The following is a 144,179-nucleotide window of genomic DNA, read 5'->3' as shown; positions in this document are numbered from 1 at the left end:
TGAGTATCTGAAACCGCGTGGGACAGAGAGAGGGTTTGCTAAATCGTGCTTTCTGGAAATTGGTTTTGCAGAATGTCAGTAGTAGTAATGGGGGGGGGAAGGGTTTCAGGATTTGGGACGTTTTGGGTCAAACCAAACAGAGCAGGGTGGGGGTGGTGGGGGTGGCGGTGGTGGTTTCTTGGAGGCTTCTGGGAGCTGTTAAAATGTGAACGTGTGTTGCGAAGCTCCGAGGAAAGCGTTAATGCCGCTAACACCCCCACCCCGCCCCACCCTGGCTCTGTGGCGGCTGCTCTGACCTGAGCTGCCACGTCTGTCACCTGCACCGCCGCGGTGGCCTCCCTGGCCCGGGCGTGCTGCGGCCTTTTCCCTGCAGGCTCTGCTCCAGCCCGGGTGACGCCGTCCCGCCGCAGGGGTGGTGAGCCGGCGCTTCTGTTCAAAACCCTCCAGGAGCTTCTCGGGCCACTTGGAGATGGAGCCACACCCCTTGCTTGGCCTGACACACCTGCAGCCCCTCTCTCCCCTTTCCTCTCGCTGCTCCTCAAACTCCCAGGCCAGCTCTTCCGCCGAGCCCTTGGCCGTGCCTGGTCCCTCGACCCGAACGCTGATGCTCACCCTCACCTGCGTCAGGGTGCCCCCAAGACCTCCTTGTGCCAATCTCCACATGCTCTACCTCTCGCCAGGCTTCGTTTTTCTCCATGACGCTTACTTCTACTTCGTACGTCTCTCTCCACTAGCACGTGAGCCCCCCCAGAGCCAGGTCTTTGTCCTGTGCACGGTTGTATCTGCAGCACCTGCCGGTGCACACATTAGGGACTCAATAAATATGTATATTCGAATCTACGCCACAGATTCTTTCACAAGGCTAGCGTTCTGTCCCTACTTTTCCCAGAAGTCAGGAAAATCTTCCTTCTGGCCCCGCCATGACAATGCTTGTGTGGCCTTGGGTAAGTCACTTGGCCTGCCCGTAAAGTTGGAGAGTTGGGCTCCATCAGGAGCCACAAGCCGTCCTCAGGGGCCAGAGAGGAACGACCCCGGGGGGAGTGGGCAGGGCGCAAGGCGAGAGGGAGTGGAGGGGCCTGGGCTAAACCGGAGAGTCCATGTGAGCACCCGAGAATATTTAAAATGGCTAGAGTGTGGTCTGCAAGAAATGCTCCTTCAGGCCCCAGGTCAGCAATGCAAGGCTGGGTGGTGTCTAAAGCCCACTTTACATAAAGCGTCTCATACTCATACCCGAAGAAACCTGTTTTCATCAAGACATTATTTGGTTGTTTGGGGTATAATGTATTATAGGGTCCTTCAAGGATCCCCAAAATAGCTGAAGAAACAGGGACAGGGACACTTGCAGGGACCTCAGCCAAAGGGTCCTGTGGCCCTCCAGCCTAGTGACCTGCCACCAGTGAGAAGAGCTGCCCTGCAGGTGCTGGCTTCTTCTCTGTCCCTCTGCTCTGGGCTCAGTCTCTAAGTCACACTTAACAAATTCCAAAGGGAGGAGTCTTTGGGTCTGCCCTGACTGAGCAGCAACGGCCAAGAAAGACCCTGTCGTGTGGCGCATGATGTGAGCTCACTTCCTTATTGGACAGTGGACGGCGTGAGCAACAGAACTTCCCGGTACAGGATCAAAATGGAAAGTACCAACTTTCCCGATCACGTTTTCTTCCCAACATTGCAGATATTTCCAGCCACCTGATGGCACCCTCATGCTGTGGTTGCCGCCTCTCCCACCTCCTAGTTCAGGGTGGGGGGAGATCTGTCCCAGGGTTCCCTTGGGAGCTTTGCGGCAGGCGGCCGCGCCCTGATCTGCCCCGCCCTCGTCTGCCGGGCGGGAACAGCGCCTGGCAGGAACAGCGCCTGGCAGGTGAGCCTGTGGGTATGGCGTCCTCCTGTGACCGGCAGTTTTGCCTCCTTGTCACTCATTCTCAGCACACGGGAGATGTCATGGAACTTTACGAGCGCTAAATCAGTTTTATTGGCCGTATGATTTGATTGATCTTGTTAGACCTGACAAGAAATCAATTGGAAAAAAAATATATGTACCTTTCCCGGAATGTGCTCTCCTCCTTAAGGTAGAAGAACGACCTAACGAGCACAGAGGAAGATCCAAGAAGCAGCCTGGGTAAAATCTCGCCGAGCCCATGCCCCTGGGAAAAGGCTGCTTTCTGACCCTCAAAAGCCAGAAGGAAATGAGGAGGGAGACAGACGAGAGGGACCCCCATAAATTCAGGGATGTCACCTACAGAGGACCCTCAGAGCTTCAGGAAAGACAAGCTGCCGTGTGCCCAGATGTTCTCCAGAACTCTGGGCATCTCCCCCCCAGCGTTGCTCCCACGGACACTGTAGAGACAGTGGCAAAGCCGTGGAGGTCACCAGAGAAGCATCATTAACAGAGACTCAAGAGGACCCGGGGCCGTGGCGATGTCAGTGTCCACTGGCTGCCGGGTGTAAGAAAAAGAGGAAGGTGGTCTTGGCCCCATGTCATCCCGGCTCTGCCATTCTCTGCCTGGGTCACCTGGAGCCAGTAACTTTCCTTCTCTGGCCCTCCGTGTGCTCACCTGCAAAATGGGCACAGTGCGGCCGACTGCACAGGCAGCCGTGGAGAACGGCGCGAGACTGCGCGCAGGCCCAGCCCACCCGTCCTGCCTCCGCGCAGCGCCGGCTGCAAAGGCAGGCCCGGTGCCGGCTCAACAGAGAGGCAGAGTGACCCAGCGGCAGGAACCGGGCTATGGAACCCGCTAGACCAAGGATCTACTGCTGATTCTGACAGTTAGCTGTGACTCCTTAGCCACACTGTTTAACCTCTGTTTCGCTGTTCATGAAGTGACCTGCATCAGAGTCGCCTGCATCGCTTGTTGAAAGCACAGTCTCCAACGCAGGTCCCCTCTGCACACCTCGCTTCTAACTGACGGAGCCTGGGGTCGAGCCCAGCGCCCGGCCGGGGTCTGTTTCCCAGCCGCCCTGCGGGGCGCCACGTCCGTCACGGCTGCCGCTGCGGCGAACCGCGCCCACCGCCTCTGTCCTGAGGCCCCGGTGACGCCCCGTGGACACTGTTCTCTCCCCTGGGCTGCGAATCAGGAGGGCTCGGTCCTCCGCGTGGGAGTGGGACCATGGCCAAGTCCCACCCTCTTGAGAGCTCAGTTCCATCACCGGCACGATGAGGAGGCCCTTCCAGCTCCGCCGTCTCTGGGTTCTGCAACGCCTGGCTCGGGTCCGGCGGTCTGTGTAGACCTGCAGCCTGGAGCAAGTCCACCTGCTGTCCACACACCCCAACTCTCACGCACACACACACACGCACACACACACGCACACACCAGTGCACACGCTGGCACACACTCTACCACCACCGCCGCCCCACACGCGCTAACCCCACACGCACTAACCCCACACGCCGCTCTGGGAGGTAAGGGGTAGCCCAGGGAGACCTGAGGGCAGGAGGACTGCAAAGGAGCAGTCCGCGGGAAGCACGTGGAAAGGCAGTTTCCTACCCTCCACTCCCCACACAAAACAGCGTCTGGAGGTTAGAGAAAGGGCATAAGAGAGCCTGAATTTACAAACAAAATGCGCAATAACCTGCTCACCTGCTCACCTGCTCACCTGCTCCCCTGCTGCGGCGGCCTCCTGCCCTGGGGCCCCGCGGCCAGCCGGGGAGCCACCTGGGGCTGCAGGTGGGCAGCCGGCTCCGGGCGCCCGATGCATGCTCCAGGACACGCATCTGTGGGGAACTGTGCTCCGCTCATGCCAGGCCACCGTTGCCGACCAGCTTATCAACCGGGGGCCACCTCCCCTCGCCACCACCAGCCCCTGCCCAGGAGCCGGCCAGGCAGGACCCACCTGCCTCTTCCGGGCAACCCCAGCTAGGCTGGACGTGGTGCACGGCCGATCCCATTTTCAGTCGGGGTGCTCCGTCACTGGGGAACTTGTCACCAGGTGACAGTGCATGTCAGTCGAAGGGTGGTCCCTGACTTAGCACATCCGTGCTCTGGATCTAAATCAGCTGCCGTGTGTCTGGTGAGGCGGCGGTGTCAGACTCGGGGGTACCCTGTCTGGTCCGGCGGGGGGTGGAGGGGTGTGTTTGAGTCGGGCTGACGCACCTGCCGCAGCAGGTGATCTGTGTCTACCCCCGGCCAGCGATCACGCTTTGACGCGTATCGAACCCCTGGTAGCCGTGCGTCTGCCTCCCCGTGTTATGTGTGCACACAGCCGTCAATATATATTCCACGCTCACCGTGTCCCTTTAAGGCGCCGTAGAGCCCGGACTCTCCCCGAAGTTCGGGCCTGAATGGCACCTCATCAAACGCCACTGCACAAGGATCGGCAGGAATAAGCCAACCAGAAAAATCCTTTATTGATGAAGGTCGAACGGGGAAATATCAAGTCCACTTATCACCTCTCACAGGGGACGGGGACAATGACACCTCTATTGGCAAGCTCTGCGCGCCGGGCGCTCTCCGTCTGGCCAGGGAAGCGGGGCGGACACTCGGCCTCACGCGAATCACGGGTGGCGCAGCCCCGGCCAGACCTGCCGGCCCAGCACTTTCCGGGCTCTGTGTCAGGTGGCTGGGACGCTTTCATTCCTTAAGTGGCTTCTTTTCATCCGTCAGTCAGTCTGACATTCCCGTCCCTCCCGGAAGCCCGTGGCCGCTGACAGCGCCGACCCTCACCAGTCCCGAGTGCCGCGGCCCACGCCGGTGGAGGGCAGGGTAGGGGGAAGGGGACGGAGACACGGACCCCACGACGGGGGCCGGGAGCAACCAGGACACCCTGAAAGAGTCGTCACAAAGTTGCAAGCAGCCGTTGGCGGAGGCCACCCTGGCAAACCCTGCACCTTGAGCAGCAGGTCCCTCCTGGGGGGTCTGGGTGGCACCATCTCCACACACCCCCTTGAAAAAGACACAGAATACGGGCGCTCCCACCGGCTCCAGTGAGGCCCTTGCCAGTTTCCCAACAACGCCCGCTTGCTTTGACCTTGGCCGTTCGTGCAGAGAAGCCGTGGGCGCGCTCCTGGCGGGAAGGGTGCAGGTCGAGGCCAAATGAACTAGCAAAGCCAGGAAGGTAGGCGTCCCACACCCCGATACCCCGTTTCTGTGCGTTCCCTGTCGCCCAGCACTCGCCCCTGGTCCCGTGCGCCCCTGGGCCTGCCTGTCGCCAAAGAAAGACGTAGGCGCGAGCACCCAGGAGCAACGGAGGAAGGGCCTCTGCGGGGAGGGCATCCTTGCACGCAGACGGGGGGACTCTGGGGCCCGGTTGGGGGGCTGGCCACGCAGTCTGGTCGCCTGAGCCTTCATCTTTCCTGGGAGTTCTGGAATTTCGATCTTGCGAGGTTGTCGGCTACCTGGGTGGAAACACGCTGCTGCTCCCGCAACGCTGTGACGCAGGAAGAGACCAGAAAGCCCTGGCTCCCTTTCCGTCGGGCGGGGCTGCCTCGCCAGGGGCGCTGGCGACGGGCCTGTGATCCTTTGTCGGGGCGCCCCGTGCGCCACAGGGCGTCTGGCCTCCCTGGCCTCCACCCGCCAGATGCCAGCAGCACAAACCTCCCCAGATGGGCGCGAATGTCCCCCGAGGGGCAAAACTGTCCCTGGCTGAGACCATTGCCTTACACTCATTGTTCCCTGATAGAACAGAACTAAAAACTGATGGAAAGTGAAAATGATAATTACGGGAAATGCGAATAGCATAAAAGTAATCGATCTAGACGTCCAGGTTCACGCTCGAAGAGCCTCATTCAAATCCTCCAAGAACGCCGCGAGGTGCAGACACCCCGTGCAGCCCGGCACGGGCCCCTCCCCCCCGCAGCATCTCCTTGGACAGATGGAACTTTCCCGTCTCCACTTCCTCAAAAATATACTTTTTAAAAACGATATCACACAGAAGTGGAAACCTAAAAAAAAAAATAAATAAATAAATAAAATAAAAAATAAAAACGATAAGAAGAAAAAAAGGAGGAGAAAGAGGAAAAGGAAACAGAGAAATATCAAGTTCACTTATGTTTCCCCGAAAATAAGACAGGGTGTTATATTCAATTTTTTCCCCAAGAAGACACCCTAGGGCTTGTGTTTCAGGGGCTGTGTTATTTTCCCCTCAAAGCCTCAGCTCGCAGCCCGCACAGGACGGCCGGGACCTGACAGGGGAGCCGGCCTTGTTGGTGGGGCTGCCCGCACCTTTCCAGTCACCTCTGGGACAGTAGCTATCACGATGGGGCAGGTGAGAAGGGCTGCTCGTCTTCTTTCCGCTCTGCGACGGAATGCACGGGTTGTGCGTGGCCACGCCCGTCACCGGGGCTTATTTTCGGGGTGGGGCTTCTATTGCGCACATGCTTAGAAATCCTGCTGGGGCTTATTTTATGGGCGAGTCTTATTTTTGGGGAAACACAGTATTACAATCATTTCAAAGATTTCAAAGGCATTTCAAAGGCAAAAGTGTTTTTTCTTTTTAATAACTCATAAATCTCATCCCATTATTACAGGTATTTTCATTTTTATATATTTCTGTCCAGCTTGGGCCCAACCACATGTATATTTTTACGTAACTATAAATCAACTGCAAGCAGTTTGGTAGCCTGATTTTTTTTCCCACTTGTAAGCATTTTCCCATGATGCTGTGTAATTTTTAGGATAACAATTTATAATAGTTGAGCAATGGAAATCACTTAGGCTAAGCTGGGTTTTGCTGTGATGACAATAAATTCTGGACTGTGACAATGACATCCACTTTGTTCTCACTCACAGCCCACCATGCGTCTGGGGGACCGTCCAGGCTGCGTCCCCATGTCAGGGCTCCCCAGGCAAACTGAGGGTCTCACAGCCCCCCCCCCCAGTGTGACTTGGGGTCTCGGCAGCACGGAGGGGAACATGAAGGACCCTACACGGTTCACCTGCTCCCTGGGTAACCCACGCCGCTTCTGCTCCCAGCCCGTAGGCCAGAATTCATCACCGGCATGGGACTGGACAACAGTCTTCGGTGTCCAGGAAGGGACAGTGGACTGAAGGTGCCATGACCCCCAACAGTGTCTGCCATACTTTGTCTTTGCCATGAATGACTGTGTTCTTGATGCTGCCCTTTGTTTTCAAAACCCAGACTTTTATGAACCAGACTCCCCGCCACTGCAGGGAACTCTCAAGTTACTTGGTTCATTAATCTCACACGTGGTTGATCCTCACGGCCCCAAGCGTGAGCCTGAAGGTATGGGCGGGGGCGGGGGAGAGCCTAGAACGTGGCACTTTTGAAGGGCTCAGAAGTTTCCGCTAACCGGCCAGGCTGGGGACTGAGACGTGCCAACCATGCCACCTGCAGGCGGGAGAACCAGGGACACAGGTGGTATCACGCGGCTGAGTGCACGGGTCTGAGAACCGGGGGCTGCCGGCCTAAGCCTCAGAGTCCAAAGTCTGGAGAGCCTGGAGTCCTGCCGTCTGAGGCCGGGAGGAGACAGATGCCCCACTCCACACGAGAGGGCGCGTTCGCCCTTCCTCTCCCTCTTTGTCCTACCCGCCCCCCTGCCCCAGGGATTGCACGGTGCCCGCCCAAGTGAGTGAGGGCAGATCTTCCTCACTGGGCGCACTGATTCGAATGCTGATCTCCTCTGCAAACAGACTCCCAGGCACGCCCAGAAGGAATGCCTCACCAGCCGTCTGGGCACCCTCTAGCCCAGTCCAGTCAACACCTCAAACTAACTGCCGCAGTCACAATGTAGTATATTTTTATATATTTCTATCCAGCTTGGGCCCAAGCACATGTATATTTTTACATAACTATAAATCAACTGCAAGCAGGTTGGAGAGGAGAGAACCCTTCGCAGGTTGACTCCAGCTCTGAAAGCTTCGGAGAGTGTGGAGTGAAAGCTCCCGGGATCACGTACACCTGAGGTTTTGAAGCCATCCAAGTTCAGATCTCGGTGGGAATTTTACACGAAATGACCGTGATATTTTACTTAGGCAACAGAAAATTTTAGTATTTAAAAGGAAACTTGTGCTCCAAATGAATAGTGAATAGGACCTATCTCCTCCCCACCCCCCCGTTGTTGTAGTTTAGGGGAGAAAAGGGTTTTGGACCGAGAAGGAGGCAGGAACTGCAGCCCCAAGGTCCCCACCTCTCCTCGCAGAAGGTCCTCCTCCTCCTGTGGTCCCCAGGCTGCCACTGGATCTGCCTGCACTACGCAGTGGCCCTGGCTTCTTCCTTCCTGCCAGGATGCTTGCCTGAGAAGCAGTCAGAAATTCTTCTTCAAAAACCTCTGGTGCCAAGGAACAGGTTTGATGTTTGCCATGAGGTTTGATGCGCTAAAGAGCTATGAGCAGGGAGAAAAGGTAGAGAGACCAGGCAGGCTTTGAGCCCGCGAGGACAAGGTTGTTGCACGAAGACCTGTCCCCATCTTGTTCTGTCGGCTTCGGATTTGAGCTTCCAAAAGTTGCAGCACCATCTCCTTTTCCAGCAATGCTGCCTTGAGGGTGTCATCATGACATCACGATGATGTCATGATGATGTCATGATGGCCCTTCTCTGTTTCCATTCCTCCTTCCTCCCTCTGCACCTATTCCCTCCATCCACCACCAATCAACACCCGCATTTTCCCCCTGGCCACGTGTGTCTTTCCAGCAAGCCCTACAGACCTAGAAGCCTAAAGGAAGCTGCACGCACGTTTCTTTATCTCTTCCCTTTTATAGGGACATCTCAAACTAAAAGTTATTGGGCACTTACACTGAGCCAGGCACTGTTCAACCTGTATACTCATCGGCCTCTCACGCTGACCCCGGGAAGTAGATAGCATTGTCACCTCCAGTTTGCAGGTGATGACAGTGGGGCACAGAGGAGGTGAATAACTGGCCAGAGATCCCCTGAGCGGTGAGAAACGGAGCTGGGAAGTGACCCCCCGTCTCCCTCCAGCACTCCAGCCCAGCCTACGGGTTATATCGCTATCGTCATCTAACATCCACTGCTACATGTACTTGTTGAAAGTATCACACTGATGGGTGGTGGAAGAATACAGAGGGACGCGTCCACCCACACCCACCAGCCGTTACCTTCCGCAGGGATTCCGTGCTGATCCACGTGTACTTCTGGGAAACGCGCACCTGCGTCAGTCGGACAGCAGGAAGTGCCAGGGTGCTGCTGGGTCCCACAGCCAACCTGCCGGCCGGAGCCGGCCAGGGGTTTCGGTGACCTGGGATTCCTTGTTCCAGCTGCAGTGCAGGCAGCGTGGCCTGTCAGGACGGCCCTGTGCTCGTGACCCAGCGCTCGCCACTGTGCTGCACAGAAGTGAAAGTGGCACTCGGGCTGCTTTGCGAGCCACCCACCATGCTGCTGTCACAATGCCAGCCCCACGAGGGCAGGGATGCCATGCCGCTGGCAGGCAGGCTGGCTCACTGCCCCAACGGTGTCCCACCGTGACCAGGGGACCGACAGTGCGGAAGAAAGGCAGGGGTGCCGCACAGCGCAGAGGCTGGGCCGTGGCCTGGGGGGGACAGCCAGCCTGGGAGGGCGTGAGCGGGAGGACCTGGGGGGCCAAGCTCGCCTGCACCAGGGTCCTCAACACGTTCTGTGACATCTATAATGGTAGCCACAACTATGTTTTCAGAACACCCTGATTCAGATGCGGCCTCCTCGAATACACCAGCTCCTGGGCCAGGCCCCAGCGGCGGCCAGCTCAGGTCTAGGAGCTGCAAGGCCAGCGCTGGCCACACGGAGCAAGGCCCGGGGGCTTTGGTGAGGCCGAAGTTCAGGGAAATCCACTCTCTCTCTCCGCCACGTCCCCCACCCCACCCCACCCCGTCCGTCAAATCCCCAAACCCCATCCTTCCACCCCTCCACCACGAATCCATCTCCCACCCACAAATTCTCCAGGGCCCATCCCACCCCCCAGAGTGGGCAACGGTTCTCAAGGGGCCCACGCCCCACCCCCAGCAGGGGCACCCAGGCTTTGTCCCCGCCTGCTCTGGCCCCCGGCTCACTTGAGCTGCACAGCCTCCCCCTCCCGACCAGCCCTCAGAGGGCCCTGACATCGCCCGGCTGCCCGGAGCCTCACGTGCTGCCCGGGCCAGATGCACAGCGCAATGACCGCCAACCTGTCACCTCGCTTTCAGGCCCAACAGGACAGAGGGTCCCCTTGACCCCTGTCCCTCCCACCCCACCACGTATCTGCCCCGCTCTCTGCTCCTCCCAAGTGTAGAAGTGAATGGAGTGAGGGAGACCCAAGGAATAAAAGCAGAAGAGCGGGGAGAGGAAAGGACAGCACAATGGCTCGGTGGGCAGAGCCCGCTCTGAGCCTCGGCCGGGAGATGCTACACACGGAACAGCGGGGCAACCGAGTCAGCGCAGCCAGACGTGATCACCATCTCCAATCTTATTCCCGCCACAGACTACTTCCTGGCGAGAGGGAAGGAGCTGGCAGACGAGCATCTTTGGACTAGCAAGTGTTAGTTCTTAGACTCCCTTCAGAGAGCTCCCGAGGAAAACTCTAGAAGCATATCACCCTACCAGGGAGCTCCGAAGTTCACTGCTTTGGGAGCCGGCCGAGCAGACTCACGGTCTGGTCAGAAACCCACATGATACGAGCTTCTCGGACGCTGCCGGGAGCCCCCCGTCCCCCGGGGCAGCGGCACGATGGAGTGACAGCCGGTGAACGGGCGGGTTTGGTTCCCGCGTGAGGACGGGCTGCTCCGGGTGCGCCACGGCGCGCCCTCACGGACCCACCTCCAGACAAACCGTCCTGAGAACAGCTCGGAACCAAAACGCCATCTGCGGCGCGAAACTAGGAAGTTTAGACAGGTAATTTAATGTTCGAAGACAGCACTGCCAGACGCTTTCCAGACTGCAAAAGGAAAATTTCCAAACATATTCCTAAAGCCACACATGGTCTCCTTCCCTCTCTCCCCGGAGTCCGTCGCCCACGGGAGCAGCCGGCCAGGCAGGTGCCACGCGTCCCCACAGGACCCCTGCCGGAGCACCCCTGTCGGCACGCAGGCAACACGTGTGGCTGAACTTCATCTAGCGCGCTGGGACTGCAAAGGTTAGATGCAGTGTGCATCTGGCCACCAGGAAGGAAGCTAGTAACTCCAAGCTTGACTGAGACCCAGGGGCACCTAGAGCTCTATTAGTAATGAAGAACTTGGAGCCGCCAGGCACAGGACTTCCAGCTCCTCGGAGCAACGAGGGCCAGGGAAGGGATGTGGAGACACCCTCTGGAGGTGACAACACCGCGGTGCACAGGTGGCCGTGGATAGATGGACCAGACCCACACGGCACACCCTGCTCCGTCCCTCCATGACACTGAGCTGCTCGTATGAGTGATCCTCACGCACTCCCGTGGTCTCGGGAAGTGCGTTGTCACCTGTTACAAGTTACGTGGATATAGGCATAGACAGAAACACAGACACAGGCATAGATACGGATATACAGACATAGACAGAGAGACATAGACATAAATGCAGGCACACACACACGCTCGCACACACACACAATGAAAGGGGAAAGGACGTCAGCCCTTGCCACTTGTCACAGGTTGAATCATGCCCCCCCAAATTCACATGTTGAAGCCCTGACCCCCAATGTCTCAGAATGTGGCCTTCTTTGGAGATGGGGTCTTCACAGAGGCAGTCAGTTAAAATGAGGTCAGCAGGATGGGCCCTGTCCAGTATGACTGGTGACCTCATAGGAGGGAATTGTGGACACGGACGCGCACACAGGGAGAACACCTCGTGGGGATGATGACGGCATCCGCAAACCAAGCAGGGGGGCCTCAGAGGCAAGAAACCCTGCAGATGCCTCGGTCTTGGACTTCTAGAACTTGAGACAACACGCTTCTGTGGTTTAAGCCACCTGGTGTACAGCGCTTTGTCATGGCAGCCACAGGACGCAAAAACAATGGCATATATTATAATAGGTTCTTGATAAACACCTGAAGAATAGATAAGGCATGCAATGGTCGCTACTTGGAAAAACTCTCAAAAGGGACTGAAGTCCCTGTGCTTGTGTGTCATCTTCTCTCTGCCTCCAGGAGCAAGCGGGACTGACAGAGCTGACGGCAGCCCCTGCGCCAGGCCCGCCGGAAATGCTGGGCGCTTTCCTGGGGGACACGCCCCACACTGCGCAAAGGGAAATTGTGCAGCATCTGCACGTCTCCCTCATATTTCCCGCCTCGGGTAGGAAACCCTGCTTGCTTGTTCTTTCTGGTATGTACAGATTAGAGAGAAAGGAAAGCGATAATTGGATTTCTCCAAGGTGAACAGTTTCTTCCCTGAGAAAAGCAGTAAGTTAGGGACCAATGCACCCTCTGTATTCTGAAAAAGGCAAAAGGAGCCGTCACTGGTTTTTACCTCAAATCTATGATTGTTCAAATCTCAACAGAGATGGAGAGACACACTTGACAGAGCATAAGGACATTCCGAACAGGTTCGCCAGCTTCTGTACCTTGGTCTCGTAAAATGTCTTTCCTGTTGTGATTAAAAGACATGAAAGTCTGGTCTGTCCAGAGAGCACACGCAGCCCCCGCCATGGTGCGGCTACCCCTGACGACTCCAGAGACCGTGCCCTGATGTAGGGACTGACATATATTTTCCTAGTTTAAGAATTAAAGTTAGTGAGTAATGTACGTGTTCTGCCCAGAGCGTTTGAAAGTAATGTGTTCCGGACAGGCTCCCTGTGATAAACAAATCTGTTGCCTAGAGGCATAACAAAGGACCTGAGCTGCAAGTAAGCAAGCTGAGCTGCCCCACCCCATGGCAATGGGGGTCTGGAGGCCACACGATAAACACATTGTTCCTGTGATTGCTGCCTACATCCCATAAGATGGCCGGTTAGTCAATGACGGGTTAGACCCCACAAGGGAGGGGCGACCTAAGCCAGGCACAGCTGCCGGGGTTTAGCCGAAGATCTTAGGGGATCACCCTAAGAAAAGCTGGAGATGAGAAATGCCCCCTGTGGCTCGCCTTGCCCATCCTTGCTAATCTCAGTCCGTGATCTATGCATAGCACCTAGAGCAACCACCTAGAAACCTTGAGCCAGGGGATATCTGCTTCCCCCAGGCTATGTATTCCAGAATTTATGGCCATTGCTGAAATGCCTGGGTGGTTATGTACAAGGAACTAACTTTAATTTTTTAGAGTATAAAAATAAAACAGACCCAGTGTATTATTACTCAAGTCAACCGTCTGTATGTGTGTCCCCGTTTTTCTTTGTGTTCTGAGTTCTGTGTTCATCCTCCGTCCTGTAAACGGGCCATGATACCAGGAAGCCTGATAGAGCTCAGGGAGGGAAAGCCCCTGCAGAGGAGATGGGATCAAGGCATATCTTAAAGGCCCAGCCAGAAGTGTTTCAACAGGCAGAGAGGAGAAACCAAGGCTTCCGGCCATCAGCAGAGACCTCGTCTCCCCTCTCCCAGCTCGGGGACTGCACTACCCACACAGTCTTTCTCAGGTAAAACGATGCTCACCTTCCCTTGCTGCTTAACGTCCCCCACTGGCTACAGGGCAGCCCTGCCACTCCTGAGCAGCACCGAGGCTGCTGACAACCTGTCCCCAGAGCCCATGTCCTGCTTCTCTCTCTGCCCTTCCCCCACCACCCTCCTGCTGCAGCCACAGCGCTCAGCTCCCCGTCTCTGCCTCTGCACGAAAGGCCGTCTGGGGAATTCCTACCTCCCCAGAAGTCCTTAAAGCTTCCGGGTCACCACGACCCCCGACTAGAGCCTTCAGTGTCCCTGGAAGGTCCTCTCAGTTCCCCTGTGCTGCAGGTGCCACACCTCTGGGCTCTCAGTGATGCTGCTGTCACGTGGCTGCACGTCTGCCTCCCATGTCAGGAAGGGTCCAGGGAGCTGGCCCTGAAGTGGACGTGAGCTTGCAGGGGGTGGACCGGGGGCCGCTCTGAGGATCTGCAGGCACGTGTGGAAGGGAGGGAGAAGTTGAGCCGTGAGGCAGTGTGAATGCGGCCCACCCTGGGGGCTGGGCGTGCCAGGCAGGCACAGCCCCCTAGAATTTTCCCCAAGTTCAGACAAGAAGGTGATGACCTCGTTACCCCTTCTCCCCACATTTCAATTAGACATTGAATAGCGGTCAGGGGGCATCCAGGAGGTGGGTGTGGCCCGGGGAGGCTGTCCGCAGCCCAGGCGAGGGGACAGGCAGAGGCAGCTGAGAGCTGTCCGCTATAGGGGACAACACATTTTTGTTGTCTTGAATTAAATATCCAACAACCAAGGGATTTCTTCTTCCCGCATCATCTTCAGGAAGACAGAACTCTCCTCTGCTATCTCGGGGGATACCCTGCGACCAACAGATCAGCCCCCCGGGCCTGGAATCTCCAAGTGTGGAGCTAAAAAAGAAACAGCAGGATCCACCCGCTCGCTGCCTGTGGCGGTGGAATCGCTGGTGAGGAGGAACGCGCAGATCCCCCCACGTCCCCAAGGACAGGACTGCGAAGCCCAGAGCGGGGAGTCAGGAGGCACTGCACGTGTCTCAAAAGGCCACAGCTCTGTGCGTAAGATGTGCCTGGGGCGTAGAAGTCAAAAGAACGTATCCCACCAAATTTTCTGGTGTTTAAAGCCAGACTGATGCAGATGATGTGCTGTTTTGAAAAGAACTTCAGTGAAATGTACTGGTCGATTTTAGACTCCTATGGAGGTGCCTGCTGCCTACAGAGGGCAAAGGCACTGACCTGAGGTCGCAAAGCTCCCAGTCGCCTTCGGGACGGAGCGAGCCGGGTCTGTGGCGGCGCTGGCCTGGGGACAGCCGCCTGGAGGAGGACGGCATTATCCGAGAGTGCCGGTTGCTCCCTCGGCGATGCTCTGTCCCTGGCATGCTGGGTCTCTGACCTGTGGCACCACTGGGGACACAGCGAGTGAAACAGAGTCACCTGCAAAGCACTTGCAGCCTGGAGGGCCCTGTCCCTTTACACCTCCAGCAGGTAAGGACTGCGGGGAGACGTGGGAATCAGAACACAAAACACCCTTTATTTTTCTCACCCACTGGCATGTTTTAACTAACCCCTGCATTCCATATTTATTTATTGAGCCCCTTTGGTCTGTGACATTTCACCCTGCATGTGAGGCAGTGTGGCAGCATGGAGCGTGGCCTCCTCACAGGAGCCAGCCTACGTCCCCCCACATCCTGCTCAGCCCCTCCCGTGCTGTGCGACTGTGGGCCGATCGCTTAACCCCTCTGGGCTTCGGCGTCCTCATGTGTAGCACGGGAAGGGCACGCCCCAGCTCGCTGGCTTGTCGTGAGGATTGAGTGGATTCATGTGTGCACGCCGTCAGCGCTGTATGAACGTTCCCTGCGACTATTGCTGCTATCGTTACCGAAATTTACAAAATAAAGCACAAGACCACTGCCACCCTCGGGGCACTGAACGTGGCGTGGGGAGTCCCGCGACCAGCACACGGGAAGGTAAATGAGGATTGGGTAACAGGTGCACGGGGCGGTGCCTGGTGAGGCGGCACGATCAGCGTCCCGTGTTCGGGAGGTGGCGTAGGATCTGGGCAGAGGAGGGAGGGAGCGAGGGGCTCAGGAAGCTGAGACCACGGGCAACGGCCCGGGCGGCAGTGGCGCGTGCGAGCAAATTGAGGAAAGGGGGCATGCTCTTGGGTCGGTGCTGTAGGTGCAAAACACCCACAGGAAAGTTCCAACCCACAACCAAAAAGTCCCTGACGTGTGAGGCGCGATGCACCCAAGGCCACACTGTCCGCTCTGCCCCTTTCCAGGGACCCAGCTTGTTTCCAGGCCCCTCAGCCCTCTCTGCGGTGCCCGGTGTCCCCGCTCCTGTCTCCCCACAGTCACCAGCCACTGTCCACAAGGCCCGGCGCATCCCAGGAGCATGGGATGGACGCAGCCCCGGCACGTGCCACGTGCCCCTTGACGCCGTGGGAGCAGGCGGCAGTGAGGACGGGCTGGGGACCCGGCCAGCCGTGCCCCGTCGGCTGCAGAGGCCGCCACCTTGCCTTTCCGGCACGTTCTCTGAGACATCTCAAAGGTGACTCCTCGGGTTCAGAGCGACAGCACGCCAATTCCCCAGCGCCCAGAGACGCTGGTTCGCACGCGCCTGCTGGTCCGCACGCGCTCCAGGCCCACCGAGACCCCCACAGCCGCCCTTGGCAATACGCTGTTCTCGCACGCGCTTCATTACTTCCCAACGGTCGGGATTTACTTGCTTCGTTTTTCTTGTGAAGAAACATTAAAAAAATTAATCTCCGATCTTGGGTTGCTGTTAATTTAAAGGCTCCTCCTCATTTATTAATGGCATCGTTTGTGATTTCAATCATACTCGCAACCACCGCGCGGACGCACATGCACACGCCACACGGGTTTCAAAGGCTGTCCTTTGCTCCCTCTCTTTCCGGTTAAAAACTCGATTCTTGGCCGGGCGCGGTGGCTCACGCCTGTAATCCTAGCACTGTGGGAGGCCGAGGTGGGCGGATTGCTCAAGGTCAGGAGTTTGAAACCAGCCTGAGCAAGAGTGAGACCCCGTCTCTACTATAAGTAGAAAGAAATTAATTGGCCAACTAATATATATAGAAAAAATTAGCTGGGCATGGTGGCGCATGCCTGTAGTCCCAGCTACTCAGGAGGCTGAGGCAGGAGGATCGCTTGAGCCCAGGAGTTTGAGGTTGCTGTGAGCTAGGCTGACGCCACGGCACTCACTCTAGCCTGGGCATCAAAGCGAGACTCTGTCTCAAAAAAAAAAACAAAAAAAAAAAACCTCAATTCTTTCGTCCACCCAGTGATCACCGTCACTACAATATCTACCTGACTTTTGGAGGTCACTTTGTGAACTGTAGCATTAAAAACTGGCGGGTGGGCAGGTCCTCTTTTGCCAAGAGCTCCAGGCTGCTCCGGTATCAAGTTCCCAGGTGGCTGCACGATCCCTGCCCCAGGGGAGCACCATCCTCACCTCCTTCCCGTCTCCCAGTTCATCACACGCAGTAAATGACAGCGAGGTCCTGGGAAACCGGTGGGCCCCCGCCCCTGCCTGGCCAGCGTCCCGGCCCTGCCCTCCGTGAGCCCCCAGGGAGGGTGTCGGGAGAAACGCTCGGCCTGATCTTTCTGCTGCTCTGTGTCATCCGTCCGGACACCCCCCCCCCACTGCTAAATGCGGCACTTCAGCATCAGAAGCCCAAAAATATGTGCAGAAAAATTAATTAGATGGTACTCAATATGAGCACATCGATTTGTTTTATTAGCCAACATCCACAACGAATATCCCCTAGAATTAGGATGGCAAACAGGTTTCCTCTCAAGTGCTGACTCCAAAAAATCACGGTCGCTGCCTCTTCCAGATGATTCTGAAGCTGCATCTGGGCTCAGAAGGAAAGAGCGTGGGCAGCAGCAGCCGGATGCGCCCTGGGCCTGAGACGGAGGGTTGGGGTTCAGCCAGCACCTCAGTCGGGTTCCTCAGGGAAACAGAGTCAATAGGAAAGAGAGATGGAGGACAGACGGATGGATGGATGGATGGATGGATGGATGGATGGATGGATGGATGGATGGATGAGAGAGATGATGGGAAGATATAGGTAGAGGATGGATGGATGGATATAGAAAAATAGATAAAGGCTGGATAGGTGGGTGATAGAGATGGAGAGAGAGAGATTTTAAGGAATTGGCTCACGGCGTGGTGGGGGCTGGCAGTCCTGAGACTCGTAGGACTGGCCGGCAGTCAGGAAGCTCAGCGAAGGGCTGATATTGCAATCGTGAGTCTGAAATCTGCAGGGCAGCCCAGCAGGCTGGAAGCCCAGGCTGGACTTCTTTGTCCACTATTGAGGCAGGATTCCTTCTTCCCTAGGAACCCCCAGATTTAGTTCATGATGCCTTCAGCAGATTGAGTGAGGTCCACCCACATAATGGGGGTGACCCCCTTAAAGTTGACCGAGTGTAAATGTTAATCACGTCTTCAAAACACCTTCGAGGTAACATCCAGACTGACATTTCTCCAAATGGGTGGGCGAGCTAGCCTGGCCAGGAGGACACCTAAAATCAATCACCACGAGCACCACGAACTTTCCTCCCGTTTTAGAAGCGCCGCCTCACCTAGTCTGCCGGACCGTCGTGTAGCCCTCAAACAACGTTGATGACACTCGTGCAGCCGGTCCTTGATGCTACCTCGTAACAGAATATGGAACCAATAAATCTGACGCTTGATCTGAGAGTTTAAAAGCCTTGAGGAATTTCTTCACTCAATCATAAATTTCCTTGAGAGACTAAGTGAGCACCTGGTGTTTTCCCCTCCTTCCTAGGAGGGCTTTTAAAGTAAAAAACTTCCTCCCCAGCAACGGAGAAAGGGGAAGTGGGAGAGAAATCTGAAGAAAAAAGTGGAAGTCAATATCCAATAGGCATTAATGGTTTAATATGCCGAAATAAATTGATTTTCCATTAAAAGCCAAAGGCAGCAGTTATACTAAATATACCTCCTCTTGCTTACGGCCTACGTACGGGATAATGTATAGATGCAGTAAGAGTTAATTGGTTTTGCTGGGACTGCACAGAAGAAAAAAAATCACAGAATCCAATTGCTACCGCTAATTAGAATTTCTGAGAGCAGCACTGCAAAAACCGATTACCCACTGCCTCAGTCGTTTTCTAATCTTCTTGATCAGATTTATGCACCAGCCTCTCCAGCTAGTCCCCTAATACCCCCTTCCGCCAGGTCAGTACGACTGGTTGACTCCGCAGACAGCTGTGGATTTTCGGCCCCGGGCACGAGTCGGAGCGAGTGAGTGAGCCGCGTCTCGCTCAGCCCCCTCCGACCTGGAGAACTTGCCTAAGCCTCGGACTTTCCCGCCACCAGAGACCACGTGGCCTCACAGCCCGCAGTCTGGGCCCCCATCTATGGCATCATTCGGCATGCACATGTCACATTATTTAGCATGTCACGACAGACGTCCCGTCCCTGCATCAGAACTGCACGTTTCTGTTGGTAGCGGCCCTGTCTTATATCTGATTATTTCGGTCAACAAGTGAAATTCTAAAAATCATCATAACAAGAGTGATTTTGCAGACAGCTGACAAAGCACTTTTACATGTATTATTATCTGATTGTCTCAACATCCCCATAAGGGAAGTAAGAGATTTCTCATTTTATCAACGGGGAAACTGAGGGTCCAGCATCTGGTGACACAAACACTTGACCTTCAGCCCTAACCTTCGGGATCCAAACGCTGCACTCCTCCACGTGCTGCAGGGAGCACTCGGATCCCCGCCAAGCTCTGCGTGTGCGCGCGCGCGCGTGTGTGTGTGTGTGTGTTGGGGGGGATGGGGGGGCGTAGCCTCAAACCTCCAAGCCGCAGCTTCTAGTACACTTTGTAGAATCAGAAGTCACTAGACGTTGGCCACAAGGTGCCCTGGCATCCTCAGACTCTCCTTTCTCCACCTTTCCAAGGCACCTTATGTCCCTGTGCCCCACCCTGCCCTCCTTACCCTTCCAGGGAAGGGGCGTGTGTCATTTGTCACTTCACCACTTCAGTAAGCTCACTGCCTCAACTAGACATTCACATTCTACGTGAAAATCCAGTCACTCGCGAGTAAGTACTAACCATTTGAGGCGGTGTCAGTTGGCGGGCAAGGGACCGTGGCTCGCTCTCCCTGCTGCTCTGGCTGGCCCGGCGTGTCTCGGGCTTTGATAAGCAGACAGATCACCTGGAAGTTGTCAGAGTGGGGTCTTGGACTCAGTAGGACCAGGGCCCTGAGACTCCTCATTTCTAGCAAGTTCTCAGCACACTCTGAGCAGCGAGGATCCGGCGTCTACAGACAGCCATGTTGAGGGTCAACGCCTTCACTCTGGGCTTCATAGCCAAGAGCTTTGGGAAAACTTAGGTCTCTTTATTTCTTTTCCACCCCATCTTTCGGGATTCCTATGCCTCTGGAACCAGCAGAACAGTTGAAAGACCAAGCGCGTGCAGAGATGAGGTTAAGCCGCTTAGACGCCAGCACAACACGGACGCGGGTCAGCCAGAACAGGTGCCATCCCTAAGCCACTGGCACCGACGGTGGGGGACGGCTTGACGCCAGCCTTGGCTCGGGTCTGTGCTGCGGCGGGTTGAATTGCGTCCTTGAAAAAGGTTATGTTGAAGTCCTAAGCCCTGGCGCCTGAGAGTGTGACCTTATTTGGAAATAAGGTCTCCGCAGATGTAATTAAGATCCAAATGAAGATGAAGTCATACTGGAGTAGGGTGGGCCCCTAACCCAATGTGACCGGTGTCCTTAGGAGAGGAGAAGAAACGCAGAGGGAAGACAGGCCTGTGACCACGGAGGCAGATAAGGAGTGATGCACCTGCCACCAAGGAACCCACCAAGGAACTGCCAACAGTAACAGCAATTGTTGTGTGCCAAATAAGTTAATGCGTATACAAGTGCACGTAAATTACATAGCATGGTGTCTGACATAAAATACATGCAATTAAAAAGAAGCATTTGCCGTGATTTTCAGAGTTAGTTCTGGGCCCAAACCGCCTGCATCCAGTGCCTTGGGAAGCCCGGTTACAGGTGTCAGGAGAGCTACCTGATAAAGGGTAAGAGCGACGCGTTTTACACCCTAACGGGAAACACAGGTTTAATACATAGGAAACAAAACAGTAAAAGAAAAATGCCAGAAACTAGGGTAAAACTACTAACAGAATTTAGGAAAAGGACAAAGAGGGAAGACACGTTCAGAGCAAACTTGGCAGTGGACTGGGACTCGCGTTGGATCTGGGTGGGTGGGTGGGGGACGGTAAGTGGCAGCCCAGCCCCGGGCCAGCCAGCAAGGCCACCGTGGCAGAGGCTGGGGGTTCCCAGGTCCTTCCCCTCCTCCCAGCACACCCACACACACCCGCCCCACTCCTACCGTTTCAATTACGTGGGGTAGATGACGACAGCCTCTTGACTTTGCAAACACATCGCTGAGGTTGCTAATGTGAATGAGAAGAGAGTCAAAATAAATAAATTCTTTTATTTGCATACAAAAACCATACTCCTACATCAGCCCAATAAATATGTGGAGAGGGAAAAATTAAGCCTCTACACCCAGTATTTTTAACCAACCTCTTCCACCCTTGTACAAAACTTGTTTGTAGATAATTAGATTCATGAAGTGGGAATATTTTCTTACTTACTCGGCAGGAATCATTACTCACCCTGAAGGAGAGGTTACAGAACTACTATAACAGGAGCAATTTAAATTATTTCTTTTTGGGTTTTCATGGCCTAAGTCCTTGGATACATCTTGTATTTCAATCCAATAGTAAAATTGAGCTTCTGTCTTCAGTTGACCTGAATAGCTTCAGCTCCTGATTCTTAGTCACTGGATAACATTTTGATTTCTAAAATTATTAAAGAATTTGATACTATAAAGAATACAATTTAACTAAATTTGGAACTAGAATTTATATCTCCACTTATCTCCTGACAAAGGAGACAGGTGGGCCCGGCTATTTTCTTCCTACACAATCTTTTTTCTTTTCATTTTAGTTCCTTTGTCTCTTTACACATTATTCTGACTATCCTTGGGTTCAGCCTCTTTTGTGCATGTGCCTCTTCCTGGGAGGAACCCAATTTGTTTTTAACTGCTTTAAAGACATTGTTCAAGTCTTTAACATGAGCACAGGAAATAAAGTAGCATATTTAGAATCGGAATAGTGACAAAGGAAGGTGGAAAGAGCTCTGGTCAGAGGCAGCCTAAAGTGAACTGGGCATTTCAGTTGCCTTCTCCAAGAGGCAGCAGCAAGGGCAACCTACCAAGAGGACAGCCATCGACCCAAGAGGACAGCCATCGACCCAAGAGGACAGCCATCGACCCAAGAGGACAGCCAGCTACCCAAGAGGACAGCCATCTACCCAAGAGGACAGCCATCTACCCAAGAGGACAGCCATCGACCCAAGTGGTCACCATATAACTAAGAGGACAGTCATCTACCCAAGAGGACAGCCATCGACCCAAGTGGTCACCATATAACTAAGAGGACAGTCATCTACCCAAGAGGACAGCCATCGACCCAAGAGGACAGCCATCGACCCAAGAGGACAGCCATCTACCCAAGTGGTCACCATATAACTAAGAGGGCAGCCATCTACCCAAGTGGTCACCATATAACCAAGAGGACAGCCATCTACCCAAGTGGTCACCATATAACTAAGAGGACAGTCATCTACCCAAGAGGGTATAGCCATCTACCCAAGAGGACAGCCATCTACCCAAGAGGACAGCCATCGACCCAAGAGGATATAGCCATCTACCCAAGGGGTTGTGGTCACCATATAACTGAGAGGGCAGTCATCTACCCAAGAGGGCAGCCATCTACCCAAGAGGACAGCCATCTACCCAAGTGGTTGTGGTCACCATATAACTAAGAGGACAGTCATCTACCCAAGAGGGTATAGCCATCTACCCAAGTGGTTGTGGTCACCATATAACTGAGAGGGCAGTCATCTACCCAAGAGGACAGCCATCTACCCAAGAGGGCAGCCATCTACCCAAGAGGACAGCCATTGACCCAAGAGGATATAGCCATCTACCCAAGGGGTTGTGGTCACCATATAACTGAGAGGGCAGTCATCTACCCAAGAGGACAGCCATCGACCCAAGTGGTCACCATATAACTAAGAGGACAGTCATCTACCCAAGAGGACAGCCATCTACCCAAGAGGGCAGCCATCTACCCAAGAGGACAGCCATCTACCCAAGTGGTTGTGGTCACCATATAACTAAGAGGACAGTCATCTACCCAAGAGGGCAGCCATCTACCCAAGAGGACAGCCATCTACCCAAGTGGTTGTGGTCACCATATAACTAAGAGGACAGTCATCTACCCAAGAGAACAGTCATCTACCCAAGAGGACAGCCATCGACCCAAGAGGATATAGCCATCTACCCAAGGGGTTGTGGTCACCATATAACTGAGAGGGCAGCCATCTACCCAAGAGGGCACCATATCCTCAAGAGGACACCATCTATCCAAGAAGAGCCCATACACCCAGGAGGGGAGGTGGAGGAAGCATCTTCCTGACACATTCATAACCTCAGTCTGATAGTAAAGCATCAGCTCCAGACCACAACCCAAAACTCTTAACAAACAAAACAGTAAAAGATAGATAGAATTATAGATTGATAGAATTATAATGAGATTGAAAATTTTATCCACCAGAATTGCAGTGCATGTTCACGCAGAAGAGAAAAACTGTTTGGGCGTGAGATGGCACTTCCCAGGGGCTGTGTGCTGCACAGCTGCACTGTCTGCAGTGGAGATGGTGGGGTGTGTGGAAGTTGCTGAATATGGCACGCTCGACTCCCAGCCCAAGCACATCCCTGTGGTTCCTGTACCAAGTCCCACTTCCGAGATGGCTTTGCAGCTAGCACTCCACGTGTGACCAGGGTCCACCAGGCAGAAGTCAGCAGTGGGAGGTAGGAGCCCCACAAGGGGAAATAAGAGCTCCTGGCAGGCACAGGTGGAGGCCTGGAGCTCTTCTCAGGCAGCTATGGAAGGACTTTTCCTGTCCCAGCTCTGGGAGCAGGAGGAGGGGAGCACCCATGGGGGTGAGGCGGTGGTTCTGAATTTCAGCTGGACATTTCTCTTGGCCATTTTGCTCCTTGGTAGGTGGCATATATGCAATATGTCTGGCCCTCCCAGGTGTTCTACAGTTCCCTAACACTTTTCTTCCTTAAAAACTAACTTGGATTCAGTAGTCTGTAACTAAAACCCTGATACAATGGGACACTGAAATATTTATGATGGTATATTTTGTATGCAAACCCCTGCTCGTTCAGGAATTCTACACTAAATCTCTGTATTCAACCCTTCTGGAGTCAGATTTTATTTAAATCTAAAAGATCAAGGACAGAAACAAGCCTCAACGCAGGTATTTCTTAAAATCCCCTTTCACTCTAACTCTGTTGAAATAACTTCTTGTGCCTTCAATGGATTCTATCTGTAGGTAAGATAGAATATATCTCAAATGGAAAATGAAAAGTAATAAATTCTGTAGGACAACCTCAATCTTTGCCGCAGCACTGACAAGACTCTAACTTATTAATAGAAGAATCTTTGGAGAGAATAATAGAACCTATAAAAGTAAAAAGTAGACAAATGTTGTTTGAATTTATCAATAGTTCATAAAAAATTCTTTGCCCGAGTTCAGGCTGATGCGGCTGCAGCTGCCACCCAGCTGGGGAGGGACAGGGAGCCCAAGCTCTGCCACACACACCTGCACACGCCTACAGCAATTCCCGCTGTTCTGCCGCAGGCTGCCGTGAGCTCGCGACTCAGCCAGGTCACACTCCCCACGGTGTCTTGCCTGGGCTGCTCACCTAAGAGGGACCCCCCCTTCTGGTTGCAGACCCACAGCCAGTGCCATTCTGAGAGTTTAACACTGTGCTGTGCCCCGCCGTCAGGCCAAGTTCAAAGTGACATGGCTGCAGTTGCCACCTGGCCAGGGAGGAACGAGGAGACCAAGCTCTCCCAAGCACATTCAGGACGATACCGACCGCCCTGCTGTGGACAGCTGTGGGACAAGGAAGAGCCCGCCCAGTCCACTGCAGCTACCAGCAACACCACACAGACTGCCTGGTCCCACTGGGTGGCTCCCCTACCCCTACTGCCACCTCCCACATCACACCAGCTGCTCAGGGGCCTGAGGACCTGCCCATACACGTGGCCCACCGCTCCCACTACTAACTTCTGAGCAAGCCAGCTGGAGGCCCAAGAACTGGCCCCCCAGGCCACACTAATGACACTGCCATTGCAAGCTGCTCTGGGGCCAAAAGCTGGCACACTCAGCCCACTGCTCCCCCCACTGGGGCCCAAAGACTAGCTTGGCTGGTGTTCAAGCCCCCAGCAAAACTTCACCATACCCTCAACTAGTAACTATTCCCTAAACCACCGCAGAAATTGCAGATACCACTGACCCTGTGTGCTGCCCAAGATATCATACATACAAAGATCACACTGCTGCAGGCACCCACGTGTCCTACTCAACCAACAGCATATATACAACCCACGACATACATACATCCTCAGGAAAACATTTTCCCCTATAAAGCAATGTCAAAAAATTGGGAAAAGTGCAGGTATCAACAGAAATACACAGGAAACATAAAAAAGTAAGGAAATATGACATCACCAAAAGACCACAACAATAATAGTCTAGCAACAGAATCCAATCAAAAAGAATTTCTTGAAATGGCAGATAAAGAATTCAAAATACTGATTTTAAAGAAGCTCAATGAGATGCAAGAGAGATTTGAAAACCAATACAAAGAAATCAGAAAATCAATTCAAGATATGAATAAAAATTTACCAAGGAGATAGATAGCTTAAAAAAAAAACAAACAAAAAAACAAACATATGCTGGAAGTGAAAAATTCATTGAAGAAAATACAAAATACATTTGAAATCTTCAATAATAGACTAGACCAAGAGGAAGAAAGAGCCTCAGAACTTCCTGAAAAAAGGTCTTTTGAAATAATCCAATCAGACAAAATAAGGAAAAAAGAATAAAAAAGAATGAACAAAGCCTTCAAGATGGCTGGGCCTACAAAAAGCAAGCAAACCTATGAATTATTAGTATTCCCAAGAGGGAAGAGAGATCAAAAGTTTATAAAACCTATTTAAGGAAATAATCTATTAAAACTTCCCAAGTCTAGCAAAAGAGTTAGACAACCAATTACAGGAGGCCCAGCAATCCCCAGGCAAATACATTGCAAAAAGGACTTCAGCATGACACATTATAATCAAAATGTCTAAAGGCAAAATGAAAGAAAGAATTTTTAAATTAGCAAAATAAAAACATCTAATCGCCTATAGAGAAAACCCCATCGGACTAACAGCAGACTTCTCAGCAGAAACCTTACAGGCTAGAAGAGACTGGGATGGCATTTTCAAAGGGCAAAAAGAAAAAAACTGCCAGCCAAGAATTTTATAACCTGCCAGAATAAGCTTCATAAATGAGGGAGAAATAAAATCTTTCCTAGACAATAAAAAGCTGAAAAAATAAATCACTGCTAGACTGGCCCTACAGGAAATGCATAAAGTGGTCTTAAATAGGAAAAGAAAAGGTTAATACTCACTATCACAAAAACACATGAAAATATGAAACTTATAGATCTTATAAAACAATCACACAAAGGAAGAAGAGAAAGGAATCAAATGGCAATAAGACAGAATTTCATCAAACCACAAAGACAAAAAAAAGAAAGAATGTATAAAACACCTAAAAAACAATTAACAATATAACAGGAACAAAGCCTCAAATATCAATATTAACCTTGAATATACATGAATTAAATGCTTCACTTAAAAAATATAGATTGGCAGAATGGATTTAAAAAAAAAAACATGAACCAACTACGTGTGCTTACAAGGAAACTCGCCTTACCTATAAAGACACACGATGAAAATAAAAGGGTGGAAAAATATATTCCACACAAACAAAAACCAAAACTGAGCAGGAGTAGCTATACTTAATATCAGATAAAACAGACTTTAAGGGCCAGGTGCAGTGGCTCATACCAGTAAACTTAGCATTTTGGGAAGCTGAGGTAGACGGATTGCTTGAGGCCAGGAGTTCAAGACTAGCCTGAGTAAGAGCAAGACCCCACCTCTACAAAAAAAAGAAAAGAAAAGAAAAATTAGTCGGGCATAGTGGCTTACACTTGTAGTCCCAACTACTCAGGAGGCTGAGGCAGGAGGATCGCTTGAGCCCAGGAGTTTAAGGATGCAGTGAGCTCTGATGATGTCACTGCACTCTAGCCTGGGCAACAGAACAAGACCCTGTCTTAAAAAAAAAAAAAGGTCTTTATATAATAATAAAGAGATCGATTCAGCAAGAGGATATAATGATCCTAAGGATATTATGCATCCAACATTGACCCAACCAGATTCATAAAACAAATATTACTAGACCTAAAGAAAGAGACAGAGACAAACACCCCACTCACAGCACTAGACATGTTCTTGAGACAGAAAATCAACAAAGAAACATTGGATTTGAACTGGAGTTTAGACCAAATGGATTTAACAGACATTTACAGAACATTCTAGCCAACAACTACAGAATATACATTCTTTTCATCAGCACATGAAATAGTCTCCAAGATAGACCACAAATCTTAACAATTTCTTAAAAATTGAAATTATATCAAATATCTTCTAAGACCACAAAGAAATAAAGCTAGAAATCAATGAAAAAAGGAATTTCAGAAACTATACAAATACATGGAAATTAAACAACATGCTTCTGAATGATCACTGGGTCAACAAAGAAATTAACATAGAAATTATAAAATTTTTTGAAATGAATGAAAATGAAAACACAACATATTAAAACCTGGGGGATACAGAAAAAGCAGTGCTGAAAGGGAAGTTTATAGCATTAAATGCCTACATCAGTCTGGGTGTGATGGCTCAGGCCTGTAATCAATCTTAGCATTCTGGGAGGCCAAGGAGGGCAGATGGTTTGTGCTCAGGAGTTGGTGACCAGCCTGAGCAAGAGCAAGATCCCATCTCTACTAAAAGTAGAAAGAAATTAGCTGGACAACTATAATTAATATATATATATATATATATATATATATATATATATATATATATATACATATACACAATTAGCCAGGCATGGTGGCGCATGCCTGTAGTCCCAGCTACTCGGGAGCCTGAGGCAGGAGGATTGCTTGAGCCCAGGAGTTTGAGGTTGCTGTGAGCTAGGCTGACACCACGGCACTCGAGCCCGGGCAAAAGAGTGAGACTCTGTCTCAAAAAAAAGAGAGAGAAATGCCCACATCAAAAAACTAGGAAGATCATAAATTAACAAACTAACATCACACCTCAAGAACAAACCAAAGCCAAAGTCCGCAGAAGAAAAGAAACAACAAAGATCAGATTAGAACTAAATGAAATAAAGACCAAAAAAAAAAAAAAAAAGAAGGATCAATGAAGCAAAAAGGTAGTTCTTCAAAAAGATCAACAAAATTGACAAACCACTAGCTAGACTAACCAAGAAGAGAGAAAAACCAAATACACTAAGTCAGATATAAAGAAAGAAACATTACAACTGATGCCACAGGAATGCAAACGATCACCAGAGACTATTATAAACAACTATATGTTCAACTAGAAAACCTAGAGGAAATGGGTAAATTCTAAGAAACATGCAACCTCTCAATATGGAACCTGGAAGAAACAGAACTCCTGAACAGACCAATAACAAGTAGTGTGATTGAGTCAGTAATAAAAAATCTCCAAACAAATAAAAACACAGGGCCAGATGGATTCACTGCTGAATTCCATCAAACAGACAAAGAAGAACTAACTCCAATTCTCTTGAAACTGTTCTGAAATATAAGGAGGAGGAAATGCTCCCTAACTCACTCTGTGAGACCAGTATTACCCTGATACCAAAGCCAGACAAGGACATAACAACAAAGAAAACCATAGACCAATATCCCTGATGGACATACACACCAAAATCCTCAACAAAATACTAGCAACAGCCCTTCAGAAAAGATAAGACTCCATGATCAAGTGGGTTTTACACCACGGATGCAAGGATGGTTCAACCCCTGCAAATCAGTATATGTGATACATCACATAAACAGAATGAAGGACAAAAACCACATGACCATCTCAAGAGATGCATAAAAAGCACTCAGTAAAACTCGGCATCGCTTCAATGATAAAAACTCTCAACAAACTAGGCATGGAAAGAAAAATAATAAAGGCCATATATTAGAAACCCACAGCCAGCATTATGCTTGATGGGGAAAAGCTGAAAGCATTCTCCCTAAGAACCAGAACAAGACAAGGATGCCTACTCTCACCACTCTTATTCAATATAGTATTGGAAGTCCTCGCCAGAGCAATCAGGCAAGAGGAAAAAAAAAAAAAAAGGCATCCAAGGAAAAGAGGAAGTCAAATTATCTCTGCTCACTGGTGATATGATCTTATATCTAGAAAACCCTAAAGACTCCACCAAAACACTCTAAAATTTGATACATGTATTCGGTAAAGTTTCAGGATACAATGTGCAGAAATCAGGAGTGTTTCTGTACACCAATAACAATCTAGCTGAGAGTCAAATCAAGACGGTAATCCCATTTACAATAGCTATAAAAGTAAAATTCCTAACAATACGTTAACCAAGAAGGTGAAAGACCTTTACAAGGAAAACTATAAAACGCTGATGAAAGAAATTGTAGATGACATGAACAAATGGAGAAACATCCCAGGACTCCGAGGACCCTCTCACCAGGGAAGGAGCAGGTGGCCATCCACACACAAGCCTGAGGGGTACAGCACCCCCAAGCAGCCCCTTGGGGGCAGGGGCCAGAGTGCGCTTGCCCAAAGCGGGAGGGTCCCGACACAAGACACCTGAGCAGAGCCCCGTGTGAACCTGTGCCCGTCCCTGCTCAAGAGCAGCCGCACGCTAACCTGGAGAAACCAGGGTGGCGGCTGGAAGGCAAGGCCGGGATGAAGGGTCTGGACAGACACTGCTGTCCTTGGGGACCTGAGACATGACCACCGCGAGTCACAGAAGGGTGGCAGGGCCTGGCCTTCCCCAGGACGGGGAAGGCACGGGCTTCCTCCCTCTGGCCCAAGAGACTCCCGGAGTCACTCTCCTTTGCTCGGGCTTCTGCTTCATAAAAGAGCTTTCCATCAATTTCTTCCTCCACCCAACGCTCACCAAGCACTTCCACACCGGGCTTTGCCCTGAAGCCGTCCTCTACTAGGACTGATAGAAAAACGGGGGTCCCCAAGACCCCCACTCTGACACCAGCTACAAGTTCAGGGGTCTCCAAGACCACGCTTGGGTTTGATCATTTGCTAGGACTCAGGGAACTCACTAAAAGCTGCTGACCTCGCAGTTACAGTTTACTAATTGAAGGATGCTGATTAGAGTGGCCGGGGGAAGGGCCACGTGGGCAGCGGAGTCTCCCACGGCGTTAATACCTCACGACACGGACACAGGACAATACACACGGAGTACTACCCGCCAGGGACGCTGACCCATCCTGCTTGTCCAGAGTCTGCACTGGGCCCGGTGTGACTGGCCGCCTTCCATCCCCGGCCCTGGGCGGTCAAGTGTAAATTCCATTGTTAGCATGGACTCTCTGGGGGCCCAGGTAACAAAGACACTCGGATTAGACAGGCATTCCAGGCGCCTGGATCACCTCCCAGGAGCCAAGAGCAAAGGACAGACCGCTCTTTAGAGAAGTCAAACAAATGAGCATGACGCAACGTGCTGACCGCTCTGCCAGGGGAGAGTGCAAGAGAACTCCTGGCCCCTGACCTTGGGCACCCCGAGCCGCGCACAGGAGAAGCAACAGGCCGTCCCAGGCAGCCCCGCCACGCTCTAACCCATTACTCGAGTGCAAAAGTTTAATGCAGCCACTTAAAACATTAAAACGTGTTTTTCAGCACATAATTGTTTCTGTTCTCCTCTGCTTTACAGGAAGACTCATGAATCAATCAATACCACGGCCCAGACTGCCTGTGCTTATTTATCTGAAAGCCCTTTGTCTCCCTGCCGGCCCCTCGGAGTGGAACACGGCACTTTGAGTGCTAGGTGTTGTAAAGACAGGGTCTGAGGGGTTTTACAGCAAAGTCGTCTCCCTCTGGGAGGCTCCCCCTGGGCAGGAGGCTCCCTGCCGGGGTGAGAGCTCTGGGCGGGCAGCACCACGTGGGGTGTCTTCCTTTCGGATGCTGCTCTGCATCCCGGACGGCAGCAGCACTTTGGACAATATTTTGTTCCTGGGACACTCTGGCTTAGGTGACCCCAGCCAGGGCCAGCTTCACGGTGTCCAAGCTGTGCCATCACACAGGACTCTACACTCACGCCGAACAACCTGTTCTGATGTCTTCACATTCTAAGTAATTTTCTAACAAAGGGCCCCGAGTTTTGTCATTTTGCACGCGGCCTGCAGATTAAGTGCCCGCCCGCCACCAGTCAATGCAGAGTGGCTGAGAGGCCTTGGCACAGGGTGCACGGCACCGAGCGAGTGGAGGGGACGTTCGTGACGTTCGCCCTGCCTCGAGGGACTCGCGTGGGGACAGAGGCAGAAGAGTCGTCGCAGCACGCCCGCCTCCCGAAAAGGAACCCTTGCTTGCGCTCCGCCGGCCGGGCCTGCCCAGGCCTGGGGACAGCGGCCACCCCCCGGCCAGCCCGCGCCAGCACAGCGTCAGTGAACCGCCTCTGCCTGCGCTCGGTGGGTTGGTTTTCCCTTATTTCCACACAACAAAGCTTCATCTCCTCTACTACAAATTATTTTCCCTAAAGCTAAAAGGAAACTTAATTTTTGGTCTTCCTCTGCGTTCCCCGGCGAGGTGAGCTGGCCCGGGCGGCACCCGGACCCGGGGTCGCAAGAGTCGAGCGACCTGGGACAGGCCGAGACTGAACGTATTCAATAGACGCTTTCTGTCCAAACCACAAACGTGGCGCCCGAGAAAACTGCTAGAATGAACGGGAGTTATTTCCTCGTTTGGAACATTCCCTCGGCACACAACTCCAGACGCGAAAACAAAGAAAACAGGGTTCTCACTGGAGAAGGGGTGGGCCAGGACAGCACGGCGCTCCTTGTGTTTACTGTACACGGGAAAGGAGTTCGTTTCCCTAAGAAACAGAACTCTGACGTCGCGGTGGCCACCACAGCCACGCTTGTCAGCTCCCGCAGTTAACACCGTGAAATCACCAGGGTAACTCCTCTCCCTTCGGGGCGTTTTGTTTATATTTGAAATAGAATCTCAATACGTGGAAATTATATCCTTTCTTCAAAACAGCCTGCCTAAATGCGGTCTGAAGAAAGTAATAGACCGAATTTTCCCATTATCTTAGATGATGAGTATGACCGTAAAAAAGACATGAAAAATAACAAAGAGAAATGCCAAACAGTCCATTTTGCTAATTATAATCTTTCTGCAAAACACCAAAATACCCTCTTGCAACTTTAATTTTCCTTAATTATTTATCACCAACGACCATCAAAAGCACCATTATCATTTCTCTTCAGTTCATAGTAAAATAAAAGTAATATTTCTAAGTAAAAAAAAAAAAAAAAAATCATTGTTTAGAAACCACAACTTCTCCCTCACTTCACACAGTCTACCGAGAGCAAGAACGCAGAATTCCCTCCACAGACAACCTCATCTGGGGGCAGCTCTTCAAGGGGGATCCCAGGAAGCCGGTTCTCCATCTCTGATACCTGGTTTGGGGCGCAGGGCGTGCACGTGCGCCCCAGGGGCTGAGCGTCAGCACAGGCCGTGCGCCACGCTACCAAGGCTGCCCGCTAAAGAGACAACGCGCCCAGCATATGAAAGCTCTCACGGCCCTGAGGCTGCTAGCCCAGAGTTCCCCAAACATTTGGCCTTGGAACTCGTTTTCACGTCTCTGCCAGGCTCAGGAGCAATCGCTCAGTATGAAGCCACAGTTGGCTTTGGTATTCTCCTCCACGGGGATCACTGGACTGACTCCTGTGTCATCCGGTGAACTTGACTCTGTCCTGTGGACAGACTGGAGTTCTCATCACATCAGTCCTTCCTCACTGAATGTCACTGATGACCTCCCTGATACGTGGCCTGGGCAGGACTGGGGAATGGGTCTGTACCTCTGTCATCCCCACAATCCATCTCTAATATTAGGGAATGGACACCATGCCCACTTCCTGATCCATTTAAACTGCCCACGAGCATCACCTGGAGGTAGGGACCCAACAGGTGTAATTCCAGTATTCGTAGCCCAAGGCTTCCCAGAGCAATCTGCCATGATGGTGGAGTTGAAATTAAATATATATAATCCAGCCCGGCCACGGTGGCTCAGGCCTATAATCCTAGCACTCTGGGAGGCCGAGGCTGGAGGTATTACTTGAGGTCAGGAGTTTGAGACCAGCCAGAGCAAGAACAAAACCCCGTTCTCTACTAAAAATAGAAAAATTAGTGGGGCATGGTGGCGTGCACCTGCCATCCCAGCTACTTGGGAGGCTAAGGCAGAAGGATCACTTGAATCCAGGAGTTTGAGGTTGCTGTGAGCTAGACTGACACCACGGCACTCTAGGCCAGGTGACAGAACAAGACTCAGTCTCAAAAATTAAACAAATAAATAATATAATATATATGTGTATATATATATATATATATATATATATATATATATATACTCAAGAATGTATATCCCTTCATAAGAATATATCAACCCTTTCATTTTTAAGAGAAGAAGGAAGCCTGAAAAATTGTCCTGGGCGTGGTTACTGAGCCCCATCAACATAATTTTTATTGTTATTCCACTTCCATGTGAGATTAAGCACCTACTTTACTGTGTCACGAAAATAACTTCTCAGAGCACTGGCACAATAAACTTAGTACACACATCATTATGAGTCGGTTAATGATTAGCACTAAATTACAGAGGACACCCCCCCAGATACGACGCTGTTCGTAAAGTCACAGCACGACGGCTGTCAGCCCTTCAAAAGTTACCCGACCGTAAATCAACCCGGACATGAACCGCACATTACCAGGAAGTTTATAATACTATTAATCTTTGCCATTAGGGGACATTTAAGTTATGTAGAGTATGGCAATAACATTCTTAAACTCCAATTCAGAGAGCTGTAATTATATCGTGCAATAATGTTTTGATTACCTATAAAGTTTAATTTATCACGGACATAAGACCTAATGAATAAATACGTTAAAACATGCTAATTCAGCTCAAGAAAATGATTGCATAATCAGAAATGCAAGTTCGGAATACCATCCTAATTAAGATAAAAGATGTCAGTGAGAAATATCGATTCATCATTTGCACCTTTATAGCTCACAAACTGACTTCTCTAGCTAGCTTATTTCTAATTATTTCCATGCCTAGCTCCTTCTCTACATTGTGCTGTATCATAAATTCTTCTTTAATAGTGCTCAAATACCACTGATCCTGGACAAATCCCCATAGCTTTTCCCTGCAAAAGAAATAAAGCACAATGCAAAACAAAAACCACAACCGACCACTTCTAAATTTTGAAGAGAAATTATTAGTATTCAATTTTAAAACTAAAAACTAGTCGCATTCACCAGCCGTATGTTTTATTAAACTAAAATTCAAAAAGTCCATCCCCTTCCTTCAGCTAAAGGTATCTGGCTGTGCTGCCTTCAGAGTCCCGTCTCACACCCGCACTACCATTCCCCACGGTTTTACAGTGAGAGGATTTCTCCAGCGCCGCCCTGGCTGCGTCTGCCGAGCCGTCTGACCCGGCACGGGTTCGGGTCGTTGTTCTAATTTCTAGCGCTGCGGTTAGAAAGAGCCCAGGTGCGGCCTGGCGCCCAGGTCTGCCCCGTGCCTCTGAAAAGCTCCCTCTCGGGGTCAAAACTTCTAGGCATGTCTGCTTTTGATGTAGCACAAACCTGGGCACCCACTCTTCTGTTTAAAATCTTTTTATATGTCTAAGCACTTTATTCTGAGGGTAAAGACCAAAATTCCTACTCCTGCCCTTTTCAGACGACCTCACCTCCTCACCCCGCAAACCCCACGCCTCCTTCTGCTCCAGGCAGAGCTGTCAGTGACTCACTTGGCATTGCTGACATCCGGCTGGTTTTGACCACAGAAACAACCATTTTGACCTTGTCCACTTCCCTGGACCGCTTCCCCGGACCCTCGTGGCTGCGGTTCCCGAGGGCCCCGGCCGCCGTCCCAGGCCACCCACCTGCGCACTCACAGCCCCAGGCGGGGCCTGCTGCAGGCCGCATCGCACCCCGCCCTCACGACCCCCGTGGCCCTTCAGAGTGTGATCACACGGCGTGAGTGTGATCCGTGCCTGCCTCTTCCGCCTGGATGGGCACTTAGTAAGATGCCAGCCAGAACCGAGCATCCAAAAAGACAAAACTTGAGGCAAGAAGGCCCACCGCCCACGATGGGAAGGCCCCGGCTGTGCCGCAGGTGCGGTCCCGCGTGCTGGCCCGCAGGGCCCTCCTGCCAGCTTTGGCAGCCGTCCACACATCTCATCTCTCCACCAAACTCGCTCTCCGAGTTGCTCAGTAGCCGGGGGTCCTGTGGCCATGAACTCCAGCGGGGGAAGGAAAGCACACAGACGAGACGGAAACAACCTGACATCAACATGCACCAAGGACAAGCCAGGAGCGATGCCCGAGTCTGAACTCGGGGCTCCAGATGGCCTGCTCTCCACCCCACACCGCGGGACACAAACATGACACAAAGCACCCTTCACCAAAAACCCTTTATCAGATGGCCACTGTCACCCGTCACAAAAGAGAAGCAAAAGAAAGACTGCTCAAGGCCAAAGTCCCTCTGACCCCTAAATATTAGAAATACAGCCAAGGACATATCACTTAAATTTTACTTAATGTCGTAAACTGTTAGGTTTATAATTATTAGTTTTTTGATAATTTAAAGCTATATTACTCTCTTGTCAATTAAAAGTTTTTGAAATTATTCATAGCAATACACTATTCACTTAACAACTATGTACTCATATGATTATACACCCGTGTGGTTACGCACACAGAAATAACCCACAGCACCCCAAACAAAACACACAAAAATAACACCTGAGAATAAACAGCTGCTTACTTTTAAGGAACAATACAGGGTAAAAAGAACTAATATTTTAAAACTAAGAAAACCTTTCATAATGATAACCAAGATCAAGCTATAGTTACTTTCCCTCTTTTTAAAAAGATTTCCATCCGAGCCAGTGAAATTGATGTAATTGCCAATTAGAGCCCCACACAATTATTTTGCCAATCAATTTATATTTCTATCTAATAACCCTGACAGTTACTTTTAGAAAGAAACATTATGAAATATTCTTCAATTAAGTAAAGAATTATTTAACAGATAAATATTCTTAATGGGACTCTCTTGTGGTTTTAAAAAAGCTGTGCACTTGATTAACCTCACAGGCTTGTTTGGCACAATCGTAATTTTTACAAATGAGATAGAAGGGACGGATCATAAAGAAGGAATTAATCACAAACGATCCGTACCTTCAGTCACACAAGAGCTCATTATTCATATTAGTAAAGTTGCAGAATGAACTGTGACTACCACAAAATGCACTTCTGTCTTCCAGATCTCTGCGGGGGAGTCCCTCCCGGTGGCCTTTCTTGCGGACCACGCTGCAGACGGAAGCCAGGGCGCGCAAGACGGGGCCGGCACACAGGTTTGATCGCATGCGCTTCCGGTACACGAAACACCTACTTAACTCCAAACCTCAGAGTCAGATTCTATGATGCCACCAAAACTCTTAAGGAAAAGATAATTAACATCGCAGATACTCACCATCCAGCTTTTACCTAGAGTCAGATCTACACAGGTACTGCTTCTCAGCACTAGCGCACAGGCAGCCTAGAAAAACCTTCCTTTTCAATAGGAATTTAGCTCAGTTAAGTATGTGCTGGGCACCTACCATGTGCCAGGCATTGTGAAGGTCCCGGGGGGCCAAAGATAAGCAACATATGGTCCCGTGTTCCAGGACGTCAGCCCAGTGAGGGACGATGCACAGGCTGACCCCCTCCCACGGAAGGGACGCTGGAGACAGGAGTGAACACCCCAGGCAGGTGGGGGCGGTCCAGGAAAAGGGGACACCTCTGGGGGGCGCTCACTTCAGGACGCACCACCATGTTGTCACCTAAACCACACGTCTATGGAACAGGCGTGACCCAAACGAAGACATCCTCACGAGCCTATCAAAGGACGACTCACAGCCTGGAGCGGAGTGGGGAGACCGGCTGCTGCTCTGGCGGCTCACTTTTTATCAAACGGACTGCAAATGATTCGGTTCTGTCAGCTGTAGTGATAAGAAAAGGCCCGGTGATGTTCACACTCCACAACTATACACCAGAATCTTTTTTTTAACACGTTCTTACTGAAATTCCTAAAGGCAATACAGTTCATGAATCTAGAAGTCCCTTTTCCTCCACTGAAACTATTTTTTAACACAATTTTGATGAGTAGGGGTCTTCAGACACAATAACCACTTTGTTACAGAATAATAATGGATGAAATGTATTGAACACTGATTGGGGCTAATTATGATTCTAAGTGCTAAGATTAACAAACTGCCTTTTATTTGCCTTGTAACATAGGATAAAGTCAATGCACATGACAAAACATGTATTATATCAGCAAAGAATTATGAACAAAAATGAAAATAATTCTTCACCTAAACATCCTACATCAGTAGCTTCCTCAAATACATTATATAACAAGTGATTTGGATTAGAGGGGGAATTGTTACCAGCTCCCCATGCCATTTCCAAACTCTTCCTATTTCCTATTTTATGAAATCATTCTCCTTTTAGTTTAATACCATGGTAGGCATAAAACAATAATGATCAAAAAAGAAATTCTACAGATTTGTGTCATTGGGTTTTACCATCCACTTTCCCACTTGGCTGCTACTGTCTAACTGCTCCGGGAACTGTTACAAAGCACACTCCAAAGCACGCTCCGGGAGCACTCTGTTTCCTAGCTGTGTGGTTGGCATGTCAGTGAACTTCTTCCAGCCATAGCTTTCTGTCTGGAAAATGGCAATAGTAACACCAATTCCATATGGTTGAGATTAAGTGAGGATGTGCAGAGTCAGCTCTCAGCCACGTTCCCTGCCCAGAGTCACTGCTCACCTTGTCACTATTTCCCAGGTGGGCAGGACTCTGGCAAAGGGCCAAGTTCTGCTCTCATCTCCAAGCCCCCACACTCACCTGGATGATGCCAGCAACCAATGGACAACCGATCCAATGCTTTTCTCTCAAAATTCACTAAATTCTTCAATTTCCAATGAATTCAATCTCTACATAATGACCACTTCCATGTCCCTGTTATTACTGAGAAATGTTCCACCTCTGAAATCTTAAAAACCAGTATTCTTTATGACCACAACCTCCTAACCCTGATGTTCAGGGCACCCAGTCCTCAGAATCCTCCATTCTTCCCAATCTCTCATTTCCTTTTACTCCCCATCCTACCAGGACTCCGTAGTGCATAACGTTAACAACAGAGAACCCCCTATCTACACCTGCCTGCACATCGGCACCTGTCCCCAGGACACCTGCCTGGCAAACCCCAACTCTAAGGCCAACTCTCAGCCTTCTTCCCTCCTCTGTCTGGACTACATGGAAACCCAGTTGGAGAGAGTCTCCCCACAGCCTGCACTTGCTCCACTGTGATACCTAGTGCTCGCTGGGTCTCTCCTTCCTCCCCCTGTACTCTAGCTAGTGAGTGTCATCCCTCATCTCAGCCGCCCTGACGGGGTCATTTTCTACCCCTCCCATCTCAGTGCTTCCATCACTCTCCTGTTTTGCTCCTCCACCCTCAGCTTACATAGAAACAAACTCGCAAGCCTTGCGTTCTTTAATCCAGTCTTGGCTACAAAATTAATAAAACCAGAAGCTACAGCTCTCAGGAGCAGCTGACGAATATCCCCGTTTGAAGAAATGGGCGTCTATTCCCACAGGAACATCGTAAAGAGCAACGAACTCTGCGGTAGCCATCGGACCTTACTAGAAAGACAATGGTGGTTGATAGTCACATACCGGATTTGTAAAAAGTCATTCACATAATATTCTTATCATCATGGAGTTCATGTCTAAATCTGTCGAATAGGGCAAAGCAACTTCCTGCACTATTATTAAAAGGTTTGTTTTAATAATTCTAAAGACTGTTGGCTTATTTTAGAATATGTTTGTTTAAAGAGCATTATTTGTTCAAATTTTTTATGTAAAAGTATTCATTTGGCGTTGTAATTTTGTCATAGAAGGTTAATTTTACCCATCAATTCTAGCAATACTTGACTCACTACTATATTATGATCTATAGCTAATTATTCAACCTGAACAAAAGGTACCCATAGATTTTCTTAAAACTATCGACGTAACTCTAAGAATTTTTCTTCCCCATGAAGTAACCAATGCACATTGCAGAATCACAGTTCATTTCTATATGATATTAATATCTGGCAGGCTTATTGTATAAAAAAAATTATAACTCAAATCTGTTAACAGATAAGACCATCACAGTTCTCACATAGATAAGGAAGCATAGGGTAAGACATCATTTGCTTAAGGAACAACCAGAATTCATACTCAGATCTGAGTCCAAAGCCCTTCTTTATGGTCATTACGGTTTCAGACCCAGCTACAGACTGGCATCACCTAAGGAGTTTAAAAGCAAAACCTAAAGATGGATGCCTTCCCGACTCCTGCCCTAGTCCTGTATCCTGATTCACTGGATCTAGGGTGGGTCTCAGTCAGGGCTGAGAACCTCAGCGCTACATCAGTTACGTTCTAATAGATCATTCTGCCCTATCGATCTATGTTTACAACAAAATGCTCTCCCACGATCCTTCAAGTTGACAAACATAAATACAATCTCAAAGATTATCTTGTCCCACACAAAGAAAAACGGCATCTTTAGGTGTCACGTGGTCTAAGAACAGGTTTTATTAGCGCTAGCTTGGCTGGTGTTGGTGCCAGTAGTAGCGTCTAGGAGTGGTATCATCCAGGAGTTTGGTGAAAGTGCAAGAGAGCACCCGCCAATGCACAAACGCAGAGCAGGCAACAGAGGAAAGCATCCACTGTGAGAAACGCACACTCTGAGCCAGGTAAGGCCAAGGGCCCAGGAGGGAGGGCACGACTGAGACGGGTAAGACTGGGCGAAGTACCAGGCAGGCACCATAGTCCCCGAACAGCACGGGACTAGAATGAAATGGTGTTAGAAGAAAGCCCCGTTCAGGATGCATGGGTGCGACTGAAGGCAGGCAGACAACTGGGAACTGTTACAGTGAGACGGCCGGAAGATCCTGAGAAGTAGCAAACCCCCGAGGGAACGAGAAGCAGCAATTTGTTTGCATGAAGAAGAACCAGGTGGTATCAGTCTCCTGACTGGGGAGACTGAAGGTCTAGTGTGGTGACAGTGCTGCCATCCAAGGCCTGGTAAACTCAGATCTTACCATACTGACTTTTTTCTTCTTAAGCTTGTTTTCTAAACTCAAATAATAAAACCACATTTCTTTATGAAGGCAAATTTTCTGAGGATGAAACATAGAAGGAATACCATAAATAACAGTTTTATAAGTAACATAATTATAAAGATTATATGAAGAATGCAATAAACTTAAATCTATTATAATTTAGCAAATTACCTTTCAAGCCAGCAATCTACACAGCAAATGCCACAGTAGTTACTGAATTTGTTAAAGCCATGAATCCTGAATTTCTAGGAAGAGACATTGGAAATCATTAGGATTTCCTCCCACTATACCTCAGCCCAAAAAACATCTCCAACATGGTTACCCATACTCATAATACTCCCAAGTGACGGAGTGGTCACTGCAGAGCAGGCAGTCCACATCATTTTAAGAAATTTCCTCCCACAAACTGGGTATTAATCAAATCCTCCACTGATGTGAAACAAATTTCAATTTTCTTTAAAAGAAGTACAGAGACAAGGGGAAAAGCCAAAAAGACCACCACACTATACCAGAAAAGTATTTATAAAGATTCTAACAGCTTTTATTACAATGGTGCAAGGTAGTATTTTATCCAACACTCGTCAACAACAAACCATCATCTTCTATAAAACAGTTCCAGAAAGTTCAAACAAAAAAACTCAAAGATACAGTATCTGTAATAATTCTCATACAATACTGTTTAATGTTCAAACTTCATGTCAACGCCCATAAAGTGTAATCATTTTCTAGCAAACATGTGGCAAAAAGGTCGCTGTTTTATTTTGTTTGCCTATAAACACATCAGAACATGCCTCACAATTAAAAACTTTTTATTACAGCACTCCATGACATCAATATCTATTCGTGCTTAGAATCAACCAGTTGTACCAAATACCATAAAATACAAAATGATAGGAAATATAAACATTGATTTGTATTTCAAGTTTATAACATTTTATTTACAAAAATAGGCTGGGAGGAAAAGGGTTTACACCCATACATTCTTTTGGGGGTGGGGGGACTATTTTGCGCCATTTTCTAATTTTTTTTTTCTCTAACGATTTTTGAAGTCACATTTGAATTCCTTCAGAATTGTATTTGTCAACTAGAAGCTCTGAAGAGGAGGGAGAGCGGAGAGTAAGAAGGGGGCGCGGGGGGAGGAGGGCGGCTCACAACAGTCGGCACGTGGTAGATGGCTTTTACTGGGAACTCTGCGCGGTGCCTCATGCACGGGGCGGTGCAAGCGCGCTGCTCGGACACCCACACCGGACGTCGTTATTTACAGGAACTGCGGTCTCCTCTGGGTTCTGAAGGGCACTTGTTCCCAACGTGACACTACCCAACAACGACTTCAAGGCAGACTCTAAGACATGACTCCAAAGACGGGGTTATGGCGGCAGATGCTGGGTCCATACTCCTCATAGTCCTTCTTGGTGTGACAGACCTGAAAGAACTCTGGCTGCAAGAAGCGTCAGGTAGAAGGAAAAGATAAATATTTCAGAAAGAAAGTAAAATTAAATAAACTATTAATCGAATGAGAAACTCTCCTTATCTAAACCTCCATTCTCCTTCTCCAGACCACTGTTGTAAGATTTTGACAAGACCTCGTTGACAAACTAAAGTACTGAAGTGGGGTTTATTTCATTTTTCAAATATTTATATAGACTCTGATTTTCTTAGGACCAACTATGTGCTGGCCCTACATTAACAGCGTGTTAGCTGCAAGGAATTTGAGGGGGGAAGTAATAATTATTTGGAAAACTAATTAGAACTAATGACGAATGCAAGATTTTTTTAGATTATTTTTGGATTTCACTTATCCGTGTTATCTATAACCCCTAATTAGCAAGGATACTTTCAAAATAGTTGTGTAATCTAATGATCATTAAAATACATTTTATATCTTAAAGATTTAAGTATCTGTTTAAAGTGACACAATTAGAAGACACACTACTCAACCTTCGTAGACAATATCTACCCAAACTCAACAGAGAACACAGAAAATAAAAATGCTGAACAATCTGAAAGGGACTTACAGTTGAGGCCAGCATGGAGCCTCCAAACCACACGGCATAGCGCTGCATATGATGTGTTATTACCTGAACCTCCACAGGCTTAGGCTAGAAAATAAAGTAACGTATGTTTAGTCCAAGCACATAAATTTTTAAAAATTATAGATTTTACAAGATGCCTTCTGAATTTTTTCTATGTGTGCAAATGTATGGGGTACATGAGAAATTTTTACGTGTATATAATGTGTAGTGATCAAGTCAGGGTATTTAGGGTATTTTAGTATAATCATCCTACTCTGCTATCAAACAATGAATTTATTCCTTCTATCTTACTGTATGTTTATAACCCTTTAATCCACTTCTCTCCATCCTCCTCCCACCCCGTGCACCATTCCCAGTTTCTGTTGTCTACTGTTCCTTTCCCTACCTCTGTTGTCTTAAAATGGTTTCGCTTCCACATGTAAGAGAAAACGTTCTATTTGTCTTTTTGTGCCTAGCTTATTTCATATAACATATTGACCTCCAGGTTCTATACATGCTGCTGCAAATGACAGGGTTTCATTCTTTTTTATGGCTGAATAGTGTCCCATTAAGCATATATCCCACCTTTTACCCGCTCATCGGCTGACGGACATTTCAGCGGACTCCACGTCTGCTACTGTGGAGAGCGCTGCGATAAACATGAGCGTGCACACATCCCTTTGATGTGCTGGCTTCTTTTTCTTTGAGTGGATATCCAGTAGTGGAACTTCTGGGTCAAAAGGTAATTCCACTTTTAGTTTTTTGAGAAATCTCCATGCTGTTTTCCATGGTGGCTGTGCTAATTTACATTCCCATCAACAATGTATAAGAGGTTCCTTCTTCTCTGCATCCCTGCCAACATCTGTTATTTTTCTGTCTTTTTAATAACAGCCATTCTGACTAGGGTTACATGATATCTCGTTGTGGTTTTGATTTGCATTTGGGACTAGCTGTCCCAAAATACTAAAAAGAACTGCACTTTTCCAACAGTTGACTCCATTGGGACTCTCCTTTGCTCCTACTTTCTCTATCAAAGCCCACTCTTGGTTAAAAGCCCAAATAAAATCACCAGCTAGTTAAGAATTACTATCTTGGAGGAACACACTGTAACTCCCTGCTAATATTAGTCATTCTAGTTTAATGAGAACATTTCCAAAGGGCATTAAAGATCCTCACCGCAAATTAATCCCATCTCCTTGGGACACTGGTCATTACACTACATGCTGATCTCTTACGACACAAAGAAAATTACAGGCAAACGTGGATCAGTGAGGGTATAAAATTATTGTTGCTGTATCACTAGGTGTTTCAGTCTTAACCACGTGCTTGGAACGAGTTCAGGCAACAAACCTCTATTATAATTTCACAGTGTGGCTAAGAAAATGGTTCAAGGTTATTTTTATTTCAGGCTACCCAAACAAGCTCCTTCAGCTCTGTGTAAAAAAGAGGGAGCCAAGTGAATCCCAGCACAGAAACCTACTGCATCAGCATGGAGAGGCCCCCAGCTCCTACCTTTATTCTCCCGCCGCTGAGCTCCTCGCTGAGTTTTAATCTGGCATCCACCACTCTTTTCAAATCTCTCTGCAGTCGACGTCCAAAATCCCTGAACATTGTCGAGCCCCCTGAAAGAACGACATTCTACAAGACACAAAGCAGAGGGTTGCCTTGGATGAAATCACCACCCACAATGTTCTAGTAATTGCCCAACCACAGAATTGCCACATGTCCCATCACCTGTGTGAATGACACACTGGCCCTATGCAAAAAGATACTAACTGAAGAAAAGTTAGTTAGCACAAAAGTGTAGACTGTATTTTTTTCTTGTGACAGGTAAAAAACAGCTCTTTCTCCTGTTTTGGTCACAGCTGATCCTGCAGTGCCCAGAACCATGACTGGCAGATGGCAGGTCCCCCATAAATGTTGTTCAGTGAATAAACGAATGAATGTACCTTGCAGGGCCGGTGCAGACACCCTGCTCGCACTGCCTCCCTGCCGGAGCACCGTCCTCCACCCGGCCAGAGCCAGGATCCTCACGCTTCTACCCCGGCTCCTCCACGAACCAACTTCAGCTGAAGGGGGACTATCTGTCCTCATTATTTTCATAATACATAATCTCTGTTAGAGTCTTATAATAAAAAGTTAGAACCCAAAATGCACTAATCTGCCAAAAACAGTCAAACTAAATCTGATTACTGATTTACAAAATCACAAAACAGAATTTCTCCCTTCCTCCTCAACTGAATCAATTCAGTAAGAAAAATATATTTTATACAATTACTACTCTATTGGACTAGAAAAAACTGTCACATTTTCTCCAAACTAAATCTAAATACTCTGTCATTTCAAACTCCCAGTGTGTCCCATACAATCATTGTGTTTGCTCACATATTCACATTATTCACTAGATATTTTCTTTCTGTATGCCTTGTTTTATAATTTGTAAGGGCTTATTCACCACTTAATTTACCATCAGTATTAACAGTAATAACAACAACATGCTCAGCACATGCCAGTTACTACGCCATGATGTTCAGTGTCCCACTTGAGCCTCGCAATATTATGAAGTCGGTATCAATACCCCATTTTCAGATTAAAGTACCAATGGTCAGAAGCCACACAGCTAGTACGCTGCAGACCTGCCTGGCTTCAGGGCCCAAGCTCAGGGCCATGGGATTAAGAGAATATGATAAGGCCGGTGCTGTGGCTCACGCCTGTAATCCTAGCTCTTGGGAGGCCGAGGCGGGCGGATTGCTCAAGGTCAGGAGTTCAAAACCAGCCTGAGCAAGAGCGAGACCCCATCTCTACTATAAATAGAAAGAAATTAATTGGCCAACTGATATATATATAAAAAATTAGCCGGGCATGGTGGCGCATGCCTGTAGTCCCAGCTACTCGGGAGGCTGAGGCAGTAGGGTCGCTGAGCCCAGGAGATTGAGGTTGCTGTGAGCCAGGCTGACGCCACGGCACTCACTCTAGCCTGGGCAACAAAGCGAGACTCTGTCTCAAAAAAAAAAAAAAAAAAGAGAATATGATAAAAGAATAATACTTACTTAGTACTTAATATTAATCACTTAATATTTGTGATAACAATATTTACTTAGTAAATACAGGCACATTGAATTTTATTGTACTTTTGCTTCACAGATACTGTAGTTTTTATAAATTGAGGCCAGGGGTGCTGGCTTATGCCTGTAATCCCAGCACTTTGGGAGGCTAAGTGGGAGGATCACCTGAGGCTAGGAGTTCAAGATCAGCCTGGGCAACACAGCAAGAACCTGTCTCCACAAAAAATAAAATAAAAAATTAGCCAGGCGTGGTGATGTGCACCCGCAGTCCTTGTAGTCCGAGCTGCTCAGGAGGCTGAGGCAGGAGGATCACTTGAGCCCAGGAGTTCGAGGCTGCAGTGAACTATGATCACGCCATTGCACTCCAGCCTGGGTAACAAACTGAGACAGTTTCTCTCAAAAAAAAAAAAAAAAAAAAAAAAAGATTATTAACAAAAAATTTTAAAAAGTATATAAAAAAAAACAAAACTGAAAGTTTGTGGCAACCCTGTATCAAGTACTGCCACCATTTTCCCAACAGTATGTGCTTTGTGTCAGTATTTTTAAGCAATAATGTATTTTTTATTTAAGGTATATACATTGGGGTTTTTTTAAGACATAATGCTATTACACACTCAACAACCATAATATAGTATAAATATAACTTTTATATGTACTGGGAAACCAAAATATTTGTGTGACTCACCTTACCACACTATTCACTTTATTGGGATGGTCTGGAAGCCAACCCTCAACATCTCCTGTTACGCCTGTAATAGTATTTACCACACATCAAGCACTGCGCGGTCTCCTTCATGCAGATTATCTCGCAATTCTCTGAGACAGTTACATTTATTATGCCCAGCTGGCATCTGAGGAAGGAGAGACTCCGAGAGGCTCAGGAACTTGCGCACCAGCACGAAGCTTGCAAGCGGTTCAGTCAGTATGAAACGCAGGCAGCTGGGCTCTGGAACCTATGCTCTTACCCATGAGGATATGAAACAAAACTTCTCAAAACACTTAATGAAAGCTAAGTTTGGATGTGATTCACTCTAAAAACAGTTAAATTTAGAAAACAAAGTGATTCCTTAGCACATAAAATGTGAACGACCAGTAAACTTTATGGTTTGTAGTTCTAGCCACCAGTAATCTTCTGGAAAGACATTTTCCTGATACCCAGTTATTCCCTTCTGCAAGTCCACTTAAAATTTTGATTGGATTCAAATGTATTCAAAGACGTGTTGAGCGAGGTAAGCATTTTAGCCAGAAAGTATCTGCTTCACTTGAGCCAGCAAATTCTCAGACTAGAATCAATCAACTTAAAAAGCATCATTAATTACAGACTCCTGTGTATGTCAGATTATGCCAGAAAAACATACATATCCTGGTAAAGAAGTAAATCTTGACCTAAACTAGAAAAATACCAAAAACCTAAATGTAGAAAAAAGAATTGGTATTGAAATAGACATGGCATGGAGCAGCAGACATCACCAAAAAGAATATTTTTGAAGAATTTTCATTACTTGGGTGTTCACAACATAATGCTGAGTTAATGTTTAATACATAGGATACAAAACAAAATATAACATGATATATCTACCTATTGTTATTTCATGAAAATAGAAGGAAAAGATAGAGTGATAACTGATAAACACTGATTACAGAGGAATAACTTCTGCTTTCTTTATTAAGGTTTTTGGCACTTTTCAAATTTTTTAAATTGAACACATATTTTAAATTAGAAATAATAACCTTTGCTCATCTGTAGAGTCTAAGTTTTCTACATCGAAATTATGTCTTTACAGTGCAGTCCTCTGACTACTCCTCCCCCTGTGAAATGGCTCTGAGTCCTTGTCTGTGCTTTCCACATGGTGTAAAGGCACTCTTTGTCTATCATGTTCGCTATGTTTTGGGTTGTTTCTTTTTGTTGCCGTTGTTGTTGAGACACGGTCCTGCTCTGTTGCCCAGACCACAGAACAGTGGTATCATCATAGCTTACTGCAGCCTCTAATTCCTGGGCTCAAGCCATCCTCCTGCCTCAGTCTCCCAAATAGCTGAGACTACAGGTATGCACCATCACGCCTGGTTATTTTTTCTGTTTTTTGTAGATACAGGGTCTTACTATTGAACTCCTGGCCTCAAGTGATCCTCCTGCCCTGTCCTCCCAAAGTGCTAAGATTACAGGCATGAGCCACTACGCCCAACTAGGTTCACTATGTTGACTGGATTTTTCAGTAACCCTCAACAACAACAACAGTACTTTATCTTGCTGTATAAGTGTATATTTCATGATGTAAAATGAAAATCTCAATTTTAAACTACCTCCGCAAATGGAAAGAATGCTGGTAAAAGAATGTCATAGCCATACCATTATAAACACCACATATAACTTGTTATTCTCCTGAAATTTAAATCAGAAACATTCAAAATAAAATCTATATTAACAGCAATTTTAATTCATTAATATCTAATATGGTATAAAAAATGACAAAAATTCCCATTCCTGTAATGCTAAGAGATATTTTGTGCTAGAGGCTCTTTATTCTTAATACAGCTGGACAGACACACAGTGCCACCTATCGGCCACCCTGTGTAACCGCAGACGCAATGTAAAAGAACTGCTCACAGAGACTTCGCCCCTTCCTCTCCCTTGTTCAGATACCCAGCGTGACTACAGGTTAAGATCACAACTCCGTTAGAAGCCCTGTTATTCCTGTATTGTGTTCTTGAAAGGTTTTCCCTCCTTAGGTACTAGTTTTCTGTCAAACTGAACCCAATGATTGCAATCCCAGCTAAGTCTGAACAAACCTATGTGTAAAATATGGGCTGTATCATACCCAACAGCATCACAGAAGAAATCCAAGCAAATCTCCAGGGCTGGCTCTCAACAGCTGCCTGATCGTAGGGGATGCAACGTCTAACGGCAAACTTCTCACCAGCATTATCCACGTCTCCCCTCCCTCGTGGCACCTCCTTTTCCCCTCAACTGCTGTAATCTGGCCTCTGCCCAGCTCATCTCACAAGGCTGCTCCCCTCCCAGTGGTGAATCCAACAGCTACTTACTTCTCAAGCCTCATCTGTGTGACCTCTCAGTGTCACCCGACAGAGCCAATGACAGCTGCCCTCCCTTGGCTTCCAGAGTTTTCTCTCTCTTCCCTCTTAGACTACTCCATCTCGGTTTCTGTGATGGCTAATTTTACGTGTCAACTTGGCCAGGATATAGCACCCAGTGATTTAAGCAAACATGAAGCTAGCTGTTGCCTTCAGGGTATTTGGTAGACAAGGTTGACATAAGTAAAGGTCACCCTCCATACATGGGTGGGCCCCATCCAATCGGTTGAGGCTTTAAGAGTAAAAATTGAGGTTTTCCAGAGGAGGAATTCTGTCTCAAGACTGCAACATCAGCTCCTGCCTGAGTTTCCAGCCTGCTTTACAAATTTTCGACTTACCAGCCTGAAAGTAAGTCAATTCCTTAGAATACACCTTGCAGACATAGACATACAGAGGCAGATGTAGAGCTACAGATGGACACAGAGATATCATATTGTTCTGTTCCTCTGAAGAACCCCATGATTGACACAATCTCTTTGGTCTCTTTTCTCTGCCTGTCCTTTAAAAACTCACCTTCCTGTGGGTTCTGCCTAAGGCTGTCTTGTTTCTCACTGGCTACTCCCCCATGGTCAGATCCATGTGCAGACCTTTTATTTCTGTCTACACACTGATGTCCTTGAATCTCTTCATCTAGCTCAGATCTTCCTCCTAAGCTTCCAAACTATGTAACCAACTCAACAGCTCCCCACACTAGAACCCATCCCTGCCTCCTCAGATGGGCTCCCCTGCTCCTGTATCTGCTATCTTAGTAAATGACATCCCGTCCTCCCAGATGTGTAAACAACAACCTGAACACTTTCCTTCTGCCTTATCAAAATCTCATCTATACTCCAGAGCTGCAGTGCCCAACCCCCAGGCCGTGGACCAGTAAGGGGCCGTGGCCAGTTAGACTGCGCCACAGAGCTCTGCCTCCCCCCCCCCCCCCCCCCCCGTCCATGGAAGGATTGTCTTCCATGAAACTCGGATGGCGTGGCACATAGCAGGAGGTGAGCGGCAAGCCAGTGTTTACAGCCGCTCCCCATCCCTCATGCGCATCACCACCTGAGCCCCACCCACCCCACCCCGCCCAGTCTGTGGGAAAAGTGTCTTCCATGAAACCAATCCCTGGTTCCAAAAAGGTTAGGGACCACAGTGAGCCTCTCTTTTATCTCTGTCCATCCATGGCCTTCATCTGCCTCCAGCTGACAGTTCCCAATGCAGGCGCTGCCCTGCCATGCCCCCAGTACTGGAGCAGCCTCTGGCCTTCCTGGCTCCAGACTTTCCACCTCCAAGCCACGTCCTTTGGTGAAACCCAAGCACTTTCCTAAAACCTAGGTCAGGTCACATCACATGCCTGCATGTGCTCAATGCTCTCAAGATAAAGTCAAACTCTGTGCAAAGCCCCTCCAGGTGGATGTGTCCCGTCTCTCCTCGGACCCCAGTTAGCACACGGCGGCTCACATATACTCTCCCGCAGCCCTGTGTAATCCGGCCCCACATACATCTCAGGCTTCGAGCTTACCAACCCTGTGTTCAAACGTTAGGTCCAGGGATGCTCAGTTCCTTTCAGGTCCACAGGTACCCTACACTCTCCCTGCACCCCAGCCCTGAAAACAGACCATCTCCACTGCCCTTCTCCCCCGGCACGCTGCATTTCTTGCTCTGACCAGGCCACAACGGCCTTCAGGGCTCAGATCTAAGTTGTCCCACTAGGGACACATACAGCTGTTTAAACTGGCATCAATTAAAATTAAATAAAATTTTAAATGCCCTTCCTCAGTTGCACTAGTCAGGCCTCAATACACACGCGGCTGGGGGTGACACAGAGGCAGATACCCCATCAGGGCAGAACACCAGGTGGGAGACCGCTGACCCCAGAACCCCTGTCACACATTAGCTCCTCGGCACCTACTGGGAGGCCTGGCACTGTGTTGTCAAAGCAACGGGACATCGGCAGCCACTCCTCCATCACTCTCTCACTGCAACAGGCTTCTTAAATTTCTTCTCAACCAGGCAAGTTGACTCCAGTTGTTAATATCAGTCTTCCCTTCCCAGTGAGACAAAATCCTTGCCATTTTGGGATGGATTAGTAGGGGAGGGAGTATCAATTAAAAGTTAAGGGGGGTATGAGTGTGGCATTGGGCTGAACGAGCAGAGCTCTGGAGCCTTCTCTGCCCACTATCCTGCCCAAACCAAGCAGCTACCATTTTATCTGCTCACATGTTAGACTTCAGGATTTCAACTGAATAAAAGACCTATTTGAAAAAGGATGGAAAAAACCAATGATATGTCTCTTTTCTGATTTTTCTCTCTCAATTATTAAAGATATTTGAACTCATTCAACATTAAGAATAAAAACTATATATAACTTATTTACCTTGTATTATTCTTCTCTGATTTAAAATGCATTAACATAATTATAAGATATATACCCAGTTCAAGCAATTTGTTACAGAAAAATCAATCCTTGTACCACATCAAGATGTACTCACATCTGCTTCACAAACATAGTGAATAGGAAAATTTTTTTTTATTTTTTTTTTTTTGAGAGAGAGTCCCACGCTGTTGCCTGGGCTAGAGTGCCGTGGCGTCAGCCTACCTCACAGCAACCTCAACCTCCTAGGCTCAAGCAATCTTTCTGCCTCAGCCTCCTGAGTAGCTGGGACTACAGGCATGCGCCACCATGCCAGGCTAATTTTTTCTATGTATTTTTAGTTGGCCAATTAATTTCTTTCCATTTTTTGTAAAGACTGGGGTCTCACTCTTGTTCAGACAGGTTTCAAACTCCTGACCTTGTGCAATCCGCCCGACTCGGCCTCCCAGGGTGCTAGGATTACAGGCGTGAGCCACCACACCAGACCAGTGAATAGAAATTTTTAACAACTCCCAACCCACTGCCAAGGCAGGTGTAAAGATATTTCCTTCTGGCCCCACCTTCTCTCCTGGACTGGTTTTCCACTACCTCCCACACCTCAGGCTCTGGCCAGAATGTCTCCAACGCCCCTGCTCTCCCCTCTGTGCTCGCTTTCCTCCCTCCCACCCCCACTCCTAGGGCCAAGCTCACATGGCAGCTTCTCACAGCCTGTCCTGATCCCCTCTAATTAAGTGCAATCTGCCCCTTCTTTCAATTACCATAATTTGCATGATTCACTTTAATGACATTTAGCTTGTAGTGGTTCCCATTAGAGTTATTTCGCTATTTTTAGCTGTTTTATATAAGCTCTTGAAGACAAGAACCATATCTCATACATACTTAAATCCTCTAATTTAACAACAATAGTGTCTTGTACCTAGTAGGCACTCAAGATACCTCATGAATAGCACTGAGAAAGAGAGAGACATCCAGTTACATTAAAAAGCAACTCAAGGCCGGGCGCTGTGGCTCACGCCTGTAATCCTAGCTCTTGGGAGGCCGAGGCGGGCGGATTGCTCAAGGTCAGGAGTTCGAAACCAGCCTGAGCAAGAGCGAGACCCCATCTCTACTATAAATAGAAAGAAATTAATTGGCCAACTGATATATATATAAAAAATTAGCCGGGCATAGTGGCGCATGCCTGTAGTCCCAGCTACTCGGGAGGCTGAGGCAGAAGGATCACTGGAGCCCAGGAGTTTGAGGTTGCTGTGAGCTAGGCTGACGCCACGGCACTCACTCTAGCCTGGACAACAAAGCGAGACTCTGTCTCAAAAAAAAAAAAAAAGCAACTCAAATTGGCTTCCCCCTCAAGTAAAGCACGCAAGTCACCAAACATCGGCTAATCTGAGAGAGACCCAGTTGCTTACAGTGGTTCTCCACATAGCTGCACATTACAGTGCAGCTCTTCTAACTCCAGGTGCCCAGGCTGTGCCCAGCCCAAGCCCAGTGACACCAGCATGTGCAGGTGGGTGAAGCCCATGGGCAGCGAGGCTGAGGCTTGTCCCTGCACACCTGTCATTCTTGGAGGCTGACCAAAGACAGCAGGTGTGTAAATACCCTCTTATCTACAAGTCAGACTGAAATAAAATTTAGGCAGCTGATGACTCCTTTCATCTAAAAAAACCATTTTGCTATTTTAAGGATTCTAAATTTTTTGTCAAACTCATAGAAGCAGAGAGTAGAATGGTGGTTACCAGGCTCTGGGAGTTGAGCAGACGCTGATCAACGGGTACAGACTTGTAGTTAGAAGATAAACAGTTCTGGAGACCTGATATATAATAACATGCTGACTACAATTAACAGTAGTGTATCATGAAAATTTGTAAAGAATGCAGATCTTAAGTATTCTCACCACACACATAAAAAAGTTAACTATGTGAGGTGGTGGATGTGTTCATTAGCTTGATTATGGGAATTATTCCACAATGTGTATGTATATCAAATCATCATGTTTTATACCTTAAATATATACAACTTCTACTTGTTGATTATACCTCAATAAAGCTGGGGGAAAAAAGATTCTAAGTTTTCAAAGCCCTCTTTTATTCTCACCTTCTACTGTCTTCATGTTCTCTTCATGTCTGTTTGGCTCAGAAACATGTTAAAGCAATGACCAGGAGGGTCTCAGATGTTTCTGTAGAGCCTAAGCACCTCCTACTTGCTCCATCTCAATAAATCCCACTAAGGTCCCCATGACTGTGCATCCAGAAGATGTAAAAAGCCTCCACTCATCACTAAGCCTGGGCAACAAGTGAGACTCTGTCTCAAAAAAAAAAAAGCCTCCACTCGACTGGTCTAGACGAGTGCCTTGAGGAGCAGGCGTGGCAGAGGGAGAGAGACAATCGCAGCCAAACAAAAGAAAAAAAACTTCAGAGCACCAAGGAGCGTGCTCAAACTCCTTCCCACTGGGTCTACGTGGATCCACTCTGGTTATAAGGCCACCACAGCTGCCCGCACAGGGCCGTGGAACTAGAGTGGCAGTGCACAGGTAGCAGAGTTCAGGAAGCGGCATCTCATTCCTGGAGAGAGGGCATCTCGACTGTCCACGTAACCCATCAGGGGTCAGCAGATGTGTTATTTCCCCTTTTTAATCATGAGTTTCTCTGGGCCTGGACCCTGTTTTCTTTTTTTTTTTTTTTTTTTTTTTTTTTGAGACAGAGTCTCGCTTTGTTGTCCAGGCTAGAATGAGTGCCGTGGCGTCAGCCTGGCTCACAGCAACCTCAAACTCCTGGGCTCAAGCCATCCTTCTGCCTCAGCCTCCCGAGTAGCTGGGACTACAGGCTTGTGCCACCATGCCCAGCTAATTTTTTATATATATATCAGTTGGTCAATTGATTTCTTTCTATTTATAGTAGAGACAGGGTCTCGCTCTTGCTCAGGCTGGTTTTGAACTCCTGACCTTGAGCAATCCGCCCGCCTCGGCCTCCCAGAGAGCTAGGATTACAGGCGTGAGCCACCGCGCCCGGCCCTGGACCCTGTTTTCTACTTCTTTCACGGCCACTGGCAAGAACAGGCCCAGCAGGTAGGAAGCAACATCAGTAATAGAGAAGGGACAACGAAGTAACAATGAGACCAAAGAGGAAAGATGCACTCCCTGAAGCCGCTGAAATGCTTGGCTATCTAGAGAAAGACGGCTGCATGTTCTACAGAAGTAGTCATAGTGTGTTTTCTAACCAGAAGAGTGTCTCAAAATTATTTTTTAAAAACCCACAAACCTAAATATCTATGCATTTACTAACACAGAAGTGGAAGCAGAAGGATGCTTCTAGGACAAGCTCCCTTCCATGCCGAGGAGGAGGAGGAGTCAGAAGAGGGGAGGCCAGAACGCAGGCGCGCCCTGAGCAGAGACGACCCTGACAGTGCAGCCTCACGGCTCCAAGATGCTGCTTCCAAAAGGACTCTTCTTCCATGCCACACAGTGCGAGTCCATCAGGGAGAAGGGCTGACAGCTTCCGGAAACCGAGTCAGCACAAGCACTGGCCCAACAGTGTGTGACCAGAGCCCACCAATAACTCCTTCATGGTGGTTCCTACATGCAGACTGACTTGCTGAAAAACTAACACAGGACACACCTTTGCATACACAGCCTGATGAAAGTTAGTAAATCATTATCACAGAATGATCTGGAAAGTATGAAAATGAGGCTTTCACAAGTAATTACTCAAACATCTACAACAGACTGCCTGTTTTTGTAAATAAAGTTTTATAGGAACCCAGCTTCTCCTAGTCACTCACATACTGTCTTTGGCTGCTTTGGCAGAATCGAGCAAACGCAACACAGACCATATGGGCTGCAAAGCCAAAACGATTTACCATCTGGCCCTTTACAGAAAAAGTTGGCCAACTCCTGTCCAGACAGTACCATGGGGGGAAGAAAGCACTGTAACAACTGTTACCTGGCAGGCTAGCACACATAAAAACAAGCATTTTTAAACCTCAATATTAAACTTCAATTTACTCATCAAGCCCCTTGCTTTGGGAAGAAGTCCCTTTCTTGGTGGCTGTGGGAGAGGCAGAGGTGACCACCAAACATTCCATCACCCTTCCCACCTTCCAGCGCCTGGGGTGAGGCTGGACACACCACGTGACCAGTGATGGCCCAGGGGAGGAGAGTTGAAGTGACCTGCCAGCTGCCTCCTCCCCTGCACGGAGAACAATGTGGTGCTATACGACAAAAGGAGCAGCCAGAGATGTGACAGAACCCTGGCCAACCATAATGGACACATACATGAGCAAAAAAATAAACCTTTGCCACTCAACACTGAGATTTCAGGGTTAACTTTCCCATAGCATGCTCTGGTCTCCTCTGCCTGTACCTGAGGAAGGCGGCAGAAGGAACAGTCTCCTTTGTCTCCCCTTCCCCTACAGGGTACAGAGCCTGCGTGACAATGGAGAAAACCACAGGCAGCTCCACCCTGTTCATCCTCCCACCTCTCACCCTGCTTGAATTCTAAATCACTTGCAAGGTGGCAGTAACACGCAAGGCCGCAGTCCCACACAAAACCACTAACACGGCTGATGGAGCACGAGAATTATTCAGCACAAACCTAACAGCCCAGGCCAAACTAAAACCCTCCCAAAAGCCACAGAAAAGAAACTGATTATCCTAATGGTGAAGTGGTCAGGGACAGAGTTTCCTTCTTTGAAGACTCATCTTCCCTACACATTTTACAAAATTTTTAGTGTGATAAGGTGAAAAATGCATGAGTTTTCAAAGAAGCGAAAACAGGCTCAAAATCCAACCCTGCCACTTGGCAACCACGTGGTCTTACCTAGCCCCTCACCCTCTACAGCGCAGGTTTCTGATCCGTAAAGAAGGAAAGTATCACCCTCAGCAGGTGGGCGTGAGGACTGAAAGGCACAGGTGATTAAGCGCCAAGCACACAGTCCCCGCACACAGAAGCCACACTGAACACAGAACAGCACTGCCCAGATGCGGCCTCTCAGGGTCTGCCTCAGTTTCACCTGTGAAATGGGAACAGAAACAGTCGCTACACACAGGGTCACTGTGAGCAAAATGCTAAATCCAGGTCTCGACACACAAATACTCAATAAATTGTAGGTTTTTTATTATAATTAATGAGTTTTTAAAAGTCTTTGATTAATGATTTCAATTAAAATCTGCTTAGATGGAAGAACCTCAAGGTTGTTTCTAGACAATGATAAAGAGGTACCTAGAGAACAATGAGCCACAAAAAATCAAATCTGAAATTTCCTACCACTTAAATTACATTTATAAGTTTAATCATTTTTTTCCTCTCTCTGTATAGAGTGGATAGAAACTGAGACTTTAAAAAAATGTATTAGGAAATGCAAATAATTGGGTCAAATACTCTTGTATTTATTTATTAAGCTACCTTTCATGATCCTCACCCAAACAGAATCCCTTCCAAGACCAAGTTTTCATTTTGGCTTCTTCATTCCATCGTCCTGACCCTATCTACTATGGATTCTGTCCTCACTTCCTTTAGCTAAATGATCCACAGGAAACTTCTGACCTACGAATCTATCAACGCCCAAGATAATTACTCTAATCACAAGAGAGTCAGTGGCCAACACCCCTTTACCACTTTTTAGTGTATATTCACTATAAGAATGACTCTGAAGGGACATTTTTACCAACTAGTATCTCACATCACCTAACGACACCAGGCAACACCAGTATCAGCTGTCTATGATATATCCTAACATGTTTGGAGAGGGTGACTAGGAGAAGAGCCCTAGAATCACGAGACAGGACAGTAGGCAGGGATTATCTATGTATACTTTTGAGGTGGCCACAGGACAGTCAACTGAAAATGTCTAGAAAGTAGATGGAAATTTGAGGCTGATCTCTAGAGAGTGGTGAGGGGGGAGACACACTCAGGATGAAGTAACCTTATCTTAGCCTCCTCTGCATTAGACATCCTCATTCCCAACACCCAAACTCATTTTTCTCTCCTCCTTTATAAGCTTGCCTCCCAACTTTCAATCCTTCTTCTAATTACTCTTTTTCAGGTTTAGATAACAAACCCTAGACAAAGACACAGCCTCATATGATGAACCACACCCCTACATGTATGTGACTCAATGTTCCTACCTTGGTTACATACTGTCCTTGTGTACTTGTCTTGTCTCACTAGTTTCTGAAGCTTCCTTGAGTTCAGCATTAGCACATTTAGCCCCGTGTTAATAATTTAATAATTCCAAGACTGAAAATGGTATCACAGTGAAATTACTAGTCAGACAGACAGAAAGGGCTCCCTACATGGGGGTGGGGGGTAGAGGCATGCAGACAAGAGGCCAATTCTTTCAAGTGACCTTGGACAAGTAGCAAAGACAGTCTTATCTTTTCTAAGCAATACAATCATTGTGTTGGTTTATTCCAAGGGTCCCCAAACTTTTTAAACAGGGGGCCAGTTTACTGTCCCTCAGACCATTGGAGACTACGCACTGTGGGCCCGGGACAAGTCGGCTGCTAAGCAGGACAGGAAGCCACAGCAAAAACACCCAGAGGGCCGGATAAATGTGCTATGTTTGAGGACGCCTGGTTTATTCAATCCTATCTTTTCAAATCTATGAGGTTAAGGAATTTGTCTTATGATAGGAAATAAAACAGGACCCCCAAAAAAAGATTTAAGACAAATTTGCTTCATTTCACCCAGATACCTCTAATTTTTGCCACCTTTTCCCATCTCTGGGGCTGTCTTCATCTGTTGAATAAGGGGCTCAATCTACACGATCTCCAAGGCCATTTCTACTGCAAAAATTGAGATAAGTGAACTAAACTGTCAAATGAGATAATTCTCACCCCATCATGAGCAATCTGTAACTGTTGGCATAGTTTCATTTCCCTAATGATGAAATTAAGATCAAACAGCCAGGCAACAGTGGCTCATGCCTGTAATCCCAGGATTTGGGGAGGCCGAGGCAGGAGGATTGCTTGAGGCCAGGAGTTCAAGACCAGCCTAGCTAACACAGTGAGACCCCTATCTCTACAAAAAATAAGAAATATTAGCCAGGCATGGTGATGTACATCTATAGTCCCTGCTACTCAGGAGGTTTAGGCAGGAGTATCCCATGAGCCCAGGAATTTGAGGCTACAGTGAGCTATGATTGCACTACTGCATTCCAGCCTGGGTGACAGAGTAAGATCCTGTCTCAAAAAACAAAAAAAAATTAAGACTAAAGAGAGTACATCTGTTGCTTACCTTCACTGAGGAGAAGACACGGCTAATATTAAGTGGCATTTAAGAAGGGGAAAGGGGAAGACACTGTTTCACTTAAATTTCATACTGCAGCCTGTCTTTAGTTTCCCTTCTTGGTACTTTTAATTAGAGGAGAGAGGTTTAATTAAAGATAGTCAACAAATAAAAATAAAATTATAATTTGTTTTCAATCAATTTGTCTAAACTGAAAAATATTTTCTAATTATAAAACTAATATTTGTTAACTATAAAACTTCAAACAATTTATTTTTTTTAATTTCTTTCTTTTTCTTTTTAGACACAGGGTCTTGCTCTTTTGTCCAGGCAAGAGTACAGTGACCCAGTCACAGCTCATTGTAACCTGGGTCTTAAACTCCTGGTCTCAAGCAATCCTCCTGCCTCAGCCTCCCAAAGTGCTGGGATTACAGGTATGGGTTGCTGCACATGACCCTCAGACAATTTTAAACACAAAATTGAGAAAATAAAAGTTATCCATCATCCTATCCCCAAAGATATTTTATTTACTTTAAGAGTTTAGTATATGTTATTCAAAAAATATGCAAATTATTTTTATATAGAATGAAATATATTATATGTAAACATTTTACAAGTTGCTTTTTTCACTTCACAATATGTACTATAGATATCTTTTCATTTGAATTTACATTGATTTACCTTGTTCTTTTTAAAGGCTATATAGTATTCCACCATACAGATGTTTATTGAGTCTTCTTCGTTGAGCCTGATTCCTCTTTAAAATTTAGCTACCTAAGTTTGAATAAGGTAAGATAAAGTCATGAGGCTGAGAGCTGACAGCACAACTCCCTCAAACAAAGGCTAATCAAAGATGAAGGAAAACAAACTAATCATCACTATCTGCTCTCAGTATTTGGCTATAAGCAGTATTTCTTTTTATTCAGTAGTTACATGGACCAGATTTTTCTCATTCCAAGTTTCAAAATTCCAAGCGATCAAAGAATTTTGAGATTAAAATTACATGTCCATATTATATTTGATTATTCCATTTAGGCTCTAAATTCCTATCTGACAGCAAACACCGTATCGACACTGAGCCTAAGTATGCATGAAACAAGACCAATAGAATTCACAGAAAGCTTGAGGGGCATCACTTTTATCTTTCAATCAATACACATGGTAAAACTGTCCAACTTAAAATATAGCTTGCTAAATAAGAATAAAAGATATTTACAATATTTAAATTAAAAACTTCTAGTTAAATGAGTCATATTTCCAAACATTTAAGTCATCACCTCTCCCAGTAAAATATTTTACTATTATACCACCTTCAACAAATCTTATGGGACAGGAAGTGAAATAGGAATGTCTGCATATTGATATTAATAACCTATTCTAAGAATTATGGGCCTTTAATTTTGGAATGAATCAAAGTACCTTACCCAAGCAGCTTATACCTTATACAGCGGACGACGCACATCGATGGGACAATTCTGTATTACTTCATCAACAACATCTGAGATAGACTCCATAAAATCCGGGTTGGCAAACTGAATTGTATATAAATATAAAAGAAACATTACACATTTCTCTCAAATAGAACAAAACAAAAACTCTCTTTAAAAAGTAACTTTAACAAATACATGATTTACTATAACTTACACTTTACATTGGAATGAAGAATGTATCAATTGAATCCTACGTGACTAAGTGCGCAGGGAGTGGTGAGGACATATTTCTCAAGAGGTGAAAAGCATGAGGTTTATTTTTTTTTAATTAATTTATTTATTTTTATTTATTTATTTTTTTTGAGACAGAGTCTCACTCTGTTGCCCTGGCTAGAGTGCCATGGCATCAGCCTATCTCACAGCAACCTCAAACTCCTGGGCTCAAGCGATCCTCCTGTCTCAGCCTCCCGAGTAGCTGGGACTACAGGCATGTGCCACCATGCCCGGCTAATTTTTTCTATATATATTAGTTGGCCAATTAATTTCTTTCTATTTTTAGTAGAGACAGGGTCTCACTCTTGCTCAGGCTGGTTTCAAACTCCTGACCTTGAGCAATCCTCCCGCCTCGGCCTCCCAGAGTGCTAGGACTACAGGTGTGAGCCACTGCGCCCAGCCAGCATGAGGTTTAATGAAGGAAAAATATCCAACAGTAACAAAGACAGACCAGCCCCACAACATGAATACACAGTGACTCATGCTAATGAGAGAAAGTAAAAAGCATGTGCACAATCTATGTAATGTGCAGTGAGAAACACACATATTTATCATTTGTGAATATTAAGAAAAAATTAGCCAGAGTATAAGTGGAAAAAAACATGTTCAATGAAAGATTAATTAAACCTGGTCTAGATGATGGGGAGAGGGGTGGTTTATTTGATGGTGGTGGCTTTAAAACAAAATAATCCACATGATGATATTATTGCCTAAACAGCCTTAATTTTAATTCCATAAGTTAAATAAGCTAGAGTATAAACAATTCAACTCAATTATAATACATTTGAAATATATTTTAAAAATCAAAGAAAGCTTTAATGCACAGTGATCTCAGAGGAAGAAGACTAGGTTTAACCTACCTACTTAGTATAAACTGAATTAGGCAGGAAAACATACCAAAACACACATAAAATGTATTATATGGAAACCTTAAAATGTTGCCTTTTAATTAGTGCTCTCTGCAAAAGTATTAATTCATTGTGACTACCAGTTAAAATGCTAACATTTGCAATTCATAAACCTATCTAAATAATAGCAATGCTGGCCTCACACAGAAGCTTCCCCTAACTTGCAGCAGGGAGCAGAGCAGGACCAACCACCCAGGATTGAAGCTGGGAATGAGGGAGGACAATCACAAAGGATGGAAAGGTTATATATCGCCCCACTTTTGTACAGAGGCAACCTATAGTCTTTGAGATTAACTTTATTATTAGCATATGCCCTGCCCCAACCCTTTGAGATTACTTTCAATTCTGTTATCTTCCATTGTTCCTAAAACCTCTTCCCAACCACTTGCGGTATATATATAATCCATCCCTATTAAAGCAGATAGCCAAGTCTATGGAGAGGAAACCGAACAATCAATCCAGCAGACAACCTGCACGGGCATCGTCCCAGTCCACAGAGATCACTGACAGGCGCCAATGTGCTCACTGGACCTTCACTGAGAACTTCTCTTTATGCACACTGGGTGGCAGCATCACTCCACATATGCACACACTTCAACACACTCAAAAAAGAAACCTCTTACCTCTGGGTGGAAGAATATTTCAGGTCCCAGGAACCTTTCATAACCAACATCTATAATGAACTTCTTCTGGTTGATCGCATTGATACCCGTATACTGTTTGATCCACTTCCGGGGATCCACGTCATACTTAGCAAACTCCTTGACTATATCAGGGCAAATGTAACAGTATTTCTCCTGCATACACACACAAAGATGTCGCCAGGCATTAACAACTGCGCAGTGTCTCTGCCCTCTGACACATAATCAGGAGCCCCATGCATTAAACACACCCCCAAAATCAATATACCCATTCCAGCATGCCAGTGAGGATGCACTATCGAGCCTCATAGTCTGTCTTCATATAAGACATGACTACACTTGGACTTTGGACAGGTAAGTATGCTTTCTCTGCAATTCAGCAACTGATCTCAGCTTTGGTCTATCAAATTTTGTTGCCATATTATCTGAAATAATGTCTATAGATGTCTATAAAGTAACAATATCTTGTCTCCATCTGGTCTTTCTTTGTTCCTCTCAGGTTCCAAATGTGGTGCCTGTCCTGTCAGCTTGCTATTGTCCACCTCTGGACCAGAAAGGTGCAGCTACGCTGTAGTCGCATCTATTGAATGCGGTACTGTCTACACACTAATGCCTTATCCCAATGGCTTCTCTGGGTAATAGCACAAGGTAAGCCAAGTATGATATCTGGACACTAAATGTCAGTGGTCATTATCAACCTGCTGGTCATTAACCTGGGGTGGAGTCTGATACCGCACTGTATTGTAAGTGTATAAAACTGGCTCCACTGGTTTGCCTAGAGACAGTATACCTTGATGAGGTACTCTAAGTCACTCAATAAACACATGTTTATTGTCTAGGCTCTTGGGATACACAAGTGAACGAAGCACACAGATCCCTGCCGAGATTATGCTCTAGCTGAGAGTCAGACAAGAAGCAACTATAATAAGCAAGTAAATAACATGGTATGTGATAAGGTAATAGGTACCATGGAAAAAGACAAAGCAAAAGCAGGTAGGAGGATTGGAGTTGCCAGTATGGTGCTGCTGCAAGAGAATTTGCTCATGGTTTCCACCCAGCACCAGCGAACAGCCTGTGCAAAGTGTTTCCTGAGTATCTGGTGATATTGACATTCTTGGGGATCTTTGTGTTGGTCATCTATCTTTAGAGCTACCCTCAGCAAAGCAGCAGGTGACACCTGGGTACCAGCTTCAGAGCTCAGCACGTGGCACGGAATCACGGCCCAGCTGGTGCTCACTACACATTCAGGAAGGAATGGCTCTCAAGGACTCCCAAGATGTTCTCGTGATGCTAAGTTCAAAGATTCTTAGAATTCCTGAAACATGTTCTAGTACAGTCTCATAGGTATCTTTGATGTACTCTAGCAGAATTCTAAGACTGATAGGCAAAAATGGCTACATAACCCTGTAACCACTGATGATTAAAGATGAGAGAATAGGGCAGTTCATACAACTTTAAATTTACCAAGACTAGAGACAAAAACATTCAGTTGTCCCCAGAGGCCTAGTCAACATCCTAGGGCATCTCAACTCACTTAACTAGCAGCATGAAATGCTTCTGTAAAAGTGGGTGCAGAGGAGCAGTGCTAATCTTAAGGTTCTGGATTCATGCCACGAGGGGGGCATGTGTACATTACACATGCCTGAGGCCTCCTCATGACTACAAGAGGTCACGGCAACAACATGAGACAGGGGAACTCTAAGTCACTCCTTCCAGGAACTCCTCCTTTAAAGAAAACTGAGGCAAGAACTAATAGGGCCACTCCATGCAACAGGGCCAGGGCAGCTGGTTTGGAGACCACAAAAGATGTCTCTTTCACTCCGACCTTCGCAGCCAAGTGACACACAGGCAGAACGTGAGTGTGCCCCTCAGACTTTGGGGTCAGAACTGGACCAGCCAGCCAGTGAGTAAAGCAAATGCCCAGCGTGAACCCCATCAATCGTGCCGCTCAGGAATCCTGACTGGAAAAGGGTAGACTTGGACTCACCAAAGGGACCCCTGGGCATTAGTAACAAGATATCTGATTCTGATTTACATTTTTAACAGATTTGGGGGAGCAAGCAAGCTTAGATCAAATATCCAAAATTGTCTTCCAGTGAAGAAGGGCAAAGGAGAAGGGAAAGTCTTGGGAAATATTTTAGTCTAAAATAACCAGTCTTATGACACCTCTGGAAACTGCCCCCCAGAGGGAAGGGACCAACTCTACCCGACTTCACCGTTTTGACACTGAGAGTTCCCATCCCTGGAACCTCTAGTGCCAGGTAAAGAAGGGCAGGTGGAATCCCACCTGCAGAGCCTACCCCATACCAATGCCTCCTGTCCTAAAAATACCTCTGTTTTTACCAAGTGTCATGCAAAACTTGGGAAACCTCTGTTGGTGCTTCCTTTCCTTCAGCTAGCCTCAGTTATGAGGTGCTCAGAAGGGAGGAAAGCAGTAAGGAGAAGGGAGTGTCAGCCTCAACCCCCCCCCCCCCGCTCTACACTCAAAAGCAGTGTGGTGTGAGCACATACTCAAGCCCACCTGCCATACACCATGCTTAAACTCTTCTCCATAAACAAAATCTTTTCCTCTTCAGCTATATAATTATCACTCTTAGATTACTAAGGATTTCTTGCATTTTGACTAAAATAAAAAAATTTTCCTGATTTTGCAACCTGAAAAGAAAAATTCCTTTAAATAGGGCATGTCAACTGCCAGGGACAGAGTAAACTAAACTGACGAATCATGACAAGTAGACATTTTAAATAAGAACCAATAAGCTGTCTGTCTTCTAACCTTATTGATTAAATTGTAAAATTTCCTGTAACTTTCCTGGCATAGTAACTGGAATCTAAAAAATATAGGTGAATTTTGTTTAATAATTTCAGATCCCAGAATGGCATTACTCTGCTGCTGTGGTTTGCCTCCTGATTATAAAGTGAAGCACAGAGGGAGAGGTGGTAGGAAGACTCGGTGAATTGACAGTTTCTATTAATCGGGCTCCAATTAAATGACGAACTGCATACACTGGTGCTCAACACTGGATATCAAGCTGCTCCCATCTACAGCTATAACCTCACTAGAGTGTCAACGTTTATAAGAGGTTAAGCTGTAAGTATTCAGCTCACTTAACTCAAGAGGTAAACAAATCAGGATCCAGGCTCACGGGAATAGGACAGGAAAGAAGGTATGAGCAGGATGATGGCACCAAGGGCAAACGTCCAGAATACCATTTCTCTTTCACCCCCAAACCGGCCAGTTACCCATCTGTTTTTACCTTAATGGCTTTTGCGGTCTCCAGTGACTGCTCAGGAGGGATTCCCACCTCCCTCTCCCTTAGCAGCTGTTGAATGAAATACGTAATATCTCTACCTGCAATCGGGATGTGTTTGATGCAGCTTCCAATTACATAACCTTCCGCCTAGGGAAGAAGAGGAGGCAGAACAGCCCGTGTAAGTAATTCCATAGTGAAGAGCAACCTGGACTCTCGCAGTTTCCTGCCTCATCCTCCCTGTCTGCCCCTTCATGGCTCTAACAAGCAACTGAGGCCGGGCGCGGTGGCTCACGCCTGTAATCCTAGCACTCTGGGAGGCCGAGGCGGGCGGAATGCTCGAGGTTGGGAGTTTGAAACCATCCTGAGCGAGACCCCGTCTCTACTAAAAATAGAAAGAAATTAATTGACCAACTAAAAATATATATACAAAAAATTAGCCAGGCATGGTGGTGCATGCCTGTAGTCCCAGCTACTTGGGAGGCTGAGGCAGGAGGATCGCTTGAGCCCAGGAGTTTGAGGTTGCTGTGAGCTAGGCTGACGCCAAGGCACTCACTCTAGCCAGGGCAACAAAAGTGAGACTCTGTCTCAAAAAAAACAAGCAACTGAATCCCCACTGTATGCAAGCTAAGTACTGGGAGGCGGCAGGGGGTCTTCTAAAGTGACTGCATATGCAATGCCATTAACATTTAAAATTCTAAATTATTCAAATAACCTCACACTCTCCAAAAGCAACCAAAATGATGTTTTCATTAGGAATGTGAAAAGAAAAACCACATAGGATAGTTCAATTCCAAAAAGTAATACCGCCTATGAAAACAGTAAATCCAGTAGTTTTTTTTTTCTCTAGCAAAAAGGAATGGGTTTTATCTGTAAGTTGTAAAGCCAACTATAAATCTGCTTATGTTTAAAAGTCAGCAATTTGGTTAAGTACACAGGACTTAGGTTCTAACAACCTGGATTCAAATCCTAATTATACATTTATTAGCTTAGTGACCGTGCACAAGTTTAACATGTTCCATTCTCGGCACCTTCATCCATAATATGGGGCAAATAATACCCCACAGGGATTTACAATACAGCTTAAATGAAATCTTGTCAGTCAAGCACATAGCACTGTTTTTGGCATGAACTAGGTACTTAATAAATTACCCATTTATTGTACTAAAATCTGTCTTTGTTAGAAATGATTCTTAACCACTACGTCATTTGAAGAACAGTGCTGATCAGGAATTTGGATTCTCTGACCCCGTTGCCTTCCTGAGCCAGTGAAGGCATGTCTGCAAGGTGCCAGGAAAGGAACTGATAATGACTTGTCATCTGAGGCCAAGCACCAGCAGGGCTGACGCCAGGAGTCCACATGCCCAAAGCAGCGATGGGCCCCGGGCTCCCTCATCAACCCTCCTGCAGGCACAAACTTGCCACAGGCCTACAGGCTTGGATGCACGTCCTGCAGATGGTCAGAGTGGACAACGCCTATCACAGTCTCATCAGATAAAGAGACGCGCTCAGGTTTCAGATTACAGCACATCCCAGTTTCTGTGCTACCACACCCAAGGGAGACAGAGGCAATGGAAGTAAAATGCTCACTTATTTTACAGATATATTCATTCCAATAATTACATGCACCAGATTTAGTCACCAGTTCAGTTACAAGGACAACTTACGAATTCCTCCTACGGTATTTTTCCTGATGTACCTAACTTCTAGAAGCAAAAGATTTGGCCTTTCTGTAGAATCCAAGTATTAGTATAATATTTTAAGATGGAGATAAAAGATTTGTGTAAATTATTAAAATAGTAAAGATGAACTTAAATCCATAAATACCAGCTTTCTAACACAAATTATTCACATTATATGCTTTGCATTACACATAACATTGTCTAAAATTAACTCAGTGTTAAATGAGTATCAGCTCATCACACCACTAAAAACATTAAACAAGCTACATGTCCAACAACAGGAAAATGAATAAATGAATTATGCTATGCCCACACAAAAGGCTATTGTATATTTATTAAATATTTGTTAAATAGTCTGTTAAGACTATTTAACTATAAGAGAAAAAATTAGGGTTAAATTAATATACAAAATATAACTCTAGGATTATACAATTAGAATCCAAAACCAGACATGGGATATTCCAGTTTTGTTTAAAATGTATACACGTGTGTGTGTATGTACAAAAGTTTATGTCTAAGAAAAAGAGCTTGGAAGGCTATACAAATAAAAGTATAATGTGGTTCTCCAGGTGAATTTATGGGTAACTTTATTTTCTTCTTCACATTTTTCTATTTTATCCAAATTTTCAAAAAATATATAATTTTTATAATTGGGGAAAAATCTGAACTAAGATACAGTTAAAAAATTTTAAAAACAACTCTCTCTGTGGACCTGAACACCATGTAAAATATGCTTTCTTTCCTTTTCCTAAATCGGATATATGAAATAGGCCAAGAACCAAAGGGCAGCAACCCCAGGAGCCCACAGCACCTTATCTCTGAGAAAGCCAGAGGCCTAAACTCTCAATAAGCATCACAATCAAGGGCACTAACTTCTCAGCAATCCACAAAAAGGAGCAATCTGAGACTGCTGGAAGAGGCTCCACCCCAGAGCACAGCACAGGGAGAGGCACCCCTCCCACACAAAGGGCACATTGACAGGGCACAAGGGGGCAGGGAATTTGGCTTGCTTTCTCCCTGACAGTAACCACATCAATCATTAAGCCTTTCCACTGCAGTAATTTCTGACCTTTAAGGAATTAAAAGCGTTAGTGTATCAGTATATCATTATCCTTCAACTTCTTGAAATAAAATGGTGACAAATGAATGGTTTTTCAAAATTCTAATTTGCATATTTTAAAAGTGTATGTATATATATATATATATATACACCCCTATATATGCAGAAAATATACTTGTAGCACACATAAATACCAGTCCCGGTGGCTGCTGAGGAGTGGACGTGGCAGGAGGAAGATGAGGAGGAGTCTAACTTTCCCCTGGACACCCCCTTCAGATGGTTCCAATTAATTTTCAAAAAATTAGTTTTAAATAATTCCTTTAAATAGTCCATTGGTCCAAAAGAAAAATACAGCGATCTTTTGAAACCTGAATTAGGCATCGTTTCTCTAATATTTTGAAAATTAAAACCAAAAAGTAATATTACAGAACCTTCTGCAATCAAAAATGTATGATCTCTCCTTCTTGGCTTTTAAATAAATTTAGAAAACAAGAAGCAATTTCTCTAAATCATGAGCCGATTAAAACCATCACATCTTTTCACAGAACACAGACACAATCCTTCAAATGGTCCTGCACTGCACCCACAAATCAGACACCCAGAATGACTTCTGCCTCCCGGCATTTCAGAATTACAAGCCAGGTAAGTGTTCCTGTTGATGTGACACCCACAGGAATCAAGTAGAGGCCCAGGAGTTCCCAAACAGCCACTGACATTCTGACTGCAGAAATTTGCCACTACGAATTTAAAATTGCCAAAGCCGTAAATACTGGTCATCTATTTTACTCTTTTTCATATGCCTGGGTTTTTAAACTTCTTGTTACATTTTCTAAGTACAGCTATCACTTAAAAAGTAGTATTTTAATTACAGGACATTCTTATAATTTTTTCTTTACCTCAAATCAGGTGTTAAATATAATAATATAGTTAAAAACATTCACTATTCTGCTTACCACTGGGATAACATGGGTAACTCCATCGCCACTGTCAATGACTATCCCTGTCAACGTCCGTTCGCCAACTTGTCGGGATGTCCACGATGCTGCTAAGGCCAGCACTGCCTGGAGAAAAGATATGTGAACCACTTGCACACTGGGAGCATGTGCTGAAGTATTCTGCACACTTGTTCTCACGTTCAATCGACAAACTCTCTCCTTCTTAATAAGTCTCTTTCCTTCCCCTATCCTTCATCTACCTCCACCTCCAAAATTTCATGTCCAATTTGGAAAACTAACATGAAAATTCTGTGTATTTAAAACTCTAGAAGTCAAGTTTCCCATGAAGTTTTACAAAGAAAAGCCAGCCAGAAAGGAACTTCATCCTATTTTTTTTTTTATTTATTTTGAGACAGAGTTTCACTTTGTTGCCCAGGCTAGAGTGAGTGCCGTGGCGTCAGCCTAGCTCACAGCAACCTCAAACTCCTGGGATCAAGCAATCCTGCTGCCTCAGCCTCCCAAGTAGCTGGGACTACAGGCCTGCACCACCATGCCCGGCTAATTTTTTCTATATATTTTAGTTGGTTGATTTCTTTCTATTTGTTGATTGATTTCTTTCTATTTATAGTAGAGGCGGGGTCTCCCTCTTGCTCAGGCTGGTTTCGAACTCCTGACCTCAAGCAATCCGCCCGCCTTGGCCTCCCAGAGTGCTAGGATTACTGATGCGAGCCACTGCGCCCGGCCAGGAACTTCATTCTAGAGTCAGATTTTAATTTTTAATTCCCTGGCTTCCAATGTCGGGCCACAGATTGGCTACAGTAAAATCACCTCTGGAGTCTTTAAAAATCCATATCACTAGGCCTCATGCCCAGAAATTCTAACACGTAAGTATAGGACAGTTTCTCACTTGGGGCAATTTGGGCCCTCAGGGGACATGTGGCAATGTCTGGCGCCATTTTTCACTGTGGGGGGAGGGAGGCTGGTGGTGGTGCTACTGTCTTCTGGTGGATAGAGGCCAGAGATGCTGCTAAACACCTTGTAATGCACAAGACAGCCCCCATGACAAAGAACTGCCCAATCCAGAGCACTGAGGTTAGAACATCTGGGAAACACTCATCTCATATGTTCACAAAAATTTCAGTCAATTCCCTTATATAAGATGGCAAATAATAACCAAAAGCAACCAAAAAACCTCACATGAACAACAAGTAGGTTCAGAAGAAGTTCTGCAAGCTCATGGAACCATAGGGTCCCTCAGAAGCAAGAGAGTACACTGGGACTAATAAGGGCCCCAAATCAAAAAGGCAGAACCCTCTAAAGGTATTTATTTTGTTTTTCTGTTCAGAAGTAAAAAAGGACCACATCTACAGCTCTGGCTTGTCACCCCAAGAAAAATACATTAGACTTTAATGCAAGTAAAAATACAGAGCCAGAGAAGACAAAGTCTATACCAATAATACAAATATAAAAAAGTCATGGAACATGTTCTCTATAGTCTTTTAGTTCAAATCTGAACAGCATGTATATGGTGAAGGACTAGAAAAAGAAAGAAAGAAAACAGCACAATCTTATAACACAAAACCTTTGGAATTACGATTTTTTTCACAACTTGACAACTACAGTTCTTTGGGAATAAAAAAAACTTTGTTTTTACCTGAACTGCAATGTAGAGTCCTGGTACATTAAATGATTCAAACATAATTTCTGCAAGATATTCTCTATTTTCTGGTGTATTCAGTGGAGGTTCTGTCTATAAGAAAACATTCACTGTATTTAGTGTTTACCCAAATTTCATGTAATTACATCAGAACCAGAAAAAGGTTAGCCTAAAAGTATGTTAGCTAGGATATTATACAACTCCCAGATTTTACAGATAAGAGGATGCCCAAAGTGATCGATTAAAGAAATAAGCCTGTTAATCTTAAAAGCTTTAGGATGACAGAGTAAGGTCTCTGAAGGCTTCTGCCCTTCATTACCTACCCAAAATAAGAATGTGTTACAGAAACGGACACACTATCTTCAATAACATAACACCTAAACACCCTGAAACTAAATATCCCTGAAGCTAGTTGCCAAGGGCAATGAAAATGCAACCAAGATGAGTGAGGACACCAAAGTGACTCCAGATCCCAAGCAAATAAGCACGCACCAGGGGTGAGCCAAGGAGTAGCAAGCCCTTGCCTGGAGCAGACTCAGTTTGAGCAGGGGAGCTGCTGAAGCCTTCTAACCCACCTGACACAAGAGCAGCAGGGGAGGCAAGGGGAGGCCACACATCTTTACAATCCAGATGCAAGGCAGGAAAGTCCAAGGTAGAAGCCTGACACTGCCCTGGACCTCCCCAACCTACACTCACACACATTGCTAGTCCAGGAAAAATACCCTCATTAAAGATGAGTAAAGAGCACAAAGAAACCAACCAGTGAGCATTTAAAAATACTAAAAGAAAAAGAGAGAGAGAGAGAAAAGTAATAGGAAAAACAAATGGCAGACAAAAAACACAAACCACAAAAAATACAAAAACAAAGCAGATGAAAATTTCCAAGACTTTCAAAAGACATTTCTGAGAATTCAAATAACTATTTTAAAACAATAACCATTATCAAATAGAAGAAAATGATAGGATATAGAAACATAAAAATAAATAAACCTGCTTTTTTTTCATTCAGCAATATGTGGTGAACTTTTTTCCATGTCAACAAATATGGAGCTATATCTCCATATAAAGCTGTAAAACAAAAAAGAAGGAAATTCTCTGGACCTTCTGGCAAAACGTCCACATCACCCTTTATTATGGACTGAATGGTCCCCCACCATCACCAAAATTCATATATTGAAGCTCTAATCCCCAATGTGACTATATTTGGAGACAGGGCCTTTGAAAAGGTAATTAAGGTGAAATGAGGTCATAAGTGTGGAGGGATGGAGCCCTAATTCAATCAGAGTGGAGGCTTTATGAGAGGAAGAGACACAGGAAATCAATCTCTCTCTCTGGCCAAACATACCTGTCATACAGCAGCATGCCATACGGTCTGGTTAAGAGTCCGAAGTCAAATAAGCTGGCTTCAAATTCCAGCCTTCTATGTTACTATTGATAAATTTGGTAAGTTATTTCATCTCTCTCTGTGTTTCCTCATCAGTAAAGCATTAGTAATTTGTACTTGGCTCAGAGAGTTGGGAAGCTTAAAGGCAGCCTAATATAACGTGTTTAGAGCAGTACCCAGCACACAAATGTGCTCAATGGAAGTGAGTGATTATCAGTAAATTATCAGTGAGTGATTATCAGTACTAAAATTATCAGTAAGTATAAAGGAGAAATTCACTTAGGAAAAGAAAAAAATCTCTCAGTTAAAACCAAAAACGAAAATCAAATTATATTCTGGGGTAAGATCCTTTTAAAATAAAGATAGGCTCATTAAGGTTAAAAGTCAGCATTGTCTATCAGTACTTGAAGATCATAAACAACCTAAATAACACTAAGGAACTAATTAAATCAATTATGTTACAGAAAATAAACACTTCCCAGTGGGAGTGTTCAATGGGTACAAGGTTTCAGTTCTGGAAGATACAAAGGTTTCTGGGGACAGATGGTAGTAATAGTTGTACAATAAAGTGAATGTACTTACTGTCACCAAACTTTGCATTCAGAAACTACTAAAATGGTAAGTTTTGTTATGTGTATTTTATAATAAAAAAAATTTTTAAGTAAAAACATGTTTATAGATATCATAGCAATAAGGAAAGCAATAAAATATTGATTGATACATAAAAGAGCACAGGACATGAACAGGCAACTCACAAAAGAGGGAATACAACTATGTGTGAAAAAATATATGAGGTCAAAGTTATAAAAAATGCAAGCTAAAAACATAAGGTGGGCTAGGCGTGGTGGCTCACACCTGTAAGTAATCCTAGCACTCTGGGAGGCCAAGGTGGGAGAATCACTCGAGATCAGGAGTTCGAGACTAGCCTGAGCAAGAGCAAGACCCGTCTCTACTAAAAATAGAAAAATTAGCCAGTTGGAGTGGCACGTGCCTGTGGTCTCAGCCACTCGGGAGGCTGTGGCAGGAGGATCACTTGAGCCCAAGAGTTTGAGGTTGCAGTGAGCTATGATGATGCCACTGCACTCCAGCCTGGGTGACAGAGCAAGACCCTGTCTCAAAAAAAAAAAAAAAAAAGTTTTTTCACCGAGCTGTAACCTGATCTTTTTTTTTTTTTTTTTTTTTGAGACAGAGTCTCACTTTGTTGCCCAGGCTAGAGTGAGTGCCGTGGCGTCAGCCTAGCTCACAGCAACCTCAAACTCCTGGGCTCGAGTGATCCTTCTGCCTCAGCCTCCCGGGTAGCTGGGACTACAGGCATGCGCCACCATGCCCGGCTAATTTTTTTTATATATATATCAGTTGGCCAATTAATTTCTTTCTATTTGTAGTAGAGACGGGGTCTCGCTCTTGCTCAGGCTGGTTTTGAACTCCTGACCTTGAGCAATCCGCCCGCCTCGGCCTCCCAAGAGCTAGGATTACAGGCGTGAGCCACAGCGCCCGGCCTGTAACCTGATCTTGACCTAGGGATTTCAAGACAATCATGGATTCATACATTCATCTCTAAAATATCAAGGATGGCATATTTATTTTTGGTAATCAGTTAACTTTCAATCGATAATCAACATGTAAATGCTACTGACTCGTAAATCAACATCTGCAGCCTGAGCTGGTTCCTTCCAAACTTCTTTAGCTGTGCAGCAGTTACCCTCAGTCCACAGTATATACAAACTAAACTATTCTTCATTCTCCATCAAGTGAGTTTCTTCTAACGTTTCACATCTCAACCAATCACACTACCATCTATGCACTGCCCAACCTAAAAATCTGAGTCATCCTAGATTCCTCTTGTGCCACCAATTCTAATCACTAAGACTCATCAATTCTACCTCCTATGTATCTCTGCTACCTATATATAACTCATCCTGACCAACCATACATGCTTCAAAATATGACAGCATACCAGCCCGTGAGGTTGTGTACAAGCGAGAACAAGAAGGCCAAATACAAAAATAACTACATGATCTAAAAGTTCTGCCCCCATTCTACTCAATGAGTACTGAGCTCCATGAGTCTGATTTCTTGCAGGTGATGTCAACGTGTGAGCATATTGCTAGGCTGAGGATAATTTCTAACAAACACTGGGTGCTTTTTATATGTTGTATTGTACCCCTAAATATAAGTCAACTACCTCAGCTGGTGCAAAAGAAAATTCCTCCACACTGAAGGAAAATTCGTTTTTTTCACTTACTGAGAGCTGCTATGTTAGTCTCTTACACAGGCCTTCCTGACAGACTTTCATGGGTAGTTCTGACTATAAATTTCCCTTTACACAATTTTTAGAACCTTACAAAAGACATAACTCCCCCCCCTCCAAAAAAAAAAAAAGACATAACTCCCTTATATTGACTCCTCCCATCCCCACTGCCACACCCTTCCTGGAGGCCCCCTTCATCTCACGCTGGATCACACGAAGACCCTGTGCCAGTTGCACCTGCCTGGGCGTTCTAAAACATGAACCTGTTCACCTGGCTCCTCTGTCACCACGCAGTGGCCGGCCAGCATTCTCCTCTCTTCCACCTTTCACCTGGCCCTCTGCTCACGCTAACCTAGTCAGGTCCTCAAAGTCCCAAGGCCTTCTCATTGCTGGCCATTTGCATGTGCTGCTTCCTTGTTCTTGAATGATCTATATCAGAATTTGAAAACCTCTTCTGAAGTTATAATTCAATTTCCACTGAAAAGCACTGCATCTCTTTAAAATATACAACTCCCTTTTGAACTCGGAGCAATTCAGTACTGGAGAACAGTCTGACTTCCATTTGCCACCTGCTCAATTCACATGACCTGTGTGAGTCTCTGAACCTCCTTGAAAAAACTCAGTGGTAATGAGCTCATTCTCACACTGTATGTTCAGATGACTGGGCAGAGCAGTCAGAAAGGACAATTCTGTGAGCTCCTGAGGGACCCACAATTTGAGCCTCTTAGACTCACTTAAACCAAGAAGCCTTGACCTGATATGACAGTTCAGTAAATGTCTTCAATTCACTTCTATGGCTTGGCCATACCTACTCCTGCTTCACTCCCCTTTATTCCATCAACAGATAATTAAGGACATGAACCTGAAGGAAGCTGACCTTTCTCATCACTTCCTCAACCACATCATGCAACTTGCAGAATTCAAAGCACAATAAATGTAATACAATATTTTATTATCTTTCTAATAATAAACCTGATTATTTTTTAACATTCATTGTAGGTATTTATTTTTAGCAAATGGCCTTTTCCATGTTCACATCAAACTCCTCCAAGTCCTTCCTGGCAAATGGTTATATTTTCCTAGCTTATATATGCCAACTAAGCCAGAAAAAAAAAATCCTTTTAGTAAAAACTTCCTGTGAGTTCTGTCCTGGTGGTCTGTATTTGCTCCACAGGCCTAAGAATAGATATCCCTCTAAGTGAAGCAAGAGGAACTCCTGGCACAGTGAGTTGAAGCACAAAGAAGGAAGCAGGTGGGCACAGTGCCTGGTCCTAAAAATTCTATCCAACAGGTAGGATATGATACGCTACTGAAGGAAAAATGCGAAATCTGACAGGTGGGAATCTGTGATTTGTTTTGGCTGTAAAGACAAAGCCACTTCATATTCACTGTCAGTTTCTTGGCTCCACTGATTTTATATAAACCACTGTGGGTACACAGGAGAGAAAACACACTGAGCAGTCTGTAACACACAAGCCATACTTCGCAATTCCAGTTGTGACAATACAGCACAGGAAGATCAGAGTACTTTCAAGGACTTGCTTTATAGAAGTTAATATATAGATTCCATTAACTGTTAGCCTTGTAGTTAACATATTTCTTATACCAGATAATTCAAAAGAATATTTCATATTCTAACATTAGAAAAATTATATAATTGGATCTGGGACCATTTAATAATGTACTTGCATGGAAAAAAATCCAAAGTTAAATTACATAGATTTTAATATGCAGCATATGTTACATGAAATTGTTCTCTATAAAGCAAGCATTTTGTACATGCAATTAATTTTAACTTAAAAAGAACATTTCATGGAAGAAAACATGTAATGTTAAGTAAAACAATTAGAATAGATCCCATTAACCAAGAGAGTTCTTCTCATTTCTCCATAATGCTTAAGTTTGTTTGAACAAGATCAATTAAGTACCATAATCAGGGCCCATAACTCAGCTTTAGTTTTATTTTACAGTAACATTTAAATCCTAGAAAAAAAAACAACATTTTGACCCAGTTTCCTCTGCTCTATGGCAATAATCACAGTTACCTTCTCAAGGATACTGAAGTACATAGTTGCTTTCCTGCCCAAATCCATTCCTCCTTCCACTGGCCTTGCTGTTGGAGGCCTATTTAGGTATTTACCTTCCTCCCAAGGGTCCAGGTGATCAGACACAGTCCCCTCTTCCCCAGCCCCAGGGAGACAATCTTGATTAGTCTAAACCAGTCAAGGTAATTCCATTCCTATTGCTAGTGACCAGGTTAGGTATATGTAGATAGAGTAGATCTGCTGGGAAGGTGTCTGGGAAAGGGTTTCTAAATTCTTCAAAAGTGATGTGCAACGAAAACCTTCGCTTCTACCTCTGTATGGAAATATCCAAAGAGGTGATATAGGAACTCTGGCAGCCACTCTAGGGCCTACAGGGAACCAACTAAAGAGGCCAAGCTAACACACTAGGCTGCATCCCTGATTCCATCATCAGGCTGCTGAAGTAACCAGCCCTAGAACCACCTAACCTTGGTCTTCCTGTTGTGTGAGATAATATGCCCCTTTCATTCTGGACATTTTTACTGAGCTTTCTATATTTGTAAAAAGGTATCCTGATTCATGCAAATATCTGTACAAGGAAATAAAAACTCCCTAGGGAAGAACATCTTGAGTTTAAAATCTAAACAATTTAGAGAGCAGTCCACAACAGATACTTTGTGTGCTGTGCTTTTCCCAGGCACGTCCTCAGAATCTTACCTTAATAAACCTCTATTGAGTACAGAAAATAAATAAATAAAAGCTACGCAATTTGCAATTTACAGGAATATATCCCTTTTAGTTCCAGTTACTCACCATTAAAAAATAATGGTCCTCGGGTTCAGCTCGAAGATATTTAAAAACCACTTGCTCCATAAACCTTTCCATAAGATCCCAGTCTTCAATGATTCCATGTCGTATTGGCCACTGAAGCAAAAGAAAACAAAACACGTCAAGCATCAGTTCACGACAGTAAGAGCAACAGCTTAACAGCAGGGGCAATAGAAGAAACTGAGTGTTATTAGAGAATAAAGGTCTCCTCCTCACTGAAGTCATTGTTAATTCATGTAAAGAAACAACAGGCACTGAAAAGAAAGATTAAGTTATATTATTGTTTATATTCTACTCCACCCATTTCCACTAACAAAGAATCATCTTAGCCGGGCGCGGTGGCTCACGCCTGTAATCCTAGCTCTTGGGAGGCTGAGGTGGGCGGATTGCTCAAGGTCAGGAGTTCAAAACCAGCCTGAGCAAGAGCGAGACCCCATCTCTACTATAAATAGAAAGAAATTAATTGGCCAACTGATATATATAAAAAAAAAAAAAAATAGCCGGGCATGGTGGCGCATGCCTGTAGTCCCAGCTACTCGGGAGGCTGAGGCAGCAGGATTGCTCGAGCCCAGGAGTTTGAGGTTGCTGTGAGCTAGGCTGACGCCATGGCACTCACTCTAGCCTGGACAACAAAGCGAAACTCTGTCTCAAAAAAAAAAAAAAAAAAAAAAAGAATCATCTTAACAAATGGGGGACAGATGGGAAAGTGCAGCTAATCTACCATACAACTAAATCTAGAGCTTTTGTTTTGCTTTTCAAGAAGAAATGTCTACTTAAATAATGTTAGTGTTTCTTTTTAATTAATCAATCTGTAATTTTCCATATCGGATAGCTTAATTAGTCAACCTGCAATTTTTCCAAAGCAGCAGATCATGCTTTCATATGTGACCCAATATTACCTGAGTCAATTCTGCATTCCAGTCAATTCACTTGATTCTCCACTCAAAAAGACCCCTATTCAAAAATAATCACCACCACCACCTCCACTCAAACACAAGAATAAAAACACATTCCACGACTCATAAACACAGCTTCTAGATAATCTGCCATTTAGATTGTTCATTTTACTGCTGCATTACAAAAGCAAATTTCCCATCAGAAGCTTACCTTCGTAGCATACGTAGGTTTATCAATAGCTTCATCCCCTATGAAAAAGTCAAGGTCGTCAACTCCCCTCAACACTCTTCTCTGGGCTTGGTCAACTACTTTTGCTGACTCTCTGATGGCAATACCTTAAAAAAAAAAAAAGATTTCCATCACTATCTGCATTTATTTAAATGATCAAGAAAGGATTATACTGCTTTACATGCACAAGTCAATTTTCATTATCAGGATTCAATCCAGGGCCAAGAATGCTCACAGAAAAGACACTGTCAATGCATACATAAAATAATACAGAAAAAAAGTTATTCTGGTATTATTTTTTAGTATAGTGCAAAGGAATTTAGCTGGTCTGCTCTTACACTGACAGAAGCTACAGTACTAAATTTCTCAGTTTCATCTTGAAAATTCCCTCAAGATGGTAAGTGCAATGCCTATGGATTATACATCAGTAGGCTCCAAATTTTAAAGTACAATATAGAAGGGAACAAAATTCTACACAATAGAAAAAAGAGAATAAAAGGAAAAATAATGTTTATGTTTTAAGTTATTTTAATAAAACTCTACATCAGATAGTTTTAAATGTAATTTTAGTCTAGGTATAGGGAAAAAAACAAAAAAACTGTGACTTCCCATTAAAAGGATAAACTAGGAAGTTGTTGGCTAGTATCTGTTGCAAAAAAAAGGACAATAATCAAACAATTGTATTATATAAGAATTTGAAATATTAATGGCTTTATAATATATTATTTTAATAAGACCTTAATCTTTTTTTTTTTTTTAGACAGAGTCTCACTGTGTTCCCCGGGCTAGAGTGCCGTGGCGTCAGCCTAGCTCACAGCAACCTCCAACTCCTGGGCTCAAGCAATCCTACTGCCTCAGCCTCCCGAGTAGCTGGGACTACAGGCATGCACCACCATGTCCAGCTAATTTTTTCTGTATATTTTTAGTTGTCCAATTAATTTATTTCTGTTTTTAGTAGAGACAGGGTCTCGCTCTTCCTCAGGCTGGTTTTGAACTCCTGACCTTGAGCAATCCGCCCGCCTCATCCTCCCAGAGTGCTAGGATTACAGGCGTGGGCCACCACGCCTGGCCAAAACCTTAATCTTAAATATGTAGAAATATATGGAGTAGTAAATTGTCTTATCAAACCTTACTCCAGAATTTAACACCTAATGAAACATGGAAGGTCTCATAAAGATTCAATTTTCCATTTAAATTTCTAACTCCTAGTCACACACTGAGTTCACATTGGTGTATCAGGTCTCTATGCAAACACTATCTCCTTCTTTGAAGCCTTCCTTAACAACCTGGTAGTTTTAGATGTACTTTTGATGCTTCCACTGGCCTTTCTATATATTTCCATTAAGGTATTTTTCAGAATGAATTATAATTATTTATGCTCAATCTATCAACTAGACTGTAAATTCCTTGAAGTCAGAGAACATAAATCTTTTACTGTTTCTCTAGTGGCAGGCATAGATTTCAATAACAATAATAATAAAAGTTTATATTTATCAAGCATTCTGCTAAGTGTTTCCTTTTATACACTATTTCATTTAATTCTCACAAAAGCTTATGAAATAGATACTATTATTTGCATTTTACAGAGTTGGAAGCTTAACAAACTATCAAAGTCATACAGCTTTTAAGAGAACCAGGATTTGCACCTAAGCAGGATTTGCACCCACTGTCATTTAAAAAATATTTGGTAAATATTCTACTCCACTAAAATACTTACTGTAGGTTTGAAAATGTTCTAACTCTACCTAAATAATTCTAATATAAACCTAATTCCATATATATACTAATGGAATCTCATTACCCTTAATACATTTCTGATGAAACTATAGCTCTCTAGCACCAAACAAATATAAGTGCTAGAAATAAATTCTCTGAATTGAAACATCAAAATCCTTATGATTTACTACCCAAAGTGATCTACTGATTAAATATAATCACTATAAAAATACCAATGACATTCTTCACAGAAATAAGGAAAAAAACCTAAAATTCATATGGAACCACTGAGCAAACCTTGCAACCTTAAGCAAAAAGAACAAACCTGGAGCTATCACACCATCTGACTTCAAAGCATCCAAAGCTACAGTAATCAAAACAGCATGGTATTGGCATAAAAACAGACACACAGACCAATGGAACAGAACAGAGAACCCAGAAATAAATCCAAACATTGATAGCTAATTGATTTTCTACAAAGATGTCAAGAACACCTACTGGGGCAAGGACAGTCTCTTCAATAAATGGTGTTGATTAAACTGGATATCCACAGGCTGAAGAATGAAATTAGACCCAATCTCTTGCCATATACTAAAATTAATTCAAAATGGATTAAAGACATTAATGTAAGACCTAAAACTATGAAACTACTAGAAGAAAATATAGGGGAAATAGCCTGGTATGGTGGTGGATGCCTGTAGTCCCAGCTACTTGGGAAACCAAGGCAGGAGAATCACTTGAGCCCAAGAATTCAAGTAGTGAGCTATGACTGATCCAGCCACTGCACTCTGGCCTGGATGACAGAACAAGACCCTGTCTCTTAAAAAAAAAAAAAAAAAAAAAAAGGAAACAAACAAACAAAACATAGGGGAAACACTTCATGACATTGGTCTGGGCAAGGAGTTTTTTGGATAAGACCTCAAAAGCAAAGGCATCAAAAGAAAATATAGACAAAAGAGATTATATCAAACTAAAAAGCTTTTGCACAACAAAGAAAACAATCAACAGAGTGATAAGACAACCTATAGAATGGGAGAAAATATTTCCAAACTATACAGCTGTTAAAAGGTTAATATCCAAAATATATAAGGAACTCAAACAACTTAACAAAAAACAAGTAACCTGAGTAGAAAATAGGCAAAACACCTGAGTAGGCATTTCTCTAAAGACAACATACAAATGGCCAACAGGTATATGAAAAATATTCAACATTACTAATCATGAGGGAAATGCAAATCAAAACCACAATGCAGTATCACCTCACCCCAATGTGAATGGTAATTATCAAAAAGACAAAAGATAATACATGTTGGGCAAGGATGTGGAAAAAAGAGAACCCTTATACAAATATTGGTGGGAATATAAATTAGTACAGCCGTTATGGAAAACAACATGGAAGTTCCTCAAAAAATTTTATACAGAACTATAACACAGTCCAGCAATCCCATTACTGGGTATATATCCAAAGGAAATGAAATCAGTATGTTAAAGGGACATCTACATTCCCATGTTTACTGCAGTACTATTTACAACAGCCAAGATATGGAATCAATCCCAGTGTTCATTAATGGATGAATGAATAAAGAAAATGTAGTTTATACACACAATGGAATACCATTCAGCCACTAAAAAAAATAAAAGAAATTCTGTCATTTGCTGCAGCATGGATGAATCTGGAGGACATTATGTTAAATGAACAAGCCAAGCACAGAAACACAAATAACACATGATCTCATTCATACCTGGAATCTAAAATAACTGATCTCATAGAGGTATAGAGTAGAATGATGGTTACCAAAGGCTGGGGTGGGAGAATGGGAAAATGCTGGTCAAAGACACACAATCACAGTTAGACAGGAGGAATAAATTTCAAGAGATCCATTGTACAGCAAGGTGACTATAGTTAATGATGACATATTTTTTAAAAAGGTCAAGAGTAGATGTCATATGCTTTCACCACAAAAATGGTAAATATGTGAGAAAATGCATTTTTTAATTAGCTAGAATTAACCATTCCACGATGTATATATATTTCGAAACATCATATTATACATGATAAAAACATAAAATGTTGTCAATTTAAAAAATCAAAAGTAAAAAGTAAAAACAAAAAATCCTTGTGACTGAATGTCAGAGGTGGGTAAATAATGTTTCTCATATGACCTAATTCAACTCCTTCAAAGAGTCCAGCAAACTTAATTTTTCTACATGGCTGCTTTATGATGTGAGAAGAGCACACAGACTTTGAAGTTACACAAAGACTTTGAAGTTACACAAAGGTTTGAACACCAGGCTCAGCACTCACTAGCCAGGTGACCTAAGGAAAATTACTATTGAGCCTCAGTATTCTCATCTCTAAAATACATATACCACCACCTACCTGGCAGGGTTGTGAGGAATAAATGGCATAATGCTTACAAAGCACTTAGAAGAGACCTACTACAGATTAATATTACCTATACGAAATTGGAAATCAAAAATGTGACTGGCTAAACATTTAAAAGGTACCTAGATACAAACATTCTGGAGAGGAACTGGGAAGCATTATAAAAATGTATTTATCCCACAATTCCACTTCTAGAAATTCATTATAAAGAAATAATCAGAAAGTAAATAAAGGTATATATACAAGGGTATTCTTCACAGAACTAATTGTAACAGCAGCAAATGAGGGGCAGGGGAATTATAATAACTGATGTGAAATCAGAAATCAGGTAAATAAATTATAACCAATCCTTAAAAAGAGCTACCAAGTCCCCTTTCAGAATAACGTACACAGTATGACCCCACTTTGGTAAATTTCAGAGTTACCTGTGTATATTTAATATAAATTCACAGAAATAACATGGCTAGCCAAAAGATTAACAATGGTTACTCCCGGGTGGTAGGATTACAGGTAGAATTTTTTGCTTTCTTCTACTAAGCATATTGATTTTTCAACTATGAAAAAAAAAAAGCCAAAGAAACAAAATAAAATTAAAAGCTATTCTGTTTGTGAGCTAAGGCATTCACTCTCTTACCTCTCAAACTCATTTACTCTGAAAACATCATTTCCAAATGAAAAGCTTTGAAGGTAAGTCAGGCTATAGAATTTTCTCAAACAGAAGCTATTAAGTTAGCTATAAATTTATCTTAAAATTTATTCTAAAACAAATTAGTAAACATACAATTATTTTCAAAAATAGATTATCTAGATTCTAATTTATTACAAATGAATAACAACAAAGCTATAAGAGTGAATTTGAGGCCTTTTTCTCAGAAAGACATCTTAAATCATAGGCTGAAAGATGAAAAAGATACAGGGTAGAAATCACTTTGCCCACCTCCTTTTATCAGTCCATTCTCATTCCATTTGCATGAATTTAGAATTAAACTGTCAAGTCACTATAAAAGATTATGAAGACAAAGACAAAAGATTCTGCAATTTGTGACATCAGTCAAGTCTACCAAGAATTTGAGGGCAATACGTTTAACCAAAAGAAAAACCATAACCTTAAAGAAAAATGGTAAAGTTAACAAGAATGAAGCTGTGACACTCAAAAATGGAAATGACAACAAAGTAAATCTTATCCTCCCAAAAAGGCAAATCAATCTGACCCCAAATCATAGATCTGTTTTGACGGCCCTTAAAAATGAAAATTTTAAGAACCCATAAAGTATATTTCTTTTAACTATTATACAGGAAGCAACTGAATCTGCAATAGAGTAAAAGTATACAGAGCTTATATTCAAAATTTTTTGTCTATACCTATAGAAACCAAGATGCAGACCAAACAGTTCTTAGGAAGAAAATGGAGAAATGTATCTGAGAGAGAAAATACCAGTGTTTATCACAGGAAAATGGTCTGTGTCACCCAGCAGTCTACAGCACACTACAGATCCTGACTTCATCCCCTACCCAGCAGCAACATGAAGCTCTACTCCAAATGAGTATCAAAAAATGCCAAAAGGAGAACCTGAACTTCCACCCCAAACTGGTAGTAATGACAGGACGTCCCTCTGTACCCTACTGGAGCAGTATCAGAAAAGACTCGCAAAAACACAAAATTAGGCCGGGCCTAATTTAGGAATGGTGGCTCAGGCCTGTAATCCTAGCACTGCGGGAGGCCGAGGCGGGAGGATAGCTTAAGGTCAGGAGTTCGAAACCAGCCTGAGCAAGACCGAGACCCTGTCTCTACTATAAATAGAAAGAAATTAATTGGCCAACTTATATAGAAAAAATTAACTGGGCATGGTGGCGTATGCCTGTAGTCCCAGCTACTCGGAAGGCTAAAGCAGGAGGATTGCTTGAGCCCAGAAGTTTGAGGTTGCTGTGAGCTAGGCTGACGCCACAACACTGACTCTAGCCTGGGCAAAAAAGCGAGACTCTGTCTCAAAAAAAAAAACATAGAAAAAATTAGCTGGGCATGGCGGTGCATGCCTGTAGTCCCAGCTACTCAGGAGGCTGAGGCAGGAGGATTGCTTGAGCTCAGGAGTTTGAGACCAGCCTGAGCAAGAGTGAGACCCTATCTCTACTAAAATTATAAAGAAAATCAGCCAAACAACTAAAAACAGAAAAAATTAGCCGGGCATGGGGCGCTTGCCTGTAGTCCCAGCTACTCGGGAGGCTGAGGCAGGACAATCGCTTGAGCCCAGAAGTTTGAGGTTGCTGTGAGCTAGGCTGATGCCACGGCACTCTAGTCCAGGCCACAGAGTGAGAGTCTGTCTCAAAAAAATAAAAATTAAGAACTATTAATAGAATCTCATAACAAATCCCTAAAATGTCCAGGTTTCAATAAAAAAAAAACTCTCATCAGGCCAGCACGGTGGCTCACGCCTGTAATCCTAGCTCTCTAGGATGAGGCGGGCGGATTGCTCAAGGTCAGAAGTTTGAAACTAGCCTGAGCAAGACCGAGACCCCGTCTCTACTATAAATAGAAAGAAATTAACTGGCCAACTAATATATATAGAAAAAATTAGCCGGGCATGGTGGCACATGCCTGTAGTCCCAGCTATTTGGGAGGCTGAGGCAGAAGGATTGCTTGAGCCCAGGAGTTTGAGGTTGCTGTGAGCCAGGCTGACGCCACGGCACTCACTCTAGCCTGGGTAACAAAGTGAGACTCTGTCTCAAAAAAAAAAAACTCTCACCATAGCAAGAACCAGGAACATCTTAACCGAAATGAGAAAGGACAATCAACCAAAATGAGAAAGGACAATCAAGAGACAACACCAACATGACATAGATAATACAATTATAAAAAAAAAAATTTGTTTAAAAACCTTTTAAAAACTGCAGACTCAAAATTGTGAAAGCCTCCAAGGAAATTTCTCATCAGAAATCGTGGAGCATAAAAGGAAGTGGTACAATATTTTTGAAGTGCTAAAAGAATTTCCCACCCAGAATTCTATATTCAGCAAAAATATCCCTAGAGAATGAAGAGCAAATCAAGACATTTTCAAACGAAGGCAAAAATAATAGAATTTGTTACCAGCATATCTACTTTAAAACAATGGCTAAAAGAAGTTCTCTAAAGAGAAGGGAAACAATGCAAGAAGAAATCTGGGAACAGGAAGAAAGAACAAACAATGGAAAGCAAAAATATGGACAATGACGATTACTTTCTTTTCCTCTTGAGTTTTCTAAATTATATTTGGCAGTTAAAACAGAAATCATAACACCGATGTGAATCTCATGAGATTCAATGTATTCAGAGGAAAGATTTAAGACAGTTTTATTAGAACAGGAGTAAGGTTATTAAAGGGAGATAAAGTTTCTACATTTTACTCTAACTGGTAAAATTTGATACTAGTACACTAAGAAAGATTTTATACATATATATACATGCACATATATATATATAACACATATTTTATATATATACATGACACAAAATATAATAGTTACAACCATTTAGAAAGCTATACAATGAGATGTACTCAAAAACACTACATACAGACAAATCAAAATGATATTTTTAAAAATGCTCAAGTAACCCACAGGAGTTAAGCAAAACAAAACAAAGAAATAAGAAACAAAAAGAATAAACAGTAAAAGCACTAATTAATAAGTACAATAAATGTAAATGGTCTAAATACACCAATTAAAAGATACTAGCAAAGTAGATAACAAATATGAATGAATTCTGCTGTCTATAAGAAACTCTCTTCAAATATAATGATATATGTAAGCTAAGGCCGGGCGCGGTGGCTCACGCCTGTAATCCTAGCTCTCTGGGAGGCTGAGGCGGGTGGATTGCTCGAGGTCGGGAGTTCGAAACCAGCCTGAGCAACAGCGAGACACCGTCTCTACTATAAATAGAAAGAAACTAATAGGCCAACTAATATATATAAAAAAATTTGCTGGGCATGGTGGCTCATGCCTGTAGTCCCAGCTACTTGGGAGGCTGAGACAGAAGGATCGCTTGAGCCCGGGAGTTTGAGGTTGCTGTGAGCTAGGCTGACACCATGGCACTCACTCTAGCCTAGGCAACAAAGCGAGACTCTGTCTCAAAAAAAAAATAAATATATATATATGTAAGCTGAAAGTAAAATGACGGAAAAAAATATTCCATGCAAACAGTAATCAAAAGAAAGCAGAGTGGCTACACTGCTATCAGAAAAAGTAGGCTTTAGAGCAAAGAAAATAAACCACTGAGATACACAGGGACATTACATAACGATTAAGGGTTAGTTCATAAAGAAGACAGCAATCTTAAATGTATGTATACCAGAGAACAAAGCTGCAAAATATGTGAAGCAAAACTGACGGGAGAAATACACAAATCCACAATTATAACCACAGACTTCAATACCTCTCTCAACAATTAATAAAACAAATAGAAAATAAGCAAGGATAAAGAAGAACTCAACAATATCTATGGGATCTAATTGACATTTCCAAACAAGAGCAACATTCACATGTTTTCAAATGCTCATGGAACATATACCAAAATAAACATAATCCTGGACCATAAAACACTCAAAAATTTTAAAGAATTTAAGTCATAAAGATAGTGCTTTCTGACTATAATAGATTTAACCCATAAACCAATAATAGAAAGATATTAAGAAAATCTCCCGAACAGCAAACACTTGGAAATTAAACACAGTTCTAAATAATTCACAGGTCAAAAGGAGTCTCAGAGAAACTAAAAAATACATGGATAGGATAAAATGAAAATATAGCATATCAAAATGTATGGGATACAGCTAAAGCAGTGTTAAGAGGGATAACAGCACTAAATTCTTACATTAGAAAAGAAAGAGTTTCAAATCAATAATATAAGTTCCCACCTTATGAACTGTGAACTAAAATAAAATCCTGACGCCCTCTTGGCCAAAAGGGACCCCAGAGAAACCTTAAAACTGAATTCCCGGCCATGATGGAATGGGAGGTCAGACACCCCCCTCGCTAACAGCCATCAGGCTTTCTTCCCTAAGGGCTAAACAGAAACCAATTACTCACCACTTTTCCTTTTGACATTAGAGGGCTAAAAATTCCACCCTCAGCTCATGTTAAGGCTGCCATTTTCTGAACATGGATTCCAAGAAGGGAGATGAAGCTCAATTGCACATATGCATGTTTCTCATTTCATAGATATTCATAACTCCTCCTATAGCTTATTAACTATGTATATTCAGCTACCCCACTCAGCATAAATTCCTGTTCCCTATAACATTCCCTCAAAGTACATGTTCTTGGCTTCTGAAGGAAGCTACTGCTTCCCAGCCTGCAACTCTTTATGAGAAATAAAATTCTCTAGCCAGGTGCAGTGGCCCACACCTGTAATCCCAGTACTTTGGGAGACCGAGGCAGGAGTTTGAGACCAACTTGGGCATGCAGTAAGACCCCATCTCTACAATAAATTTTAAAAATAAGCTGGCGTGGTAGTGTACACCTGTAGTTCTGGCTACTTGGGAGGCTGAGACCAGAGGATCAACCGAACCAGGAGTTCAAGGTTGCAGTGACTGCACTGCACTCCAGCCTGGGTGACAAAGCAAGACCTTGTCTCTTTAAAAAAAAAAAAAAAAAAGGAAAAAACACTAACAAGATTAAACTTAATAAAGTACAATGTAAAAGGTTTGCAGTTTAAAAAAATTTTTGTATGGGTATAGAATGTCGGTAACCAGAAGAGACAGACTATTTTCCTAAATGCTAAAATGGCATGTGAAGCCATAAAAATCATCTGAGGACAATCCATGGAAGAATTATCAGAAGAGTATATCTAAGGATGAATATATCTAAGGATTTAAATATAGATATTTAAGAACACTCGCTACAGCAGTTGAGAGACACAACATTAATTTTTAAAATAAAAATATCTAGTGTATTTCTCAAAATACTGTTACATATTTTACTAAAGCTTCAAAGAATAAATAATTCCAATCTTAAGGAAACTATTCCAGGGAATAAAAAAAGAATGCTAACAAACTTATTTTATGAAGCCAGTATAATCTTGATACATAAACCAGACAAAAACAGTACAAGAAATGAAAATTACAGACAAATCTTACTTTTCGATATTGATGCAAAGATCCTAAATAAATATTTGCAATTACAGTTCAGCACGTACTTCATATTTCATAACCAAGTAAAGTTTATCCCCCAAATTAAGTAACTGTTCAATATTTGAAAATATATTAATATAATTAACCCTATTAAGAGCATAAATGTCCAAAACTATATGATCATCTCAATAGATACAGAAAAAGTCTTAAATAAATGTCAACACCCATTCATGATTTAAAAAAGAAAAAAAAAACAAAGTACAACTAACCTAGGAATAGAAGAGCACTGTTTTCCGCTGAAAAAGCATTTCTCCAAAAACCTATAGCAATCACTAAACACTAAAATCTTATCATCTTAAAAGTCAGAAAGAAAAAAGCACTGGCTATCACTAGTTCTAGTCACTATCTTAGCACAAGTTCCAGCCAGCACACCACCACCAAGAAAAGGAACATGAAGTATTAGGATTGGAAGAAACAAAATAATCATTATTTGTAGTTAGTACAATAGTCTGCATAGAAAATTTAAAATAATGTGCAGACTATTAGAAAAAATAAGAAATGTCAGAAAGGTGGCAAGATTCGAAAACAACCTACAAACTTCAGCAGCATTCCTATATGCTGGCAATGACTAATTAGAAAATGCAATTTTTAAAAAAAAAAATTTGACAACAGCAACAAAAACATAAAAGTACCTACAAATAAATCTAGCAAAAGCTGTATAAGATCTTTTTAAGAAACATTATAGGCCAGGCACGTGGCTGACACCTGTAATTGTAGAACTTTGGGAAGTTGAGCTAGGAGGATCACTTAAGCCCAGGAGTTGCAGTCACAGTGAACTATGATCGCTTCATTGCACTCTAGCCTGGGTGACACAGTGAGACCTTGTCTCAAAAAACAGAGGCTGGGCGAGGTGGCTCATGCCTGTAATCCCAGCGTGGGAGCCGAGACAGGAAGATCAATTGAGGTCAGGAGTTCAAGACCAATCAGTAAGAGCGAGACCCTGTCTCTATTAAAAATAGAAAAATTAGCTGGGCAAGGTAGTGCCAGTTACTCGGGAGGCTGAGGCAGGAGGATCACTTGAGCAGTGGAGTTTGAGGTTGCAGTGAGCTATGTGATGCCACCGTATTCTAGCCCAGGCAACGGAGCGAAACTTTGTCAGAGAGAGAGAGAGAGAGAGAGAGAGAGAGAGAGAGAGAGAGAGAGAGAGAGAGAGAGAGAGAGAGAGAGAGGGAGGGAGGGAGGGAGGGAGGGAGGGAGGGAGGGAGGGAGGGAGGGAGGGAGGGAGGGAGAGAGAGAGAGAGAGAGAGAGAGAGAGAGGGAGAGAGAGGGAGAGAGGGAGAGAGAGGGAGAGAGGGAGAGAGAGGGAGAGAGGGAGAGAGGGAGGGAGGGAGGGGGGGGGGAATGAGGGGGGGGAAGGAGGGGGGGAAGGAGGGGGGGAAGGAGGGGGGGAAGGAGGGAGGAGAGAGAGAGAGAAGGAAGAGAGTATTATGAAACACTACTGAAAAACACAAGAGGCGTTAACAATAAAACACATATACTAGGATTCACAGATAAAAACATTCAATCATGGATATTCAAGAATAGGAATAGGCTCACGCCTGTAATCCTAGCTCTCTGGGAGGCCGAGGCGGGCGGATTGCTCGAGGTCAGGAGTTCAAAACCAGCCTGAGCAAGAGCGAGACCCCGTCTCTACTATAAATAGAAAGAAATTAATTGGCCAACTAATATATATAGAAAAAATTAGGCGGGCATGGTGGCACATGCCTGTAGTCCCAGCTACTTGGGAGGCTAAGGCAGAAGGATTGTTTGAGCCCAGGAGTTTGAGGTTGCTGTGAGCTAGGCTGACGCCACGGCACTCACTCTAGCCTAGGCAACAAATCGAGACACTGTCTCAAAAAAAAAAAAAAAGAAAAGAATAGGAATATTCAATTCCCGTCCATAACTATCAAATTCAAATTTGATGTTAAACTTTTCCCCAAATTAATCTATAAATAATGTGTCTCTAATCAAAAGTCCATTATAGGCTGGGCGCGGTGGCTCACGCCTATAATCCTAGTACTCTGGGAGGCCAAGGCGGGCAGATTGCTCAAGGTCAGGGGTTCGAACCCAGCCTGAGCAAGAGCGAGACCCCCGTCTCTACTATAAATGGAAAGAAATTAATTGGCCAACTAATATATATAGAAAAAATTAGCCAGGCATGGTGGCACATGCCTGTAGTCCCAGATGCTCGGGAGGCTGAGCCAGGAAGATCGCTTGAGCCCAGGAGTTTGAGGTTGCTGTGAGCTAGGCTGATGCCATGGCACTCACTCTAGCCTGGGCAACAAAGTGAGACTGTCTCAAAAAAAAAAAAACAAGGAAAAAAAAGTCTATATAATTTTTCATGGAACTTAAGCTAATTCTATTATAGCAAAGAGTAAAGGCTAAAGCTTTTCTAAGAAACAAAAAATGAAGAGGAACTGGACCTATGAGATAAAGACATATGGTAAGGTAATAATATTTAACACTGCAAAAATGGAACAGAGATAGATAAATATATCAATAAAACAAAATAAAGAGACCAAAAACATTCCCAAGCATATATAATAACTCAATATGATCAAAAAAGCATGTCAAATGGGAATGTACTCTTCAATACAACTGGCCTTCCACTTAGAAAATAAAATTAGCTATCTTTTTCACACCATATACAACAAAATAACTTAAAATTTTCTTAGCAGAAAATACAGAAATTCTTTATGACTTGGGAGTAGAAATGCACTTTTTTAAAATAGAAGCAAACTTTAAGAGTAAAAGACAAAAATTTTACTATATCAACATTTAAGATATATAGATGATAAAAAATCATTTAAAAGTGTTACAGAATAAACGAAGATATTTGCAACAAATCAATATTCAGCATATACAAAGGGTTCCTATAATTCCATAAAAGAGTTAGAAATGCAGCAGAAAATGGGCAAAGATATGAACAGGCAATGAAAGATCCTTAACCTTACAAATAATCAGAGAAATGTAAATTTTAAAAATGAGCCATCGACCAGGCATACAGTGGTTCATGCCTATAATTCCAGCATCTGGGGAGAAGAAGGTGAGAGGATCACTTGAGGCCAGGAATTCAAGAGTAGCCTGAGCAACACAGTGAGACTCCATCCCTACAAAATATTAAAAAAATTAGCCAGGCATGGTGGCATGCACCTATAGTCCCAGCTACTCAGGAGGCTGACGCAGGAGAAGAACGAGCCCAGGAGTTTGAGGATGAGGCCACTGTACCCAGCTCTAGTAGCCCGAGCAACAAGATGAGATGAGAACTTATCTCAAAAAATAAACCTTGGGCCAGGTGCAGTGGCTCACGCCTGTAATCCTAGCACTCTGGGAGGCCAAGGTGGGAGGATCGCTCAAGGTCAGGAGTTCGAAACCAGCCTAAGCAAAAGTGAGACACTGTCTCTACTAAAAATAGAAAGAAATTAATTGGCCAACTAAAAATATATAGAAAAATTAGCCGCACGTGGTGGGTGCATGCCTGTAGTCCCAGCTACAAGGGAGGCTGAGGAAGGAGGATTGCTTGAGCCCAGGAGTTCGAGGTTGCTGTGAGCTAGGCTGACGCCATGGCACTCTAGCCTGGGTAACAGAATGAGACTCTGTCTCAAAAAAATAAATAAATAATAAATAAACAAACAAACCTTGGACTTAAGGCAAAACCCATTTTTTAAAAAACATTACCCATTCATTAGACTGGCAAAAATTTAAGTTTCACAATAACAATTGTTGCCAAGGAGCAGCAGAAACAGACACTCTCACACATTGCTGATGTGTGATATAAACCAGTTCGACCACCTGGCAAAGCAATTTGTCAATACCTAATAAGGATGAAGAGGTACACTCTATGATGAAACAATGCCATTTCTGATTATTTCCTCAGGGGACACTAGCACACGTGCATGAGGAGATAATTATCGCACCATTTCGTATAATAAGAAGTGTAGAAAATACCCGAATGAAAAAAACATTGTTATATACTCACATTAGAATTCTGATATGTGTGTGTATGTGTGTGTATGTTAAAAACATAATATTGAGGGTTTTCTTAAGACAATGCATGAAGTTAGTTATAGTTTGATACCATTTTAGAAACATTTAAACTCACAAAACAATGCATCCTTACATGTGTAATACAAGTATAAAACATGGAATGGAAACCTACCAGAAAATACCCACTAGAGGAGGGAGAGAGCAAGGAAAGAGGGGAAAAAAGAGAGGGCTAGTATTCAGTCTACAAAGTATCATTTATTTACTCTGACACAAAGATGAAATAATGTTTGTTGACATGTTCATTCTGGGTGGTGGGTCCATGGGTCATCATTATGTTTTCTTTTGCCTTTTTTCCCCTAAAATCAAAATTTTAAGACTTTATTTAATAAAAATACAAAAACATCTCAGGGCTCAATCTTTATCTCCAGTCTAGAGCTCTGCCCGGAGCATTAAACCTTATACCCAGTTGCCTGTTGGGCCAGCACACCTGAACAGGTCTTTCTCTGACCCCTCCCTACTCCTCTCCCATCCTCTTTCGATTGATGTGATCACCATACCTTCCTCTGTCTGAAGCTGTCAGATGACTCCCAGTATTCTCAAACAACTTAATAACAAAAAGAAAAAAAAAAAGGGTAGGAAAACGCTTTCTTCAAACAGTCAAGCAGATTCTGCACAGAAGCAGGGCTGCCCTGAAGAGCAGGGACAGGGCTCAGCGCTCCCTAGTCCAGGGGCCAGGCCTCTGGAGGCCCTCAGAAATAGCTTGAAAATTCCTGGCATGTAAAATAAAAGTAAAATTCCTTAAGAGGAGTCTTCAAAGTCCTTCATCATCCAGCCCTTCTCCAGAGTTCCAAACACACCTCTGGCTGCTCTGCTGGGAGCGGCAATCTCCCCTCCTGTTGCTCCATGCCCCGTGGTGTGTCCCTCTGTGCCTAGCAGATCAGAAAGTCTTGCTCCAGCACTCACCACACAGCCACACGTTTACACAAAAGCCCCGATGCCACTTTAGCACAAACGCAACCAGAAAAATGGTTCCGCTGCCAGCACCAAGACAAGCTGTGGGCCAACTGCCCAAGGTAACCCAGGCCCTCTACCTACCCCAACACCATCACTTCTGCCCAAGCACCTTCTCTGCCTTGCCTCCCGGGGCCTCTCTATCTTTTGCAACAAATTCAGCCAAAAATGTAACTGCTCTTTTACTCCCACCTCTCTGGCATTTTTGTTATCTTTCTAGCTTCTGCTACTGCTGAGGTTCTGACAGCACCAACCTGAGAGCTCTCCTGCCTTTTGACAGTGAATGAAATCCTGCTAATAACTGTCTTCAATTCCCCTCTCTATTAATGATGTCAGGTTAAATGAGGCATCCAGCTGAATGCTACAGTTTTAAATGGCAGTACATTAAAGCAAAAGGTGTAAGGTCAGCCTTTTATAGTTGTTGCACTTAACAAGGTTAAAATCAAATTTTCTGCTTTGAAAAGTCAGCAAGTTCAATTTATCAGCTTGGCATGGAATGATCAAGTTCTAGGGCATTCACATTAATAAAATTCACAAAACATCAATTCGTTCTACAGAATGCCAATTGTTATGGACTGAACCATGTCGCCACAAAATTCACATATTGAAGCCCTAACCCTCAAGGGGACTGTATTTGGAGATAGGACTTGGGGAGGGGGTAGTTAAGGTTACATGTGGGATCCTAATCCAGTAAGAGGGGTGGCTTTATAAAAGAGAAAGATACCAGAGAGTTCTCCCCTCAACACTCACACAAAGACTACATGAGGACACACAGAGAAGGCAGTCCTCTGCAAGCCAGGGAGAGAGGCCTCACCAGAAACCAACCCTGACAGCGCCCTGATCTTGGACTCCCAGCCTTCAGAACTGTGATAAAATTAATTTCTATTATTTAAGCCACCCAGTCTATGGTATTTTGTTATGGCATTCTGAGCAGACTAAGACACCTATTCATGAATTTAAAATGAAGATATGGCCGACCGATCACATCAATCATCAAGGACAACCCAGTCGTGGCACTGTAGTGTTTAGATCTAGAAAATCACATCATGGTCAGGTATCTAGCAGGCCAGGAACGGGGCTGAGGTGATTTAACTGTTTTCAAGGAATCTGGAGGACACTTTCTAGTGATTTGAATACCCAAATTCAACAAATAAGGCTTCAGCCTTCCCTTGAATAAATACTAATCAAGCTCCTTGCCTCTGACATTCCTCCACTGTCCCTGTTCCATTTCTGGTCACAGAGCTTATCATTACAATGTTATTTACCCCCTAACAACTTAAAATCCCTCACATCACAACTAATCTTGCAATAGCTACATTTAGGGAGCAGAGTTTCACTTCACTCCTTAATGATACTCTGGAAAGCTGTTTCCAAACAACAACCAAAAATTTAGATAGTTCCAGAGACTCCTACCCTATAAACAACTGACTTGACCTTGGGGAGACTCCTGTGGGAAATAAAGAGTGGGTAGGAGGAACTCATTCCAGAATGTGAGGACACTTCTTCTTTTAAGCTTATCATTTTCCACTGACTAAAAATTAAACAAAAACAAAATACTTCTGAACACAACAAAAAGAGTCATAAGGCCTCACATTTCCACCCACCCCAAAAAAATCTTTCAATAGAGTGAATAGGGCAGTATAGTAGATATTCAGTCCATGAAGCTGCTAACAGAACCGTACTTATTTAAAATGACAAATCAATCTTAAAGAACCCGATAGACTTTTTCTAGGCAGCCCAGACATTTATGATTAAATCAAAGACCCCCACCAACCACCCAAGCTGATACTCCAGTGACAGCAACAAAGGGCTGCATCAGAAAGGAAGCAAAGGACTGAAAAGGTGTGGGGTAACCAAAGCACTCCTCTAAAAGAGGATGACGGTAAGTACATTAACACACCTTGAAAAACAGAATTAGAATGCTTAGAACAATTCTGAGAAACACAATCCTTTATAAACCGAGGATAGAGCTTTACTTACATGAAGGAATAATGAACTGTGGCTCAGTGTTGCCTGCGTAGCCAAGCTTGGTGTACCTAAAAGCACAAAGTCATCAACACATGTTTAGATAATAATACTCTCGTCTATATTCCATTAATGTCTTATTATAAGCTCTCCATGTCCTAAAATAGCAAGCCTCAGAATATTCCCTTTAAAAAAAAATTTGATCACTGGGAATCAAACACTAATTTCAAATAAGCAGTTGTAAAAATTTTAAATATTATGCTTGTTTCTGCTGGAAAAAAGAAACATATATACTAATACATAAATTACATTTGTGTACGCCTAATAACTTTAAAAGTGCTGTCACACTCTTTTTATCTTTACAAAAACCCTGTGAAGAAAGTGTATATTACCCCAAGAAAGTGTCTATTTTGCAGATAAGAACACTGAGGCACTGAAAAGTTAATTAAGCTATCCAAAGCCAAATAGCTAGTGAACTACAAAAAAAGAACTCAAATCTAAATATGCAGGCAATTCCTACACTGGTTCTCTAGGAAGTATACTTACTTCCTAGAACTTTTATACAAACTTCCTGAACTTTTTTTTTTTGGGGGGGGGTTTAGAAAATGATTACATAATTTTCTTAAAATGTCATGGCATATGTCTAGAAACAGCTACTGCCATCTCCTGAGAATCATCTGACAGGAGCATCTCTTTATCATCTCATTTCAGAAGGAGCCCATTTTCTGTCAAGATACTCTGTATGATAGATTCCAAAAGTCTTAACGAAAACAAATGCCAAAATACTACTATCCGTTCCAAAGGCATTTGCTAATCCCCTAAATATAAAAAAAAAAAAAAAAAAATGGGGAGGGGGAGGCGAAAAAACATCACTTAGAACCATCTGCTGGAAATGAAAAGCTGACAGGCAATAAGTCAATTGAAAAGACTCATCAGTGCTTCCTTCTCTATTAAAACTACTCTAATTAAGAGTCAAGTCTGGACAACCAAGCCATCATCCTGTAAGGCTAATGATGTCTTAGTAGTGTTGAAAATGACTTTATTAATTCATTCTATTTTAAAATTATTTTGAGATGCCTGATATTAAATTTTGTTGGTGTGGTAGTATTTCTAAATTCTAATAAATTAATCTTATGATTCTTAAATGTATTCTGCATACTAATTTTACTATTTTTGAACACAGAGTGCATGGATAAGGTTTGGAGAGACAAAACAAGCAAGTTGGCCCAGCGTGGTGGCTCATGCCTGTAATCCTAGCACTCTGGGAGGCCGAGGCTGGTGGATCGCTCAAGGTCAGGAGTTCAAAACCAGCCTGAGCAAGAGCGAGACCCCGTCTCTACTATAAATAGAAAGAAATTAATTGGCCAACTAATATATATAGAAAAAATTAGCCAGGCATGGTGGCACATGCCTGAAGTCCCAGCTACTCGGGAGGCTGAGGCAGAGGATTGCTTGAGCCCAGGAGTTTGAGGTTGCTGTGAGGTAGGCTGACGCCACGGCACTCACTCTAGCCTGGGCAACAAAGCAAGACTCTGTCTCAAAAAAAAAAAACAAAAAAAAAAACAAGCAAGTCAGCACCCTTTAAGTCACACCTTACTGCTAAGCATCCACAGATCTAAGATTGCCATGCCACAGGAAGCAGGGCATGACCAGTCCCTGAGACCCCGCAGGCCCTGCAAGGAGTTTCTGGAGGCAAGACCCATCTGAAGCCCTCCCACGTCCCACAGAGCTGGGAATGAGGGACACAGCCAACTGGACCCAAGCAACTCCACTCCAGGGCTCCCAGACCCACCAGACCCAGGGCCCAGGGCCTTTCCAGAATAGAGGCAATATAGACTGAACTTTAAAACTCCAGATCATGCCCGATTAGACCATGATTCTGGAATTATATTCCAGACAGTAAATATAAATAAAATGAATTACTAACTCAAAGCTAAAGAAGCTTAAAGAATCCAACAAGCAGGCAGAAATCACTAAAATCATCTGTGTTTTTAGCAAGTCATATCGGCCAATCTCCCCAAAAGAAGTATGCACCTTGCGCTTAAATAAATCCACTTTCCCACATTGGTAAATTGTAAATTCCACCATAACCAGAACAGGGTCCTTTCTCATGGCTGTATCTATACACCCAGCACAGTATCTGGAACATAGCAAACACTCCACATACATCTGGTGAATGAATTCTTAAAAAATGGTTGTGTGTGTTAGTTAGTTAGTTAGTTAGTTAGTTAGTTAGTTAGTTAGTTAGTTAGTTAGTTATTTTGAGACAGAGTCTCACTCTGTCACCCCAGGTAGAGTGTCGTGCGTGGTGTCAGCCTAGCTCACAGCAACCTCAAATTCATGGGCTCACACAATCCTCCTGCCTCAGCCTCCTGAGTAGCTGGGACTATAGACCAGGACATCTGGCTAATTTTTCTATTTTTAGTAGAGACAAGGTCTTGCTCTTGCTCAGGCTGGTGTCGAATCCCTGACCTGAAGCAGCAATCCTCCCAACTTGGCCTCCCAAAGTTCTAGGATTACAAGTGTGAGCCATCCTGTTTAACCCCAGATAGTTAAAAAAAAAAAAAAGGCAATCACTGTCAAACTGCTGAGAGCAGGACCAATGTGTGAAAGAGGGATACTAAAAGTTAGGAAAAGCATCTGACAGAACCAGAAAAGACCACAGATATTGTCTAATACAATCTTCTATTTAAAAGATAAGAAACCACTTGCATATATTAAATATATAATGGATTTTTTTAAAAAACCTGAAACTAATATGGTAAAAAGTTAACATTTATTAAGATTAGGTGTTAATTATCATTCATGGCTGTTATTTTTTGTATTTCAAGTATACCGCATTGGTTAAAATCATGCACTTTGGTATCACACTGCCTGAGTTCGTATCCCAGCTCTACTGTTTGCCAAATGTGTAACTTTAGGTAAGTTACCCCATCTGTAAAATGGGATAACAATACAACCTACATCCTAGGGTTAGGATCATAATTGACTCAGTTAATATATATAAAAATATTAGAACAATGCTATCTATACAAGTTTTAATTATCATTTTTACTATTATTTTTCTGTATGTTTGAAATATTTCCTAAGTCAAAATTTTGAAAAGTTGAAAAAACAAAAAGCAATGTGCTCTATGTCCCAAGTCATAGTGTTCATTCTTTCTGCTGTACACAGTAGACAGTCTAATTTGTGTAGTGGTGAGAATGAAATGCACAAATGAATGGTGAATCTACCAGATAGCCTTCCACAACTATGTCCCAAAGTTTTGTACCCTGAAATCATAACTATGCCCCACAGCAGCAAAAGGTCAGACTACAAAAATGGACTTGAGCACTTTTAGGCCCAAAGCTCTAAAATTCAACTAAATATTGATGATGTCACTCAGCAATAGCTGCTAGAATGTTCAGATTCTGAAGCTGCAGCATTCTTTAAGACAGTATGGCCCTGAAAGGAGGCTTCTGCATAGAGTCACATGGGTACCTTCAATATCAATAACTTAAGCAAACAATGATTTTCATGACTAAGCAAACTAACATAAAGATATGTTAATCTTGGGGGGGTTTCTTTTGTGGGGGGTGTTTACCCTGCCCTTCACTGGTACAAAGATATCTTAATAATATTATGTATTAACAACTTACTATGAGATTTTACTCTCCTAAGCAGAACTGAAGCTACTGGGGAAAAAAAAAAAAACCCACTGGCAAAAGCACAAACTGAATCAGATCACTTTATGGTAATTTAACATCTTTCAATTTTCTTGTGCTATTCCTAATATAATAGTATCAAATACACTTGAGGTTTTGTTACTTTGAATAATCACAATGTAACAAACATCTAACATGGTTTTTCAAGAAGAGACATTCAACTTTAAAATTTTAATAAAATCTCCACCAACACAGGCTCAACCCAAACTTCAATGACAACCTATTACACTGTAAATATAATCTAAAAAGTATATATCCTCAAATTCTTTCCTAGGACAACTCACTGCTAGACTGGCATGCCCTATTAGAGATGATAACCTAACAGTTCAACCACATAAAGAGAAAAAAAGTAAAACATAATTCCTTTTTTTTTTTTTTAATGAGACAAGGTCTCACTATGTTACCCAGGCTGGTCTCAAATTCCTAGGCTCAAGAGATCCTCCCACAGCTTTCAGAGTAGCTGGGTTTACAGTCACGTTCCACCCCCCTACCACCCCACCCCACCCCACCCGGCTAAAACATGATTCATTCAAATATGTAAAGTGTTCAAGACAACATTTATGAAAACAAAGGAAGCTCCTTTTTTCATCCAGTTTACTAACTAGAAACTATGTAGTGGGTACCATATTAGTCACTGAAGATACTAAGAGACACTGAGGATATTGGGGGGAGAGGGGGAAGGGCTAGGCTAGGAGGTGGTATGACATGGCCCAGGTCCTCAAAGTGCTCCTCAAAATGTTTATCTATTAGATACATGACTTCAAATTCAGTTTTTCTGCTATAATATGGCTTACTTTATCTGGCAGGCAAATTTAAGATCATCTGGGTAGGCATCCAGAAAGAATCAACCACACTTGGCTGATGAGATCCCCTTGGGAAGCTCCAAAAATGCAGATTCCCACAGCCTGTGTGAGACTCACTACTAGGAATCTCCAGAACAGAAACCTGGGCATCTGCATTTGACTTCCCTGCCCCTCCTCCTATGGTCCTGATGGTCAACCAGCTGAGGCGTCACTGACCTAAACTACACCACATGCTATCACATTTAATGTTTTTATATAATGCAAGCTCCCCAACCTCATGTTCATATTCTAACAAAATCACCTACCATTTTTACCAAGTAAGATATATCTATAATGTTGAAGTTTAATACTGGTCAGAAGTTCAGAAGGAAGGACTCAAATGTACCAATTTTGTATTATTTAGAACACTATGTGTTTGGGTACTATATGAAAAAAATGTAAGAAATCCTTTCCAATTCAAACTATTTATGCAATTAAGAGGTGGTGGGGAAAAAAAATCTAGGCTCAATCTATTAGAACAGGGAAAAAAACCTAAAAGCTAAAAACAGAAACAAGTTATACTTGGAAAGAGATGACATGGGGAAAAATCTCCCAAGCCAAATGAAAAGGAAACACTAGAAGCATCCCTATTAAAGTCAGAATTAAGCTAAGGAGACCCATTATCATTATTCTGATTTAACATTGTCTTAGAAGAACCATATATTATAGCCACAAACAATATATAAAATGAATAAATACTGGGAAGAGGCAAAAATTGTATTATTTACAGATAATAACTGGATACCTAGAACATCTAAGAAAATTAGGTGAGAAACTGAAATAAGGGAATTCAGTAAACTTATCAGTTACTAAATGAATAGACAAAAATCAACAACTTTCCTATTTAACAGTAACAAGAATATATACTAGATAAAAAGATCCCACTCAGAATGGCAACAATAACAAAATAATATTACCCTTTAGAATGAACTATATGATGGAAACTCTCCATATATAAGCAAATAAGAGACAAGTCTTAATCTTATACAGGATGAGTCAATATTTTTTAAAGAAACACCAAATAACACTAAATCTGCCTATAAATTTAATGCAAAACCCATTAAAAATCTGGGCCAATACTGAAGGTGGTAATAGATTATAAAGGGGTGGGAGTAAAAGGTTCAAGAGCCATTATCAACTGGGCATGGTGGCTCACACCTGTAATCCTAGCACTCCGGGATTACACTCTGGGAGGCCGAGGCCGGAGGATTGCTCAAGGTCAGGAATTCAAAACCAGCCTGAGCAAGAGTGAGACCCCTGTCTCTACTAAAAATAGAAAGAAATTAATTGGCCAACTAAAATATATAGAAAAAATTAGCTGGGCATGGTGGCACATGCCTGTAGTCCCACTACTCAAGAGGCTGAGGCAGAAGGATTGCTTGAGCCCAGGAGTTTGAGGTTGCTATGAGCTAGGATGATGCCACGGCACTCTAGCCCAGGCAATAGACTCTGTCTCAAAAAAAAAAGAGCCATTATAAAGAGAAGTTTCAAGGCCAGGCGCTGTGGCTCACGCCTGTAATCCTAGCTCTTGGGAGGCTGAGGCGGGCGGATTGCTCAAGGTCAGGAGTTCAAAACCAGCCTGAGCAAGAGTGAGACCCCGTCTCTACTATAAATAGAAAGAAATTAATTGGTCAACTGATATATATATATAAAAAATTAGCCGGGCATGGTGGCGCATGCCTGTAGTCCCAGCTACCCGGGAGGCTGAGGCAGAAGGATCACTCGAGCCCAGGAGTTTGAGGTTGCTGTGAGCTAGGCTGACGCCACGGCACTCACTCTAGCCTGGGCAACAAAGCGAGACACTGTCTCAAAAAAAAAAAAAAAAAAAGAGAAGTTTCACATGATCAAAATTTTTAATACAAATACTCTATTGCCCAAATAGTTTTCATGCATATATGCTATTATCCCAGTAGCACATTTCTAGGAATTTACCCCTACAGAAGCATTTTTACCTGTATGCAAAGATATGCATAAAAAAATGTTCACTGAAGCACTATAATAGCAAAACAAAAAACCAGAAACACTCAAAATAGAGGATATATTAAATAAATTACCTAATATATTAAATAAATTACATCCATTCAGTAAAATGCCACAGACCCATCCAAAATGAAGATTTAGTTACTGCCAGAAATAGATGCACAATATAGTTTGAAAGTAGTTGCAAACAGTATATAATTATGATGTGAGGCAGTATAATGGGGCCACAATGCTAGGTTCAAATCCCAGCAAGAGTTATGTGATTTTAGGCAAGAAAATGAATCCTTCCATACCTGTTTCTTCATCTGTACAATGTTGGTAATAATTCCTACCTCAATGTTAAATGTTACTTTTGGAAAATACTTCCCAATTCAAAAAGTAAAAGTAGGATCTCAGTGTTCAATAATTTTATCTGGGACTTATAGAAGGCTTCAAAAATAAAGACAAATTTTTAAATAACACTAATTTTGGCCACACAGTGACTCGCACTTATAGTCCTAGCATTTTGGGATGCCAAGGCAGAAGGATTGTTTGAGGCCAGGAGTTAGACCAGCCTGAGCAAGAGAGAGATTCCATCTCTACATAAAAATAGAAAAATTAGCCAGGTGTGGTGATATGCACCTGTAGTCCCATCTACTCAGGAGGCTGAGACAGGAGGATTGTTTGAGTCCAGGAGTTCAAGGTTGTAGTGAGCTATGATCACACCACTGCACTCCAGCCTGGGCAACAAAGTGAGACCCTATCTCAAAAAAAAAATTAAAATTAACAATAATAATTTCCTTACTACTAAATATTACTTGATATGTTCTAGTGATCTCTATTGCTTCCATAAACTGTCCTTAGATAACTTTTCTACTAAAGTTCTAGTGTCTTCTTACCAATATGTATGAAATCTTACATACTGAGGATATTAATGCTTGCTCCTGGCAGGGCGCGGTGGCTCACGCCGGTAATCCTAGCACTCTGGGAGGCCGAGGCGGGCGGATTGTTCCAGGTCAGGAGTTCAAAACCAGCCTGAAGCCGGGCGCGGTGGCTCACGCCTGTAATCCTAGCTCTTGGGAGGCCGAGGCGGGCGGATTGCTCAAGGTCAGGAGTTCAAAACCAGCCTGAGCAAGAGCGAGACCCCGTCTCTACTATAAATAGAAAGAAATTAATTGGCCAACTGATATATATATGTAAAAAATTAGCTGGGCATGGTGGCGCATGCCTGTAGTCCCAGCTACTCGGGAGGCTGAGGCAGAAGGATCGCTGGAGCCCAGGAGTTTGAGGTTGCTGTGAGCTAGGCTGACGCCATGGCACTCACTCTAGCCTAGGCAACAAAGCGAGACGCTGTCTCAAAAAAAAAAAAAAAATAAAAAAAAAAAAAAAAAACCAGCCTGAGCAAGAGCGAGACCCCCGTCTCTACTATAAATAGAAAGAAATTAATTGGCCAACTAACATATATAGAAAAAATTAGCCGGGCATGGTGGCGCATGCCTGTAGTCCCAGCTACTCGGGAGGCTGAGGCAGGAGGATTGCTTGAGCCCAGGAGTTTGAGGTTGCTGTGAGCTAGGCTGACGCCACGGCACTCACTCTAGCCTGGGCAACAAAGCAAGACTCTGTCTCAAAAAAAAAAAAAATTTTCCCAAATACATCTACATAAGCATTCAAGACCATCAACTCTTACATTAATCGCCTTCGGTTTTTTATTAGTTCTAACACTACCTTCCAACAGATAGTCAGCATGGTGAAGGCAGACACCATTCTCCAAATTATATGTACTACAGATTGCCAGCCACTTTCTCAAATGCAAGACACCACCTTCCTTCCATTCCTCCCATAACTTAAGACCTTTTTTCATATGGTAATCAGGAAGGACAGAAACAGAGGCTATGGAAATGGACTCAATACTGCATAAGGCAATACCAATAGTTACACCTCTGCCTTTTAAATAAAAAAGTTATAGTTCAAAATTCAAAGCAGTATAAAAAGATCTCCATTAAGAAGTTTCACTCCTAGTCCTACACCCATCCACCCCATTTCTGCCTTCCATCCACCTGCTATTCTAGTGTATCTTTCCAATGTTTCTTTCTATAAATATAATATATCCTTATTTGCCCCAAACATTTTAAACAGACATCATGCAAAGACTCTTTCACTCTTCTTGTTAAATGCCACTATCTTTCAATGGCAGTAACATGCAGACTTTCAATTCTGCACAGTCAGGAGAATTAATCTACCGTTCACTCAACATATTTATATATAATTGAAATTCCTCCTACAACCATGTGTCTTGAGCAGAAGGTGCCAATGTAAGCTTAATTAATTTATGTTCTAAAGTGGAAATGTTACATCTTAAAAAGTGTTTTACATCTTTATATCTTTAAATAGTTCTCAAACTGCATCCTGCAGGGAGCTTCTTTTGATTAAGTCCCCTTGTGAAGACCAGTCTCAAATCCCAAACTTCAATCAGAATAGCTCTACTCCCTCCTAACATATTCATGGTTTAAATACGGTTTTTAAAAAAAGTAAAATTGTTTCCAGTTCTTAATGATAAAAGTTTTTAAGTAATGCAATCCCATACTATGCACTGTAAATTAATATATGATCAATTTTTAATGTTGCCTTGTTGTTGTATAGAAAAGTGCATTCTAGGCCAGGCATGGTGGCTCACGCCTATAATCCTAGCACTCTGAAAGACCAAGGCAGGCGGATTGCTCAAGGTCAGGAGTTGGAGACTAGCCTGAGCAAGAGCAAGACCTTGTCTATACTAAAAATAAAAACAAATTAACTGGCCAACTAAAAATATATAGAACAAATCAGCCAGGCATGGTGGCACATACCTGTAGTCCCACCTACTCAGGAGGCCGAGGCAGGATTGCTTGAGCCCAGGAGTTTGAGGTTGCTGTGAGCTAGGCTGACGCCACAGCACTCTAGCCTAGGCAACAGAGTCTCAAAAAAAAAAAAAAAAAAAAGTGCATTCTCTTCTTATAGAATAATTCAATATATAAATTGAAGTGCATTATTTTCTCTCAATCTATTACCTTTTTTATGTATCTATATGATCTGCCTTTAAATTTTATATTACTTAACATATTTGTCTACTTTTCCATCTAAATGCATTTTCTTTGCCCCTACATTATTTGGTAAACATAAGATCATGAGGTATTGCCCCTTTGTGGATTTTGAACATTATAAAATGAACTGTGACTTCCAGTTAAAATGGTGTTTAGGTTGGGCACTGTGGCTCACACCTGTAATCCCTGCACTTGGGGGGGCTGAGGCAGAAGGATCACTTGAGGCCAGGAATTCAAAATCAGCCTGGGCAACAAGGGAGACCCCATCTCTACCAAAAAATAAATAAAAATTAAAAAGCTAGTTATAGTGGCACGAGCCTATAGTGTCAAGAGGCTGAAGTGGAAGCACTGCTTGAGCCTGGCGTGGTGGGTGACAGAGCAAAACCCTGTGTCACTGGGGAAAAAAAAATGGTGTTCAAAAAATATTTTAACTGTTTAAATGGCAAACTAAACATATGATCTAATCTCCTTCTTTCCAGAAGCCCCACTAAAATGAAAGCAAAATGGGACGGGCAGTGGCTCACGCCTGTAATCCTAGCACTCTGGGAGGCCTAGGCGGGTGGATCGCTCAAGGTCAGGAGTTCAAAACCAGCCTGACCAAGAGCGAGACCCTGTCTCTACTGTAAATAGAAAGAAATTAATTGGCCAACTAATAAATATAGAAAAAATCAGCCGGGCATGGTGGCGCATGCCTATAGTCCCAGCTATGTGGGAGGCTGCGGCAGTAGGATAGCTTGAGCTCAGGAGTTTGAGGTTGCTGTGAGCTAGGCTGACACCATGGCACTCACTCTATCCTGGGCAACAAAGCGAGACACTGTCTCAAAAGAAAGAAAAAAAAGAAAAAGAAAGCAAAATGATTTTTTAAAAGCAATATTAACTCACAGGTATAGGAAGGAGATAATAGCAAGATTCTGGCCCTGGAAAGCTGATGACCCGTGGTAACTGACTTTGGAGATGTAAGAAAGCCAACAGAGGCCGGGCGCGGTAGCTCACGCCTGTAATCCTAGCTCTCTGGGAGGCCGAGGCGGGCGGATTGCTCGAGGTCAGGAGTTCGAAACCAGCCTGAGCAAGAGCGAGACCCCGTCTCTACTATAAATAGAAAAAATTAATTGGCCAACTAATATATATAGAAAAAATTAGCCGGGCATGGTGGCGAATGCCTGTAGTCCCAGCTACTCGGGAGGCTGAGGCAGGAGGATTGCTTGAGCCCCGGAGTTTGAGGTTGCTGTGAGCTAGGCTGACGCCATGGCACTCACTCTAGCCTGGGCAACAAAGTGAGACTCTGTCTCAAAAAAAAAAAAAAAAAAAAAGCCAGCAGAGGCAAGAGCCAAGAACCAGCCCAAGATACACCCCAGATCCTCAAAGGCTCCGGAAGTAGTTGGTGCACAGGTACCCAAAATACTGAGGCCAGGGGGAGATCCCCTCTCCTGCCCCACACTGCAGGGCACTTGTTCCTCCCTGGCTCCAGTATTCGCTAGAAGTCACTTTTCTGAAATGTGTAAAGCAAAGGGTTTTTGGACTCAAGTCAACTAGCAAGGGTCAGAGTATAAGGATAAAATCAAAACTTTTTAAATGAACCAATACAATAATAATCTTGCTTCATGTAAAGCTTTTTGCTTTGCATTCAAATAATATTCCTGCCTTCCTTTACTCTGCATTTGTTTGGTGTAGTTTTGATCATCCTTTTACTTTCTGAATGACTTTTACGTATATGTAATCAACATACCGTAGTTTTAGCTTCATAAAGAATATGAATGTAGATGAGTCAGTATCAAACGAGTTCATCTCATGAGCAACAGACCTAAGTCTTATACTTGCTTTAGCTTTTAGCTTTTATACTATTCTTTGTGGTTGCCCTTGTTTTCTATCTTTTGCTCAGTGATCTATTTTATTATTAGTTTTTCTTCCTCTCAATCTGTAAATTTCAAAGTCTGTTTTTAGTACAATAGCCTTCTCAACTTATCAACTTCAAAAATGAAACAGTATTCCTTAACTACATATTATAAAGATGAAGGAGTTAGCACAAAGCATACCTCTACTCCCACTTCCCTGCCCTAACCCTAACTTAATTCCCCATTATGTTGACTTTCAGGAATTTTTGCTATGTCATATTATCATTATGCTGGTATTTCTATGGCTGAGTCAGTATTTATTCAATTATTAAAGCTGGCATTTTCATACTTCAACCTCTCAATTTGTGGAATCTTCTTGATTCATCTTTCATTTAGCTGGGTTATATCTGCAAGTACATTTTTCAGTGAGGTTTATGAGTGCTTATAACACCTGAGCTTTCACACATTTGAAAATGTCATTATGTTGCATTTTAATGACATTTCAATCCAATCACATTGTCTCCCGTCTCTCGACTCCTCCCATTCTTAGACATTGCTCCATTACCTTCTAGCAAATTACATAGCTGAAGTATGAAACGGGGTTGATTTTATCTTTTCCATTATGGGTGGCCTGTTTGCTTTTTTTCCTACTTAAATATGTGTAAGATTCTTTATCTTTCAGGCTTATTAAATTCACCAGGATATGTCTCCACTTTAATGACTCTTTTTTTATTCCTTTATTTTTTTTTTTCCATTTTCAGTTGGCCAATTAACTTTTTTTTTTTTATTATTTTTAGTAGAGACGGGGTCTCGCTCTTGCTCAGGCTGGTCTTGAACTTCTGAGCTGCAACGATCCACCCGCCTCGGCCTCCCAGAGCTAGGATTACAGGCGTGAGCCACAGCGCCCGGCCTCCACTTTAATGACTCTACTGAATTTCTCCCAGTTCATAATGAGCTCTTGTAGCTATATAATTATATGATCCTTTATTCCAAGAAAACTTTCATTTACAAATGCTTCATCTTTTTCACTTACTCTGTTTCCTTACTAAGAAACACCAACTCCAACTATGGTAGATCTGATTTTCTTCCATAGCTTCGACCTTCTCTGTAATCTCTATTATCTCTTTGTTCTCCCCCACTGTGGTCTATGTCATTTCCCAAAGTTTATCCTACATGTAACTAAGATTTCAGAACTACTGGTACTACCTCTTGCAATTTCAACATGGTTTTCGTTTCTGAAATGATTTTAGTTTTCTATTTCTTTCCTTATGCATGTCAACTCACTTTCACATCCTTCTTTTACCTTTCTTTTAATCCTTTTTAATTAATCCTTTATTCTTTTGTTTTATTGAGCTCATGTTGTCTAAATTTTTTGAGAGCAAGATGGTTTTATCTGAAATTCCACTCTAATCCCTGAAGTACTCCTTCTTCCAAAGTACATTTTTCATCTACTTTTGTTTGCCATATTCCTTTCCCATGATGGGTCCTTTCTGCTTAATGCTCAGCTTTGAACAGAGCAGTTCTCTCTGGACCTACTTTTCGCTCAACAACAAAACAACTCTTCTCCCTGCTTACACAGATACTGAATACAGTGTCTGGAAATCTCTGTGCAGTCCTTTCACTGTTTGAGAAAGAAAAATTTGCTGGAACAGTGGGCAGTCAGAGCCTGAATTTGGATATACTTTCCCACTAAGTCTACTAAACCCTTTGTTCTGGGGATACATCTAATTGCACAGCTCATCCTGGAACAGGAAGTTTAAGGTGAAATGGATCATTTGAGATAGCAGCAATTCCTGCTCAAATATAAGCTGGTCATCCTCATAGGTTTTCCCCTTTAGGATGCAAAGTCAAAGAACATAAAGATAGTATCACTACACGATCCCTCTTTCAGCCAGGATGCCCTGCTATTTTGTAGCACAGAAATGAACTGCTGCCAGCATATGCCTTCTCTGGCAATGGCCTATTCATCCCTGAGCTCCCAGCCCTCCGGTAAGGACTGTGGGTGGTGCCTTCAGGAGCTTAAACTTAGACACCCGCAACCTGCCAGAGATGGGCAGCAATGTCACATCTCAAATCCTCCCACAAATGGGTCCATACTCCACCGTAAGCTTCATCAAATGTGGTATGAGTTTTAGCTGTTTTCTTCTCTGTTTTGGTTAGTTTTGTTCATTTTGGGAGGTTCCTTGAAGGAGTGTTAAGTGAATGTATATTTATAGCATGATATGTCCAATGAAGTATCAAAGAATCTTTGTAGTAAAAAAAAAAAAGGATATTTGATATATGGTAAAATCAATGCTACTAATGCTTTAAACAACGTTTTATAAATGAAGTTTTTATGGTAGTTATAAGGAAAAAATATAGTAATGAATGGCTCTAGATTCTGTCAATATAGGTACAACAGAGCACACATAAAAAATAAAATAAACTTGTTAACTGTCTAATAGTTATTAATTAGAAAAGCCTGGCCGGGCGTGGTGGCTCACGCCTGTAATCCTAGCTCTCTGGGAGGCCAAGGCGGGCGGATTGCTCAAGGTCAGGAGTTCGAAACCAGCCTGAGCAAGAGCGAGACCCTGTCTCTACTATAAATAGAAATTAATTGGCCAACTAATATATATAGAAAAAATGAGCCGGGCATGGTGGCGCATGCCTGTAGTCCCAGCTACTTGGGAGGCTGAGGCAGAAGGATCGCTTGAGCCCAGGAGTTTGAGGTTGCTGTGAGCTAGGCTAACGCCACGGCACTCACTCTAGCCTAGGCAACAAAGCGAGACTCTGTCTCAAAAAAAAAAAAAAAAAGAAAAGCCTTTCTTTTCTTTTTTCAAATCAAATCCTGTGAGGACAGGGAAGGGGAAGAAGAGATTATAAGCTAATTTCATTACTGCTCATAGTTGAGAGCCAGCAGAAAACATCCAGAAATAAAAGGGTTATATATAAAGGTAACTATTTTTTTTTTTTTTTTGAGACAGAGTCTCTTTGTTGCCCAGGCTAGAGTGCCGTGGCGTCAGCCTAGCTCACAGCAACCTCAAACTCCTGGGCTCAAACAATCCTCCTGCCTCAGCCTCCCGAGTAGCGCATGCACCACCATGCCCAGCTAATTTTTTCTATATATTTTTAGCTGGCCAATTAATTTCTTTCTACTTATAGTAGAGACGGGGTCTCCCTCTTACTCAGGCTGGTTTCGAACTCCTGAGCTTGAGCAATCTGCCCGCCTCGGCCTCCCAGAGTGCTAGGATTATAGGTGTGAGCCACCATGCCCGGCCTAAAGGTAACTATTAAACAAAAATATAATCCATCCTAAAGTCCACCAAGAAAGATATAAATCAAATAAAAATGACTATATGGCAAAAGATTATATTTAAACACGTATGTACAAAAATAACATAAACATGGCAAAACTGAAGGGAAATATATCCATCATAGGAAGTACAAATGTGCTTAATTCACCCATTAAAAAACAACCTTTTTGAATTGGCTGGAAAGTCAAATCCAACAATATGCTGGGTAGAAATAATTCAGAAAGGATAATAACAAAAGAATGGACAAATAGATACATAGCAGGCAAACAAAAGGAGAAGCAAGCAGAGATCACACATCTTGATATCTGACAAAGCAGAATTTAGGGAGAAAACACTAAAAGAAGACTCCTTGACAATGCTAAAGCAACACCTCAAGAGAGGATACAAGTTATTTATATGCAGGTACCCAATAAGGTAGCAACAACTTTCATAAAGCAGAAACTACAGGAAACCCAAGGAGAAATAAGAAAAACACTAATAATAGGAGACCTTAACACACCATTCTCAGTCCAAGACAGATTAAGTAGACAAAAAAAAAAATTGGAAAACCTAAATAACATCAATATGATAGTTAATATAGACAGACATATGTTCAACTCTGAACTCACGAATAGAGATTATACCTTCTTTCCAAGAACATAAAGAATTCACAGGCAGGGCGTGGTGGCTCACGCCTGTAATCCTAGCACTTTGGGAGGCCGAGGCGGGCGGATTGCTCAAGGTCAGGAGTTCGAAACCAGCCTGAGCGAGACCCCGTCTCTACCAAAAATAGAAATAAATTAATTGACCAACTAAAAATATATATACAAAAAATTAGCCGGGCATGGCGGCGCATGCCTGTAGTCCCAGCTACTCGGGAGGCTGAGGCAGTAGGATGGCTGAGCCCCGGAGATTGAGGTTGCTGTGAGCTAGGCTGACTCCACGGCACTCACTCTAGCCTGGGCAACAAAGTGAGACTCTGTCTCAAAAAAAAAAAAAAAAAAAAAAAATTGAGTCAGGAGGGAAATTCAAAACAAGAAACAGAAATTTCTTAAAAATAACAAAAATAGGCTGGGCACGGTGGCTCACGCCTTTAATCCTAGCACTCTGGGAGGCCGAGGCAGGCGGATTGCTGGAGGTCAGGAGTTCGAAACCAGCCTGAGCAAGAGCAAGACCCTGTCTCTACTATAAATAGAAAGAAATTAATTGGGCAAGTAATATATATATAGAAAAAAAATTAGCCGGGCATGGTGGCACATGCCTGTACTCCCAGACACTTGGGAGGCTAAGGCAGGAGGATTGCTTGAGCCCAGGAGTTTGAGGTTGCTGTGAGCTAGGCTGACACCATGGCACTCACTCTAGCCTGGTTAACAAAGTGAGACTCTGTCTCAAGAAAAATAAATAAATAAATAAATAACAAAAATATATCTAAATCTAAGGGATAAATACAGCTAAAGACATATCAGCCAAACTGTTGTAATATTAAATACCTTTTCAACATAAAGGAAAGAAATAAAAATGAATTTATTAATATATCCCTCACTCAAAACAAAAACAAGAAAACAAAGGAAAGCAGAAGAAATTAATAATGATAAAAACAGAAAAAAAAGAGTCAAAAAACCATAAAATAATAAAACTAATAAACCCCAAAGCTTGGCCGGGCGCGGTGGCTCACGCCTGTAATCCTAGCACTCTGGGAGGCCGAGGCGGGCGGATTGCTCAAGGTCAGGAGTTCAAAACCAGCCTGAGCGAGACCCCGTCTCTACCATAAAAATAGAAAGAAATTAATTGGCCAACTAATATATATATATATAAAAATTAGCAGGGCATGGTGGCGCATGCCTGTAGTCCCAGCTACTCGGGAGGCTGAGGCAGGAGGATCGCTTGAGCCCAGGAGTTTGAGGTTGCTGTGAGCTAGGCTGACGCCACGGCACTCACTCTAGCCTAGGCAAGAAAGCGAGACTCTGTCTCAAAAAAAAAAAAAAAAACCCAAAGCTTGTACTTTGAAAACAGATCCACAAAATAGATAAGCCACTAGCTAAACCATAAGGGAAAAGGAGTGGAAAGACAACATACAAATCTAAGTGACAAGAAAAATAACCATAAAAACAGATTTTTAAAAATCAATAGGCTACTATATATATACATTTGAAAAATCTAGATGACGTGGACATTTTTTAGACAAATGAAATGCACCAGAATGGATTCCACCGAGGACAATCTAAATAGACATAGAAGAAAGGAAGAGTAGAACTCCACACACAAGACAGCACTAAGCCCAGTTTCACTACCAAGACTTTAAATTCAGATAGTCTTAATACTACTTAAATTATTCCAGGGAACAAAAAAAAAATGAAAACTTCTTCTTAATTTGTTTTATGAAGAGAATGTAACACTGACCCCAAAACCTGACAAAGATTGCACCAAAACACAAAACTATAAATTGGTCCCACTTATACTGATGTAAAAGTCTAAATAAAATATTAACAAACAGAATCCACCTGCACATCAAAATTAATACATCACGATTAAGTGGGGATTAATCCAGAATGCAAAAGTGGTTCAACATCAGAAAATCCATTAATATATTAATAATTAACTGGCTAAGAAAGAAAACTACATGCTTCATTTATGATAAAGATATCTGGCAACATTCAACATCCATTTATGCTATAAATATTTCAAGAAAATATGAATTAACAGTTACTTAACATGATATATATTCATATGTATACATATACATTTATATGTGTGTATGGATATACACAAACAGCAGCCCAAAAAGCCAGCATCTTGTTTTAGAAACACCAGAACTACTACACTAAAGTCAAGAATAAAAGAACAATGTCCACTAACTCCACTCCTATTTAACATTGTTTTGAAGGCATTAGCCCCTGCAATGCGTCAATTAAAAAGCAATTAGTGGCCGGGCGCGGTGGCTCAAGCCTGTAATCCTAGCACTCTGGGAGGCCGAGGCGGGCGGATTGCTAGAGGTCAGGAGTTCGAAACCAGCCTGAGCAAGAGCAAGACCCCGTCTCTACTATAAATAGAAAGAAATTAATTGGCCAACTAATATATATATATATATAAAATTAGCCGGGCATGGTGGCGCATGCCTGTAGTCCCAGCTACTTGGGAGGCTGAGGCAGAAGGATTGCTTGAGCCCAGGAGTTTGAGGTTGCTGTGAGCTAGGCTGACGCCACGGCACTCACTCTAGCCTGTGCAACAAAGTGAGACTCTGTCTCAAAAAAAAAAAAAAAAAAAAAAGCAATTAGTGTCCATAAAAATGGAAAGGACATTTGTCAATGACAAGTTTTTATATCTGGAAAACCCTAAAGATCAAGGGAAAAATTCATATAAATAATATGAACATTTTGTAAAGCAGCAAGTTATAAAATTAACACTCAAAAACTAATAGCCTTTATATACTCTGGGAGGCTGAAGCAGGAGGATCTCTTGAGCCTAGGAGTTTGAGGTTGTTGTGAGCTAGGCTGATGCCATAGCACTCTCTCTACCCAGGGCAACAGAGAAAGATTTTTGTCTCAAAAAAAAACAAAGAAAGAAAAAGAAAAATTAGCCTAGTGCAGGCGTGAACCTGTAGTCCCAGCTACTAGGGGAGTCTGATACAGGAGGATCACAGGAGCCCAGGAATTTGAGGTTACAGTGAGCTATGATGACACCACTGTACTCTATCCAGGGTCACAGAGCAAGACCCTGTCTCCAAAAAAAAAAGAAATCTACCAGAAGAAACACCACAATATTCCTAAGACACAGAACAGACTTGAACTAATGAAAAGACACACCATATATTCTTTGATGGGAAGATGTAAAGACAATGACGCTCGTTAAATAAACTTATAAATTTACTATATAATCCCAATAAAAAATGCCATCAGGCTTTTTCCCCTGGAAACAGAGAAGCTGATATAAAGTTCATTTGGAGGAAGAACAAGCAAGAATATATGGGAAAGCCCTAAAAAGGAAGAATGGGATAGGCAGGGGAGGCCGGCACCATCAGATACTAAATCATTTCAAATAGCCTCACTAATTAAGACTGTAGTGCTGTGGTTATGAATAGACCAACAGACTAACACAATACAAAACCCAGAAATAAACACAATCAAACAGACAAATTTAATACAAAATAAAGGCAGCATCTCCAATTATTCAGTTTTTTCCATAAATGATATTGAGATAAACAGGACAGCCAAAAGCAAAAAAAAATGGATCCAACTGGGTCCATTCTTCATACCATATATCCCAAGATAAATTCCAACTGTATTAGAAATTTAAATGAAAAAATGAAACCAGTTAAAAAAAAAATACTATGTAATCTAGGAATGAAAGAGCTAACTATGACTCCAAATCCAGAAATAAGGAAAAAATTAATAAACCTAATTGCTTTAAAAAAATTTTTTTTGCATGGTAAAAGACAAATGATAAATAGGGAAAATATAATTGCAACGTATCATTAGGGGTTAATATCTTTACGTGAAGAAAAGCATTAACAGGCCCAAGTCTGCTTTCCCTAGAAAGGCCTGCTTGCAGTCTTGACCTTTGGCTGGCATCTGGGAATTTGGGTTCCCACCATTCTCTAAATGACAAGAGTGTGCCTAAACTGTGCAAACAATGCAGTTTACACCAAAGCCTTGCCTTCCTTATGGGACTCTGGAATTCTGGTACATCCTCTGCAGAGGGTGCCTGCATGACCACCCCCCCAATGAAAACCTTGGACTCTGAGTCTCTGACAAGCTTCTCCAGTGAACAGCACTGGAGGAATCGGCTGCATGATTGCACTGAGAGAGGACTCTGGAAGTTTGCACCTACTTTCTTCCAGACACCTCCCACGTGTTTTTGTTTTGGACCTTTTCATTGTAGTCCTTAGAGTCCTCCTAACAATCACTGAACCTGGGGAGTGGTCTATGGAACTCGACATACCCTACTATATGAAGAGCATCTAAAAATAAGGAAGCAGGCTGGCGCAGCGGCACACCCCTATAATCCTAGCACTCTGGGAGGCTGAGGAGGGCGGATCATTTGAGCTCAGGAGTTCAAGACCAGCCTGAGCAAGAGCGAGACCCTGTCTCTACTAAAAATAGAAAGAATTAGTTGGACAACTAAAAATATATAGAAAAAATTAGCCGGGCATGGTGGCACATGCCCATAGTCCCAGCTACTCAGGAGGCTGAGGCAGGAAGATCACTTGAGCCCAGGAGTTTGAGGTTGCTGTGACTAGGCTGACATCACGGCCCTCTAGCCTGGGCAACAGAGTGAGACTCTGTCTAAATAAATAAACGAATGAATGAATGAAGTAGAAGACCAAACGTCCAAAGAAAAATAGGTTAGGGGGCCAGGTACAGTGACTCACGCCTATAATCCTAGCACTCTGGGAGGCTGAGGCAAGACTGCTCGAGGTCAGGAGTTCAAGACTAGCCTGAGCAAGAGGGAGACCCCCATCTCTACTAAAAATAGAAAGAAAGTAGCCAGACAACTAAAAATCTATATAGAAAAAATTAGCCGGGCATGGTGGCACATGCCTGTAGTCCCAGCTACTTGGTAGGTTGAGGCAGCAGGATTGCTTGAGCTCAGGAGTTTGAGGTTGCTGTGAGCTAGGCTGATGCCACGGCACTCTAGCCTGGGCAACAGAGTGAGACTTTGTCTCAAAAAAAAAGAAAAGAAAAGAAAAATGGGTTAGGGAAATGAAGAGACAGAAAAAAAGAAATACAAAGGACTCTCAACCACATGGATAGATGCTTATCTTCTCACATAGTAAGAAATCCAATTAAAACTACATTGAATGCTATGGTTTGAATGTCCCCTCCAAAACTCATCTTGAAATTTAATTGCCATTTAGAAGTGGACCATTAAGAGGAGCCACTCTCTTAAGGAATGAATTATTCACTCAATAACTAATCCACTCTGAGGAACAGATTAACATTATCATGGGAGTGGGTTTGTTTACAGAGAGTAAGCTGTTATCACAGCAAGCTGATCTCTCTCTTCCTCTCAATCTCGCCCTCTCTTGCCTTCCACCTTGCACCATGGGATAACACAGCACTGAGGCCCTCCCCAGACGCTGGCACCCTGCTCTTAGACTTCCCAGCATCCAGAACCACAAGCCAAATAAACTTCTCTTCTTCATAAATTATCCAGGGTATGGTATTCTGCTATAGAAACACAAAGCAAACTAAGACAGTAAGATACAATTTCTTATCTTCTAGGTTGTAAAAATCAGAAGATTTGACAATATACAATATACTCTGATGAGTCTGTAAAACATAAGTATTCTCACACAATACTGGTGCGAATGCACACTAGTCCAAGAGTGGAATTTCATACCATATACCAAAATTACATATGCATTTGCCCTTTGACCCAGAAATCCCATTTCTAGGAAATCTATCCCAGTGATACTCCAGGAAAAAAAAAAAAGATACATGCACAAGGCATTATCTTCTGATAATAGCAGAATGCCCAAAAAATGATGGAGATATGTCTAAAGAACACGGAAGCGAGCTTGAAAGTTTTAGGTGGCGAAATCTGGGATAAGTAAAGCATCAAAACAAACAATGTCAATAATATTAATAGATAATAATCCACTGAATATAATAAGCATGACAAAATGGATTACAACCCTTACAATAAAACACTCCATACAGAAGAAAAATAAATGTGGCCTATGGAAAAGCTCTTCCTTAGAGTAAAACTGCTAATAAGTGGAGACCACACTAGAGTTTAAAAATCACCATTTTATAGCCATCACTATAGTAACTAATTCAGGCAAGAATCACCAATGGATACTAAAACTAATGGGTGAAAATTTAAAGAAGAACATAATATATCTCCCCACAAACGACTTATTAATTACACAAGGAAAAACAGTAACTGAACAGAGAAGAAACCTAGCAGACACCACCCTATCCAAATGATCATCATCAAGAATAAGGCGGCCGGGCGCTGTGGCTCACGCCTGTAATCCTAGCTCTTGGGAGGCCGAGGCGGGCGGATTGCTCAAGGTCAGGAGTTCAAAACCAGCCTGAGCAAGAGCGAGACCCCGTCTCTACTACAAATAGAAAGAAATTAATTGGCCAACTGATATATATATAAAAAAATTAGCCGGGCATGGTGGCGCATGCCTGTAGTCCCAGCTACCCGGGAGGCTGAGGCAGAAGGATCACTCGAGCCCAGGAGTTTGAGGTTGCTGTGAGCTAGGCTGACGCCACGGCACTCACTCTAGCCTGGGCAACAAAGTGAGACTCTGTCTCAAAAAAAAAAAAAAAAAAAAAAAAAAAAAGAATAAGGCAAGGCAGAGAATGGTGGCTCACACCTGTAATCCCAGCACTTAAGGAGGCCAAGGTAGAAGGATCACTTGAGGCCTGGAGTTTGAGACTAGCCTGATCAACACAGTGAGACCCCATCTTTACAAAAAAAAAAATTTAGAAATAAAAATTAGCCAGGCTTGATAGCATGCACCTGTAGTCCTAGCTACTTGAGAGGCTGAGGCAGAAGGATCCCTTGAGCCCAGGAATTCAAGGCTGCAGAGACATATGACCACACTACTGCACTCAGCCTGGGTGACAAAGTGAGACCCGGTCTCTTAAAAAAAAAAAAAATGCAAATCCCTATCTTAAGCTTTTTCATGGGATGCACTAAGAAGGATCAACATCACTTCTGTGGTAGTCCTGACAAATATGCATAAACTGTATCTATCGTAGGAAAACATCAGGTAACAAATAGCTGTTAAAAGCCAACATCTTGAAAGACAAGAAAAAAGCTAAGGAACTGCTGTAGATTAAATGAGACTTAAAAGGCATCATGACCACCAAATGCAATGCATGGTGCTGGATGAGAGAGGAGGTGAGATTCCATAAAAGACATAAATCAGACTGTTCACATGTATTTATATGGCATATAGGATACTATATATAAATGTTAAATTTTCTGGGCTGGGTACAGTGGCTCATACCCATAATTCTAGCCCTTCGGGAGGCCAAGGCAGGGGGATTGCTTGAGCCCAGAAGTTCAACACTAGCCTGGGCAACAAGGCAAGACCCCATCACTACAAGAAATATATTTTAAAAATTAGGCATGGTGGTAAGTGCCTGCAGTCCCAGCTATTTGGGAGGCTGAGCCAGGAGGATCACTTGAGCTCAGGAGGTCACAGCTGCAGTGAGCTGTGATCACACTAATATACTCTAGCCTGAGAGACAAAGTAAGACCATGTCTCTAAAATAAATAAAGAAATGTTAAATTTTCTGATTTTCATAATTGGTTTATATGAGAAGGTCTTTGTTTTCAGGAAGTATACAATGAAGTATTTTGGTGTAAAGGGGTATGATGTCTGCAACTTATTCTCAAACAATAAAGTAATAATAACATGTATAGATATACAGAGAATGATAAAGCAAATGTTAACAGTTGGTGAAACTAGAAGAATACATAATAGTTTGTTTTCTCATACATGGTGGTCTCATTCTGTCACCCAAGCTGGGGTACAGTGGTGTCATCATAGCTTACTGCAACCCCCAACTCCTGGGCTCAAGCAATCCTCCTGCCTCAGCCTCCCAAATAGCTGGGACTACAGGCACGTACTGTAGTCATGCTAATTTTTCTATTTTTTGTAGAGATGAGGTCTCACTACATTGCCCAGGCTGGTCTCAAACTCCTGAGCTCAAGCGGTCCTCCCACCTCAGCCACCCAAAATGCTGGGATTATAGGTCTGAGCCACTGTGCTTGGCCAATATTTTTTCTCTTACAGCTTTCAGATTTGAAATTCTTTCAAAATAAGTTTTAAAATATCAAAATCTTCATTTGAAAAGTTTGGCTAAGAGAAGTGAGACTAGATTTGTGAAATATTCTGTGAAAACTATGCAGCCTAGTCATTCCTTTAAATAGATGAAGCTTTATTTTTGGATCCAGCAGATTCCTTTGTCCACACTATCCTGGTCCCCAGCGCACTTGTGCTCAATTTGCCTCCGTGTTTATCAGAGGATCTGAGGCTACTGGTATGAAATTTATTTGCTATAAAAAAGTTTAGCACATTGTCTACTACATTATTAGTGCCCTCTACACCCCCAACTAGTGCCCACTATGTATAGCTCAACATAAATGTTTCTTTTAGAATTTAGTATTTAAAAAGGCTTTTTAAAACCGAAGAAACAAGTATTTCTCTTCCTTCCTGAAAACAGGAATTAATTACATAACTAACAATGACTCCTATGACGTCAAACAGGAAAACTAAGGTCAAACGTGAGGCTCAACTTCAGCAACCACTGGTCTAAAGATCAGGGTGACTTCCTAGGTCCATTCTTTTCCTTAGTCCTGGTTATTTTTATCTGCATTTTACCATTTGTTGTCCTATTTTGAAGCAAAACTCAATCCAAAAACCATTTTAGCTCTCTGGGAAATATAAGAACTACTAATGTGCTAAAGTACATAAATTCAGGCTCTTTCAGGCTGCTCCTTCTGGTCATACACTGGACACTGGGAATTCACGACAACCACAGTAGTTTCCACAACAGAGTATGTCCACATGACATACCACTGGCAAGATTCCCTACCACTGTTTCTAAGTCTTGACACCAAAGCCCAAAGCACGACTTTCATGATTTACTGAAGTTTAATCTCCAAGTGAGCAAAGTTACATCAATCACTTACCTGAAAAGGTCAAAACTGAGCACGACATTTTAGATATTTATAGCAAGAATGATGAGTAAGTTCCCCAGCTTACTAATATAAAGGCATGGCAAATTCTATGAGCATTGTTTTATTGCTACTACCAAAAGATGCTTTACATTTCAATACTTTTGCAGAACCAAAAGTAGATAGCAAAAATCTGACATGCAAATGCAGAAATGAAAATACTTTGATATGTTGCTTTCACTCTTGACACAACCAGACCTGAGGGGGCATTGGGTGAAATGAACAATGAGATTGTGGGGATAGAGGGGCTCAGTAAGGAAGCCAATAATTGGGGAGGGGAGTTGTACCTGTACTGATTTTGGCTTGTGTTTTGGGTAGAAAAACTACTTCTAAGATAAAAAGCTACAAAACTTCGGATACAACTGTGTATTTCAAAAAGAAGAATTAACACCAGGTAAGAGGCAGATTTTTTCCAGCCTATAACCACAAGTGGTCCCTTCAGCAGCAAAAGAAAAGAACTATAAGTAGGAGATGGACTGTAGCGAATTAAAGACACCCCCACAAGGTTGTCAAGGAAACCAAACCAAGAGCATTTTTCCACAGAAAAGAACCAAGGGTAAGGTGAACGTGCCATGGAATATTTTGTGGCAGAAATGATTACAATTCTTTCTTGAAAAATCTTTTAAGAGACTAAATTTACTTCCAGGCTATTTTATTAAGCACTATATCCATGATGCAAGCAGGCAAACCTGTATTCCCACACTACCAGCTAGATGGGATTCAGCAATCACCTTTCTAAAATCAGCTAAACCAGCGAAGCTTGGAACACTGACATTGCAGGACATTTCCTAAGGTCCCTCTTGAATACCTTTAGCATCGAAAGAAGCGATCACACCCAAAAAGTAAAAAAACCTATACACAATACCACAAACGGGCTTTCCCAAATTTAGACCGTTTTTCAAAATGGAGTCTTTTTAAACACATTTTTAAGCGAAAAGGCCAGAATCTATGCAAAGTAAATCAAGAGCTTGCCCCCCCCCCCAGTGTGCCATTTCATATTGGAAAAGCGCAGAGTGGGCAGTGAAGAAAAAAAAGAAAAAAGGTGTCCAGTAGGCAGATCCATGCAAATATCTCCACAAGCAGGTGGCAAAGCATCATGAGCCAGGAGAAATGGCACGCACACGAGGGCACAGAATGAGGGCCAGTTCTAAGAACCTGAGAAGGCAGGGACACCGTTGGCGAGGACCTCGGTAGGTGACGTTAAGAGAGCTGCAGTGATCTGTGCCTCACAAGCCGGCATCCCCACAAGGTGAAGTGCCGCCGGCTCCGGGATTTCGGACCGGGGACCCAACCCAGCGGCGGGACGGAGAGGGGCTGAGGGGCCAGGGGACCCCCGCCCAGCCACGTGAGGCGGCGCGAGGAGAAGCCGGGCACGCTCGTACCGGGCACCACGTCCCTCCCTCTCCATTCTTTCCTTCTTGTGGCCCTTCCTGGAGAGGAGAGGGGGGTTTTACAACGCCAGAGCAAAGCTTGGAGGGAAGCGGGTGCCGGTGCCCCCACCTGCCCAGGTAGGTGGTCGGGGGGCTGAGACCCCGAGCGGCGGGCGCAGCTCGACCTCCAGGTGAGGGCGGGACGCCAGGGGCCGGGAGCGGGGCCGCCGAGGAGCGGGGGTGGGCGCCGAGCGGCTCTTACCCGGTGCCACAGTCCACCACGCAGGGAGGCAGGGAGCCCGCCATGCTCCGGACGCGCGGCGCTGGGCCCACCGGCCGCCCGCGAGCGCCCCGCAGCCGTCCGCTCGGCCGCCCGCTCGCCCCGCGCGCGGCGTCTCCCACGAGCAGCCGCAGCGCCGCCGCCAGGAGCCCGGATGCTCCGCGGCCGCCTCGTGACGCAGCTCCCCGGCCGGCCAATCAGGACGCGGGCGCGCCGCCCCTCGCCCGCCATATTTAGTGCTGGCAGCGAGGCTTCTTGGCCCACACGTCCAACCTAGCTGCTGGAGAGATTGGGGTTTATTTTTAACTGACTTACGTGAACGTGACCCCATTTCTGAGGCCTGGCTGTTTTCTCATCCTTCAAGTCTTGGCTCAAATGTCACCTCAGGGAAGTTGTCCCTGATCACCTTGACTGGGTCCTCTACCACGACTTTACCCTCTATGTTAACAATCTATTGGTTTCAGTCCTAACATTTGGAGAAGAATATTTTATATTTGTAGTCTGTCTCCCCTACCGGACTATAGGATCTGGTAGGATAGGGTTTAAATCTGTTTCGCTCACTGTTGATGACCAGATGCTTAACACAGTATTTGGTGCATACATGGGAAGAACCCAAATGTTTGTTGAATGAATGAATAAACTTCACTATATAGGAAAAAAATTACTGTTGGAATTATTATACTTAACACCATAAAATTTCTTCTAAAAAGAAAAATCTGTAAAACAAATGTTTGGCCTGCCTTAGGGAATGAATGATCTTAAGTCAGTCAACATTACACCAAGATCATTACTGGAAAATGTTTTTAAGTATCAATGCTGGGATAATTATCAAAAAGTTCTTGCTGAAACCACGGACCAAAGAAGGCAAACACCTACTTACTATGTTACAAAGGTACTGAAAGTCCCACTTGCTTCCTACTTCTTGCCTTATCATAAATTCTTGACATTAATTTTTTAGGAGCTTTCTAGAAATGTGTAGTTTCATGTAGTTTTTACTTAAAGCATTATGGTTTTTTCCCTATACGTAGTAATAGATTAGTTGACTATCCCTAGGTAACCCATTATCATTTCCTTTTTTACCTGTAAGGGTCAAATAGGCCCAGACCTAGAAGATGTTCAGTAGAACTAGAGAGAGAAGTAGAAGATGAGAGGAAAATGGAAGCTCAGAAGTATGGAGGAATACCAGTATAGGACCCTAAGTCTGGGAGCAAAGACTGACTTGACTACTTTGCATTTTGCCAAGGCCATGCCGGGCTCCCATGTTTTCATGGCCCTGGCCTAAACATCATAGATAAATTCTGGATTACAGACTATTGGCACTGCCATGTCTTTTATTTTCATTTGCTTAATGCATATACCAAGTATCCACTATGAGTCAGGCTTTGTATTAAACTGAGCATGGATGTTCAGAGTATCTCCCCACAAGAGTCTAGTGAGAGATAAGGACAGTAAACAGGCTTGCAATACAGTGTTGTAAATGCTAAGATGAGGCTAAGATGTCGAGGATACCCAGACAGCCAATAAAGGGGCATCTAAACCTGACTTGGGAATCAGTAGAGGCTTCTCAAAGCATTGGTATCTAAGCTGAAACCCAGAGAGTGGGTAGAGAGTAACTAGGTAAGGAGAATGTGGGGTGGGAGAGTGTTTCTGGGATGGGAAACATGTACAAAGGCCAGGAGGACCTCAAGACTCATATATGACCCAGTCCCCTTCACCAAAGAAGCCTTTATAGGAATTTGGGACTGGCTGGTAATAAAGGGTGTGCATTTTTAGGGAGTGTCTCCTCTGCACATGACTTATTGGGAACGGTGGGCACAGTCAGCAGCCAGTAGAAAATAAAAGATTTCTTGACCGATAACCCTTGATGTAAAAAGATATTTCGTAGGCAGATAACAGAAAACCTAACTAAAAGTGGCACAAGGATTGAGCAAATTTATCATGTCATACAATAAGAAATCTAGTAATTCCAAGACAACTCAGCAATTCAATGGCATCATCAGGGGCATGTCAGTTCTACCAAGGCCCTGCATGTGGACTTTTGTCCTCAGGCTTATCCCCTTGCAGTTTCAAGATGGCAACAGCACTCCATGCACCAAAACTGTAATGGACAAAAACAGGGAGCCAATAACCCATCTTGATTCCCTTTCTAAGAGGAATCCAGAGGAAACTCTTGCCCAGAAGTCGCCAGCTGCTTCTGCTCTTATTTCATTAACTGGCTCTGTTTTTCTAGGGTGGCCATGTCAAAGTAACACAAACTGGCTGGTTTAAATAAGAGATATTTATGCTCTCACAGTTCTGGAGGCCAGAAGACCAAAATCAAGGGGTCAGCGGAGCCATGTTCTCTCTGATGGCTCTAGGAGACGATCTGTTCCATGCCTTTTTCGTAGCTTCTGGTGGTTTGCTGGCAATCCTTGGCATTCCTTGGCTTGTAGATGCATCACTGCAATCTCTGCCTCCATTGTCACATACATTCTCCCTGTGACTGTCTGCATCTTCACATGGTTTTCTTTTCTTCACCTGTCGTATTGGATCAGGGCCTTCTCTAATAGCATCATCTTAATTACGTCTGCAAACAAGATCACATTCACAAGTACCAATGCTTACAACTTCAACTCGTCTTTCTACAGGACACGATTCAACCCACAACACTAGGCTGTGCCAAAGCAGCCATTGGTAAGGGGACTGATACACTGAGTCGACTTAGATTATTGAAGACGACCCCCTTGGGCTGGAGAAGGGCCTCATCTCCTCTGAAATATGTGGCTGAAATTGGATTTGGTCAACAAGAAGAGGAATGACCATCATGTGAGGACACACTATGTGAGAACACAAGAAGGTGGCTGTCTGCAAGCCAAGAAGAGAGGCCTCACCAGAGTCCAACTATGCCAGCACACTGATCTCGGATTTCTAACCTCCAGAACTGTGAGAAAATAAGTTTCTGTTGTTTCAACCACCCAGTCTATGGCATTTTGTCACGGCAGCCAGAGCAAACTAAGACAATTTTCCAAATATTCTTTTAGATTATAAACTCCTATAAGTTAGAAACTGATTGCATCTATAAGAAGCTCTTTGAGTACAATTTTTATTAATTATATCACTAAGGAGATTTATTCCCTCCAATACACTCTGCAAAATTCTTGCTACTAAATTCATATTATTATAATATTATCATAACTAGGATTCTTTTTTTTTTTTTCCTGAGACAGAGTCTCACTTTGTGGCCCAGGCTAGAGTGAGTGCCATGGCATCAGCCTAGCTCACAGCAACCTCAAACTCCTGGGCTCAAGCGATCCTCCTGCCTCAGCCTCCCAAGTAGCTGGAACTACAGGCATGCGCCACCATGCCCGGCTAAATTTTTTTTGTATATATATTTTTAGTTGGTCGATTCATTTCTTTCTATTTGTAGTAGAGACGAGGTCTCACTCAGGCTGGTTTCAAACTCCAGACCTCGAGCAATCCGCCCGCCTCAGCCTCCCAGAGTGCTAGGATTACAGGCGGGAGCCACCGCGCCCGGCCGTAACTAGGATTCTTTTCCCTTTGAGTAGCCGAGCCTGCCTTTCTGACTTGTGTCTGGTGTTCCACTTGCAATGAGAGAAGCGTTTTAGTGGCTTTTTTTAGCCGAAAGAGGCATCTCTTGATTGTGCCTCCTCTATCCAACAATGGCCTCCTACTGCACCCGCTCCGCAGGCAGAGACATGGAAACCGTAACACTTCCTGTCTAGAATGCAGCGCCCCCTCCGTGGGGGATGATGTGACTGTTTCATAATCACTGTCCTGAGTACTCCGTCACCCCAGCACCTCTCTCAAATGAACTTGTCCTTGTCATAAACACCTTTCAAGCTGTCTTCATATTTGCGCTTATGAAGGCAGCTGAAGGAAAAAACAATCAGGGCTTACAGACCGTCCATCTGATGGGATTTAACGCGTGAGTACTTGCACAGTGCAATTTCCTGCGTTTAACTACTTGTGCTGGGCCAAGAAGGAAAAAGAACACAAAAACCAAAAGGCTCTCTTCAAAAACTGCCCACCCGGCAGCTCTGAATCTTAATCTCAGAGCCGTAGGCAGGAGCGATCTGTGTGTTCCTTGTTGCCATGAGGATGCAGACAGAGGAAGGAGCACCAAAAAATTAGAACCCCCTTTCCTTTGAAAGCAGCTGGCATTCTCCTTTAAGAGGAAGGGCCTGTCACGGGTCTCAATGGACCTCACTGATGTCTTGGCAACAGCGGGAGAAAAGGGTCCAAGCAAGAGTTGATTGGCCGGAGTGTGTTGAGAGTGTCAGGGACTTAATAACAGACCCCAAACCACGAGACTTAGGGAAATTACCTAGAGAACTGAATGCATTCAGATTAACTTTGCTATGTTTCTGTCTCCACCATGGCAATTATGCAGACTGGAAGATGGGTCCTCCACACCCGTTCTCCCCTCGCTCTCCTCCTATACCACTGCCCTGCCAAGTCCCAGTCACTCAATCCCGCCACTTCCCTGTGCCTCTGCCCCTGCTTTTCATTCCCACTGTCGCTCTTGCTCAGCTACTCAATAGCCTCCCACCAGCCACCCCGTCTCCAGGCTTTTGCCTCTACAAGACATGTTTCAGGAGAACTGTACAGCTATGAGGGGCGTCGCTACAAAATACAGACACTTTGTATGTCATGTCAGTCTTCTTTCCCTAAAACCTTCAGTGGTTCCCTATCATTATGGAATCTGGTCTAATAATAGGAATTTGGCTCATTATTATGGCATTCAAGGTCCTCTATGTTCAATCCTAAATTACCTTTCTAATCTCATCTCACACTATGCCACTTGACACATACGGACACACCAGACCACACACTGGTTTTTCAAGCCCTCTATACTGTCAGGATCCTCGGGCCTCTCAGTCTAGAATATTCTTCCTCACCTACTTCATCCTCTTCATGCTTCCAGACTCTTTTCAAAGTTCACTCATCCTTCCAATTCCAATTCACACGCCCTTCGTTTATTCGTTGAACAAGATAGGCTGAGTGTTTCTGTGTGCCTCTCATCAGAATCAATCACTAATTCTATGCCTACCGGCCAGAAAATAGAAATGAAATCTGGGGATCTGCATTTTAATAAGTTCCCTCTGTTCTACCAAATAGCATTTGGGGTTTATTTGTAACAATTTCCCATCCATTTCACATGGAGAACTGAATCACAATAATATCTTCATTTACAAAGCATTTTCAGTACACCATCACATTTAATCTTCACAACATTCCCACGAGGTCGATATTATAAATACCTCCCTTTATCAAATAGGAACACTGAGGCTCATACTTTGAAAATTAGCATAGATTAAAATGTAATTTTAGGCCAGGCGCTGTGGCTCACGCCTGTAATCCTAGCTCTTGGGAGGCCGAGGCGGGCGGATTGCTCAAGGTCAGGAGTTCAAAACCAGCCTGAGCAAGAGCGAGACCCCGTCTCTACTATAAATAGAAAGAAATTAATTGGCCAACTGATATATATATAAAAAAAATTAGCCGGGCATGGTGGTGCATGCCTGTAGTCCCAGCTACCGGGGAGGCTGAGGCAGAAGGATCACTGGAGCCCAGGAGTTTGAGGTTGCTGTGAGCTAGGCTGACGCCACGGCACTCACTCTAGCCTGGGCAACAAAGCGAGACTCTGTCTCAAAAAAAAAAAAAAAAAAAAAAATGTAATTTTGTTCTGAGCGCCTTCTTTCGGCTCTCTTGAGAAACAGGAGAATGCTAACGCGTCGCAAACCCAGCATCTCGTAAACACAGGCATAATAGATGTCAGGGCCAGAAGGAACCTCGGAGGTGAGTCCTCCAGACTAACCCACCAGTCCTTTTATAATTTCAAGGACATTCTTCTATTTTTGAGCTCTTTACCTTGAATGTCTTCTGTTTCCAGTAACAAACGCCCATGAAGTCCCATCAGGCAATCACTATATGTTCTGGAGACTGAGTAGTATCCAATAAAAATTTAATTCTTTTGCCAATAGGGAGCAAAACTGCCGAGGAGTGTAAATTGGACTCCCAGCAATGCGGGCGGGGCGTGCTGCCAAAAGCTGGGTCCAAGTGTTTCTCGCCATCGTGCAATCTCACCTGCAACAGGTTTTCAAGGGGTCAGCTTTGCAGGGGTCTCTCTCCTCTCCTTACTGATGTTCGTCCTAGAACATTTTTAGGAGGAGCACGGCAGGAACGCTCATGTAAACTGTAGAAGAATGAGCGAACCAAGACAAAGTCGTTTCAAAACTATCCTCGCTGGATATTGACGTGGTTCCTTTCGGGCAGGGGAAGTTGTGCTGGGAAACTCAAAGAGGTCCCAGTGGATGGACTGGGAGCCACTGAGCAGTAACAGGTAAGAGAGAAGTAAGAACCCACATTGCTGAGTTCGACTGTGTGTTCAGCCAACACTCTAGTTGCCACAGTATGTACCTGGACACTGGGCGCAAAATGACAATATGATCCTGTGTCCGATCTCACTACTCCCTATGCTTGCCTAACTTATCAAGGAGCAAAATGGATTCGAAGCAAGAGTAGCTTGCAGAAAAACACGTAGCCACTGTGTTCCTGATAGCCAGAGCTGATAGCAAATAAGGTAAAAATCATGCTGTATTCTTTCTTTTCTTTTCTTTTTTTTTTTTTTTTTTTTTTGAGACAGAGTCTCGCTTTGTTGCCCAGGCTAGAGTGAGTGCTGTGGCATCAGCCTAGCTCACAGCAACCTCAATCTCCTGGGCTCAAGCGATCCTCCTGCCTCAGCCTCCCCAGTAGCTGGGACTATAGGCACGCGCTGCCATGCCTGGCTAATTTTTTTCTATATATGTTAGTTGGCCAATTAATTACTTTCTATTTTATAGTAGAGACAGGGTCTTGCTCTTGCTCAGGCTGGTTTAGAACTCCTGACCTCGAGCAATCCACTCACCTCGGCCTCCCAGAGTGCATGCCGTATTCTTAATCCCAACATTTTTAGTTATATGAATTTATGCCAAGAACAACATATAACATTCATTGTTCTTGTTTACTGCAGTGTAGAGTGAGCCCACATTTTGAAGTCTCTCAGACCTGTGTTCAAATCTCATCTCAGAAACTTAAGTATGTTTTTGTATCAGTAATTTAATATCTCTGAGCTTTCATTTCCTTATCTGTAAGGAAGGCTTTTTCTGAGTTTTAAAGTTGGTTTTTTTGTTGTTGTTGTTGTTTTTGAGACAGAGTCTCACTCTGTTGCCCAGGCTAGAGTGAGTGCCGTGGCGTCAGCCTAGCTCACAGCAACCTCAAACTCCTGGGCTAAAGCAATCCTGCTGCCTCAGCCTCCCGAGTAGCTGGGACTACAGGCATGCGCCACCATGCCCGGCTAATTTTTTCTATATATATTAGTTGGACAATTAATTTCTTTCTATTTATAGTAGGGATGGGGTCTTACTCTTGCTCAGCTGGTCTCGAACTCCTGAGCTCAAATGATCCACTCACCTTGGCCTACCAGAGTGCTAGGATTACAGGCGTGAGCCACCGTGCCCAGCCTGATTAGTAATTCACTTAATTTTAGATTTGTGTGGCCAAAATCAGACAGCTCTACTTTGGCTACTTCGATTATAACCAGGGCATAAAAAAGGGTTGAAATAGACCTCACCTCAGTATTACTTAAGATTTGAGAAATTTTTTTCATTAACGAAGATGAGCTGTGTTAAATTATTCAAGTCCTCTCACCAGCTCTCCCTTGTGACCAAAGACATTTAATTGTCATGGTACTAAAGCTTTTGTAATTCATAACTAAATAGTCCATAGTGGTCAAAGGTACAGGCTTTTTAAAACTCACTGGATTACATTTTAGCTCTGGCTTTATGCATCTGTGACCTTGGGCAAGTCACTTAACCTCTCTGTGCCTCAGTTTCCATGTTGTTAAAATGCAGGAAACTACAGTACCTACTTCCCAGGGCTGGTGTGAAGAGTAAAGAGGTAATTTGTGTAAAGCCCGTACACTAGTACCTGGTACATAGCAAGTACTAAATAAATGATAACTATTATTATTGTTGTTGCTATCATTATGATTTTATAATTATTACTATGTCAGAATCATATGTTCCAGGTTGACATCATTAACAATTAGTATTTAACCCATTAAGCCATAGGAAAACTAATACTGAAAAATATTGCAGTCGTTCCAAGCCCATTACCTTATTTTTGCCTTGAAAGAAGAAGGCAAGCTCGATTTAAGAGCAATTAGCACCCATGTCAAGCTGTGTTGTTTTGCACTTGCAGCATGCACAAAGCTGTGAGCTTCCTGGTGAGCACCTTGAAGCAGTCTCATTCAAACAAGCACTGGCCAGACAAGTAAAACCATTTAAAGCACCCTGAGTCACCAAGGCATCCTCCAAGCAACACGGAAGAGGAGTGGCTGGGGGTGAATGTCCACACCACCGCTGCTGCCTACAGACCCTCTCCACCTCCCCTTCACCGCTGTCTTCCTCAGCCTGACTGCCCTAAACTCAGCCCGCACGGCCTCCTTCCTCTTTCCAGTAGTCATTCTTTTCCTCTCCTTAGGAACTCCCTGCACTTTCAGAAAATATCCATCTAGCTCTTGAGTTTCCTTTTTCTGCCCATCTCTCCCATCCTGATCTCAGGTGTTGTTCCTAAGAAGGAAATTCATAGCAGTGACTCAAATATTTCAGCTTGAAACACTCCCCAAAACTCTTCTTAGTGGGCAAGGAAGAGATTGCTCATAATTCCCTTTTTCCCCTAATTCCTATGTAAAGATGAATATTTATACCCTCATGATACAGATTTCTCTACCACTCTGGAGCTAGTATAAGTGTAGTTTCACACTTTTCAAGTGGTTGAATTTTAATTTTCTCAAAGATAGATTCTGGCTCCCGTGGACACACCCACCGAAAGAGCTGGTAGCCTGCAGTGTAGCCAGCATGAGCCCTCATGCTTGCGTGTGGACATCGCTATGGTTTAAATGATGGTGTCGGCCAGGCGAGGTGGCTCACGCCTGTAATCCTAGCACTCTGGGAGGCCGAGGTGGGTGGATAGTTCGAGATCAGGAGTTCGAAACCAGCCTGAGCAAGAGGGAGACCCCGTCTCTACTAAAAATAGAAAGAAATTAATTGGCCAACTAATATATATAGAAAAAATTATCTGGGCATGATGGCGCATGCCTGTAGTCCCAGCTACTCGGGAGGCTGAGGCAGGAGAATCACTTGAGCCCAGGAGTTGGAAGTTGCTGTGAGCTAGGCTAACGCCATGGCACTCACTCTAGCCTGGGCAACAAAGCGAGACTCTGTCTCTAAATAAATAAATAAATGATGGTGTCCCCTCTGAGATTCATGCTGAAACTTAATTCCCAATGCGACGCTATGGAGAGGGATGGAGTTTGGGAGGTGGGTAAGGCGGGAGGGCTTTACCCCTGGGAGTGGGATTAGCGTCCTTATAGAGGGGCTCAAGGTTGAAGGGAGTGTTTGGTAGCCCTTCTGCCTCCTGGGCCATGTGAGGACACAGCGCTGGGCTCCTCTGGTGGTCATGGCAACAGGGTGCCACTTGCAAGCAGCGGGCAGCCCCCACCGGACACCAGCGCCAGCCCCTAGATCTTGGCCTCCAGAACTGTCAGAAATAGATTTCTAGGCCGGGCGCTGTGGCTCACGCCTGTAATCCTAGCTCTTGGGAGGCCGAGGCAGGCGGATTGCTCAAGGTCAGGAGTTCAAAACCAGCCTGAGCGAGACCCCGTCTCTACTATAAATAGAAAGAAATTAATTGGCCAACTGATATATATATATAAAAAAAATTAGCCGGGCATGGTGGCGCATGCCTGTAGTCCCAGCTACCCGGGAGGCTGAGGCAGAAGGATCACTCGAGCCCAGGAGTTTGAGGTTGCTGTGAGCTAGGCTGACGCCACGGCACTCACTCTAGCCCGGGCAACAAAGCGAGACTCTGTCTCAAAAAAAAAAAAAAAAAAAAAAAAGAAATAGATTTCTGTTCTTTATGAATTACCCGGTCTCAGGCATTTTGTTACAGTGGCACAAATGCACTAAGACAGACATCCATCTTCACACCCCAATACACAGCTCCTTTCGGAACTCAGTTACCTAACGGAATGGCTGCCAATCAAAGTCTCCCTGGCCGATTTTGGAAAATGTCATCTTCAATCCGGCGTCAGTAGATCGGAAACTTCTCCCCTCTTCACCACACCCCTCCCTGCAGGGCAGGGCTTCCCCTTCCCAGACATTCTCCTGACTCAGCTTTGGTGCTGAAAAACCAGAAAATAGGGTCTTCCCTATACAGAATGATAAAAACCTGGAAGAGTGACAGAGGGTCCCCAGATACGATTCTGAAAATAATCAAGGGATCGGAATACTTGCAGTATGAAAACAGACCAGAAACTTTCTTTAGGAGTGAAAACAATGGGCCTTTTGTGGGCGGTTATTACAGGTGTGAGCCCAGACAGCTTCACTCTCAGCTGCCTTCTTCCCCCTCCTCTTCCTGCAGCTCCCTCCTGCCCTCCCTACTCCCCTCTGCCCAAGTCACTGGGCAGGGACACGGGTGCCCGGCAAGGCCGGCTCCCCAGGCTGCCACCTGTGCAGGTGCATGGGGCCTCATGCTCACTTTTGTTTTTTAATATTATTTTTAACTGAAAAATAACAATGTATATGCTACTCCCTAGTCATTCTGAAAAAAAAATAACAATGTATCTATTTACGGTACAGTGTGATGTTCTGATATCCGTATACATTGTGGAGTGATGAAGTCAAGCTAATTAACATAGCCATCACCTCGCATGCTTACCATTTCCTTGTGGTGTGAGCATTTAAAATTACTCTTTAGCAATTTAGAAACGTACGGCACTTCATCAGTAACTACTGTCATCGTGCTGTGCAGTTGATCACTAGCGCCCCGTGCTTGGTCGGTCTCAGGCTCTGTGACTGCCATCCTGAAATCCTTAATGATCTTTTTAACAAAGGGCCCTGCGTTTTTACTTTGCACTGGACGCTGCCAAGTGTGTAGCTGGTCCTCGTGCTGGTCTCTCAGAGGTGGAAGTCCGGGACAGTCAGCCTGATTCACTCCCCCCAGCAGGAGGGGAGGGTGACGGGGAGGCTGTCCTGCACAGGGTCGTGGTCCCAACCCGTTCTCTGATGGGCACTCGATGCCCAGCCAGCTCGGGGGACCGCACTGAGTTGAAACTCAGTACCCGGGTGTGGGAGGGAGGGAGGGCAGGGGCACCGTGGGGTGGTGGGATTACCGCAAGCTCGGTTTCAGCTGAACCCTGTCCCCAAAGACGATAACAGTCCTTTCCCCTGGGCTCCCTTTGCGAGGAGGCGGGATGTGCCTTCCCCACAAGGACTAATCCTCCAAACTAAACTAGGATTGCAGGCGTGAGCCACCGCACCGGCCATCCCCATTCTTTTAGATGTAGTGAAGGGAGGAGTTCCGCCACGCCTGGCCAGGGAGAAACGTTTTAAAATACAACAATGAGGCCGGGCGGCCTTTGAGGCTGTTCTGGGGTGTCGGGGACAGACGCTCCAGCGGCAGCTGGAACCGTGTGCCTGGAGCTGGGCGGAGAGGGCGGGCCCTGCACCAGGACCGCGAGGAGGACAGCGCTGACCTCGCTTGCCTTTGGAAGGGGCGCAGCCAGTCGTGGGTGACCCGTCTTCCTCTCTGCCTCGGACACAGGGACATGGAAATGTCCGAGCTCCCGTCCCCTCTTCCAGAGCTCTGCCCAGCTCTGTCAGCCGCGTGACTTTGGCTTCCATCCCAGTTTCAATTATTGGGTTCCATTGTCCCCATGAATGTATTTGTGCTTGTCAGAATGTGTCCCAGTTTTTGGCCTGGAGCAACGCGATCACCTTAGCCATCCGTCATCCAGGGGCCACATATTCCGTCCCTGGATCGTAGCGTCCCGCCAAGGCGCAGACGGCCCCTGGCTCAGTCCTGAGCAAGCACAGACCCCATCAGAGGCCCCCCGCATACTCCCAGTTTCTACCAGAGCCCCTCTGTCTCATAACTCTCTGCAAAAATAAAAAATAAAAAAATCCAGGGACGGTTGGAAAAACTGGCTTAAGAAATGGAAGAAGGAAAGAGGTGATGAAGAAAAAGAGAGACGGGTCCCAGGTGAAAGTCCAGATCCGCAGCAAAAGTGCCCTGTCAGAAGCAGACTGCAGCCCAGGTGTGGTGGCTCACGCCTGTAATCCTAGCACTTTGGGAGGCGGAGGCGGGCGGATTGCTCAAGGTCAGGAGTTCGAAACCAGCCTGAGCAAGAGCGAGACCCCATCTCTACTATAAATAGAAAGAAATTAATTGGCCAACTAATATATATAGAAAACATTAGCCGGGCATGGTGGTGCGTGCCTGTAGTCCCAGCTACTCGGGAGGCTGAGGCAGGAGGATCGCTTGAGCCCAGGAGTTTGAGGTTGCTTTGAGCTAGGCTGATGCCACGGCACTCACTCTAGCCTGGGCAACAAAGTGAGACTCTGTCTCAAAAAAAAAAAGAAGAAGAAGAAGAAGCAGCAGACTGCAGAAGCAATTGGTCGGTCTGAGGAGCGCTTCATTCGCAGGGCATCCAAGAAGGGCGCTATTAACATCCCGCGCTGCAGATTCCGGAATTGTTCCCCGTGTCACTGCCTGAGATTCTCCATCCAGCTCCTTTGAAAATGTAAACAACTCGGGGAAGGTCAAGGGGTACGCGGCATCCACTACCGCCATAAATTGATGGGTGCCTTCCTGGAGCAGTGACAAGGGAATGGGACTTTTGACGCAGAGTGCAGGGGGCAAGGGATTACTTTGTTAAGGTTTGGACAACTGCCAGAGGCGCTGAATATTTAATTACTACTGCAGGAAGAGGATAAGTTCCGGAGCAGAGAACCTCCCCTAGAACGGAGGGCTTGAGGCAGCCTGAGAGCCCTTGGGCTGCACCTGCCAAGAAGCAAGCCCCGGGGCCGGCAGAGGCAGATGCTGCCTCCACTGGCACAGCGCAGCTGCCAGGGTGCATAGCCAGGCCACTCAGCACCCCGTTAGCAACATTGGACTCGCCCTGATGGGTAACTAAATAAAAACGTCTAATATTCTTTATGTGGATGGTGCTGTTCTGAGTTCAAACGACCAAATGTAAAATGGACTTTTGGAACTTGATCCGAGTTCAACTTGGTAGCTGTCTGGTGATGACAAGAGTAGCCAACATTCTTAAGCACTTATCACTGTGCTAAATGCTTTATTATACGGGTAATTCCATTTAATCTCCGCAGCACCCCTGTGATGTCGGTACTATTACTACAATCACTTTATAGATACAGGAAGGAGGTTTAGAAAGTAAAAGGCGGATCAGCAACCAGACTCCAAGACAGCACGCTCCTCATGCGTGGCAGTCCCTTGTTTTCATTCCGGAAAGAAGCAAAGATCGTCACCCAGCAAGGCGATCCCGGGCACTGTTCTCGCAGGAGGCGGTGTGAGGACTGATGACTGAGAGCAGGCGCCTTGAGCCGGGCAGACATGGGCTCAAGTTCGGATTCTGCCACTGTCAGCTGAGTTACCCTGGGCAAGTTTCTCATGCTCGCCGAAAACTCATACATTCATCTGGAAAATGAGGGGAAACAATGCCAACCTTATAGAAAGGGTGTGAGGATTAAACAATGTGGACATAAAGTGTGCCTGGCCCTTAAAAGAATTTGGTAAATGTCAGGGACCCTCCGACTGTCTGCCACCCCTGCTTTGGAGGCAGAAATGTAAAACACAGGAGGGGAAACTTGGAAATAATGCACTGCCTAATGCGAGATTCGGACAGGTTCACCAAAACAGTAGTCAGATAATGCCTTCTATTTCTTCTTTCAATTCTCAGGAACTTCATCATGAGATAGTAAATAGGGTTTCCCCCCAAGCAGCATGCAGGCAGGCAGATCATCCAAGTATTTCCACACAGCCCATAGCAGCGCCAACCTCATAGTAATTCGGTTATATTTATAGTCCTCATCGGGATTACCTACTGTTGATAAAGGAGAAAAATGATGAAGGTTCTCAAGCTAAATTGGTTGGGTCTATGAGACCAATCACTAAGTTAAAAATAAAAACAAAGCACAATAACTCCTTTATTTGGCTTTGCAATTTTGTCTATGGGATAAAAAGTACTGGAATATAAGGGGGAAAACACAAAAGACCATGATATTCTAGAAATTGATTTTAACTCTTAGGGAAGGATGCACTATTTTAAACCTCTCCACGAATTTCAGTAGTACCTATGACTCAGTTTCTAAGCTCTTCTGCCACTGACAAGTTCTGTTATCTTGGACAAGTTCCTTAACCTCCAGTTTTAGCTTCCTTACCCGCAACACTGGAATATAAAAATACCTTCTTTACAGAGTTGGAAAAGTTAAATAATCACCAAACAGATTCAATAGCTCCTTCCTCTTTTCCCACATAGCCTGTGCTATGCTCCGGTGAGGTAATGGTGAACAAAAATAGTCAGTACTCATCCGCATTGAGTTTACTGCTTTTCTAGGTGTTGCATGAACATGGGAGTGTGGCTCACACACGGGGAAAGCTCAGGAAGGAGTTTTACTGGGAGTGGGCTCATGTCTTAGTTCCTGGAGTCTACCTTGTCTGAGCCTAAAAAGCCTTAATCAAAGAACCTCCTGAGGTTGGCATTATCATCATTTTATAGATGAAGGATTCGAGTCCCAGAGAGGTTAAGAAACTGTCCGAGATCACAAGGCTGGTAAGCAACAGAACAGGAATTTGAGCAGCCCCTCTGACCCCATGCTTCATGATGCTAATGCATTTAGCAGGCATAGATCGGTTGGGGGAAATTGTTACCACTCTCAAGGGATATTTTTGCATTTCATACAGATTGGGCATTTTGGCATTAATAACCAAATGTGCGATCCAGCCGTAGTAACTCAGAGCCAGGTGTCACCATTCCAAGGCAAGATGTGTTCAGGCCCAGGGACACCAGCTGAGGGCACAGGGCAGGAGCCAGTCCTAGGGTGCTGGTCTTCAAATGTTTGATTACACACTGCTCTAAGAAATGTTTGAGCTTGCACTATATGTACATATATGCGTGTATGCCACATATACACACATACATAGTTATATGTATGCTACTGCACCGATACTGGTTTAAAACATATATAAATGATGAAAATGTAAAAGAATGAAATATTTTTAAATAATTCTCATTCTATTTCATGTATTAATGAAACAAAAACACTTTATTTTGCGATTATGTCTTATTATTTCATAAGATCTCTTCTTTACCAAGGTGGTCCAGTTATTCAAAGCTGTATCAACTTCAGTTTACTTCTGTATTTGTTTGCATTACTGAAATTTGCTGGCATTGCTGAAAAAAATTACTTGACAAAAGTAGGGAAATGAATGGCTCATCTCTAAATGCCAAGACTCCCTCTTTGATGAAACACCCAGTGAACCCATGTGTGTACAAAAGATTTTCAGGGTCATTTCACAAATCATTGCAAACCTTTGGGAAAAATCACACAATTTAAGATAATACAATACATATAAGGCCGTGTAAACCACTGACCAGCACAGTATGCTAACAGCAAGGGCACAGACCCCCGGATACCCACTCTTCTTCATTCTGCGTCAGGGGCACACGACTGAGGGAGGGCACCTGTGTCCATCCATCTGTTATAGATTATCAAAGCTTTGTTTCATTCCTGATTATTTTAAAAATAGATACAACAGCCTGAGCAAGAGCGAGACCTCATCTCTACTATAAATAGAAAGAAATTAGCCAAACAACTAAAAATAGAAAAAAGTAGCCAGGCACAGTGGTGCATGCCTGTAATCCCAGCTACCTAGGTGGCTGAGGTAGGAGGATCACTTGAGCCCAGGAGTTGGAGGTTGCTGTGAGCTAGGCTAAAGCCACATACTCTAGCCCAGGCAACAGAATGAGACTCTGTCTCAAAAAAAAAAAAAAAAAAAATAGATACAACATTATTATGTTTTTCCTGAAACCTCAGTAGATTGTCATAAACTCCACTTTGGAAACCCATGCACAAAGGACAGGAAGACGCCAGCACTACGCAGGCTGTAAGGACCCCATGTGAACCAAACCTCAGGCAAGAAGCAAGCAGGACTCGGGTGCCTGGTCCCCTGAGAAGGGGCTGCTCTGTGGGCTGCCAAACCCTCAGGACACCAGGTTCTAGTCCTGTAGGCAACAACATGAACTCCTCAGCCCACCCCTGGAGATGAAGGGAATCCTAATCATTCTCTCTTTTTTTAAATTAGGGATTAGGCAGGACCAAATTTAAAGGCTACAGACCTTCAAGTCTGCAGTTGGACAAGGCTGACTAGATGCAGGGACTTGCAATAAGAAGTCACTGAACAAGGGTTCTGATCCTTTATCAGTTTCAAAATATGGGACTTTCAGCCAACCACATGGGCTCCCTAGATCTCAGCCATCTCATTTGTTAAAATGAAGGGATGGACTAGATCCTACTAAAAAATTTCATTCTATAAAATGAAAAGGTGAAGAATACTAACCACCATTAGGAACTTGGTGTCATTCATAAATTGTATTTGTGCTTTCTAATCCTGTATTTTAAAAAAAAACAGAAAATATTTAATACATGTCTACAGCCTTTTATCCATACCAAAATGCAGTTAGTAGCTGCATTTTGGAATTCAGAATTGCTAGGACTTCAGAAAGGAAACACAGCGCATGTGGGGACCATCATACTGCATCAGCAAGGCCTGCAGCAGGCTCTATAGTCAATCACACTCATACTTTCACAGCGAAACTCATGAGTTTTCACACTAAGTAGGGGAAAGACTAAAAATAGTCTCACAGTGGTTCAGGCCAACTTTTGCAGCCAAAAAGTTTGTCAGATACTTAACAAAAAACTTTCTGTTTTCAGAGCTCTTTCAGACTTTCGAATTGCTGCAAGGGATGGTAGAACTGTGTGAGTCCTCACTCATGCTAAACCCTAGATAATATTCACAATATTGTATTTCATGGTATATATCACTCTAATATCAAAGTGATCTACAGATTCAATGTAATCCCTATTAAAATACCAACATCATTTTTTGCAAATCTGGAAAAATGAATTCTATACTTCATATGGAACCAGAGAAGACCCCATATAGCTAAAGCAACCTTAAGCAAAAAGATAAAGTTGGAAGACATCAATATATCAGACTTCAAGCTATACTACAAGACTATAGTAACCAAAACAGCATGGTACTGGCACAAGAACAGAGACATAGACCAGTGTAACATGACTGAGAACCCAGATACAAATCCATCCTCATATCACCATCTGATCTTTGACAAAGCAAACAAAAACATACATCAGGGAAAAGAATCCCTATTCAATAAATGGTGCTGGGAAAATTGGATAGCCACATGTAGACTGAGACAGGATCCACACCTCTTACCTCTCACAAAATCAACTCATGGTGGATAACAAACTTAAACCTAAGGCATAAAACCATAAGAATCCTAGAAGAAAATGTTGGAAAAACTCTTATAGACGTTGGCCTAGGCAAAGAATTTATGAAGAAGACCCCAAAAGCAATCACAGCATCAACAAAATGGGACATGATCAAATTAAAAAGCTTCCACACAACCAAACAGACTATCACTAGAATGAATACACAACCTACAGAACAGGAGAAAATGTTTGCATACTATATATCTGATAAAGGGCTGATAATTAGAATCTATATAGAGCTCAGGAAAATCAGCAAGAAAAAAATCAAACAAGGCCAGGTGCGGTGGCTCACACCTGTAATCCTAGTACTCTGGGAGGCCGAGGCAGGAGGATTGCTCAAGGTTAGGAGTTCGAAACCACCCTGAGCAAGAGCGAGGCCCCATCTCTACTATAAATAGAAAGAAATTAGTCGGCCAACTAATACATATAGAAAAAATTAGCCAGGCATGGTGGCGCATGCCTGTAGTCCCAGCTACTCGGGAGGCTTAGGCAGCAGAATTGCTTGAGCCCAGGAGTTTGAGGTTGCTGTGAGCTAGGCTAACACCATGGAACTCACTCTAGCCTGGGCAACAAAGCGAGACTCTGTCTCAAAAACAAACAAACAAACAACCCCATAAAAAAGTGGACACAGGACATGAACAGAAACTTTTCAAAAGAAGATAGACTAATGGCCAAGAAACATATGAAAAAATGTTCAACATCTCTAATCATCAGGGAAATGCAATTCAAAACCACAATGAGATATCACTTAACCCTAGTGAGAATGGTTTTTACCAAAAAGACCCAAAGCAACAAATGTTGGCCTGGATGTGGAGAGATAGGAACATTCATACACTGCTGGTGGGACTGCAAAGTAGCATAACCTCTATGGAAAGGAATATGGAGATACCTCAAAGAACTAAAAGAACTACCATTTGATCCAGCAATGCCTCTATTGGGTATCAAAGGAAAGAAGACATTCTATAAAAAAGACACTGCACCCAAATCTTTATAGCAGCCCAATTCACAATTGCAAAGATGTGGAAACAATCCAAGTGTCCATCAATACATGAGTGGATTAATAAAATGTGGTATCTGTATACCATGGAGTACTACTCAGCCATTAAAAAAATGACGAACTATTAATACCTGTTGTGCTATCCTGGATGGAGCTGGAGCCCATTCTTCTAAGTGAAGTATCACAAGAATGAAAAAACAAGCACCACATGTGCTCACCACTTAATCGGTACTAATTGATCAACACTAATGTGCACATATGGGAAGTATCATTCATAGGGTGTTGGGCAGGCGGGAGGGGGGAAGAGGGAATGGGCAAATCTACAGCTAATGAATGCAGTGCACACGGTCTGGGGGATGGGCATGCTTATTGAGTGGTGCAAAGGCAACTTATGTAATCAAAGAGTCTGTACCCCTGTAATACTCTGAAATAAATTTTTTTTTAAAATCCCTGGTTATATCATTTCTCCTCCTTCTCTAAATATAAACAGTGCATTTATCTGTTGGCACCAACTCTTCCCCTTCACTGCCTCCATAACTAGGATCCTTCAACATTCCAAGTTCTACTAGCTCCTGGCATGAATTAAGGCCGAGCTGCCACCAGAATCATCCTATCAACAGGAAGTATTGGCATCTTACTCTGACAGAGGAAAACCACCTGGAGAAAATGTGGACTAAGATCTTCCAGAAGTATCTAATCCCCTCTCCTGAAAGAGACCTTCCAAAGTGTCTGGTTTCCTTACCGTAAATAGTGAGCAAGAAATTGCAGGGTGGCTGGGCGCGGTGGCTCACAGCTGTAATCCTGGCGGGGTGAGAGGCAGAGGCAGGAAGATTGCTTGAGCTCAGGAATTCCAGACCAGCCTGAGCAAGAGTGAGACCCTGTCTGTATTGAAAATAGAAAAATTACCCAGGCATCATGGCAGGAGCCTGTAGTCTCAGCTACTCAAGAGGCTGAGGCAGGAGGATCGCTTGAGCACGGGAGTGTGAGGTTGCTGTGAGCTGGGTTGATGCCACGGCACCCTACCCAGGGCAACAGACTGAGACTCTGTCTCAAAAAACAAACAAACAAACAACAACAACAAAAACAACAACAACAGAAATTGCTGGTCTTTGCTCAAATGGTCCCTTTTACCAGGAACACGTTTGCATGCGTTTAACCTTGCAGCTCACTTGAAGTCATTCATCAGCTGTAATGGGAGGAAAACGTTTATTTTTAACTGGCCATTTATCATGATCATTTATTCTCAGAAATAGTAAAAAGCAACAAAATAAATGAGGTTAATTTTCAATTTATTTTATTGCGTTTTCTCAGCTCACCTTCAAGTGAAAGTCCTAATGATTTTAAAACATCACCCCACTGGAAGAAAAATGAAAAGCCTAATAGTCCTCAAAATCAACTTGTGTAACTATCAAGAGACCATGCCCTCACTTTCCCGTGCCCAGAATAATGGCATGTGCCCCGAGGCATTTAATATTTTTAAACACATTTTTAATTAATAGCTGTAGCTGATTGTGTTATTCAAAATATGAGACCTAAATGCTCAATTAAAATCAAAATGTTACATGTCTTTTGCTTCACTCTACCTAGCAATCAACATAGCTACTCCATTGGAGAAGAAAATTAAAAAAGGACTGAAGCTTTGTTGTCATAATTTTGCATTATAATCGATCGATTGCTGTCAGTTATTGACACCACTCTAAAGTTCATCAGTGTCTTAGGTGAATAAATGGAAAATTAGAAGATTTGATTAGTTACAATAAATTCTTACAAGGATGTAAATAAAATTCAACTAAAATAGTCCAACATTGCCTAATCACAAGGTGAACCACCAATCCACAACAGCTTTTTTTTTTTTTTTTTGTGAGACAGAGTCTCGCTTTGTTGCCCAGGCTAGAGTGAGTGCCGTGGCATCAGCCTGGCTCACAGCAACCTCAATCTCCTGGACTTAAGCAATCCTTCTGCCTCAGCCTCCCAAGTAGCTGGGACTACAGGCATGCGCCACCATGCCCGGATAATTTTTTTTTCTATATATATTAGTTGGCCAATTAATTTCTTTCTATAGTAGAGACGGGGTCTCGCTCTTGCTCGGGTTGGTTTCGAACTCCTGACCTCGAGCGATCCGCCTGCCTCGGCCTCCCAGAGTGCTAGGATTACAGGCGTGAGCCACCGCGCCTGGCCCACAACAGCTTTTTGAGAAAAAAAAACTGCTTATGATAGTTTTTAGAAAATTTAATGAGTGAAAAAAAAAAAAAAGACGACACCTTACAATTGAATAAAAATTTAAAGTGCATATTCCTGCAAAGCGCTAAGGGTTTGTTATAGTGCTTTATACTTGAGTGTAATCAATGGTGATTATAGGTGTAATCTAGACTCACTCTGAGTGAGTCCAACAAAGTGCATGACCCTGGATAAACCCTGGGTGGGCTTTTGTCCCTATGTGGCCTTGAAAAGACACGCCACACACCTTTTGACCCTATTTCCACATTTTGGAGTCTCCCCCCCTTCTGACCGTAAAAAATATCCAAAGATCATTTTTGCTCATAAGCAAAGGGTAGTCTCCTTATGTTCAGTCTGATTATTACACAGTTACAGAAAGTATGTTATATTAATTTGCCAAGTGCAACTCCCAAACTGTCTATAGATTGAAAGTAATTATTATCCTATTTAATTTGATTTAAAAATTTCTTGGAATACTGTCCATCTCAGTGTATGAACCTTGAGGTGCACTCCATTTTTAGGATGGAAAAAAATTTTGCAATTAGCAGTTTCATCCTGCCAGGGTGTGTGTGACTAGGTGTGTGCATACAACACACCCCACTCGTAGAGGGCATGCTAACATCTTGGCTCATATGGCCCCACTACTTATTCAGAGCACCTGAGTGCCCAAGTCACTGCACCCTCTCTCCCTAAGATCTTTCCTATCTCCATTAGGAAGTTCAGTAGATATTTGTCGGTAGATGTCCCAAGGGCACCTCAAGTACCAGCACGTACAAAGAGATAAGTTATTATTTTTGCCAACAAAGTAGATCTTATCTTGGTGGGAAATCCTTATTATTCATGTTGTCACCCAAGGCAGATACACAGTCATGCAATACTCTACCAAAGTATAATTTTCAAAAGATAAAATCATCTTTCTAGGCTGGGCACGGTGGCTCATGCCTATAATCCTAGCACTTTGGGAGGCTGAGGTAGGAGGATCACTCAAAGTCAGGAGTTCAAGACCAGCCTGAGCAAAAGCAAGACCCCCATCTCTACTGAAAATAGAGAGAAATTAATTGGCCAACTAAAAATATATAGAAAAAATTAGCCGGGCATGGTGGCGCATGCCTGTAGTCCCAGCTACTTGGGAGGCTGAGGCAGAAGGATCGCTTGAGCTCAGGAGTTCGAGGTTGCTGTGAGCTAGGCTGACACCACGGCACTCTAGCCCTGGCAACACAGTGAGACTCTGTCTCAAAAAAAAGAAAAAAGAAAAAAAGCTAGAGCTGTGCACAACAAGATGAATCTCACAGACATTATGTCGAGCAAAAGAAGCAGACACAAAAACTAGGAATTGTTTGGGTCCATATATACGAAGGTTAAGAGTAAGCACAACGAATAGTTGGTTATAGAACTCTGAATAGTTCTTAGCTCTGGGTGTGGAGAAGGGGTGTTGACTCAGAAGGAAATAAGAGAACATTCTCAGGTGCTGGAAATATTCTATATCTTGTTTTGTGTTTTCGATGGTGATCAAGACCACTTTACACATATGTAGAAATTCATTGAGCCGTGTTCACTGAATGGATGTTCTAGCTCCCCCAAAAGTATAAAAAAAAACAATAATATTCCATATAAACTTCCACAATATTCAATCCTTAGTTACCATGCTAATACATCTTTACTTATTTCTTTTTTTTTTTTTTTTTTTTTTTAGAGACGGGGTCTCGCTCTTGCTCAGGGTGGTTTCGAACTCCTGACCTTGAGCAATCCGCCCGCCTCGGCCTCCCAGAGTGCTAGGATTACAGGCGTGAGCCACCACGCCCAGCCACTACTTATTTCTTTTTTAATCATTTCATATTTACCCTACAAATTTGTCCACCCATTGGTAGAACTGTTCCATTACAGTTTGTCTTACCTTTCATGCTGCCTGGAACTCTTGATCAAGAGCCAGCAGTTGGCATCTTGGACTCGGCTCATCTCTATGCAGATATTCAAATAAATTTCTTTTCATCAAAAAAAAAAAAAAAAGAGCCAGCAGTTCCCTCCCCATCCCCCTTAGATATAAAGATTTCACAACAAACAAACAAAAAACCTCTCTAGGTGAAGTACCCAGGCAGTGGAAGTCAATTGGCAAATCTGGGTCATTACCCAAGTCTTCATAGGTCAAAAGGAGAGAATGCCTACGCTGTCGGCCCATCTCAGAGGTTGTGAGATTCAGCAGGAAGACGATTATCAGCACCATTTAGAAACCAGTGATGCACTTGTCAAATGTAAGCTTTCGTTACCAGCACCTATTATCGTGTAGAACACAAAATAAATGCTCCATAAACTATTGAGCTATTGATTGACTCCTTGCCAGCCAGACAGCCAGGCTGCTTCAGAAAACCCTACAGGACACATATGCAGTACAAGTTACTTTTAAACATCTCATTGTCAACACCAATACCAAATTCTCAATCTTGTTAGGCTTCCAAATCAGCCCTAGTGTGAGTTTTTACATAAGAGTCAAATGTATGATAGATCTAGTCGACTGGGTGACGGGCCAGGGCCGGGCTGCACAGGACTGAGTCACAGGGAACTGAGCCAGCAGCTGCGGTGTGGGTGGGAGGCTCTGCTCAACGCCCGGCAGCAGTTAATGCTCACAGGGAAGAATGACAGGGGAGCAGCCAGGGGTTCTGTAAGCCCAAGGATGGGACTCTAGAGAGCAGAGGAATCCTTGTCCCTAAGGTCAGTTGGATGCTGGTGTTGAACAGATATTCTTTTCCCATGTGCACACTTTTGTCTCTTCGAGTTCACGGTTCTGAACTTTTAAAATATCCCCACCTTTCCAGTTCTAGCTGCTCCCTGTGGTGATATTAAAAAGTCCAGAAGTTTTCTGTAAAAAAGAGGACGCTGTCAATTTGATCATGCCCATTGGTTTTTTAACCACTTTGGGACCAGCGTCAACTATAGTCGACAGCCACGATATGACTTTTCTAATTTTTAATTTATCAGAATAAAATTGTGAACATTTAAAAATAATGTAGTGAAAACATATAGGTATATGTTACCTATTCTGATTTACATGACAAGGAAAGCTGTCTGTAGAGTAAAACAAGCTTCCAGTGCTTTCAAGCTTTCCTCACCACACAAGAGCAAAACGGACTCGTCGTCAATGCACAGCACAGACCGCCCTGCGCACTCTGAGTGCCGCTGCGGCCGAGGTTTCCCGGCTGGTGAGCGCCGTAAGTGCTTAAAACTGGCTGA

The 144,179-nt window shown here is 43.9% G+C and overlaps 1 protein-coding gene across 4 annotated transcripts; it reads right to left on the bottom strand.

The window, feature by feature from the left end:
• Positions 1 to 40,098: 40,098 nt before the first annotated feature.
• ACTR3B (actin related protein 3B) lies at positions 40,099 to 120,492 on the bottom strand. 4 transcript variants are annotated; one of them, XM_012786238.2, is made up of 12 exons: positions 120,309 to 120,482; positions 94,304 to 94,359; positions 77,066 to 77,190; positions 75,944 to 76,054; positions 69,469 to 69,564; positions 67,833 to 67,940; positions 64,144 to 64,287; positions 60,869 to 61,042; positions 59,074 to 59,166; positions 43,419 to 43,544; positions 41,910 to 41,993; positions 40,113 to 41,332 (listed from the first exon to the last, which is right to left on the bottom strand). In XM_012786238.2, the coding sequence occupies exons 1-12, from the start codon at positions 120,350 to 120,352 to the stop codon at positions 41,237 to 41,239; spliced, it is 1,257 nt and encodes a 418-aa protein (XP_012641692.1). In that variant the 5' UTR covers positions 120,353 to 120,482; the 3' UTR covers positions 40,113 to 41,236. The 4 variants fall into 4 exon arrangements, with proteins under 4 accessions (XP_075862866.1, XP_075862865.1, XP_012641695.1 ...); XM_076006750.1 differs by lacking the exon at positions 64,144 to 64,287 and having other exon boundaries at positions 40,100 to 41,332; positions 120,309 to 120,473; XM_012786241.2 differs by lacking the exon at positions 94,304 to 94,359 and having other exon boundaries at positions 40,111 to 41,332; positions 120,309 to 120,492.
• Between the last annotated feature and the right edge of the window lie 23,687 nt (positions 120,493 to 144,179).

Source organism: Microcebus murinus, chromosome 9, assembly GCF_040939455.1.
Source record: "Microcebus murinus isolate Inina chromosome 9, M.murinus_Inina_mat1.0, whole genome shotgun sequence".
NCBI lineage: Eukaryota > Metazoa > Chordata > Mammalia > Primates > Cheirogaleidae > Microcebus > Microcebus murinus.
This window is presented reverse-complemented; position numbering and strand designations above follow the sequence as displayed.

Coding starts and splice junctions, on each gene's coding strand:
- ACTR3B (XM_012786238.2), bottom strand. CDS start 120,352: ATGGCGGGCTCCCTGCCTCCCTGCGTGGTGGACTGTGGCACCGG. Junction 59,167..60,868: donor AAATATTCTTCCACCCAGAG/GTAAGAGGTTTC, acceptor TATACAATTCAG/TTTGCCAACCCGGATTTTAT. Junction 41,994..43,418: donor TCAGCGGCGGGAGAATAAAG/GTAGGAGCTGGG, acceptor TTTATTTTCTAG/CCTAAGCCTGTGGAGGTTCA.